The sequence below is a fragment of the Peromyscus maniculatus genome, chromosome 6 (genome assembly GCF_049852395.1).
Source record: "Peromyscus maniculatus bairdii isolate BWxNUB_F1_BW_parent chromosome 6, HU_Pman_BW_mat_3.1, whole genome shotgun sequence".
Classification (NCBI taxonomy): domain Eukaryota; kingdom Metazoa; phylum Chordata; class Mammalia; order Rodentia; family Cricetidae; genus Peromyscus; species Peromyscus maniculatus.
In genome coordinates, this window is record NC_134857.1 from 37,651,310 (window position 1) to 37,773,291 (window position 121,982).

Genomic DNA, 121,982 nt, shown 5'->3' on the forward strand with positions numbered 1-121,982 from the left:
CCACCATCAACGGATCCAATCCTACTAAAGAGCAGAGGGCTTGAGGAGGCAGCAGATGAGGGGTCTCTGAATGAGCCTCTAGTAACCTGTGGGAGGGGCAGAAACATCTCTAACCTTACCTTTAAAACCCACCCACCTGCTGGACTAGACTCTTGTGACCATTGGGTTCCACAGACTTGTAATACAGAGCTGAGGCATCCTTATGATGGTTTATTCTAATAACAGGCTTGTTTTCTATCTCAGAATTCACTGTGGCAGGTTCAAATCTCTCCTCTACATTGAAGTGTCTAAATTTGTTTGGTCTTCAGTGGCAGATGCTACAGTCAGTTGACAACAGATAAGCAGCATCTCAGTGCCCCTTATCTGTAGTGGTAGAGATGTCTGCTCTGGATGCAACCTGTCTATTATAAAGTAAACTAGTGTATCCTGGTACATACACCGTCTCCATTGAACACAGCACCAGCTCTCCTTGATTGATTTCTGGTGGCCTGGCTCATACTGCATACCTTTCCTGCCCAGATGTTCTCAGGACTACAGTCTGGTGTAATCCCATCTCCTTTCTGAATAGCCCTTAAGTCACTTAACGTATGCTTAACCCAAAGAATCCCTAAGACTTATTTCCTTGATGTTGGGAGGGGGGCACACAGACATACACACACACACACACACACACACACACACACACACACACACACACACACTCATACATGCACACTGCCACGGGCAGGCCTTCTCCACAGCATCTTCCCTTGTGCTCCTGGGACATTACCTGGCCACAGGTCCTCCTGTACTGCTCATTTTCAGTCAACACCCCTAGCACGGTTCTCTGTGGGGGATCCTGGCCGAGCTGAGCTCGAGTGAGCATCTGGCAAGCCTCAGGACCTTGGCCCACTGGAGGCAGAGCGACTCCACTCTTGAAACTGTGGCGACGCATCGCCTAGCAAGCCGCAACCTGCTGCTATCCAGGAAAGAGAAGGAGACACAGTTAGTCAACCCTCTCAACCTGGGAACCCAAGAATGCAGAGAACTCTGGAAGGAAGAATGCCGAGCCCCGGGGTCACCACCAATTTCTCAATTTCCCAACAAACATTAAAGTCAGTGTTCCCTAGCAGGCGACAGTCCTAGGCATCGGAGCAACCAACTCAGAACCAAACAATGGTTGACTAGGCTTTAATCTGACCCCAGGCTGAAGGGTGCAATGAGAGGAGAGAGAGCCTGCCAAACTCCACGTCGGGATTCTCAGCCCACATTGATTGGGGGGTTGGAGGGGGGGGGGGATGCGGGAATGGCACTGGAGAGGCTAAGTCTTTCTCCCCACCTTCCCTGACCTCGGACTAAATCCAGGATCTCTGGCTGCGAACAAGTGATTCTCTTTCCCAAGTGACAAGCAGGTGCTTCTCTCACCAGAGGAAGGCCCCCAAACCTGCTTGGGAACCCCAGCCGGCCCTGATTCTCAGGTTCTTCTCCGTCTGAGCGGATTAGCAAGCGCACCCAGGTCGGGGCGGGGCGGGCGGGGCCTGGCGCGGAGGGAGGGGACCCGGAGCGGAGAGATTCCAGGGGCGCCGGCTCCAGCGGCTAAGGCTGCGGCGCTCGCCACTGAGCACTTTCCGACCCAGCCGCGTCTGTTGAATCAGCCAATCAGAGACCAGCCCGGGCCCCTCCGAGCGGCTTCCATGCCAACCGCGACCGGCGTGCGCCCAGGTCCTTATCGCCCTGGCGACCGCTCACCTGCAGCGCCGCCGGCTGATGCTCGGCTCCCGGGGCGCTGCGCAGCCCCGGGCTCCTGAGCCTCAAAGCTGGGCGTGCCGGGTGCACCGCGCTGCACGTCGCCACTCGCGCCCCTCTGGCCGGCGTCCGCAGGGAGGGCGGACGGCGGCCTGCCCACGGTGGCCACCCTGGAAAGGACTGTTCCCCAGGAGCCGGTTCCCCCAACAGCTACGAACCCCTCCCGCCAACGTCTCCTGCGCGGCCTGCTCCCGAGAACCCTGGCTCGGGAGAGCGACGCGGGGCCCTCGGGCTGCGGCCGCGGCGCCCTCCAGGTCGGCCCGAGGGCGCGGCTCGCTCCCCTTCCTCACCTCCTTCTCCAAGGCGCCTGCCCCGGGGGCTCCGGACCCTGGGTGGCTGTGGACTGGGCCACATCTCTACCCATCATGATGTCCAGGGCCCCCAAATGTGGCAAGGAGAGCTGGGAGAGATTGGGGGCCGTAGGGTAACTCCCGGTGCCCCAGATACCCGGGAGAGATCTTCCCCATGGGCACCCAGTGGCACCGGGAAGAGGAAGGAACGCGGAGAGGTGTTGGGGCTTGGGTATTGAGGGGGCACAAGGACAGATTCTGAGCTGGGGTCATTGGGCCAGTGACCTGGCCACGTGTGAAGGGAAAGTCCCAGGACTGGGGGTGGGGGTGGGGCTACAGCCAGAAAAAGGGGTGTGAGCATCAAGGCAGTTCTTGAATCTTGGAAACCCTGGCACCCACGGAGACGACAGGCAATCAACAAACTGAGTTACATAATTGGTTAGCTTTATTTGAACAATAATGAATGTGTACACACACCTACGTGTGCACAGGATATAAACATATATCGGGATATGTGTATGTGTGCGTGTGTACATATACATCCTGTTCCTGCTTTTGCTTAAAAACAAAAATCCGCCCCTGAACTCTCAAAGCAGACCCAAAGGCCATTCAAACTTTAAGCTAAGGTCATCAGATGCCTGCCTAAGTGTAGTAATTGATGTGTTCACCAGAGAAAGCGTTAGCAGATGTGAACTGTCTCAACGAAAGCACAAGATCCCAGGAAAAGTGTGGACTCAAATGAAGACGACTTTGCGAAGGATTCCAGCAATCCTCACTGGATGCAGAAGTGCAAAAATTCTTTGTTCAGTATGACAGTAATTCCTATACGTTGCATCCTCTAGTTCCTGTGCCTTTGAATCTGAAGACAACATACTGAATCCAGAAATGTCTTGACTGCTGCGACAGATGTTCCAAAGCCAGCCAGGGGCAAAGGAGTTGCTTTGCAAGGTGCTCTGCTTGGTGATGGCAAACATCCTCTGTGACTTCCTGGAAATCTTCCAGAAAGCAAAATCGCTGTTGTGATTCCTGGGGCGGCTGAAGGTCGCAGCTACCTCCCTCTGAAGCCTGGTAGCAAGTCCTAACAAGAGCCAGAGTGTCTTGGGAGGGAACAAGATTTGTTCTGGAGGCTTGAACGTTCTGTGTCCTTTTTGATCTGGTGCCAAACACTGAGGGGGTTGCTTCTAGGAGCCTTCTTTTCAATCTACTCAATTCCTAGGACTGGAGCTTAAGAATCTAGTCAGAACCTACAGAAAAGTCTATGGTCATTAGGCTGTCTTTACATAGACAGATGAGAGATGTTGTTGGGGGAGGGGAGATCGCCAAGATACTGGGGGAGATTGAGTATGACCTAAAATTTATTGAAATCCTCAAAGAATGAGTGAAAAAGAAAATAATTGAAATAATTAAGTGGGTCCTCAGATAAAATATGCCTTTTGTTCTAAAATCACTCTTTTGAGTAGCTGATCAAGCCTTAATTCAAACACAGTTTTAGCATTACGTTAACACTCCTTTCTTCTCTGCACTTTGCCATGATTAACAAAGGACATGATTTTGTATTTTCTGATTTCTTTCTGTGCTGTTTCAGTTTCCCACGAAATTAGAATCCTCTGGGCATATTTTAAACTAACCAGGTGAACTGATTGTGTGTGTGTCAAACAGAAAAACCAAATGCTTTGTAACTTATACAGTACTTAAAGTTTTATTGTGTGAACTCTTTTCTAGGGAGTCGAGAGCAAGTCAGCTTACCCCAGATAGAGCACCAATGGCAGACCAGTGTAGCTGGGTGAGACAGTGAGTTTATTCATCTTCTTTATAGGCGCATGAGTGATCCCCAACCAGCCACATCATTAAACTGTCACTCCAGTCTGGAAGATGACATCCCGACAGCTACACAGATGGAGTCCCCTTGATGATGATCGCTTCTTCACAACTCTGCAAATGGGGTTCTGGTCTATGGAGTGAACTAAGTCCAATTAGAGAGTAGTTAGTTGCACCCATAACAGTGAGGGCATTTCCAGGAAGTACTAATTTTGGGAAGAAGACCCCCCCCCCATAGGTGGACCCTTCCAGAAGTTAGCCCAGATACAAAGAAGTCTAAAGAGGCCTATAGAGACGGCTCATTTGGGTAAGGAGGCTTACCCACAAGCCTGACCAGCCTGAGCTGGATTCCTGGGAACCACGTGGACCCTTTGGCCTCCACAAGCTGGAACACACACACAGTAAATAATGAATGTAAAAACCCCGGAGGAAGCAGGGCTGCTGGGCTGGCTTCCAGATGATGACCAGTGTTTACCCCATTGCTGCTCCTGCCGTTGCTAGACTTTCCTCCCCACATCAGGACCAGTTCTCCAGACCTAATGCGGACTGAAGAGCAGAGATTTTGCAGGATTCTTTCCGGCCTTCAGTGTGGAGGTGGAACTGCTGAGGCATCCAGCTTCGTGGACAGAGAAGGGTTCACCACTCTGGGGGTGCAGGGAGCCTCTGATGGATGTCTCAGCCCTACTGTGTAAGCCATTCTAGCAAACTCCTTTTATAATATATATCCATTCTGTTTGTCCTGTTCCTCTGTAGGGAATGCTTATAGCAAAATTAGCACTAGAACTCAAATAGTTCTGAAAATTTCCCCATGTTTTATATGCTTTGTGTATTTAATAATATATTAAGGACAAAGAAGGTATTTAATTTCAAATACCACTTTATATTTGGTCTCTATGATATTTAGCACTACTTAAATACTAACTATAACCTCTTTATCTTGCAAAGCAATAGGTTTCACCCTGGCAGTTTCATTGTAAGTTCTTTTTGTTGGTCTTCCCTCCTCTCCATAGCTCCCCACTTCATCTTTCAATTCTCCACCTGAAGAAGCTTCCTTTCTCTGTTTATGTCACATGGATTCTATCTCTGATCCCTTCCTCAAAAACTTTTCCCATCCTTTCTATCCCCCTTTAGTCTTTAAAAAAAAATATATTTTATTTTTACGTGTGTGCATGTTTTGCCTGCATGTATCGTATTTATGTCTGTGTACCATGTGCATGCCTGGTGCCCACAGAGGTCAAAAGAGGTCATCAAACCCACTAGAACAAAGGTTACAGGAAGCTGTGAGCCATCGCGTGGGTGTGGGGAATCAAACCCGGGACCTCTGGAAGAATATCCAGTGCCCTTAACCACTGAGCCATCTCTCCTCCCCTCCCTCTAGTCTACACACACACACACACACACACACACACACACACACACACACACACACACACACACATTCACATACAAGGGAGAACTGCAGTGTTTTTCTGAGTATGTGTTGCCTCACTTATAAGAATTTCCAGATCGCCGGGCGGTGGTGGCGCACGCCTTTAATCCCAGCACTCGGGAGGCAGAGGCAGGCGGATCGCTGTGAGTTCGAGGCCAGCCTGGGTTACCAAGTGAGCTCCAGGAAAGGCGCAAAGCTATGCAGAGAAACCCTGTCTCGAAAAAACAAAAAAACAAAAAAACAAAAAAACAAAAAAAAAAAAGAATTTCCAGATCTATCCATTTTCCTAATTTTTCTCTTTAAACAGATAAATAAAATCCAGATGTGGTACCACATTCCCATTATTCATTCATCGGTTCACGGACACATAGGCTGACTCATTTCCCACCTTGAACACAGCCACAGTGAACATGCATGTGGGGGCTTCTCCGTGCTAGGATGTAGAGCCCTTCGGGTATACAGCCAGGATCACTCTAGCTGAGTCATATGGTAATTTGATTTTCAGTTTGTTCTAATACACCTCCACCCTGATTTCCATGGTGGCTGCACCACTTACACTCCCACCAGCACTTGAATAAGAGTCTCCTCTCCACAAACCCACAACTGCATTTGTTATCATTTGTTTTCCAGATAATAGCCACGCTACCTGAGGTAAGATCCAGTCTCTCAAGGTACTTTTAATTTGCATTTCCCTGGTAGCGAAGGACAGTCTGCTGGTCACATTTGTTTGCTATACACAAACTAGAGACACCTGGAAAGAGGAAACCTCAACTGAGGTGTTTCCTCTATCAAACTGGCCTGTGGGCACATCTGTGTGGTATTTTCTTGATGCGAGTGGATGGTAGGGGACTCAGCCCACTGGACAGTACTCCCCCCGACAGGTGGTCCTGGGAAGTATAATAAAGGTAGCTGACTATGAGCCTGGGAACAAGCCTGCAAGCAGCTTTTCTCCATGGCCTCTGCTTCACTCCCTGCCTCCAGGTTCCTGCCTTGACTTTGCTCAGTGATGAACCATGACATGGAAGTATAAGATGAAATAAACCCTTCCCTTCCGAAGCTAGCTTTGGTGGGTGTTTGATCACAGTCACAGAAGGCCAACCAGGACACAAATTGGTACCAGAGAGTGGGATCTTTCTATGACGGAGTTGACCATATTGTTTTGAGGGGAGGCTTGTGGGAAGCTTTCAGAGTTTTTGTCTTGAAAAGCCATAGGGTCCTCCCAGCTTCTCCAAGTCTGTGGGAGTTTAGGAAATAATGCTGAGGCAACTGAAGAGGATGGAGTCCTGGCTTGGAAGGACTCAAAGACACAACCAGGTTGTGACCCTCAAAGACACCACCAGGGCAAATCATGTGCTATATTTAAGAGTCTGGAAGTAAAGGCTTTGTTTTATCGGGACAATAGACACTAGTAGACTGCGGTTGAGAAGTCAGCTGTGATTACCAAGAGACCAGCATCGTTGAGAGGAAGGCACTTCCTCAGGGTCAGCTCACAGAAGCTGTGATCCAGTCAAGTGTCGGAGGCAAGGCTGCACATGAAGCTGGCAGCAGAGCTTTGTAAATGATGTGCCCCGTGTGGTACCGACTTCAGCATCATGAAGGCTGCAGGTCTGAAGGGGTCAAGGAGAGAGGTTGACACTTGTCACCATGAGCCAGGGTTGGAATCCCCAAAGAGGCCATTGGTGAAGGTGAAGCCTCAGGTGCAGTGAAGGCCCCTGGTATTAGAGACACCAGAACCATGAGATGACCATCAAGGAAGGTGCAGAGGGGAGCTAGCCTTAGCCTTCTAGACAAGCTGTGCGCTGTGCATCGCAGAGGCAGAGAAGTAGAGATGCACAAGCCCTTCGGAACCAGAAAATCATGAGTGAGTCCCTGATTACTGAGTTATTTTCACTGTTGGATTTTGATTTTGCCTTGAACTGGTTGTGATTGTGCACTGATTCTTCTCTTGGAGTAAGAATGTATTTGGCTTGATTTGGAAACACTCATAGTTAAGAGACTTGAATCTCAAACGAGTCATTGAACTTTTAAATCATTTAGAAATTTTAAAATGTATGCAGTGTTTTCTTTCTTCCTCCCCCAGCCCCCCCCCTTTTTTTGGGGGGGGGTTTCGAAACAGGGTTTCTCTGTGTAGCTTTGTGCCTTTCCTGGAACTCACTCTGTAGCCCAGGCTGCCCTCGAATGCACAGAGATCCACCTGTCTCTGCCTCCTGAGTTTGTTTTCTTTTATGATATTGATTAAGATCCTTGGTACAAGCGAGAAAGGAAAGGATTTAGTCTTATAGTGACATGTTTGCGTGTCAAGTTGAACACTTTTTTAAAATGTGCATTCTTGTTTCTTCTTCTGAGAACTGTCTGTTCAGTCTATTTGTCCATTTATTGATTGATATTTTTGTTTTGTGTGTGTATAATTTTCACAGTCCTTCAAATAGTCTAGATAATAATCCCCTGTCTGATGTTAAGGTCTTCGATCAGTTTTCAGTTTATCTTTGTGCAGTTTGAGAGATGTCAATATGTATTCACTCTTGCAGGTGGATATACAATTTTGCCAGCACTGTTGGATAGTCTTATCTTTTATCTCAGGTATGTTTTTTACACCTTTGCAAGTATTTGGTGGCCACAGCTGTGTATATTTATTTCTAGGTCCTGTATTCTGTTTTATTGGTCTATATGTGTGTGTGTGTGTGTGTGTGTGTGTGTGTGTGTGTGTGTGTGTGTTTGTACTTAATACCCTTGTCCCTATGACATTGTGGTATAATTTGAGGTCAGATGTTTTGATAACTTAACCTTATTCATTATTTATTTATTATTTCCTATCTCCTGGATTTACTTTTGATAGGCCATATGCATTTGAAAATTTGTTCATTTCTTCTTGGTTTCTAGCTTTTTGGAATGTAAGTTTTCAAAATATTCCTTAATTATCTCTTGGATTTGGGAATGGCTCTCCATAGTGCCAGACTCATTTTTACTATTTTTAAAGGTTTCTTTGTTTTCATTTTATGTGTATGAGTGTTTCACCCGGATGTCTGTATGTCCACCATAGTAGCAGGACCTTGGGGCAGTCGTCCCATCACACTCACAGTCAGGTGTCAGGGAGGGATGGACACGCGCTGCCTCCAGGCTTCCCTTCTCCATTTATACAGTCCGGGATCTCAGCCAGGGCCTGGCATGGCACACAGTTAGAAGAGTCTTCCCACCTCAGTTAATACAACCAAGATGTATTCCCACAGGCATGCCCAGAGGCCCATCTCCCAGGGGATTCTAGAGTCTGACAAGTTGACAACCAACATTAACCGTCACAGAGGTAAAAACAGATCAATCGTAATATATGTTTGCCCAGAGCTGCTGCTATAAAGTAATTATTAGCTGTTAGATGACATTTTAGAAAAACCAAACAAAAAAGCAATCAACAGCTTCCTGTGTAAATTTTGGGGTCTATCCTGCTGTTCAAAGGGCCCTCTCTTAGATATGTTTCTTTAAATTAAGGGCAGAATCTTCCTCCACCCCCTAAGTTCATTTTCTGGCATAAAATACAGGATATTGTAGGCACTCATTAATGTTAGTTAATTGAAGGAATAAATAACAAAATGTAAATTATTCTTGGTATAAAAATGAACCCCAAATGGTCCCTGCATAGCTTATTTATTTACCAACCTAAATCATTTATTTGAAGTCTTTATTGTTTGTGTACTTGATTAACGCCCCCTCCCCACTCTCCTCTTTTTCAAGGTCTTAAGTAGTTGAGGCTGGCCTGGAACTTACCATGAGGCTCAGGCTGCCCTTGAACTTGGATCCTCCTATCTCAGCCCCTGTCCCGTCCTCATCCCTGTGCTGTGATTTACAATCATGAGTACACTTTTAAATAATCCAAAGCCTATCTGCTTTGATTGATCCAAGAATGGCAACCAACATTTGTTTATCCTTAGATAAACATAACCCTGGAACTATATTAAGCCCTCTAACACTGCTGCCCTAGGTAATTTGCTCATTGTTAATAAAAAACTGATTGGCCAATAGCAGGGCAAGAAGAAATTGGGTGAGTCAACCTGACACAGAAAGAATGATGGGAGAAGAAAGGATGGAGTCAGGAGAATTGCAAGAGAAGCCAGCCAGCCCCAGAGCAAGCAAAACCAGCCAGCCCCTGAGCCAACAGGACATGTAAAAACTGAGGTAACAAGCCATGAACCACGTGGCAAAGTATAGATAGAATATGGGTTAATTTACATGTAAGAGTTAGCTAATAACAAGCCTGAGCTATTGACCGAACATTTATAATTAATATAAGTCTCTGTATGTTTATTTGAGAGGGCTGCAGGACAGGAAAACTTCTGTCTACAATAATTCCCTGGCCCAGACACATCCAAAGCTATATCACCTAGCCATAGACCCCTTTCTTTGATGACCCTTTCCCTTTGGACTAGGGTCCTCACTCCATTTTCTCCAAAAGGTCTCACAGCTGGAAGGATTTCCTGCCCCAGTATGCAAACTGGTCAGGACACCACCCACTGTGTACTGTGTGCTACTGCCACCTGGTGGTCACATCTTTTTGTCCTAGCTCTGCTTGCTGACCTCATGGCAGGGCCCGTGCCTGCAAGAGAAGCAATCCAGTTGTTTGTGTCACTTTCTCAAGCCTGTATACCACCCCTGACATTCTCCTTTTGTTATTTTTTTAAATACACACAAATGTTGTCACTCATCAAAAAAATTCTGAAGCCAGAAATCCAGGATGATACTCAGAAGTCATTTCATTAAACCATGCCCTATATAGGTGAGAAAATATGGGTTCAGACTTCTATCAAATTTAGATCCTACTAATCCCAGCTGCTTGGGGGGCTTCATAGCCTGAGATACAGAGTTTAAGTTAGCATAAAACTACTGTGGAGAAGCCATTGAGGAAGACACCCAACAGGAACTTCTGCCCTCCACAGGCACCCACAAGGGAGAACACACACATATACACAGGCATATGTGCCCACACACAAATTATTCACAAAAATTGTTAAATGGAGTATAGTGTAGAAGTCTTCATTGTTAATCATGAATTTTTATAATTTGTCTGTATAAAATGATGTACAGAAAAACGGCATAGAAATATTCTTAATATTTTGGGGATAAATTATAAAATGTGTGTTGCATTTATATAAGAAGAAATAAAAGTGAACATGAAATATTAAATAGTTATATATGCATCTGAGTATTAGCTAATAAGAGGGAAATTTGTTTGGCTTATCTGTAATTTCTAAACCTCCTCTAATAAAAACTGTGAATTGCTTAATAAGAAAAATCATTATTTCAGAAGTAAATTATGGGGACTGAAGAGGTGACCTAGTGGCGAAAAGCCTATAATGCTCTTGCAGTGGTCCTGATTTCACTTCCCAGCACCCTACACAGGAGGCTCCCAACCACCTGTAACTCTAGCTCCAGGGGATCTGATGCCTTCTTCTGGCCTCTGTGGGCACTGGCACACATGTGCACATACCCACACAAAGCACACACACACACACACACACACACACACACACACACACACAGACATGCACACATAACTAAAAAAAAATAGATCTTTAATAAAAAAAGTAAATTATCAAAGCAAGTTGTAGGATGAGATGAACCACATTATCCAATGGGATTCTCTGGAAGGATAAAAAACGTTCTGAGTTTGCATTGTCCAATACAGTGATGACTGGCCATGAGGGACTACTGAGCATGAAACGCAGAGTGCCACTGAAGAGCTGATTATTTTCTTTAACTTACCTAGTAGCTACATATGTGGTATCTCAGGATAGATGGTTAGTAGCCACCATGGTAGGGCGGGGTTGCCTATTTCTGGTTGAGCACAGTCCAAGCACACATTAAAACTGTTCTGTCATTATGAAGGTGAGTGCATATGTTTGGGGACTTGTTTTCTCCTAAATTATTCTTCTGTAACTTATGACAAACGTGTGAAATAAACCACCTGCTCAATGTAGTTTCTTTGGGAAACAATTCCTGTTGCAGCAATCCACAACAGAAGCTAGTAAGCTAGATAGGGCTTTGCCGGCTTCTTGCTGTTCCAGTCCTGGGGGAAAATAGGTGGAAGATTTATTTACCAAGTCAATGAAAGCAAGGTCACAGTGGTGAGGCAACGTGTGTATGAATAAGAGTTCCAAATCAGAGAGAAACTCGGAGCTGCATCTGAGATAATTAAAATAATATTTTTATTATTTCCTCTTCACTTGCTTTGAACACAGTCAATATCTTACCCCGCCAGGAGCAGATATTGAACCATGTTTCCTTGTCTTTGTTTCACAGGAAGATGGCTTTTGATCTTTTCACTGAGGGGGGGGGGGAGTGTGTGCACACACACCCACACAATCAAAATAGGAATTTGCTTTTTGGGTAAAGTGGGAGGAAAAGCCAACAAGGAAAAAACAGGAAATCCTCATTCACATCTCTATTGATTTCAAACTAAGAACAGAACATAAGGAGAAAGAAACACTTCAGGGTCCCATTTGGAGAGCTCCAGGCCTTCTCTTCCCAAACACCCTGGGACTCAGTGCTCAGCTCTCCCTTCAGTACCAACCAGGCCTGACCCTGCTTAGTCTATGACACCAGGCAAGCCTGAGTGCACTCAGAGTGGTATGGCCACAGATAGTCTCTCTAACACGGGTAAGTGCCATATGTTGAGATTAACCACCCCAGTTCAACAGTATCTCTGATTTCTGTGAGATGAGTAAAAATTAGCTTCCGACTCATGCAAATGAGTTAATCATCTGCAGTGATGTCTTATCTCATGGGTCTCAGCAGGGAATTAAGACTTACCCACTTAAATTTTGATTTAGATCATTAATAGGAAATATTTTTCTATTTTTTATAATTATCATTTTTCTTTTAAGCCACATATCACCCTTCTCTATTTCCTCTTTGAATCTCCAGTTTGGAGAAAAGATCTATATTTTTATGAATAGTTTAAAAATGACATTGCTCATTAGTTTGATTGTGTTCTTTTGAGGGAGGGACCTTCCCTTCCTGTTACCTTTGCAGGTCTTATAACTGAAGAAACAAAATCCATTGTATGTTTGCATATATATAGTAAGTAGGAACATTACTAAGAACTGTCTGGCTTTTAAAATGTATTTACTTAGAAGGATTCAGAATGCTAACAAAACAGCTGCATTCTGTTTTTTAAATTATAGAATAGTATTCAGTCAATAGAACAACAACTACTTTCATATAAACTACATCAGATGAAAATAATCTACAAAATGATCTATGAAGTCAGATGCAAATCTTTATAACTAACTATATAACTAACAAATTTGTGCAATGAACCAAATTTGAGCTTTAAATTTCCAAGCACATTTACAACCCCAAGACAGCACTAGCCAAGACTGGTGGCTATGGAAACCACCACCAGGATTCCTTGAGAACACACCAGCAGAGCAGGCCAGGGAAAGGGGTTAGCTAAGACCTCACCACCCGCTCCTCTCCTCCAAACCTAATCCCCCAGGCTCATGCCCACTCCCGCCCCATCTCCTGAGGATCACAGAGATCTTCCCTTCTAACTCCCTTCCTCCACTTGTTTTATCCCAGGCCCCAGCTCCCAACAGGCACTCTGCTCCTCACTAACCCACAGACGGCGCCAGGCAGGGAGGCAGGTAGCCTGACTGCATATCTTCCCCTCTTCCTCTGTTCCTGCAGACCCAATCCCCCAGGCTCACCCCCAGCTCTGCACCTGAACACCTGCTGCAGCCTTCCTTGCCCCCCTGTCCTCATCTGCTATTGAACCCACAGATCTTCTCCTCTGTCTCAGTTAGGGTTTCTACTGCTGTGAAGGGACACCATGACCAGGAAACTCTTACAAAAACAAACAAACAAAAAAACACACAAAAAAACATTTAATTGTGGTGGCTTACAGTTCAGAGGTTCAGCCCATCATCACAGGGCATGGCAGTGTGCAGGCAGACATGGTATGAGAGGTAGCTGCTAACGTTGGTATGCAGACAACAGGAAGTAACTGTCTCACTGGGTATGGCTTGAGCACATATGAGACCTCAAAGCCCGCCTCCACAATGACACACTTCCTCTAATAAGACCACACCTACTCCAACAAGGTCACACCTCCTAACAGTGCCACTCCCTATGGGCCAAGCATTCATACACATGAGTCTCTGGAGGGCCATTCCTATTTAAACCACCACACCCTCCTAAACCTCTTCCCCCACCTGTTGCTTTACCCCAATCCCCAACTCTAGCAGGCACTGTAGCAGACCTGCTGGGGTGACCTCTCCTCACACTCTACCACCATTCCAAGGAGCCTACATAAGCTGATCTTTGTAGAACCTTCTGCTCTCCTCCCTCCTGTGAACCCCTTTAAGCCCCTAGCCTATCCTTGTTCCTAAGTGGGTATTCCCAATACCTAGACACATATTTTGCCTGTGAACCCCTTCAGACCCGTAGCCTATCCCTAGTCCTAAGCAGGTATTTCCAATACGCAGAAGCACATTTTACCTGGAACCCTCATGGCCACACCTATCAGGTCCACAAAAAAATGTCCTACCAGACTATACACAGCCACCACACACTCCTAAAAACCAGAGATGAAGCAGAAACCAAGAAACAAACACTGACCCGACAAAGACAAAACCAGATACGAGCACCTAGAACTCTAAACTTCCCAGTCCCACATGCTTAGATTCTGGCGTAAAAACACAATGACAGCCAAGACAACGTGTCTCCACTGGAGTCCAGCAACCCTGCCACAGCAGGTCCTGAGTATTCCAACGGAGGTGAAGCATGAGGAAGATGGTAAAACTGCCTGTATGAAGAGGATAGAAGTCCTTAAAGAGAAAACAAATAAATCCCTTAAATCTAAGAAAATATAAACAGTGGAAGGAAATTAATAAAACTGTTGAAGACCTGAAAATGGAAATAAAACCAATAAAGAAAACCCAAACAGGGAAATTCTAGAAATGAAAAATGTAGGAACTTGAACAGGAACTACAAAGGCAAACACAAAATGGAAGAGAGAGTCTTGGATGTTGAAGATGCCACAGGAGCAATGGATACATTGATCAAAGAACATGATAAAGCTAAACAAAAACAAAACAAAACAAAAAAAACTGACATAAAACATTTAGGAAGTCTGGAACATGATGAAAAAAAAATCTAAGAATAATAAGAGTAGAGGACAGGGAAGAAAGCCAGATCAAAGGCCTAGAAAATATTTTCAACAAAATCATAGAAGAAAATTTCCCTAACCTAAAGAAGGAGATGCCTATCCAGGTATAAGAAGCCTACAGAATACCAGATAGATTGGACCAGAAAAGGAAGTCCCCTGGGCACATAATTATCCAAACACTAAACAGACAGAAGAAAGCAGGAATGTCAAAAGCTGCAAGGGAAAAAGAGCAAGGAACATGTGAAGGCAGATCTATTAGAGTTACCCCTGACTTCTCCATGGAGACTCTAAAAGCCAGACGGGCCTGACAGATGTGCTGTAGACTCTAAGAGACCACAGATGCCAGCCCAAACTACTATACACAACAAAGTTTTCAATCACTGTATATGGAGAAAATAAGACATTCCATAATAAAACCAAATTTAAGCAACACTTATCTACAAATCCAGCTGAACAGAAGGTGCTAGAAGGAAAACTCCAACCTAAAGAGCTCAACTTCAATGATGAAAACATGGGTAATAAATAATCTCAGTCTAGCTAAATTAAAAGAAAGGAAACACAGACAGACAGACAGATACACACCCACCACCACCACCACCACCACCACCACCAACAACAACAACAACAACAACAAAATTACATGAATCAACAATCACTGGTCATTGATTTTTCTCAACATCGATGGTCTCAGTTCGCCAATAAAAAGACACAGACTAACAGAGGATGGGAAAACAGGATACATACTTCTGTTGCATCCAAGAAATGCACATTAACATCGAGAATAGACATCACCACAGGGGAAAGGGGTGGAAAAGAATATTCCAAGCAAATGGAACTAAGAAGCAAGCTAGGATAGCCATTTTAATATCTGGAAATAATAGATGTCAAACCAAAACTAATCAGAAGAGACAGGGAAAGATATTACATACTCATCAAAGGAAAAATCCACCAAGATGACATTTCAATTCTTTTTTTTTTTTGTTTTTTGTTTTTTTGTTTTTTTGTTTTTTTTGTTGTTGTTGTTTTTTTGAGACAGGGTTTCTCTGTGTAGCTTTGCGCCTTTCCTGGAGCTCACTTGGTAGCCCAGGCTGGCCTCGAACTCACAGAGATCCGCCTGGCTCTGCCTCCCGAGTGCTGGGATTAAAGGCGACATTTCAATTCTTAACATCTATGCCCCAAACACAAAATCACCCAAGATGAGAAAAGAAACACTACATACTGACCTTCACACACTGATAGTGGGAGACTTCAATACCCCAATCTCATCAATGGACAGGTCACGCAGATGAAAACTAAACAGAGAAATGCTGGAGCTAACAGACATTATAAACTAAGTGGGCCTAAGGGACACGTACAGAACATTTCACCCAAACACAAAAGAATATACCCTCCTCTCTGCACCTCAAGGAACTTTGAAAAAAATTGACAATATACTCGGATACAAATTAAATCTCAACAGATAGAAGAAAATTGAAATGTCTCCAAATCCTCTCAGACCACCATGGATTAAAGCTGGATATTAACAACAAGAGAAACAACAGAAAGCTTACAAACACATGGAAACTGAGCAACTCTATACTGAATAAAACGTGGGTCAAGACAGAATGAAAGACTTCCTACAGCTCAGTGAAAATGAATATACAACATACCCAGACTTATGGGACACGGTGAAGTTGCTACTAAGAGGCAGGTTCATAGCACTAAGCGCATGTGTGAAAAACTGGAGAGATCTCCTACTAGCAGTTAACAACACACCTGAAAGCTCTAGAACAAAAGGAAGAAATCACACCCAAAAGGAGTAGATGGCAAGAAATTACCAAACTCGGGGCTGAAATCAATAAAATAGAATCAAAGAAAACAATACAAAGAATCAATGAAACAAAGAGTTGGTTCTTTTAAAAATCAGTAAGATTGACGAACACTTATCCAAATTAACAAAATCAGAATTGAAAAGGGGGACATAACAACAGACACCAAGGAACTCCAGAAAAATCATAAGGACATATTTTAAAAACCTACACTCCACTAAATTGGAAAATCTAAAAGAAATGGATAATTTTCTCAATAGGGACCAATTTACCAAATTAAATCAAGATCAGATAAATGATTTAAACAGACCTATATCCCCCAGGGAAATAGAAGCAGCAATTAAAAATCTCCAAATGAAAAAAAAATGCCCAGGGCCAAATGGTTTTAGAATAAAATTCAGACTTTCAAAGAAGAGTTAACGCCAATACACCTCAATTATTCTACAAAATAGAAACAGAAGGAACAGTGCCCAATTCATTGCCAGTTACCCTAATCCCCAAACCATGCAAAGATTCAACAAAGAAAGAGAATTACAGACCAATTTTTCTCATGAACATGGATGCAAAAATAGTCAATAAAATACTTACAAACTGAATCCAAGAACATATCAAAAAGATCATCCACAATGATGAAGTAGGCTTCATCCCAGAGATTCGAGGACAGTTCGTATATGAAAATCAATAAATGTTATCTACCATATAAACAAACTGAAGGTTTAAAAATATCACATGATCATCTCGTTAGATGCAGAAAAGACCTTTGACAAAATCCAGCAGTCCTGCATGATAAAAGTCCTTGAGAGATTAGGGATACTAGGTACATACCTCAACATAATCAGGGCAGTTTACAGCAAGCCCGGGGCTAACATCAACTTAAATGGAGACAAACTCAAATCCATTCCACTAAAATCAGGAAAAAGATAAGGTTGTCCACTCTCTCCATATCTGTGCAATATAGCACTTGAAGTTCTAGCTAGAGCAATAAGACAACTAAAGGATATCAAGGGGATACAAATGGAAGAAGTCTAAATATCTTTATTTGCAGATGATATGATAGTACATATAAGCGATCCTAAAAAATTCCACCAGAAACCCCCTAGAGCTGATAAACACTTTTGGCAAAGTACTTGGACACAAAATTAACTCACAAAAATCAATAGCCTTTCGATATACAAATGATAAATGGACTGAGAAAGAAATCAGGGAAACAACACCTTTTACAATAGCCTTAAATAATATAAAATATCTTGGGGTAACTAACCAAGCAATTGAAAGACTTCTATGATAAAAACTTGGATAAACTGTGATAAAGAGTCTTGGATTAAACTATGATAAAAAGTCTTGGAAGAAAGAATTGGAAGAAAATACCAGAAGAAGGAAAGATCCCCTATGCTCATGGATTGGTAGGAACACAGTAAAAATGGCTATCCTACCAAAAGCAATCTATAGATTCAATGCAATCCCCATCAAAATTCCAACACAATTCTTCACAGATCTTTAAATGACAATTCTCAGTTTTGCAAATAAACACACACACACACATACACACACACACACACACACACACACACACACACACACACACACAAACTAAAACAAAACAAAACAAAAAAACAGAAAACCAGGATAGCTAAAACAACCCTAAACAAAGAACTGCTGGAGGTATCACCATTCCTAATTTCAAGTTGTAATACAAGGCTATAGTAATAAAAACAGCATGCGTTTGGCATAAAAACTGACACATTGATCAATGGAATTGAATTGAAGACCCAGACATAAAGCCATACACCTATGGATACCTGACTTTTTATTTTTATAAAGAAGCCAGAAATACACTGGATAAACGTTAACATCTTCAAAATAAATGGTGAGGGTCAAACTGGATGGCTGCATGTAGAAGAATCCAAATATATCCATATTTATCACCCTCCACAAAACTCCACTCCAAATGGATCAAATACCTTAACATAAAACCACATGCATTGAACCTGATAGAAGAGAAAGTGACGAATAGCCTGAACTCCCTGGAACAGAAGACTTTCTGAACAGAACACTGTTAGCACAAGCACTAAGATCAACAATTAATAAATGGGACCTCATGAAACTGAAAACCTTTTCTGTAAGGTGAAGGACACTGTCATTTGGACAAAGCAATAGTCTACATAATGGGTAAAGATTTTTACCAACTCCACATTGATAGAGAAATAATATCTAAAATATACAAAGAACTCAAAAAACTAGATATTGAAAAACCAAATAACCCAATTAAAAACGGGGCATAGGAGCTGGAGAGATGGCTCAGTGGTTAAGAACACTGGCTGCTCTCCCAGGGGTCCTGAGCTCAATTCCCAGCAAGCACATGGGGGTTCACAACCATCTATAGTGGGATCTAGTGCCCTCTTGTGGCATAAAGGCATATAGGTGGATAAAGCACATATACATAAAATGAACGAATGAATAAATAAATAAAAACGGGGCAGAGATCTAAACAGAGAATTCTCAATAGAGGAAACTCAAATGGCTGAGAAACACTTAAAGAAATAGAATAGATTTTATGTCAACTGCAGGAGTGGGAACATCAGGTGGGGAGGAGGAGAGAAGATGTGGTTGAGGAAGGGAATGTGGGAAGAGACAGCTAGAATCAAGGAGCATTTGAGGGATGGTGTGGAAATGTGCAGTGGGAACTTCCTAAAATATATGAAGGCAGTCTTGATGAAGTCTCCAACTAATGGGGAAGACAGAGTCCCAACTGGCCATCTCTTGTCACCAAAGGAAGCTTTCAGTACCAGGACTAAGTTATATCCAATTGAATTGTTGGCCAAAGGGGTCCCATGGAATTTTCCAAACAACCCAAGCTGTTGCCAAGACAATAGATTGCTTTCTACAAACTGACAGCAAGGCCCTATTGCTGAAGACAACACCCACACAACCTCATTGAACATGGAGAGGTCGAGCTGGTGCCTACATAGACCCTTCACCCTTATGTTCTAGTGTCTTTGGTGTGGAAAGTATTCTGCAGGCTACCAAAAGAGAAACATGAACATCAACCCAGCCACAAAACCTTTGAGGAATTAAATTGAAGTTGAATGTCCATCCTGAATGAGGACCATTGTTTTTAAAGGGGCAGATTAAGATCACCTCAGAATTGGTCTCTTTTCCCTGTGATCTAAAAAACATTAATTAGTATGACAGTTTGCCAATTAAATCTTTCAGAATTAATTAAGTATAAAGCCTATTTTCACAACCGTTCCAAGTCTGTGCTGCCTTCCTGGTGCAGTTGATTGTACTGTGCCACCCACTGTGACTCTGTGGGTCTCACTGATAGAGCCCGTTCTGACAGAGCTGTTTAATTCCGTGTTATTAACCAACCGATGTCTAAGTCCAGACAGACCTGTGTGAAGATTATATATTTATGCCTCAAGCTCCGAGTGTCTGAACTTAACGCCTCCTGGGAACATGGGCTCTTCAACAATGAAAGGGCTGATTAAAGCTTAATAAAAACTGCCAACTTAATGAGATGGCTTCCTCTAGAGGTAATTTACCCCGCTAGATTTTAGAAGTGACATAAAACTCACTTTCAAATGTTTATCGACAAAAGGTTTTCAGATCCACTTACAGCAGGGACATATCATAGAAACTCTGGGACAAATAGCTTAGAAAATTTGGAGGCCTCAGGTTCTGTTGGTGCTGTTGCTATCTGATGCCAAAGTAAAAAGAAGCATCTACAACAAGTACCAACTCCCAAAAGCAACACGCAAGGCATCTAAAATTTTTCTGGAAAAAAGTTAAAAGAACATGTAGAACTGTTTTGATATTATTTCTATTAATTGTGTGGTCTTCCGAAAAATTCTAAAGCTGCCAGGTGGTGCTGGCACATGCCTTTAATCCCAGTACTCAGGAGGCAGAGCCAGGCGGATCTCTGAGTTCAAGGCCAGTCTGATCTACAGAGTGAGATCCAGGACAGGCACCAAAACTACACGGAGAAACCCTGTCTCGAAAAAAAAAAAAAAACAAAAACAAAAAACTCTAAAGCCATCATCTGGACAATTTAGTTGATAAAATACTTATGTTTGAGATAAGCCAATATTCCAAAATGAAATGAATGATGATGCTTTCTCATTTTCTTTAGGGACTGCCTGGATGTGGTTGCTACTGAATTTAATAAAAATATCACAGTTATCCTTGAGAGACCAAGAATAAGGGAGACATGGTGTCTAAAAAAGTGAGCTCTGGGTGGCTGGGTGGGCAGGAGTTTTTCTAAAAACCTTCTGCAACACAACACTTGGATATTAGAGACATCAACACACACACACACACACACACACACACACACACACACACACACACACACACACTCATGTGTGCAGAAGACCAAGGAGACCAGGAGAGGGAGTCAAGTCTCCTAGAACTGTAGTTACAGATGGTTGTAAGCCTGAGCTGCCATGTGGGAGTTGGGAACCAAACTTGGGTCCTCTGCAAGAGCAGCCAGTGCTCTTAACCACTGAACCATCTCTTCTGTCTATAAATAAAGATTTTTTTTTTTTTTTTGGTTTTTTGAGACAGGGTTTCTCTGTATAGCTTTGCGCCTTTCCTGGAACTCACTTGGTAGCCCAGGCTGGCCTCGAACTCACAGAGATCCGCCTGCCTCTGCCTCCCGAGTGCTGGGATTAAAGACGTGCGCCACCACCGCCCGGCAAATTCTTTTTTTTTTTTTTTTTTTTTTTTTTTTTTTTTTTAACAGAGCTGAGGACCGAACCCAGGGCCTTGCGCTTGCTAGGCAAGCGCTCTACCACTGAGCTAAATCCCCAACTTTTTTTTAAAAATTTTTTTTTTAATGTTTTGATGTTCTTGAGAAGTCTTGCTTACAGTTCTCCGGGATCTCTGTGACCTATACAGGACTGCCGAGTGACGATCCATCAGAGGCAAGAAGGCAGTTCAGTTCAACACGGCTCAGTAGCTGGTGTTGACTCAAACTTTGAGAGTCTGACTGACCCTGGGTGGTTTATTTTAGTATGTTTAAGCACAGCACAGTTTGTTGAAAACTTTCCTGGTGATAACTAACTCAATCCCATGTGCACAGTAAAGCATACATAAATCTCCTTGAAGAACAAAGTAAGCTAAATACACCTCAGATGTGACTACATCCATACTCTTTGTGAAGTCCATAAAGATGGTTTCTGTAGACTGACTGAGAAAAACAAGCTTTCAATAAGGGTCTAGGGGAGGGTCCAGTGTGGTCTCTGGCCACACTAGTCTAGAAGGCACATCTGCTCCCAGCCTTCAAGGCAGATAGCAGGTATTTTGTGCCTTCCCTTGAAGGAACAACCCTGTGTGCTTAACATTCCAGATTCCTCTTAGTGCTTCTCTGTGAGCACAAAGACCTCTGTGCCACCTACAACATTTAATGGCATAATCATTGCAAATGGAAAAATGGCATTCTATATAAATGTAGGGGACAAAATGAAGGTTGTCAACTGACAGGCATCTGCTTTTATACTCTACTAGCAGGAAATAACCTGTGTGAAATGCTGCACATTACACCTTGGATCAGCTCACGTCAAGTAGCCTTTACAAAACAGCTCTTTGTCAAGAAAGACGGTTGTTGGCCACACATGAATTAAGCCAATATCTCATTTGTGGGATGCTTGTACTGTGCCTGTCTATAACGAGACATCAGACCTTATTTCCTTTGACAACATAGAAAAGATACTTATTTATGTTGCTTAATGTAAGTAATGAAATTTACTGTTGAAGTTCAAATTAGACTATCAATCTTACCATCATATGTTACCCTAAAATATTCAGAACTCCTTGACTTAGATCACACATCAAATAATTTTTAGTAATTGAATAAAATGTTAATGAAATCATAGGTAAACTTTGCTGTTTTTAAATTATTGGTTTCTTTATATATTTAATACAAAGTAGTTCCAGACACTGTCTGTGGTCTGAGATTCATTTTAGTGATATAACATACACAGAATGAAATCAGCTATCCCTCCTCCCCCCCCCCCCCCGACACCTCCCAACACACACAACAATATGTCTCAACTGCATTTGGTTGTTCTCTAGTAAGGGAAGCATTAAGTCTGCAGAGTTAGATTGGAAGCCTTAAAAATGTTAAAATTTACTTGAAAGGTCATATCCTCAGTAAAATGCTGATTGTAAGGATAGAATTGCCTCTATTCTCTCCATGCGGACTCTTACTCTAGGTAGAAGAATAAAGAAATACTGGTGACATTCACTTGAGAATCTTTGACCATGATAAACGCCCCCCCCCACCCCGCACACACACATACACTTGAATTCATGATTCTCGTAGTTGCTGCAGCATCCAGGAAGCCCCAAACATTTCAAGAGCACCAGGTTTTCAGTACTGTTCGGTACTGCCTACAGGAATACATCTATCCAAGAGTGTCTGGCAGAAGCTCACTCAAATCCTCTAGGAGTGCTGTGGATGATTGATTGATAAATAAAGTGCTGATTGGCCAGTAGCCAGGCAGGAAGTATAGGCAGGACAAGGAGAGAGGAGAATTCTGGGAAGTGGAAGGCTGAGGCAGAGATGCTGCCAGCTGCCATGATGAGAAGCAGATGTTAAGACAGTAAGCCATGAGCCATATGGCAACCTATAGATTAATAGAAATGGGTTAATTTAAGATATAAGAACAGTTAGCAAGAAGCCTGCCATGGCCATACAGTTTAATAAGTAATATAAGTCTCTGTGTTTACTTGGTTGGGTCTGAGCAGCTGTGGGACTGGTGGGTGACAAAGATTTGTCCTGACCGTGGCCCAGGCAGGACCAGGAAAACTCAGCTACATAGGAGACCTACAGCTTCTTCAAGTCAGGGATGAGCTTCCTCCATCAAAGAGAGCAACACAGTAAGGAATGAGCCACTCCTACCCTTGAATGCAGTCCACATTCTCCAGCTTCCTGAGAAGCTGGCCCCCTAAAGCACGCACTGCTTCTGCCTGGCTTATGAAGCCATTTTTGAAATTTCGTTGAGAATATGCTCAAACATTTTAACACTGGGGATTGAACCCAGGGCCTCCCGAATGCCAGGAATGCACTCTTCCACTGAGTTACAAACCCAGCTTTATTATTTTTATTTTGAAGGTCTCACTACCTTGCCCTGGTAGGCTACTGACATGCAAATCTCCCACCTTTACTGCCCAAGTAATGAGGAATACAGATGTGTGCCACCACACACAGCTAACACTTACCTTTAAACATCTTCAGATTTGTTGTATTGTGTGGAGAAGATTTTTTAAAGCAACTGAAAGCCTTCTGAACCTCATCAGTCCACCTCGTGAAGAAGCTGCCGTCATCTTGTGCAATCGCAAATGCTAAAGTCACGTTTTCCTTAGTTATACTACAAAATCTGTAAGAGTTGACCGATGAGCAGCTTCCAACTGTACACGGAGCTTGACACCTTAAAAAGTTGCTAATGAGCACAAGATCCTGTGAAAGTCAATGTTTAAACAATTAATTATATTCCTAAGTTTTATATCTGAAAATAATCACTAGTAATTATTTTTCTTATTCCACAACTATGGTACTAATTAGCAAATACCAGCTGCCTATTTGGCCTCTGCTCCCCTCCAGCCCACACACAATTTCCAACACCCACCTCTTTACCTACTTGCATCTCTGGGCTCCACTCTGATAGAGCCACCCTCATGTGATGGAGCCACCCTCATGTGATGGAGCCACCCTCATGTGATGGAGCCACCCTCATGTGATGGAGCCACCCTCATGTTCTACAAGTGGTTCAGTTTTCAAGGGTTAAAAACCACTGATACAGTGCAATGGAAGTTTGGTATCTGATTGTATTAGGGCTTGAGTAGAAGTCAGGTGATATTTTCTTGCTCCAATAATATACGCTTGGCTATTTCTCGCTGGTATCTTTCCCCATGGCCGAGCACAGCTGGGTTGTGAGCAGGTGGTATCAGACTGAGCAATGTGCAGTCCTACTAAGCCTCAAGCATCTTTTGAACCCCGTTTATCCTGACATTGCAGGCAGCGGGATGCAGTCTGTCTTGTTAAGATCAAGTACAGTTGCCCTGTCTGCTTCTTTGGTTATATCTAGTAAGATTTCCAGGAAACGATCCAGCCAAGAAGGGATTTCTGCACAAGCAGTACCTGCTGGGTTTTCCTTCTCAGAATTCTTGAGTGCCATTGTGAGGCCATAAAAACCAGTTGAGCATGGAAGAAACTATCAGATCTGCATTTGAGGAAGGTAAATACCTCACCAGATCTGATAACAGCAGGGAAGGCTAAGGAGGCTTTAAAAACAGTCCTGAACAGAACTGCAGTGAAGCAACTTACCACAAGAGGGCAACAGAGAGCTACTGCCTCATAGGCTTTCATCGTGTGTGGTTTCCAGGGGTGTTCCCGCCGGTGTTCATCAAAAGAGATGGGTCCGTGATAAAACTGTATTCGACTTTCTTGTCCAAACTCTTGGATTACATACATAACTTTAGTTTTTTTTTTTTTTTTTTTTTTTTGGTTTTTCGAGACAGGGTTTCTCTGCGTAGCTTTGCGCCTTTCCTGGAGCTCACTTGGTAGCCCAGGCTGGCCTCGAACTCACAGAGATCCGCCTGGCTCTGCCTCCCGAGTGCTGGGATTAAAGGCGTGCGCCACCACCGCCCGGCTTTTTTTTTTTTTTTTTTTTTTTTTTTTATAACTTTAGTTTTTCAAACAACCATGTCTTCCTTTGCCCTGTAAAATACTTTTCACAGTGACTCGAGTCTTCTGTGGGAGTTTGTTCATTTATTTTTGTAGTTCCAGAGAGATTGAACATGGAGCCTTGTAGGTAGTTGGTCTAGCCCAGCATGGGGTATTCAAGATGTTAACGTGAACATGGTAGACTTGGAGGAAAACAGGCAAACAGTTCTACCTTTGAGAAAAATTGAATATGCAAAGAAGCAGGGACTAATGATGAAGGAAATAAAAGATAATGAAGACGTGGGATGTCCAGATTGGTGAGGTGGGGAGCTCAAAAGATCCTTTCTCCAGAATGCAGAATATAAAACTGGATAAAAATTTCACAATAACTGAAGGGGACGCCTACACATTGGGGGCTCCCTTCCAGACCCTGGATTAGGCACAAACCACACCCAAACGCCTGTTTTCACAGAGATACTCTTTATTAAGCAAGGAGGAAAAGTTAAAGTGGCTGCTTTCTAACTTAGGCAGGAAAACAGCAGCAAATGACCTTGCAGGTGTCATTGTTAAGAGAAGAAGAAGGGGAGGTCTGGGTTAGAATGGGCTGGGATGTGGTAGTAAAGGAGACAGAGGATGAGGGAGAAGGGGAAGGGGACGAGGGAAAGGGGCAGGGATAGTTGTCCTGGAGGGACAAAGGACAGCCTCTGGATAGAGAGGAGACAGATGTGGACTGCCTCCGGATAGAGAGGAGACAGATGTGGCACATGGGCAAATGGCGGTTTATAAAGGTAAAGAGGGAGACCTCACGTTAGGACGAAGTGTTTAATTTTAATGGGGCATGTTAATTAAGTGAACCAAAGGGGACTTTTGATAGCTGGACTTTGGCAGTCAGTCCCAAGAGGAGGAAGTGACCAAGTAAGGGAACAGACCTTGGTGTCTAGCTTCAGGAACGGAATCTTACGGTTTTTAGCAAGGCAGAGGGAATGGGGGAGAAAGGCAAGGCCTGCAAGAGCCATATGCTCAGGTGGGCTGGTGTCCCTTCAATAACCATTTCAGGGAAAGTAATAATAATAAAATAATAATAATAATAATAATAATAAAACCCATGAAAATTGGGAGTAGCTTATTCAATAAGAGCTGCTGAGCAGTCAGGGAGGCTGTGGTATCTCTGTCTCAGACTGCCCCTGTACCACTTGCCCTCTCCCCCAGCTCCATCAGACCGCAGCAGAATGGAGAGGGCTGGAAAAGCACACCACTGAAAGGCGATTGGTTTGATCTGAGGCCCCAGCACAGGAACTCCCTTCGGTACTGCTGGGCATGGGGACCTTCCACAAGCAGATAGGGAAGGGCTATGTTACCGCTCACCTGAGTTAGGACAAGGAGCATATTAGCGAATTCATATGAACTATCCCAGAAAGACGCAGGGAATGAAGCCACCTCAGCTGGAATTCAGAAATTCCTATGTCTCTGATGGCCTGGAAAGGCCTAAACATGAGACTCCAGACCTGTCAGAAGAGCACAGAAAGACAGCTATCAGCACATCTCCTGGGGAGCACAAAGCTTTGCACAGGTATAATATACACACAGCAAGGAAAGCCAAGGCCCTCATGCTGTGGCTAGTAAGGACACAAGGAGGTTCTTGGTAAGTATGAATCCCCAGTAATGGTTTTCTCCACAGATACAATAAGCCAATTCAAGCTGAATTAATAACAGCAAAGCATTCCTGGGTGATCTGTGGTGGGGAGGGGAGACAGGGGAGGGCAAGAAAGAGAAATCACATGGCAGGTCTATGGAGCAGAGCTTAAAAATACCCTGTAGGTGTGGTTGCCACTTGGTGGACTTTCTGAAAAAGACAGGGCCCAATCTCAGCACAGAGGCATGTGTGGAGGTCTCCAGAGGACCTTGGCAAATTCACTTCCTTCCTAGGTAGGAAGAATCATGATAGGACATAGCAGAAATCAACAATAGAATTTATACCCTTATCAAGTTCACACAAAAAGCATTTACCAAAACAGGGCCTATTCTGAACTATAAAATAAGTCTTGGCACATTTTTAAAAGACAGGAACCAAACTAAGTGTGTTCTCTAAATGCAAAGCTGTTAGGTTTAGAGACAGACAAGAGAAAGGAACTTAGGAAATCCTCCCAAGCATTTGAGAATGTATTAATTAGTCCACGGGTCAAAGAAGTCACACAAGAAATTAGTATCTTGACTAAATTAAAACAAAAGAATAGAGTACCAAAATGTATACATTGGCAAAGCAGTAATAAAATGTACACTTACAGCATCAAATACTTATATTTCATATATTTCTCATATGTACTTCAAACCTGTATTTCATATGATTTCATATCAGTAGCATTTATTTCTACTTTAAGGAACTGGAAAACATTAAGCAAGCCATGGCAAATTGAATGAGAAATGTAGATGAATCTTAAAAGGTCTTATTAATAAAAACAAGCCCAGAGCCAGGTATTGGGGTGAACGCTGGTAGATCAGAGAAGCAGAACAAGCCACAGCTTCCTCACCTCGCCAATTCCTCAGCTGATCCTGTTTCCTCAGACTGGAAGCCTCTGAGTCCTCATCCAATTGGATCTCAGCTGTGCTGTGGGCAGCAGGAATATATCATAAGAACTCAGCTGGTTATGGAAAAGTCACTACCTGGAGGGATCAGGGAATTCCTCCAGAGGAAGCCAAATTCCAAGGAGCCTTTGGTGTTACTTGGCTTGTTATATATCAGCTGTCTTCTGTTATGAAAATCATGTGTGCCTTCATAGTTTTCCCAATTGACTTTTCCCTAAGAAGGGCTAATAATGTGGACTGATCACTCTCTGGACATACACATTCCAGGTATTTGGAGAACAGCCTCAGGAAAGGCTTTCTCTGGAATCAGATATCTCCCTTAGCCATTTTCAAGGACTAGCAGTAGTAATACTCCACATGCAAGTCTCCTGATTTAAGGCAAATTCCACAAGGAGACACTGCCTAGGTCAGGTGGACGTTAAGTAATAGCTTTACACAATTTAGCTCGGACCCTCCTTTCTTACAGCCTTTACTAACTTTATAGACCTCTAACTCCTTACCTAACCACTTCTAGGAATATTTAGATAACTTTCTGTGCTGACAGCTATGCTCAGCCAGAACCCCAGTTCAAGCTTCCCTGTAATTATCATCATTGGCAGCATCCGGTCAGGTCCATCCCCAAATAGAGGAAAGTACCTTATCAGAGATATCTCCATACTCTCTAAGAAAAGACTTGAGCATCCAGGCTACCTGTTTGAGAAGGCCTGATGGATGTGCCAATTAAGCTTAACTTCCTCCTTTCCCAAATCTTACCTCCAGTTCCAGATCTCCCTTCAACTATCACCAGAGGCATCTGCCTGTACACAGATTGCCTAGCAACCGAGCACACTTTCCCCTACCCTGCAGAAAAACGGCAGATAGCTTGGACAGATAGGAGCCACAGGAAAAAAGAAGACAGTTTTATTTTCTCCCATTGACCTAGCAACTTATAGATTCTTAACATTTTTCTACCAATCACGTTTAAGATTATAGTTGAGCACATAAGATCCCTCTTCTTAGATATTACCCGAATTTAGCCTTTAGTTAATTCATTTCCCCATTGGTCACTTCCCTTTGGGGTTGCAAATGATAATTAATGGTTATTGCCTCCCTATGTGATTCTTATCACCCCTGTTTGATCCTGGAAGCCTGGCTTTGCACTGCTAAGGGAATACTGCCTGTAAGTGTATATATAGCAGGACTTCCAGGGCACTGGGGAATGGAGGAGAGAAAAGAGAATGGAAGAACTAGATGGGTAAGAACTTGAGAGGAACAAACTGAGATGGGGAAGAACTAGATTGAAGGACTAGAAGAGAGTACTAGAGGAACAAGATGGAAGATGAGGAAGAACAAGATGAGAAAGAAGGAGATGGGAAAGGAGCTGCTATGGGAAAGAACTAGATGGATGAAAACCTAGAAGGGGCAGAACTAGATGATAATTAAGATAGAATCTAGAGGGGACAGCAGATAAATGTAAAGAGAAATTGGGCAAGAAAGGAGCTAAAAATGAGAGCAGAGTATAAGCTTGTAGAGAGAGAACTGACAGAATAATAAAGTGAGAATAATAAAATGTATGGACTAAGGAGTTTTGTGTACGTAGATTCATTTCTTTTCTTCAAAGATTATCAGCTGGTTGTAGATTCTTCCCGGGCCCTGGGAGGGGACTAAAAAGGGGCTGGACCCCCAGAGTCCCCGATACAGCTGAACTGCTGCTCAAAAGCTTAAAAGCTTAACCAGACTCTAGTTCCTGGTCCTCACACCTTATATACCTTTCTGCTTCCTGCCATCACTTCCTGGGATTAAAGGTGTGTGTCACCATGCCTGGCTGTTTCCATTGTGGCTTTGAACTCACAGAGATCCAGATGGATCTCTGCCTCCAGAATGCTAGGATTAAAGGTGTGTCTGCCACCATTTTCTGGCCTCTGTATCTAGTGGTTGTTCTGTTCTTTGATCCCAGATAAGTTTACTAAGGTGCACAATATATTGGGGGACACAATATCACCACAGAGAAATGTCCCCATTTATTGTTTTGTTTTATTTATTTTGCTCTTTTGGCTCTTTGTTGTTTTGGGGGACCTGCTACCTAGATCCCAAATAAATCACACACGGAGGCTTATTCTTAGTTATAAATGCCTGGCCTTAGCTTGTCTTGTTGTTAGTCAGCTTTCTTAACTTAAATTATGTCTTCTATCTTTGGCCTCAGGGCTTTTATCTTTCTCTATTCCTGTATTCCTTTTATTTCCTTCTCACTGCATGTCTGGCTGTGTAGCTGGGTGGCTGGGTGGCTGGGTGGCTGGGTGGCTGGGTGGCTGGCCCCTAAAGTCCTCTCCCATTCTTGTTCCTTCTCCCTCTTCTTCCAGATTTCTCCTTCTATATATTTTCTCTGCCTGCCAGTCCTGCCTTTTTCTCTCTCCTGCCTTGCTATTGGCTGTTCAATTCTTTATTAGAACATCAGGTGTTTTAGACAGGCAAAGTAACACGGCTTCACAGAGTTAAACAAATGCAACATAAACAAAAGTAACACACCTTAAAATAATATTCCATTAGCACCCATGGGCTGAGGTTTTTGCCACTTCATCCCCAGTAAGTGATGCTGTTTGTGGAGGTTACAGAACCTTGAGGAGGTGGAGCTTTGCTGGAGGAAGTATGTGCCTGGGGATGGGCTTTGAGATGTCATAGTGTCACTCCAGTTCTAGTTTGCTCTCTCTGCTTCTTGTGTGATGAGATGTGATCAGCTAGCTTCCTGTTCCAGCCGTATTTCCCCCACCATTATGCACAGCTTCCCTGGAAGTGCAAGACAAAATAAACTCTTCTATGAGTCGCGGTGGTGGTTTGAAAGAAAATGGCCCCCCTAGGCCCACAGGGAGTGGCACTATTAGGAGGTGAGACCCTGTTAGAGTAGGTGAGGCTTTGTTGGAGGAGGTGTCACTGTGGGGGTGAGCTTTGAGGTCTCCGAAACTAAGCCAGTCACTTCCTACTGCCTGCAGATCCAGATGTAGAACCCTCAGCTCCTTCTCTAGTACCGTGTCTGCCTGCATGCCACCAGGCTTCAACCATGGCCATGATGGACTAAACCTCTGAACTGTAAGCCAGTCCCATTGAATGTTTTCCCTTATAAGAGTTTCCGTGGTCATGGTGTCTCTTCATAGCAATAGAAACTCTAACTAAGATAGTTGCTGTTGGCCATGGTAGTTTCTCACAGCAACAGAAAGGTAACTGATACACAAACTAATGCCAAAGTAAGCATAATAAATGAAACGATGCAAGGTTTATTCTGATACTGTAGAAGTCGAGGTCACAGTATAGAATATTCATCCGTGACTGAGGATCAGGAAGTCGAGAATGAGCTGTCACATATATGTTCAGTATATTTTCCATGAAAAACCCATCACATTCCACAGTGAAAAGACTGTCTTTTCAGGAAATGATTCTGGGGAAATTGAATATCCACATGGAAAATGAATTGAACCTTGCTTCACACCATTATTAAGCCCTAAAATTGGAGTACAGATTCAAATACAGAAGCTAAAACGATAAAACTTCCAGAACAAAATGTGAGAGGGAGTCTACGGACAGGAATAGAGCTGTGGCTAGGCAGCCTGAGACTGTGTCTATCTGGCCCGGTGTAGGTTAACTGGAGACCAATAGAGGTGGGGATTGGAGGGCAAATCCAGTGGTAAGACCTCAGTGACAGCCACAGGGGAGAGTCATGCCTTCTGAGGGCATTATGGGTTCTCAAACAAAGACAGATGCTAGGATAGTCAAGGCAGAGTCTTATTGACAGTTTGGATTGGAAAATCAGATATATAGTCCTACCTATGGGACAATTATAGTGGAACATTGCACCAAAGATAAAGCAGAAATCTGTTTTATATGCCGAGAGAAATGACAGTGTACCAGTTGCTTTCTCTGATGAACTTTACTCAACAAACATTTGCCAAATGCCCATCTGGTGAGCAGGATGCCTGCTGTCCTAGTTGATTTCCAGAAGGAACAAGACTGTTGAGTGAGGCAGAGGTTTCCAGCTGGGGTGAGATTTCTCAGATGCAGAGAAAGAAGGCATTGACGCTAACATTTCTCCCATCCTCGGGGCTTGTAAATGTTTTCCTTATTTCCCATTTTTCTCTCTTGGGGAGGTTTGCAAAGGTAAGTGCCCGGCATGAGGCTGCCTGGTGTGGTAGGATGAATAACAGTGCCCCAGAACTACCCATGTCTTCTCCCTGGGACCTGTAGGGACTGTCCACTTATCAGGGAGGAGCTTTATAGAGAGGACTTAGCAGACAGCCTTGAACTGGAGTCATCATAGCGTTTCAGCTACCATTTCCTTGGTGAACACTTGCAAAACCTGTCACATCAGACAGGCGATTTACAGCAAGCCAAAGTCTTTCACCTGCAGGAGACAAAAAGCTTTAATAAAATGATTCTGTTTTATTTAATAAAATTATTTGGTTTTGATGGGTAGTTTCTACTCTCTCAGCTTCTCAAAGCTGAAGTCACATTGGCCTTAGAGAAGCTGTGACTTGATTAGGTTTTTGTTTTGTTTTGTTTTTAGAAAAAGTCTAGAATTCCATTAAAAACTTTTTTTTCCCTTCAAAATTCTTCAAATGGGACAAACTCAAAAGATCCTTCATTTCTAACTTCCTGCTCCTGGGAAGTGCCACACCTTGCAGGCTTGCCTTGCTTTGTGTGGCTGCACTGAAGCGTTAACAGTGAAGGGCAGACTGCGTTGATCATCTCATCCCTGCGCCAACTTCCCCCCAGTCCATCCAAATGTGAGAATCAAGTCTACCTTTTCTCAAAACCCCTACAGCCAATCTCCAATTCATGCAGCCAACACTGAAAGAAAATTGAATTTTTTTTTCTATAAGAAAGATCATAAAACTGATTTCCCCAGTGCCCTCCAATTCACTAAGCCAATCTTAACACATTAATATGCATTTGACTTTCAGGACGCTGGCCAATTCTTGGGCTCCTGACACAGTTTCAGAAAGAGAAAAGATGAGCAGACGCTTCTATTCTGGAAAGACGCACTGTGTTACAACTCAAAGAGGAGATAGCTTTATCACTGTACCTGTGCTACAGTCCTTGGGGTCCACGTGGGAAACTGTGTCAGAGAGAGAAATTGATGAGAAAGGAACAGACAGACTATGGGTTCTCAAGGGTGGGGGTGGATCCCCTTGGGTCTGGCCTTGCTGTCTAACTTCAAACAACTTCAGAAATTAAGAGTTTTTCAAAAGGCGGGCTGGAGAGATGGCTCAGCGGTTAAGAGCACTGGCTGTGGGGCTGGAGAGATGGCTCAGAGGTTAAGAGCACTGACTGCTCTTCCAGAGGTCCTGAGTTCAATTCCCAGCAACCACATGGTGGCTCACAACCATTCAAAATGAGATCTGGTGCCCTCTTCCACCTGCAGAAATACATGCAGACAGAACATTGTATACATAATAAACAAATAAATCTTAAAAAAAAAAAAAAAAAAAAAAAAAAAAAAAAAAGAGCACTGGCTGTTCTTCCAGAGGTCCTGAGTTCAATTCCCAGCAACCACATGGTGGCTCACAAACACCCGTAATGAGATCTGGTGCCCTCTTCTGGCCTGCAGGTGTATATGCAGGCAGAACACTGTATACATAATAAATAAATAAATCTTTTAAAAAAAGTTTTTCAAAAGGCTCAAGGTCAATGAATTTGTTTGTTGGTAGAGACAGGTTCTCTTTATGTAGCTCTGGATGTCCTGGAACTCACTCTGTAGACCAGACTGGCCGTGAACTCACAGAGATCTGCCTGCCTCTGCCTTCCCAGTGCATGCTGGAATTAAAGGTGTGTGCCATCATGACCAGAAAGGTCAATGAAATCTTAAATACAGACCATACATAGCCTTCAAAAATAGAAAGGAAAGTAACCCCAAGACAACCTCCATATATACAAATCACTGTAACCCCAAGACAATCTCCATTTACAAATCACTGTAACCAACTGTCTACCTAGAACCTGGGGCAGAGTCAGCATTTGTGGAAGGCAGACATACATGAAAAGGAAAAGGTCCTGCCTCTCTATCCCTGTTGTTTCCCAGCTATCATTTCCAAGTGGATCTGGGCTCATTTACTAGTTAGTCACTAATAAATTCCTCTAAACAAATATTTGAGATGTCAGGATGCTTAGGGCACTTTGTCAAGCAAAGAACACTTCCATTATTTACATAGTTTCTTCAGAAGGCAATGCCTTCTCCAAGGGAATATATAACAGTTTGTTACTCATAAGTAACCAAAAAAAAAAAAATCCGATTACGGTCTGATTTGTTTCAGAGCAAATGTTTATGAGGCCGCTTTGAAGATTTAGTTGTCTTGGGATAGGACTCACAGGAGGTATCAGGTCACTTGGGTCCAGCCATTCCTATTCCTGAAATGTACCAGGCCAAGTTGTAGTTATCTCCAGCTAATAACCTCATGAGCTATTCGCCAAAAGTGACTTGAAAGCTTTTATTCACCTTTAATATGATAAAGCATATGGTAAATGTTATAACCCACCCTTTTGAAAGAACGTAAATAGTTTTCAAGCAGTGTCCCCAGCCTGCTTTCTACAAGTGTGAAAAATATGTTCAGGGCATCTTAAGGCTTGGGAAATGTACCACACATACCTTGGGTGCTGATGATGGCAGGGCAGAAAAGCCCCTGTAGGACAAGACTCAAGCCAGATGCAGAGAGAGAATGATCATCTGTCTGTCAACAGGAACACAGGAGGAGAAAGCCTAGCAGAGGACACGACTGGGAGCTGAAGAGAGCCAGCAGACAATTCAAAAACTCCCAACTGCTTTGGGTTCTGGACAGAGTTTCAGTGAGAGAAAAGAGCCTTTCTTCTGGAAAGATGAGGTTGAAGGAATTTTGTTTTTGTTTTTTTAACTACACATGTGCACATCCTTTGGGTTATATGGGGAAAGAGTGTCAGAGAGAAATCAAGACTGCTTGGACCAGTGAGACTCTGACAGGCATAGTCAAGGGTAGGGCTGTAGAGCCCAAGACAGAGGCAAGGAAATTGGCCAAGAGCGGCCAAATGCATCCAAACATGGGCCTCCCTCCAAGGTTCCTGCCCTAACCAACAGTCAGACCAAACTTCCACCCTCTCATTTCTCACTGTGGGGATTAAACTTCAACATTCTCTTCACAGGAGATAAACCATGCTCATAGCATTTCAGTTTTGAACAGAATGAGTTGGACCATGGTATCAGAGTGTTTTTATCTATAGGGACCAAAGCACAGTTAACAAATCTTTTGGTGGGCTAACCAGAATTCATCATTTTATTCCCTTTTTTATGTTTTAAGAAGAAATAGTATTAAAAGGAAATAGCATTCTTGACACTTATGAATTTCAATTATATTTCAAGTTTCTATACATTTTAGTATTGTAGAATATTATTTTAAGGTGTGTTACCTTTGTTTATGTTGCATTTGTTTAACTGTGAATCTGTGATGCTGTGCCTGTCTAAAACACCTGATGGTCTAATAAAGAACTGAATGGCCAATAGTGAGGCAGGAGAGAGAACTATGCAGGGCTGGCAGGCAGAGAGAATAAATAGAAGAAGAAATCTGAAAGGAGGGGGAAGTAGCCAGAGGAGGAGGAATCCAGGGCCCAGTCACCCAGCCACACAGCCAGCCTCAGAGTAAGAAACAAAGTAAGGCTGCAGAAATAAGAAAAAGGAAAAAACACAGAGGCAAAAAAAGTTTTAAAAAAGCTGTCAAGAAACAAGCCAAGCTATAGCCAGGTGCTTATAATTAATAATAAGCCTCTCTGTGATTTATTTGGGAGCTGGGCGGATAGCCCCCCCAAAAAAGAGCAAAAACAAACAACATTTTCCTAATAATTAGAAGTCAGATCTTCTAGTCTAAAGAGGTAAAAACTTAATTATTGTGTTCCTGGGTTAGGGTGGCTGAGGAATTCTGGCCTATGGTGGCACATATCTGTAATCCAAGCTCTGGAGAGGAGGAGGTGCAAGGATTAGCGTTAAAGGCCAGCCTGGGCTATGTGGCAAGGCTCTGTCAATAAATAAACAACTAAAACTGATCTTAGGTATAAAAATCACAGGTAAGACATACAGGAGTCTTCTGAACATTTCTTTGGTAAAAGAAAAATAATTAAAACCTTCTTGAAATGAGATAATAATAAATGTTATACACACAACAAAGCAGTGTATTTGGATTCAGTAGTCAAGGGAAGTACCTAGAAGACTCTAATGTTCCCACTGAGCCCATGGTGACAAGGAAGTTTGCAAACACCCTAAGACAGAAACCAAGTGACAGCCTGTTCAGGATGGCCAGAGAGGGCAGAGTGACTAAGAGTTGCCCACATGCTGGGGCGCGGTGGCACACACCTTTAATCCCAGCACTCGGAAGGCAGAGCCAGGAGAATCTTTTTGAGTTTGAGTCCAGCCTGGTCTACAAAGTGAGATCTAGAACAGGCTCCAAAGCTACACCGAGAAACCCTGTCTCGAAAAAACAAACAAACAAACAAACAAAGAATTGCCCACAGCCTTCATGCCACAGCTTAGGATCCATGTTGTTATCCTCTTGATGACCAGCTTGTCATCTTGAAGATCTCTGTCATCATGAGCTGGTGAACGAGATGAGACAGTTTGGCAGAAACTCAGTAAAGCATCCAGAGGCTGGGCCAGGGAACCTTTGTCAGCCAGGGGAAGGGTTTGGATCTCACTCCAACTACAATGGCAATCTAGTGGGTACTTTAAGCAAGGAAGAGGCTTGATCTGTTTGGCACCACTAGGGCCACTTTGGAGAAGTTGAAAAGCAAGAGTGGTCGTAGTATTTCTGGTGTGAAGGCTACAATAGTCATCTGGGAAAGAAAAGACAGTGTCTTGGGCTAGCACAGAGCAGGACTGAAAGGAGGAGCAGATTCCAAATATGTTCTTAGGTGGTTGCTGATACTGGTATCTTCCTCTATAATCTCCCACCTTATTTTTTCAAGACTAGGTCATTTGCTGAACCTAGAGCTTGTTTATGTCTCTCGTGGCCAGGCCAGGAGTAGTTGAGACTACATGAGAGAAATACATGGCCGCCCAGTAAGGTCACTCTCCATGGTAATGTTGGTCTGTGGTGACAGCTTGTTCAAGATAGCATGGAGATGCCAGAGTGACCGAGACAGATGCCTGCAGCCACGATTTCACAGCTTATGATCCATGGGATCAGCTGTGTTAGCCTCTTGAAGCAGACCTGGTAGTTTCATCTGAATTAACTGAGCCACAGGAAGTATTTAATAGATGCTGTGGTAGTTTGGATGTAATTGGCTCCCATAAGCTCATAAGCATTGGCATTATTAGGAGGTGTGGCCTTGTTAAAGTAGGTGTGGCCTTGTTAAAGTAGGTGTGGCCTTGTTGGAGGAAGTGTGTCACTGTGGGGGTGGACTTCAAGGTTCCCTATGCTCAAGCTATTCCTACTGTAGACTCAGTTCACTTCCTGTTGCCTGTCGGTCAAGATGTAGAACTCTCAGCTCCTTCTCCAGCACCATGTCTTCCACCTGCCATGATGATAATGGACTAAATCTCTGAAACTATAAGTGACCCCAATTAAATGTTTTCCTTTATAAGCATTGCCATGGTCATGGTGTCTCTTCACAGCAACAGAGCCCCTAACTAAGAAGTCAACCATGGAATGTGAACATGAAATGGACAGGGGTTGCCTAGAAGGACTCTGAAAAATGCAGCAGAGAAGGAGATATTTCTTAGTCTGGGAAGGGCAGTTAAGTCTTTCTGACTCAGCTATGAGGAGGTACGCAGGAATTCCAGACAGGAGAAAGAAAAGCAGGAAGGAGCCAGGCCTTGAAATTTGGGACCCTGGAGAGGAATGTGTGGAGTAGTATGAGGTGGCACTGGGCACAGGAAGCATGGAGACAGGATCAAGGTTGATTGGGACTAGACGTGAGAAGCTTCAGGCGCCATGTTTTGGGTTCTTGATCTTTAGGTAGTGAAAGATCAAAAAGATTCTTAAGCAAAGGCATAATGAGGTCTGTACTCTACAAAGATGACATTGACAATTTAAAAAGAAGTGAGGCAAGCTAAGCCTCTCTGTGCCAGCAAGTTACATTCTATAGGAAGGTTTGTCTGTATGTGAGGAACACCTAGGACAAAGACATGGAGGAAAGTTTGTTCTTGGTTTCCTTTTTGGTCTGTGTGTGTGTGTGTGTGCGCGCGCGCGCGCGCGCGCGCGCGCGCACACACATTAGTAGGTTATGTACACTTGTGTGTACACGTAGAAGCCAGAAATTGATACTGGTATCTTCCTCTATAATTTTCAACCTTATTTTTTTTTTTTGAGACTAGGTCCTTTGCTGAACCTAGAGCTTGTTTATGTCTCTCCATGTATGTGTGCTTGAATGTGTGTATGTGTGTGTACATGTGTATGTGGTGTATGTATGTGTGCATGTGGATGTAGGCACATGAGTGTGTGAGTGTGTGCGCGCGCGCGCGTGCGTGCATATGAAAGAGGGCCAAAAGTCAATGTTGGTGCCTTCTCCAATTGCCCTCCACCTTGCTTTTTGAGACAGGGTTTCTCACTGAACTTGGCCCTCAATATAGAACCTGGTCAAATGTCACAGAATCCAGGTGGGCCAGATGCATGAAATGAAGCAAAAGAGTGAGCAGCAATGGAATGGGAAGATGGGGACCCTTTTTAGAACATAAAAGTGCAGTGAGCACAGGAAGTGGCATGGGATAAAATGGTCTTGCCTGTAAAACATCACCCACCAAACACACCCCTCACCTGCCACCTAGGATCCCTGGCCTTCTAGAAGCTCAGAGTCTGAAGCGAAGCCGGATGTGTCTGAAGCACAAAGACAGAATAGATCTGCCACTGGCAATGGCCACACTGCTGTACGCTGAACTCAGACACCAGCTTTCTGCTTCTGAAGGAAAGAGGACTCTTCTGAGAAAATGCCAAGCCCAAGTTATGAGCATGAAAAGCTATTTTATGAGGCCCGCCAGAAGTTCCTTCCCAAGCCATCATCCAGAAAATAAGAAGGATATGGCCCCCCTGGAAGACAGTCTTATACCAGCAAAGTATGACCTTAAGGCTTGGAGAGAGCCTGGCATGTATCTCTCTGCTCCTCTGAATAATGCTGCAATTTCCCACTAGCTAAGAGCAAGGTTTAGAGATTTGGCACAAATCTCCCTGTAGAAGCCTCAAATGACATGAGAACTTGGTATTAGAATGGGTGTTGGCAGGCAGGTAGAGATGCGAGAAAGAAAAGGAAACACCCAGTGTTTGACTACAGGGGAGGGGGGCTGAGCAGAGTCTGAGGGTCTCCCTCTGCTTCATCGCTGTCTTTCCCTGGACTCCTTCTGCCCCCTGCAGGCCAGTTCAGCAGATGATTTCCTCAGTTCTGCCAGTTGTTTCTGCTCCCTGTTAGCCTGACCTCCCCTGTCTGACTGTCTACATCTATAGATTTGTCGTCATACTGTGGTGCAAAGGATTTCCACTGCATTATATGAAAACACATAGGATTTGTTTCCTTGTTTGTTTTTTTTTTTAAATCCATCTATCAATACAGTATGCAAAACATGTCCACACAGCCTTGGAGATTTTGTGTGGAGACAAGGAGATACCTTATGGATAGGACCCAAGTTTTAAAGTGGATTTATTAGTATTTTATGTGCAGCTTTATATACAACAGGCTGAAGGGAGGCTTGTTAGATGATTTAAAGCAGGTAGAGAGAGAAGATGGGAAGCAAGAGGGCCGTGGGGGGCCGTGTTCATGGCGGAGGGGCACTTTTGTCACCCACATGCACAGATGGCCAAAATGCCTATGGAAGAAGATGGGATGCAGCCCCTTATAGGGGTGGAAATGACTTCCGAAGTCTGCAAGGGCAGCTGGGAAGTGTAGTTCTTTAGCAGGAAGCAATCATTCCTGACTCTGAGAACATATAAAAATTGCAGGGCAGGGGTGTTATAGCTGCTTTCTGCTGCTGATGTCTTTGTCAGAGTGGGTAGTTCTGGGTCCATTGAAGAGGGGGTCCACTGGTCATGGAGCAGGGGGAGAGTCTTAACTTGATCAGCTGTCATGGATCAGGCAATTGCTGTCCTGTGTTCCTGAAAAGACTTGGAAAATAATTATTAGAGGGCTGTAAGCAATGATTTAGTGAGAGTGTAGAGAAGAGATTTTCTGGGAAGGTTGGGAGAGGGAGGAGCAGCAGTGGGAGAGACAGGGTGGGCTGGTGAGAGAAGTGGGCATAGCGTTGACTCAGGGTGACAGTGACTAGTCCCATTGCCAGGGCTCTTGTACCAAAATGAGCTTGCAGAAGTATCAGGGAGCTATAGAGCATCAAAGAAAGGGAACAGAAAAAATAGAGGACAAATGTAAAGAACTGTATCTGGCCTGAGGTGAAAGGGATGAAGGCCCCTGTTCGACAGAGTTTCTCCACAGCATCTAAGAGGTCCCTTTGCAGACAGAGCGGGAGCAAACACAGGTGTTGTAGGGTGAGAGCTAAGGGGAAAGCGTGTAGGAACATTTTGTTTGGGTGTAGGGTGAAGTTCCGCAGTTAAACATCTAAAGGACAAGGTAAAAACATAGGTGTGAGGGTAACCAAGAGGAAAGAGTGACCAAGGGGAGGAGCCAGACTGGAAGGGAACCAAAGGGAGTTGTTGTCTGGTCCCTGTGTCTATAGGCTGCTTCAAAACCAGTTAGGGTTGGTTTATGTGGAAGCAGTATTGAGGAGAGCACAAATCCCATCTTTAGCAGTGGTCAGATCGGTCCCTTTTAGTTTTGGAGTACTGCACCCACCAAGGTGTTGAGACAGTCCTGAAGGCTGTTGAGCTGATCTGAGCTGGTAAGATAGAGAAGTTAACTGATGCAAAGAAACCCAGCTGTTACTGTTCTGAGTCCCTAAAACAATGTCCAGAGTGGGATGAAGAGAGATGAGTTGGATGGCCCTCTAATCCCCTTTTAGAGACTGTTAGAGGTTTGGGGGCACCAATATCAGAAACTGCTTCCCAGCAGACAGGGGTGACAAGGGAAGGTTCAGAAGAGGTTCATCTGACATTGTGGAGTATTAGTTTTACTGTGTGAAGATGTGTTGTATTTGTTTATATTGTGTATTAGTTTAACTATGTGAAGATGTGTTGCACTTGTTTAACTATGTGAAGATGTGTTGCATTTGTTTACCTTGCCTGCCTAAGGCACCTGATTGGTCTAATAAAAAGCTAAATGGCCAATAGCTAGGCAGGAGGTATAGGTGGGACTTCCAGACAGACAGAATAAGTAGAAGCAGGAATCTAGACTCAACAGAGAGAAGGAGACAGAGGAAGAGAGAGAGAGATGCCAGGAACCAGACAGACAGATAAACACAGAGAAAACAGGAAAGCAGGACATACAGAATGAAAGAAAGGTAAAAAGCACTGAGGTAAAAAGTAGATGAAGAGAAACAGGTTAAATTAAGTTATAAGAGCTAGCGGGACAAACCTAAGCTAAAGGCCAAGTTTCATAATTAATAAGAAGTCTCTGTGTCATTACTTGGGAGCTGGTTGTCAGCCCAAAGAAAATTCCAACAACAATCTAAGGGACCATGATAAAGCTCAACAGTTGGCAAAGATCCAGAACACAAGTCAGGAGGTAATAATAACTATACAACATTAAGAGACAAGGTTGCACAGGAAAACTTCACATCAAGGTTAACATTCAATATAACATAAAGGTAAATATAGAATTAACATAAGATGAAATGTAATTGTGCATCTGGCTGAACCATGTACCACAGTCCTGTAGAAGGACAGGATAACTGTAATTAGCTGTTTACTTACACCAGACTCCTGCATAAAGAACATGTACCTGGAATCTTTGTAAAAGAAGTCTGTTAAAGTCAGCATCCAAGGAATGGATATTAACAGAAGGTATTTCAAATATTCATAATGCCAGCTATTACTTAATGAACAAAAAGTATCTCAGGTAAAACACAATTTTTGATTAGAAAAACAATTTGCTAAGGCAAAAATTTTAAGATTGGGACCAGTGCTTTAAATGACCATATCTAGTATTTGAAAACATGAGTTAATACATATTTAGGTGACCAAAATGCCTACAGAAGATTGACCAGAACCCTTATAGTGACTGAAATGACTTCTGTAATCTGAAAAGGAATCTGGGAAATGTAGTCTTTCAGTAAGAAACTATCAGGTTTACATGAAGTCTTTTATTTGTAAAATTCTTCACATAGATCAGGTATGGAGTTTTCCACTTTGAACAGCAGTAAGTGCTCAAAAAGTTGATGATTTTGGAACATTTCAGATTTCAAGTTTTCAGACGATGGCTGTTTCACATAATAAATAGTTTAAAGATAATACATAGTGTATGTATTAGGCTCAATGAAAATGCCAAGCCATTTTATGTGAGAGACTGGAGTAGCCACAGGGTTTGGTCTCACTGTGAATGGCTTGGAGCCACAATCCTAGATCTCAGAAGAAAGATTTCAAGTTGAAGTTTAGATTGAGTAGAAATTCTTGACTCGCTGGGTGGTCGTTTAAACTGCCTCCCCTATGACCAGAGCCTGGGGTTAAGACCAGACTCGACCATGCTCTCTCAAGAGGCCGCCAGCCAGCAGGGGCCTCATCAGAGCAGCGGGCCCCAGCTGCAAGGCTGCCTCTGCCCGGAGAAAGAAAGAGCCTTTTCAGTCAGTGTCTTGGCTCCCCAAGGCCAGGCGCTGCATCCACCCAGCCCCCACCCCCTTCCCTTGTGACTCACTCCCCAGTTCTGGAAGGGAACCATAAGCAAGATGCTTCAACTTAGAGGATACTCTCACTGTTACTATTGTTTTATCTGTGCTCTCTGTCCCCTCCTTCAGAAGTCATTTAAGGAGGAGACATCTTTATTTTCAGGGCTGATTCTCTGTCTTATCTTCTACTAGGCTCCTGTCCTCAGGTGGTAAGAGCACACGGTCAGACCTGGGTCCATGTTTTCATATGCAGTCTGAGTTCCCTGGCTTGTGCACAGCCAGGGTTGTATAAACACAGAGATTCTGAGTGAAGCTAAGAGAGTAAAGACAATAAATAGCAATATAAGCACAGGGGATTTCATGGGTCCTAGGAATTCAGTCCTTTTCTTTTCTTTTACTTTACACACACACACACACACACACACACACACACACACACACACCACACGTTTGTTAGCATGCACGTATATGTGCCATGTGCATGCCTGGTGCCCAAGGAGGCCAGGAAAGGGGATCAGATCCCCTGGAACTGGAGTTACAGGTGGTTGTGAGCCATCCTGTTGGTGCTGGGAATTGAACCCATGACCTCTGCAGGAGCAGCCAGTGCTCTTAACTGCTGTGCCACCTCTCCAGCCCTTTCTTTTACACTGCTGGTCAGTGGACTTGGGAGCGGGGTAAAGTTACTTGAGACAGAGGCTGGTGACTCCCATTCTGATGCTTCTAAGTCTGGGCAAAGGAATGTCCCCCGACTCTCTAGGGAAGCGCCTGGGTTTGGACATCCTCCAAACCAGAATCCAAGCATTTGTTACAGCTGGGGTACAGCAGTTGTGGTTCCAAATGAAACCTAAAACCTAGAGCTTTAAAAAAAAGAAAAAGAAAATAGCTCCTGTAAAAATCACAGGAGGATTTGGAGGAATAGAATAAAGTAGTACTAAGAATTCTACTGATTTTCTGACTGCAAATTTTGCTACATTAAGAGACTAGATGGCTTAACGCATGCTATGGCTTTCATGCTGTCAGGCCTCTTACAGTTTAAAGTCTCAGCATGAAAACAAAGTAGACAAGAGGCTGGCACTTAGGCGTTAAAAAAAACAACAAACAAACAAAAACCAGACAGGAGGTAAATGACCTTGGAAGAAAATCAGTAGTTGATTTAATTTAGAAGTGCGTAGAGGAAAAACTGCAAAATAGTCTTTAGTGGTGAGCTGTAGTGTATTACGGTGTTTGCTTTTGCTCTCGGAAATGAAAGCATCACATCTTGTGTCAGTGCACAAGAATCAACTGATTGCATTTCCAGTTTATTAGGAAGGCACGTGAGTGGCATATTAAAATAACTTCTCACAAGTATTTCCTAAGTAAGGAGACGGTAAAAATATCTGTACAGGAGCATCTTGGAAACTACAGAAAAGCAAGATTTTTTTTTTTCAGTGATTAATAAACATGGCTGAAAAATTATGTCTTTTTCTTAATCAATGGCTTCTCTGCCTCCATCTGTTTAGTCTGATCATCCTGCTGACAGCAGGGGACATGCCTGTGTTGTTCATTCCTGCCTGCTCAGCAGCTGAAAGAGTGGCTAATGTGTGTCAGCAAATGGGGGAGGGAGGGAGAGGGAGGGGGAGGGAGGGAGGGAGAAAGCAAAGAATCGGATGTTGTCGATATATTAAAAACATCCCCAACTCATTGTCTCCTCCAGAGAAATGGCATCACCTTGAAGGGTTAGAGCCATGAATACCAGTTGGTAGCAAGGGATTATGAATCTTTCCAATATAATGCTGAGACCTAACTCATGTGAGAATGAAAACAGGAAACACAAATAATTCATACATTGTCAGAGACAAATGATTATTCACTTTTAGTCTGAGAATGTTTTGTTTTTAAAGACTTTCAGGAAACAAACCATGTACTTGACTAGAGCTGTATTGTGTTTAAACATCATTGAAGCCTGTACCAGATGGTTGTACCACCACTTACACCAGTACACACCACACTGACATAGATAGAAGCTCTGCATCTCACCCAAACCAAGAAAATGCTGCTGTCTAGACACTCTGTCTTTCCCTAGAAACCCCCTTTAAAGGGAGCTTATGAAATGTTTTTCTTCCAGGAAAACTATTTATTTTTAAGATTTAGTTTTTAATTTTATGTGTACTGGTGTTTTGCTTATATGCAAGTCTGTGTACCACACACAGAGGCCAGATGGCCTAGAACTGGAGGTACAGATATGTGTGAGCTGCTCTGTGGGTGCTGGGAACTGAACCTTGGTCCTCTGCAAGAGCAGCCTGTGTTCTTAAACACCATCCATCTCTCCAGCCCCGTGGGTAAAGAAAACATTTAAAAAAAAAAAAAAAGCACTGGTCTTCAGCCTTTATAGGTAATATTTTTCAGGACTCAGCCATGCTTAAGATTTCAGCTGGATTCTTATTCTTATCCTTATAAACGGAAGCAGTGAGTGTGTATAGACATTGATGGATTCACTCTAATTACCCTTGAAATGTCGAAGAAAGTAGAGGGTAGAGGGAGACAGAAGCTAAGGGTAGCACTGAGGGGCGTGTGACAATTTTGATGGAGAGAAGATGAAGTCCCATGGAATGTGTGGCATTTGAGCCATTCAGGAAGCAAGCAGCTGGATCCCTGAGTCCGCTCTGAGCGGCGGCAGGCAGGGTGTGGCACAAGCTCCGTGCTGGGGAGAGAGGAAGGCGGTGAGGCAGCCTGGGAAGCTCGCCAGGTCTGCTGAGCGTCAGAAGCCTTTGTGACACAGTCAGGCCTCTCTCCTGGTGGTGAAAGTCGCCAAAGTCTGTCAGGAGTTAAGGGAACACACTGTGTGTTAGCAAATGTTGGGGATGAGTGAAAAGAAGAAAAAAAAAGATTCATTTAGAATTCAGAGAGGAAGGAAAAAATCTGGATGAGATATGGGAGGTGGATTATACAGTGAGCGACGCTAAGGACACTTTGATGGTGGAAGTCACAAGGATTAATGGTGGCTCTTTGTGGGATGAGGACATAATGGTGGAAGTCACAGGGATTAATGGTGGCTCTTTGTGGGATGAGATGAGGAAGAGATAAACAGGAAGGTGAGCTTTTATCCTCAGGCTATCTGTGGTGTGCTTTACATGTATCCATTCACAAATCTATGAAATTTCAGAGTGATGTGCACTTCCCCTTCAAAAACATGACTGCACATAAAAATATAAATGCAAATTCGAGTTACTACTAGTGACCCGGTGTACCTGTCTTGGTGGTGAGAATGTCCCATGGCTGTGCTGTGTTCTCTTTGAAGAAAGCTGGGCAAAGCCTAGGCAGGTCTATTATCACACATGTTTTCTTAAAGCCTTTATTTCAAAATAAAAAGTCAGACACCAGGCTTCAATGCTGTCCTGTGGGTGTGCACGGGACATGGTCCATGTTGACAAGCTGAGACAGGACTGCCCTGAATCTGCTGCAGGGCGTGGAGTGAATTATTGTGTGCCGTGATGTTCCACAGCCACCTGGTGCTGACCCAGTTCCAAGAGTCTGACGAACCACAGAAACCAACACAACTGGGACACTTGATCAGTTAAGGCTTTTTATTTATTCATTTGTTTGTTTTTCTGTTTATTTATTATTTTACAAAGATGGCAGGCAGAAGCTAAAAAATTTGAGGATGAAAGTCAAAGAAGAAGGAGGCTAGAAGGAAAGACAGCATCTCACCACGCTCTGTGGCTCTGGGGATGGAGTGAGAAGTAGAGTGAGGGGTGGGGGGGGTCTATTCAACATCCCATCCCTAGACCCTAGGAAAAGAATTCAGTTTCCATTCAGATACCTCCGCAAAAAAAGTAATGTAATAAGGAAAGAAATAAAATCAAGTAGAGATCTTTATGGTTCTTGTAGTTCTCAAAACAAAGGGGAAGTCTGTATTGGTCCCATCCTTGTAGAGCTCCATGCCTCTCAAAATACAGTCTATGTACCAGCCCCCTGGGATTCCTCCAGATGCACGTTCAGGCCCTTCTCTGGCCTTAGTGAATTGGACTGCATTTTTTTTTTTTAATTTTTAAAGATTTATTTGTTTTTATTTTGTGTGTATGAGTGTTTGCCTGTATGTCTGTATGTGCCCCCACACCAGTGCCTGGTGCGTCCAGAAGCCAAAAGAGGGTGTTGGATGTCTTGGCACTTGAATTACAGATGGTTGTGAGCCAGGAATTGAATCTGAGTCCTCTGCTAGAGAAGCAAGCATTCCTAATGGCTGAGCCGTCTCTTCTGCCTGAGTGCAGTTTTGAAAAGACCTCAAGTGTAGGCATATCAATGAGGAGCATCTCTGGTCCAGTCAGTCTTGTCTTTCCACCACACTAATCTTCACAAACAGAAAGTTAAGGGACACAGAGGACAATTCCTGAAGCATACTGGAAGATAACCTGCTAGCCAAAAGCAATACTGCAATAATAAATAGACTTTTAAAATTTCCTAGGGACAGAACTGTCTTTTCAAAATGAGACATCTTCCTCCCTGTTGACTTCAGGTTGAGAGGCAGCAGGCTGGGGGACTGTGGACCCCCTCAGAGGCCAACACACCCCGGGCCCTCTCTCTTGAACCTCGCTGAGTGGAAGCCTCCTGAGAAGAACCACGTGCACAGGGATCTCAGAGGGAAGAAGGGCAGTGTGTAGTCTACATTCTGAGAGCCGTGTCTGTCTGACGGGAATGTCTCTTTCAGAACACCATGTCAGAACGCATTTCTTCAATGGATGAGTCACTTGTCTAAGAAGTCTAGGGAAAACATTTCTGTCAGTTTTGCCCCCTGAGGTCTGGATTTGCCCTCCCCCATCACGGGCACTCTGCCCTCTCAGCTTCTGTCCTCTCTAGCACACGGGTAACATTGGCCCTATCTCCAGAGTGAGGCTGGGGCCACCACCACACCTCCTGAAACGAAACCTCAAAAAGGTCAGTGTTAACAGAGCCTGCTGAGCTCCTTCACGTATCACACAGGCAGAAATATTTCCGTTATTCATATTTATAATCGATAATTTTATTTAAAATCAAGGACTGTTTTAATCAGCACATATTACTTACTATATGGATTCTGCAATGGGGTCTAGAGAGATGCCTTAACAGTTAAGAGCACTGGTTGCTCTTGCAAAGCACCTGTAGTAAGTTCCTAGCACCCACAAGGCAGCTCACAACCTTCTGTAACTCTAGTTCCAGGGGATCCAACGCCATCTTCTGGCCTCCACAGGCACTGCACACATGTGGTGCACAGATATACATTCAACCAAACACTCATATACATAAAATAAAAATAAATATTAAAAAAATTGTAATCCCAGCACCTCAGAGGCAAGGAGGAGGGCAGTGAGTCTGAAATCAGCTTGAGCTACATAGTGAGTTTGAGGCCAGCCTGGGCTACATAGCAAAACCTTGACTCACAAAAACCAACCAAACAAAAATTATAAGATGATTTGAAAACAATACTTAGTAAAGTTTTAAAAGTTGTCTGTTTTCTATCAGAGTAAAGAGGGTTTTTTGAAGGGTGCAAAGGGATTTTTAAATATAATTACAGCTATTGTTCCTGAGAGCTGTGGACTAGTCTGTCTGTCAGTCTACAAGGCAGAGCCACACAGAAGTACTGAGTACACAAGTTCACAGAGTTCCATCTAATTTATATCCTGGTGGGATTCACACAGAACAGCAGTTTCTTCTGCTGGGGCTTTGAGGAACTGTCTAGGTTTGGTGATTCAGAATTTGTCTTGTTAGCGAGTTTACAAGTCACCTGTAAAGACACGAATTCTTTCCGCTAGTTTTCCAAGCTTACTGTATGTTATTTCCTCAGAATTTGAGTTGATGCAGCTGGCACCCTCTCCTCGGAAGTCAGGGATAGAAACCCTGTACCCTGGCTTGCGGTCACAAGGCATGAGTGTTGAAATCCACATGGGCAACACCACAATCCCTGCTGTGTGCAATGTGGCTACCCAGTCAATTCTAGCTCTGTGTCAGCGTGTGTGAAGATTTTAACACCACCTTGCCAAAAGTTAGAATCACATGAGTAAGGAGCCACATTGGCATACCTGTCTCAGGAAATACCTGGTGTCACTTGGTCACTTAGTCACGTGAACCTCAAAGACCTTCCTAACACTGTCCTCTCTTCCTGTCCACCCTGCTCCCCGACTCCAGCAGCCTTACTCTAACAGCCATGAGACCCATCACTCAGGGGCTGCCGATTTATCTATTTTCCCAAAGAAGGACAAAACAGAAAATCCAAAATTGTGACACTGGAGGAAAACAACTTTAACCTGTATAAGTGGTCACAGTGTCAAATGGTCTCTCCATTTATTTAGCAGTAGATTGATTTTTGCATATAGGTGTTTTGCCTGCATGTATGTTCATGCACCACATGTGTGCATTGCTTGAAGAGGTCAGAAGAGGGCATCAGATCGCCTGAAACTGGATGCTTGTGAGCCACCATGTGGGTGCTGGAAATTGAACCCAGATTTTCTTCAAGAGCAGCCAATCCTCCTAACTGCTGAGCCATCTCTCAAAGTCCCTCAAAGAGATTTGTAAAAAAACAAAACAAAATAAAAACAGCTTTGTGTACATACGATGGTAGGCATTCTGTTAGGTACTTCACACACACACACACACACACACACACACACACACACACACACACACAGACACACGCGGAGCAGTGTTTCGCTAGCATTGCTGTGTTTTAGCAGTGAGAAAATGGAGGCGCGGGTGGGCAGAGCGAACTGGCCGACGGTCACAGAGATTTGCGGCAGATTCGGAGTTTCCGTGTGGGCGCTGGCCTCCAGGGGCTGTGTTCTTGCACAGATTGCTCTGCAGTCTGTTCCCTCCACCCAGAGTCAGAGTTTTGCATAGATTATCATACTTAATCCCTAGCATAAGCGTTTGAAGAAATCACTGCTATCCCAATTATACAAATCAGGAGCCGAAGTTTTGAGGTTCCCAAGTGGGTCGCCTAAGTTCAAGTTGGTGATAGCAAGAGTGCAAAGAATCAAACACAGGTCTCTGATAGTCCATGATATTAAATATATCCGTTTGTAGAGCTAACCTGATGAGGCCACCTCCTCCACCTTGGCAAAATTACTTTCTTTACAAAGCTCTTTCCGATTTTCATAAAACATATCAGTTCTTGGGATAACACCCAGGCACCGTCAAGGTTTGCAATCACACATTCCAGTTTAAACTGTAGCTCTTACTAGCTACAAGACCGTGGCCACATTTCCCGTCAACAAACCTCATTCCACACTGTTTGGAGGGAATTCAAGGATGATGTATGGAAACCATTCACGTCGAGTGCACAGTCTTTAGTGCAGAGCAAATTCCAGCAAAATAACAGGTCTGAAAGGAGTGCATCTTGGCTCTGCCAGGCCCTTGCTGTGGGTCTGGAATCCACTATAAAAACTTTCGGGGCTTTCATCTTTTTGTCAAGGGGCAGCCACCTAATTGGTCCATGAGAAAGTATGAAATAAAAAAAGTAAAAGATATATTTATTTTTATTTCATGTGTATGGTTCTTTTGCCTGAATATATATATATATATATATATATATATATATATATATATATATATATATATATATATATATATATATATATATATATATATATATGCACCTCCTATGTGCAGTACCCATGGAGGCCAGAAGAGGGCGGCGGATCTCCTGGAACGGTGTTAGAGATTGGTTGTAAGCCACCACGAGGGTGTTGGGAACTGAATCTATGCCCTCTGTAAGAGCAGCCAATGCTCTTAAAACACAGCTGTCTTTCCAGCCCCCTGGAACATGAAATGAAACAGTCAGATACTTCTGCTTGGTTTGGGAAAGTAATACTGGTCCAAATTTAGTTTTTCAGAAAGTTGGTCTTGCTGGGTTGCAAAAGGCCCTGTAACTAATTAACTAATTAAGCTGCAACCAACAAGTTAAATTGTAACCAAGTGGCTGGTGGACTCAGCTGAGCTCTTCCGATTGCTCTAGGCTGCCTTTCATTTTTTCTGTAAGTACCTTCAGATCATGTTGGATTTCCCAGAAACCGCTGTAGCTCTGTTTCCCAAAGCAGCTTGTTTTGCTCAAATGAGCACTACTGAATTTAATTGGTCTAAACAAACTTCCTTTTAGTAATCCTCATTACGAAACTTTGTAAGGTTTCCAGAGAGAATATATGAGTAAACAAAATTCATCTCCTTTAGTGTTGTTTGTCAAGACTATTTACAGAATTCAGGAACATTTGTTTTAGCTTCATAATTTAATATAGATAATTCTGAGTTAATTATTATTAGCTCGTGTGTGTGTGTGTGTGTGTGTGTGTGTGTGTGTGTGTGTGTTATGAATTGCAGAGGCTGGAGGAAGACACTTAGTGCCCTGCTCTATGATCTTCAACATTATTGAGACAAGGTTTCTCACTGAGCCTGGAGTGAGACAATCTCAGCAAGCCCAGGCAATCCTCCCCCTGAGGTGCCATGGTGTGGCCACTATTGGCCTATTATATCCATGCTGGGGATTCAAACTCCTGTCTTCTTGTTTGTTCAGCAAATGCTCTTACCCACTAAGCCGTCTCCTCACAACAGTTCTTACTACTAACAGAGGGCTTGACAAGGTGCTGATGAAAAGACCACTACCCCCGCTTATATTTCCCCCAGCCTGCCAACTGGACTCATTCTCCTTAGACCATTTGTTGGTCCAATACGGTTCAGTCCTTGCCTCTGCTCCACCCACATGGTGCTGAAATCTGTGCAGTAATGTTATTCATCCCTCACCTGGGAGACTGGAATGTTCCAGGACCAGAAAGTTTTTAGTGCCACGGTGCACGCGGTAAACTTCCTCCCTTGACTTTATCTGTGAGGTGACAGTTAAGACGTAAACTCACTAAAACTGCATAAAATTACCTTCAGCCTATGTGTGTACGTTATATAAGAAATATAAATAAATTTTATTTAAATTTAGGTCTCATCATCTCCATAATACCTCATCATATCTATACAAATATTCTGAATTTTAAAACACATGAAACCTGAGGTATTTCTGCTCTCATATTTTGGATGAGAGATACTTGACTTGCATGATGCAATATAATGAAAGAGCAGTGTGGCCCCTGGACAGTGTCCTTATATCAGGGTTACGCAGGGTAAACTGAGCCTGCAGTCGGTAGTTAGAATAGTCCTAGAAGTCAGTGTTTCACCACTATGGCTAGCAATAGCTTAGCCATACACAGAGGCCAGAGTGAACACAAATTTATCTAAAAAAATAAAAAATAGATATATCCAACTTAACTTCTTATTCATATCCCCGAATACCCATGTCCTTTTCGACAGTGAGGACAAGAAAGGAAGTCAAATGGGGAGTCAGTGGTTTTACCTGGTGAGAGCCCATGGATTTTACCAAAATACATATGACTACAGAGCACATATCGGGAGCTGGCTTAGAAGGACCCTGTGCAAAGTAGGAACCCTCATGGCTAGCCAGGTAATACATTCATGCTGAGCGTTTAAAATAGGAAGGTAATATTTATCAGAGCAATCAAATTGACCAAAGTTGATTAGGAGAAAGCCTAAGATGAAACTTTTACCTCAATTTTGGATTTGCTACACATTTTTCATTGAAGTCATTAAAATCCAGGATACTGGAATTTTCTTTGGGGGGGGGGGCGCTCGGTAGACTCCCAGAAAAAAAAAATGGAATTTTTAAAATCGAAGTCTTTAAAAATTTCTTAAGAGCATTCAGTGAATGAAGAAAAATCTCTTTTAAAAAATCTATCACTCAATAAGAAGAGCAGAAGTTTTTGAAATCTGAATCCAGTCTTTGTCTCCCTCCCTCCCTCCTCTCTGCCTCACCTTCCCTTTCCCTCTGTCTCCCTCTCTCACTCCAGGTCCCTGAGGTGGAAACTGCCCCAGACTCTTACAGCCAAGAAGAGGCTTCCATGGCCAGTAGTTGGAGGGTTACCCTCCCCAAAGAGGACGGGTCTCAGCGTCTCTCCCCCTGCCTCTTTATCTGTTGCTGGAGCTAGGTGGTTATGAAGATGGCTGCGGTGTGTGGGTGCTTCCTCCTTCTAGATGCCACGAGAGGATGAAGACATTAATTTCAACATGGCATGCTGGAAATACCAGGTCACAACCACTCCGAACTGTCCATCTTTCTTGTAGCTCCTAGAAACTGAGTGTGTGAATAAATATAATTAGCTGGTAGCGAGTAGTTTTACAGTCAAGTGATTCTAATTTTTTATTGCCTAAAGTAATGGATTTATTGCATTAAAAAAAAACAAAATGTGGATATGACATCGTAAAGTGATTTGGAGCATATAATTTGGAAGCAGTTCAAAGAACTGAGGCAGGATGCTTTTATAAAATCCTGCCTGCTTCATTTAAATAAAATAAATAGAAGTGTGTTCTAGTGCCGTTTGTTGCTGTGAGAAAATATTCCAACAAAGAGCAACTTAGGGGAGAGAGGGGGTTGGTTCAGCTCACTATTCCAGGTTACAGTTCGTTGTCGTGAGGGAGGAAGCAGGAACTTCAAACGGCTACCTGTATCCCATCTACAGTCAAGAGCAGAGAGAAACGCATGCATGCCTGCTCACTTGGCTGCCTGCTTGGGCTCAGCACAATGTCTCCGCTTTCAGGACTCCCTGTCTAGGGAATGGTGCTGCCCACAGTGGGCTGGGTCATCCCACTTCAGTTAACCTAAGACACCCCACACATCTAACCTAACACAGACCATCCCTCTGTGAGACTCTATCCAGGTGATTGCCGGTGGTGTCAACAGAGTAAAAGGAGTTTTATAATAACCCCTCAATTATTTGAACCAAGATAAACAAATACTTGTCTGCACAGTTCTAACTAGGGGTAGATAATGAGTTCCCCAATATGTCGTGCACCCTAATAAACTTGTCTGGGGTCAGAGAACAGAACAGACACCACAAAACGGTGGCACTCACACCTTTAATTTTAGCATTCCAGAGTCAGAGATCCATTTGGATCTCTGTGAGTAAATAGCCAGGCATGGTGACTCACGCCTTTAATCCCAGGAAGTGATGTCAGAAAGCAGAAAGGTATAAAAGGCATGAGGACCAGGAACTAGAGCCTGGTTAAACTTTCAGGCTTTCGAGAAGCAGTTCAGCTGAGATCCATTTGGACAAGGACTCAGAGGCTTCCAGTCTGAGGAAATAGGATCAACTAAGGAATTGCGAGGTGAGGCGGCTGTGGCTTGTTCTGCTTCTCAGATCTTCCAGCGTTGACCCCAGTATCTGGCTCCAGGTTTGTTTTTATTAATAAGACCTTTTAAGATTCGTGCTACAGGTAGACTTGCTGTGCTGTGTTGGGTTACTTAACATTCCCACCAGTAATGAAGGAGGGCTGCAAAACCATCTGCCAAACCCGTTACTGCCTATATTTTGATTACAGGCATTCTAATGAGCCAGAAGTCAGTCACACATTCTGAATTGAGCTAACCTGAAGACTCATGGTATTATTGACCCTCTTTTGATGCATTTTCTGGTGGTCTGCATGTCTTGTCTGAAGAAATATCTACTCAAATCCTTTATTCACTTTTAATTGTTGCTTTTATAAATTATTGAAGTGTGTTCTTTATGCATTATAGATACAAATAAGAAATAATGACCCCTTCTTTTTCTTCTTCGCAGCTGAGCCATCTCTCCAGTCCCAGGCCTGTTTTTTGTTTGTTTGGTTTTTTTTTTTGTTTTTTGTTTTTTGTTTTTTGTTTTTTTCTGTGCCACAGATTTAACACTTTCCCTGACAGGTCAGGTAGAGGGTCCCAGGCTCCAGCCGACGCTTGTTCTCCAGGTCCTCCGTGCTCGACCCAGGGCTCCCCCTGGCGGCCAGAGGCTGTCATCGCCTGTGGCTCTGCGGGGCCCCTTCAGCGGCCCCAGGGCGGCCGGTCGGGAGTGCGCAGGCGCGCTCCGACGTGGCCTGGGCCTGGCGGAGGCCGGAGGGTGTCGGACCAGAACCCGCGCGCTCTCGGTAGGCTCTCGGGCTCGGGGCGGACCGCTGGCCTGCCGTGCGCCTTCTGGAAGGTCAGAGTGGGCAAAAGCTCAGCTCGGCGCGGGGGTGGTGACGCGTGGGCGGGGCCGGACACCGAGGGCGTCACGCGGGGCTTTGTGAGCCGGGACTAGCCCGGGGATACCTACGCTGCAGACTCTGGGGGGCCGCGGCCCGCGCCTCGCGGGCGAGAAGTTTCCAGAAGTCCCGCGGAGGGTATTCCAGCTAGTACTGAAGGAGCCTTCGCCCTCCCCGCACCTCCCACAGTGCTGGCCCCGGGAGCGGCGCTCAGGTCCTAGATCCTCCCCGCCCCAGGACGCCGCGCATCCCTGCTGCGGGTCCTCCCATCCCTGGTCCCAGCGTGTCCCCCCCCCCCCCCCGGTCCTGGTTCTCAGAGTCCCCTCTCATCCATGGGGTGGATCCTCCCACTCCTGATCCTCGAGTGTTCTCGGTGTGAGTCCTCCTATACCTGCTTCCTGCGAATCCCTGGTTCGAGTCCTCCCATCCCTTCCCTGCTCATCCCTAGTGTGCGTCCTCCACGGTTCTCTCTCTCCAAACCCCACTGGCTTTCTCGATCCCCAGGGCCTACAGCTTGCCCAAGGGTGGGCAGGTAGCTCCAGGAGCCACAGCACTGGAAATGAATGATGCGGGGTTTTGCTCATTGGGATACACAGGTTACTGGCATCCAGCGTCTCTGGGGACCCCTGCGACCTAACTTCGTAACTGGAAAAAGTTTCCTCTGGCAGTGCACACGGGTTTGTGACGCTGCATTATTGCGTTAGTGCAGGGCTGGCGCTGTTACTCCTGTGGTTGTGGTATTTCTTGATCATCCCCGAGGTTTGCTTTGTTGTATTATACACTTAACGGTTTTGCCTTCTAGTTTTTATTGTGTAACTTTTATCTCGATAAAAATGACCCTCGGATATCTAAGAAATTAGCAACTGTCTTAAAAATTTACAGAAGCAATTGAACGAGTAATATAGGGCAGTGAGGAGTGGTCTTAGTTCCGAGACGGGGAACTGCTCTTGTTTCCTTCTCTTTCCCGATTGTCTTGAATGATGGCTGTGGAGGACTTGTTTGAAACAGGAAACCCCTGTACTAATGTGGAATGTGGTGTGCTGCCCATGCGCAGTGCTTTCTGAACCGCACAGTTCCCTAGCAAGCCAGAATTGGGTAGGATGGTACAGGAGTCGAATAGAAACCCACCCAGAGTATCAGTCCGCCACGTTCCCCAACCTGGATAGGCGTAAGTGATGTAGTCTGTGGATCTTAGTACAGTCTACTGACTGTAGCTAGTCATGAAATATTGTGCACATCAGTGAGACTGAGTCTCAACGGTTTTCATTTTTTTAATGGCATGTATCTGGGGTGAGGAGTAAGTTAATTAGCTTTATTTCATCATTCCATATTTCATTTAAAAAAACAACAGAACAATGGGGCTGGCGCCATGGCTCAGCAGGTGACAGGTGCTTCATGTGCAGAGGGCCCAGGTTCAGTGCCCAGGGCCCATAGCTGTGCTATACCTGCCTCTAACTCCAGCTTCAGGGGATCCAGTGCCTCTGGGTGCCGACACTCGGGTGCACATACCTGTCCCTCCCCACGTGTGCGTAATTAAAATAATAAAAACAAGTCTTTAAAAAATGAAAATGGTTCAAAAGTCAGACTGCACGATGACCGTGTGCCCTTTTAATGTCTGCATGTAATTTGTCGGTGTATAAATTGATGAGCCGTTCCACTCCCCCCTTTTCAGTAACAGACCGGGCTCGCTGGCATCAGAACTTCTCTTGCTGGCCGTTCCCTTAAACACCACTGTTTGCAACCTTTTCTGTCGTGGAATGGAACTGAGTTTCCAAGTATTTTGAATCAGATTTTGACTTCTGCTGGTACAAAGTGAACCACATACATACACACATGAGGCTGTTTGAAGTAGGTGCCTCTTAAGGCTTTTATTGGAATATTTAAAAGGGCTGAAGAGGTGGCTCGGTGGGTACAGAGCTAAGCCTGAGGACCTGAGTTCAAATCCCCCCAAACCTGTGTAAAACTCTCGTCTCAGCCCTCCTACTGGGGGAGGGGAGGCAGAGACAAGAGACTCCCCAGAAGCTAGTCTCTTCTATGGGGCAGGGAAAAAAATGAAAAAGCAAGAGACCCTGTTTTCGACAAGGTGAAAGACCAGGACACACACCCGACACTGTCCTCTGACCTCCCCAGGCCCTGGGGCACGTGTCTGCCAACATTTCACACACACATTTGTTTGCTCAAAGATAAGAAATGTTTAAAAGTTAAAAGTCCACCATTGTTATCTAGAAGTAGGTATTGGTTCATCATGATTTGATGATTTGACCATCAAGCTGATGAAGCACTGTTCAGTACTTGGAATCGGCATTCCGAAGACATTTCTAGTTCCACACTTGGAGAATTAAAATTATTATGAAATCAATAACAACTTTTCAATCTTCTCAGGACATGGAGTAGACAGTTTCCCTCAGGAATATGACTGGACACTGCCTGGTTCAGTGTTTTATTCTAAGCACATGAGCCCAGCCTGCTGCCCAGAAACCACACGCAGCCCAGGACAGACAGCCATGAATACAGCTCAGCACTGTGTAGAAGATGCTGTTAGAAGGTTGCACACTTCTGAGTCCATGCCTCCTTGCGCCCCAAGGAAAACGAACTATAGAACGTTTGTGCTGTGGCTTCTGGAGGAGAAAGTGGTTGGGATCTGTGGAAGCGTGCAGCATTGTGATGACATACAGGGTAGTTCCAGCGACAGGGCGGGCTTCATTTCAGTCCTGACACTGAGGAGGGCAAATATAGCTTTGCATGTGGCCACTTGTATGTGGTGTTTTCTGAACTGGGGGCGGAGAGTGTTCTGCCCACCACCATGAAGTTGCTGTGATCAGGCCAGCTTTTGGCCTCTGTTTTTCAGGTCTGTGAAGCCTGACAACTAAAGTCTGTGGTGCCTTCATTGTGTAGACAGCCATGGAGACACTCTAATGTCCCTTGATTGCTCTCCTGTCCTGAGAAGCTGTAAGGAATCCACAGTGCCCAGCAGATGAGGGCATTGAGCATTTGCTGTGGGTATGTTGGACTGGACATAAACTTTGAAGTACTGTCTGAAGACAATACTTCCAGGCTGTCTCTGGAAGCCATGACACAAAAGTCAGATACTCCACAAATCACTTTTATACTGTTTGGAATAACACTTTGGTTGTATTAGATAAATAAAAGCTATCAATTATATTTCACCTGTTTCCTTTTACTTTGTTAGTGGTTCCTGGAAAATAAAAATTAATTTTGTGGCCCACAGTGTAATCCTTCTGGACAAGGCTGCTGCAAGGCTTGTATTTATTTTGTAAAGTAAGTAATTCAACTTTTACCATGTACATAAAGAATTAAATATCTTTGTAAGCCAACCTCTCTTCTTCCTTCCAAAGGCAGCTTAGATTGCTTTTCTGACCCATTTCTTGGTGTTTCTGTATCTCTCAACAGTATACTAACATTGCTACTTTTTGGTTTTTAGTCTTGGGCATGGAGGTTAAAATCCCACTAAAGAGGTTTTAGCTCCTTCATCCTGGCACACAGACTTTCCATCCACCCATCTTCCTGTCCTCTCAGTAAGGCTTACTGCAGCATTTTGCTAACGTCAAGATCCACTATTTTCAATGTTGTGACACCAAGAAAAATAGAATATGCCCTGATTACTTTATGGGTTTTGTTTGGCATGCTTTATCTGGTGTTAATAATTATCTTGTTTTTTAATCTCTGATTTTTCATTTTTACTACTTAAATCTTGAATTCTCCCAGGGTTGTAGAAATCTTTCTTAAAACTTAGGAACACACCAGACGTTGTCAGTTTTTATTTCCTGAATGCTTTCTGACGTGTCTTCCAGTCTGATGTGTCACTTTGGAAGCACCCTGGGGATTCCATCTTCAGCCCTGGGGTTCCACTCGCCCAGTGAGAAGACAGGAGAGCATGCAGTGTGCAAGCACCTGTGGCCCGTGTGGCCCCTCCAGCCGAGTGTGCCCCGGTCTGCTTCAGCATGCTGGGGGCTGAACTAACCGTTCGAGCATGTTGTCATTCACCCCGGGCCTTCTAGACAAAGTTCTTGTTTTATTCTTACCTCCTGTCGTTCATCCTGTTACTTCAATGCCCTCCTTTCTGGGCATTTGCTCTAATTTTATAAACTTTTTCTCTCTCCATAGTTTACCTTCCAGCTATTTTAGGTGTGATTTCTAAAAGCTAAGTTTTGGAGGAGGTGTCCTTTTGGGCACATGCATATCTTTTATCTTACAGATTTATCCCCCCTTAGAGGTGAGCTGTGGGTGGTGGTGTTTCTCAGGAGCCATCACCTTGTTTTTCTTTTGTTTGAGATAGGATCTGGAGCTGACCAAGTATTGACTACTTGCCTGCCAGTGAGCCCCAGGGATCCACCTCCCCAGCCCTGGGGTTAGTCTATTGGAAAGAGATCCCATGGAGCAGAGCTGAACTCTGACTCACCTCTCCAGCCCCCTTTACAGTATTTTAGGACCAAGAACATTCATTTATCAACTGTCAAGTACTTACTGAATGCTTTCTCTGAAGGGTTGGGAATGCAGTAGTGAACAGGACAAAGATCAGTGGGGCAGGCCCCTGTCCTTGAAATATAGTCATGTAGGAAAGAGGACTAAATACACAAACTGCTAGCTGGGTAATGACAGGTGATGTTTCTTGTCTTGCAGAGATGGAGCGAGAGCCAGAAAATGGAGAACCTGCTGAGATTAAGATCATCAAGGAAGCATACGAGAAGGCCTTCTTGTTTGTTAATAAAGGACTGAACACAGATGAGTTAGGCCAGAAGGACGAAGCAAAGAACTACTACAAGCAAGGAATAGGACACCTGCTTAGGGGCATCAGCATCGCGGCCGCAGAGCCAGGGTGCACAGGCCCTGCCTGGGAGTCTGCCCGACAGATGCAGCAGAAAATGAAGGAAACACTTCAGAACGTCCGCACCAGGCTAGAGATCCTAGAGAAGGGCCTTGCCACATCTCTACGGAATGACCTTCAGGATGTGCCCAAGTTATACCCAGAGTTCCCTCCTAAAGACACATGCAAGAAGTTCCCAGAGCCAGAGTTGGTTAGTTCAGCCCCCCAGCATGCTGAAGTGGACGGGGGCACCTCTGCTGCAGGGGCCACTGGTGCTGGGCCTTCTGCCGGGCCCTCACCTTCGCCCAGCTGCCCCGCGGAAGCGCCCCCAGCCTACACCCCCCAGGCTGCCGAGGGTCATTACACTGTTTCCTATGGGACAGACTCGGGGGAGTTTTCATCGGTGGGAGAAGACTTCTACAGGAACCATACCCAGCCGCCCCCTCTCGAGACCTTGGGGCTCGACGCAGACGAACTGATTTTGATACCAAATGGTGTGCAGATCTTTTTTGTAAACCCTGCGGGAGAGGTTAGTGCTCCGTCATACCCTGGGTACCTGCGCATCGTGAGGTTCCTGGACAATTCTCTGGATACGGTTCTGAACCGCCCTCCTGGGTTTCTTCAGGTAAGCTCTTTGAAGCAACGTGGGAGCATAAGCCAGGACATGGTAGAGCATCTCGTTTGCATTCGTTGATGTTTGTAAGGCATCCAGGATAAGAACAGAAGAAAAACGAGTCTACTGAGTTCTGCACACATCCATGTTTGTGTTTGCTGGGATTTCTTCTGTTTTCAATGTTAGAAAATTTGATCTTGGTTTTATTTGTGATTGATTTTAGGACCTAAGAGAGCTATTTTTTTTTATCTGAAGAAGAAATGTAGTTACTTAAATTTCAAAGGGAATTTATGTGAATCATGAGAATTTGTACCTGTGAATATCCACAAATGTTACCAAGACCCCCCTGGAGGTCTGAACTGGCCTAGAACCACTCAGTCAGGGCCAGTTTTGCCCCTTGGGGGATCATTTTTGACAGTGTCTGAAAGTGTTTTCATTACAGCTGAAGGGTGGTGGTCCTGGTGTATTAGAGCAGACAGAAATTGCTCAGTGACCACACAGTAACCCATCAAGAAGAAAATTATCCATCCCTAAACCTCAGTCAGGCTGAGGCTAAGAAGCTCTGGCCTACAGGGCTGAACTGCAGAGAGGTTGACCAGAATACAGTTGGTCCAAGAGTAAAGACTAATGTGAAGCAAAATGTGTGTTGGGGCATTGCTGTGGGCTGGGTGGGGTCTGCTCCGGTACAGTCAGCAACAATCTGCTGTGGAAAGGTTGCATGTAGGTGCTGGGAGATGGACTCTTGAAAACTGGGGCACAGTGTACATCAGTGGGTTTGTGCTGAAGAGAAGTCACTGTCTAAACAAAGCCATTGCCTGTGCCCAGAGTCAGATAAGGAAAGTACCTAGACACTGGCTGTCTGTGCTTCTAATGCTGCTTTGCCCTTGTTCTTATGGAAGCCAACCTGAAAGTCAGTTAGCAACAGTTGGAAACTAATCAGCGATGAGGAAAACATTCTTGGGGCACAGTCCAAAGATTCATTACTGGACTAGAAGAATGACTCAGTTATCTTAAGGAGGAAGCCTGAGGTTAGAGAGAGCAGGCTCATGACTGAGGTTAGGGAGGGGCTGCAGAGAGTTTCTGCTGGTCTGGTAACAGTGTTGCATAGTCACTATAGAGCCCTCGGGGTCCTTGGCCCAGGAGGTGAAGGAAGAGAGCATTAGAAAGATGGCCTTTGGCTGCGGATCTCAGCTGAGAAGATGCTCAGACTCCACCAGCTCTTTGTCTTGTCTTGATTCAGTTTGGTTCTCAACAATTTACATCCCTTGTGTTTGGGTCCTAAATAGAAAGTAGAATTGCACCCCACGTTTAATTAATCGGCTGTCAGTCACATGTTAGCTGTTTGTAGCAGTGTTCTGAAGAGTCAATGTCTACTGAATGTATTTATACTAAAAAAAAAAAAACAACAACAAAAAACAGGTAGTAACACAGCTATCTATTAGAAATTCGGTAAAAATCTCCTATGCTCTAAAAATCATTATTAACATATTTAGGACATGAGAGTAAGGTTATTTTTAATAAGCAGATTTTCTAATACATATTAAATAAGTAACTACTTTTTTAAAAAATGGTTTCCGAGTTCCCTGGCATCACTTCATAGTTTAGAAAGCATTGTAGTTAGTTAGCTTGGTTCTATTCTACTTGAATTTTCTATAGTAAACATTGATGGCTTTTGAGATAGAGAAGAAAACCCGTTTTTTTTTTGTTGTTGTTGTTGTTGTTGTTTTTTTAAATTTGTCAGGCCCTTCCCAGGGGTCAGTCTTGAGCGGTGGGTGTGGTCTTTGCCATTCTCTTCGCTGGCCGGAAGGGGGTGCTGTTTCTGAGTTCCCTTTGTCTCAGTGGATTGATCCTCCTCCTCAGGTTTCTTCATGGTGGATGTGTTCTAAGGTTGGGGCAGTTAGACTTGCTAGGGATGTAATACACGAGAAAGGAGTACACTTAGGAACTCTGATTAGGATAGCCAGGATATGCGCTTAAGTCTGAGTGTCGGGACGACGTGACCTCCCCAGGTGGCACTGCAGTGTCATTTGGATTTAGTGTCACGGTCCCTAGTGGCAGACAGTGCTCTGCTGTATGACACATCAGGTTCTCTGCGTTTGGCAAGGCAGAACCTAAGCCATTGCTCTGTGCACCTGACACAAAGTATGTGCTCCGGTGCAAGCCGTACTTCCTGGTTGTCAGTGCTGAGAACTTAAGTGACCTGGCTGTGCCTCCGCTTTTGTTGTAAAATGACTGAGATACACCATTTTCACAAAGGAAATGACCCAATTGTTCCTACGGATGAAGAAAACGTGGTACGTGTGTATGGTAGGGTACTGTGTACCACAGATGCAACTGGGGTCTTTCTGTTAAGTGAAAGTACCCAGACACAGAGACACAGAGAGTCAGGTGTCGCATGATCTGAAGGCTGGGAGTGGAATGATGGCTACGAGAACCCAGGATGTGTGGGGAAGTCGACGGGGTGAGAGGAGAGGGTTAATCAGTGGATCCGAAGTAAGTCAGGATCTGTGCTTGTGTAGGGTATAGGATAAATACTTGCTTTGAGAGAAGATTGGAGTTCACGATGAAGAGACGATGGCTTTCTGAGGATGGTTAACTTCATCAAAACATTACTGGTTACCTGTTATATGTACAGGTTTATAGTTTTATTTACCAGTTAACAGTGAAAAGAACTAGCCAGTTTGATAGAATGCTGTGAGTATATAATGGATATCATCAGACACTGTACTAGAAAATAATTGAGTGCTACAAAGGGAGCTAATTAGAATAATCGGCCCTCAGTTTACATTACTCATCTTTTATCTAAAGCTGACATCATCTCTAGTCAAACACAGGGGCACTGAAGGCCACCAGCTGTAGGACTATGTTGCGGAGCGTTTGCATCGGCTTTTAGTGCAGGAAGATCAGGAAAGATGGTTTATTTAAGTTGGGGTTGCTGATGGTGGGTCTGTAGAACCTTAAAATGCAGCAAACTCTGACATGTTTGCCTTTAATGTCACAATGTCACGGAGAGCCATTGGCTGATTGCCTGTTTCTCTGACTTCCAGGTGTGTGACTGGCTGTACCCTCTGGTTCCCGATAGATCACCGGTTCTCAAGTGCACCGTGGGAGCCTACATGTTTCCAGACACCATGTTACAAGCGGCGGGGTGCTTTGTGGGGGTGGTTCTGTCATCTGAGCCCCCAGAAGATGACAGGGAGCTGTTTGAGGATCTGCTGAGGCAGATGTCTGACCTTCGGCTCCAGGTAACCTGGGTCCTAGATGAAACCGACTAACGTGGGCACCACTGCTTTCAAAGACCCATAAGCTTCAGGGAGATCTTTTTTTTTTTTCCTCATGACGTAGAGATGAGAGTTGTCTGCCATCGGTTGTTCAGATTGTAGGCATTAGAGTTCAGTTCACTCAGCTGCTCTGCCTGTGGTTTTCTCACTCTAATATGGGGTCAGTGATAACGTCCACCTCACTGGGCAGTGGTGGGAACTAAAGCTCTCACTGGACAGCTAGCAGGTGGTTATGCCCAGTGAATGGTGCCTGTTCACCACTGTTTACAGTGAGGTTGGCCTAACGTAAAATTCTGAAGATAATTCTGCTTTAGTAGATTGGGACATGTTAGATGTATGAATGGTATTTCAAGAGAGATTTTGGTGGATACAATGTTCTTTATCCTCATGGTGAATGAAGGCCAAATAGAAAGTGATGTGTGGTCCCTGTGCATATTAAATTTGTCACCAGAGGAAGAAGTATTTATTCAGTTCATGCTTCCAAGGGGTTTTTAGTCCATGGCTGCTGGCACCATACTTTTAGACACCATACTTCTAGACTTCCTAGCCGTGGCAAAGGAACACTGCTCATGTCATGTCAGCCATGAAGCAGAGAGAGAGACAGAGGGAGAAGCCATGCACTAGAGTCACCCTTCAAATGGACATCCCCTAGAGGCCCTCTTCTCCAGTTAGGCCTACCTTCAAGTTCCTACCAGGTCTCGCTAGTCCGCCCCGTTGTCTGTCAGTACATTACTCCGTCAACTCAAGTCAACACCCTCCTAGGCCAGTCCCCCTGAGTGCCAGGGTCCACCCACTGCAGACACAGCCTTTGCCCTTAGCACTGGAGCCTTTGGGGGGATACTTCCCATGCAAACCATAAAAACATCCAGCAAGCCTCCTTACTTAGCCCGTTTGCCCTGTCTGTCAGCCAAGGAGTGAGCTAAATAAGTGTGGTGGAGTTTCCTTTTTTTTTAGTGTTTGAAAACTGAGTATTGACAATTACTTGCAGCTAAATTTGGTTGACAGCATGGCAGTGTACACTTTTGTTCCCCTTTAGTCATAAGTATTTGGGTTCTTTGATTAACCAGTTAAAATGTGTTCAATAGCAGAATGTCGTGAGCAGGGACAGGGGAATATAAGGATGTAGATGTGCGTGTGCGCGCGTATGCTTGTGCGCGTGCATGTGTGTGCAGTAACTTAGTGTTACCGTGACACATAACCTCCGAGTAGTGTGGCCCTGCCTTGTGTTCACAGGGAGGCGTTGGGGAAGGTTGGACATGGCTGAGTGGATCTGGCCACCTCCCAGCGTTACTGCTCACTTGCTCTATTAGTTACTTGTTGCTGCAACAGAACACCTGACAGACGCAGCTGGAGGAAGGGAGGTTTGCTGTGGCTCACACTTGGAGAGTGTGACCTGTCATGGGGCTGGGGTGTGCACAGCAGCGGGAGCCTGAGGCAGCGGGAGCCTGAGGCAGCGGGAGCCCGAGGCAGCGGGAGCCTGAGGCATCTACAGTCAGGAGGCAAAGAGGGGTGAATGCTGATGCTCAGGCCCCTGTCCTTTTTATTCAGTCAGGACCCCAGCTCATGGGATACTGCTGCCCACATTTAGAGTGGGTCTTCCTGCCTTCCCTAACATAACTCAGAGTAATGTATAGGTGCTCACAGGCCTAGAACAGAACGCCTTTGCCCCCACGTCTGTGGGCCTTCACCGTCAGGCTTTAGGAGGGAAACTAAGTGGACTCGGTTGTAAGACGCTGCTCTATGAATTTACGCTGGCTCTATTTGATTTTTTGTTTCTGTGCTGTTGCGGAATCACAGTTGAAAATTACGAGTATTGGCTCTGATTTTTTACATGTGAGCACTTGGCTCACTCAGCAGAGTTTGTACCACCACAGTGCCTGTGGCATTAAATGCAGACACTTGGCCCTTCCAACAGTCCAGTGCAGTCATATACAAGCTTTGTTCATTCCTTGCCTTTGAACACATTCTCATCTTGCTGTATCTCCTCGGAGTTATTATTGCATTAATTAGATCCCAAAGCAGCAATACCGATTTAAAGGTCACTTACATGAACAACTGCTAACGGTTGTCTTTTATACCTTTTCTTCTGAACTTCACTGTCAGCCATATTGCATAACCCAGAGAACTCAAGGGGTTTAAGGTTTGGTAAGGAAGTGAGACAGAAGTTTAGATAGAAGAAAGCGAGGTCTAGGGTTGTGGCTCAGAGACAGAGCACCTGCCCTGGGAGGCTGATCAGGAGAGTGGACCCCAGAACCTGCTAAAAACTGCACACAGTAGCACTGGCATCTGTAATCCTGGCACAGCAGCACAGCCCTGTCCAGCTAGGGGAGTAGAGGCAGGAAGAGCTCCAGGAATCCAAGGCATGCCTGGCCAAACAGCGTTCAGGAGACCCTCTCAAACAACAGTGGTTTGAGGGTGAGGGCCGACGCCCAAGACTGTCCTGTGACTGTCACATGTGCTTCATGGCATGAGCACACATGGCTAGACACATGGCTAAGTGTACACACGTGCACACACACACACACACACACACACACACACACACACACACACAAAGGAAAACATAGCAACAGTTAGCTGTCTGTCCAGTCAGACACTGGTACTTGGACATGTGTGTCACCGCACATGGTGTGGTGTACCTGGAGGAAGTGTCCTGTAAAAGCCAGCTGAGCTAAGCCTAGTCCTTTATGCTCCAGGCAAACTGGAATAGAGCAGAAGGAGAAGATGAATTCCAAATCCCTGGGAGAGCAAGTCACCCCTCTGAGCCACGGAAGGAAGCTTCTGGCACCGATGTCAGGCATTCGGGTTCTTCAGGTTCTTCACTAGACCAAGGCAGCAAGGATGCACGCCATAAAGGAAAGCGTGGGAAAAAGGCAAGTGAAAAAGGCCGTGGGAAGTGTGCGCCCATGCTGCCGAGCTGACGGCCATACACCACACCAGCGTGTCACAAGCTGCTCACGGCCACAAACAGGGTGACCAAACGTTTGTGCTCACACCGCTTTAAGAGAGACCTTGTGTGTGTTGGCTGAGAGCTTGTTCTGGATTTGTGCTCCATCCCCCAGAACATAATAAGTAAATAATGATTGTCTGTGAAATTGTGGAGAAGAAAAAACCATTCTACTTTTGCTCTTGTAAAACATTCTTAATTATTCTGTCTGCTATTCCTTGTTGATAATTTCTAGTTAAATTTTATTACGTACATTATGTATCATATGTATGGAAAAACTTAGTTCTAGTATTTCCTAATATTTGCAGAGCTGAGCACTGCCTGTGACCTCAGGCACCCACCAGATCCCATGCAGAGAGGGGAACCATATACTTGTTTCCTCGGGGCCTGGGCGAGAGTGGGTGGTCAGAGGTTTGTTTATTTATGTCTTGGCAATGAGATAGTCAAGAAATTGTATTTTAGAATATTGTAGTTTACATCCATTTTGTTTGGGATGATGTTGGGTGCTCTGTGTACTGTCAATTCCTTGCCACCCACTTTTACTATTGGGCCATTAATCTTTTTTTTCTCAGTCTCCAGGTGTTTTTATATGTTGGAGACATTGGCCCTAGTCATACAGATTTTCTTTGGATTTTACGGTCAGGTAGTGTCCGGTCCCCCGTCCCCGTCCCGTCCCCGTCCCCCCCCCCATAAAGAAGAGCTGTTTTGTTTTGGGAGTTTTTTGTTTTGCTTTTTTGTTTGTTTGGGGTGTGTGTGTGTGTGTGTGTGTGTGTGTGTGTGTGACAAATTCCATAACCCTCTGTTTATTTGTACATTTTAAGCCAAGTTCTTTGTAATCTGTTGGGCACAGAAAACCTTGTTTTTTTTTAAGTTATTTTATAACACTTTGAGGTCGCTGTTTCTGTGTTCTTAGAATGGGTGAACTTGGCTTTGAGTTTAGGTGTTGGCCAAAATCTTTGCAGTTGTCTGTGAAGTACTGGTGTTTCCATTTAAGTGGAATGGTAGGTCATTGTGTCTCCAGATATTCAGGTTTCAAGTTGAACTTTTTCTTCTGTCAGAACCAGTTAACTTAGGTCCGTCCTTCTTTACTGGCTGAGTCATCTACTCTTTTAACCTGACGGTAGCAGATACCTGCACCTTTGAGGGTGACATCCTTGTGATTTGGGTCATAAGCTGTGGGAGAAGAGCACAGGCTAGCTTGAGTGTGCTTTAGTAGATGCTGTGTTGGAGCTCTCATCAGTGAGACTTGTTGAAGGGCAGAACCTTTCAGTTGTGCGGCAATTCTGGTGTCCCCTTTTTTACTAACAAGGTGGATGTTTTCACTAACCTCAGCTAGTGTTTGTTGACAGTTCATTATATAATGCTTTCAATTCCCTTCCTTTGTACTTCACTAACCTTTGCATTTTGAAACATTTTTGCTGTTTAGACTAAAGATACTTCAAGTGAAGAAGTTAATTTGAGTCAGATCGTGCCCTGTGAGCCACGTTCAGAAGAAAAAGCCAAAGAACTACCTGAATGGAGTGAGAAGGTGGCCCACAACATTCTGTCAGGTATCACAAAGCTGTTCATTAACCACCATAGAGTCAAACCTTGAACAAAGTGTTGCTTATAGGTTTGTTTATGTTAAATAACTGACAAATACTGACAGGTAGAAGGGTGGGGCTTCTGAGAAGGCCGCACATTGCTATGTAAGCGTGTGTTCTTACAGGGATTCCCCCAGCTATCAGAGAGATGTGAGCATACGTCATGGTCCTGTTTCTTGAGTTCTCATCCTCTCTCCCCTCCCCCAGTGCCATATTCTGGGGTTCGTGTCCTCTAAGATCCCCATGCTGAAGTGCCACCCCAAAGTCACAAAATAGAAGGTGAGGTCCTTGAGCAGTGACTGGGCTGTGAGGGGGAACCTTTGTGAAGGGGCCTAGGAGGTCACCTTGCTTCCAGTGTCCTCAGGACTGCCTCGAAAGCACCCCAGTCTTGAACTTTCCAGTCTCAGGTCACAAGAAGCGAATCTCTACTGCTTATCCACCACAATTTTGCAGTGTTTGTTACAACAGCAAAGTCTCAGACGCCTCCCAAGAGAGTGAAAAACTGTTCCTTCATCTGTAGAAGTGTAGTCGCTTTCTGCTGCTACAGCAAAATACCAGAGGCGCTCGCCTTTATAAAGACAGAAAGGTTCAGGAGGTGGCAGTCCATGGGAGGGTGCCTCTCTAAGACTGCTGGACTGGAGTAGAGGAGAAGCCAGGGAGCAGCAGCAGCAGGGGCTGAGGTCCCATCCTTCCCTTTGAGGTAATAGTGCTTGACCTAAGGTCCCGTCGTTAGGTCCACAGTACCTCCCAGCAGCACCCTGACCTCAGGTAGTCTTCAGATCACAGAGAACAGTCCTGTATCCATGCAGCTAATCATTTGATGGGGTTCAGGGTGATGGAGTGCTAAGATAGGCCACTTACAGACTGGGGGGGGGCACATTAAACATGAGAAAACACATGACATGTGATTGGGGACTCAGTAGCCCCTCGTGTGCCACTAACCCCCCCCATCTAGATATTGAATATCAAAAGCCCAAATATAGAAATATCAGTGTTCTAAAATTATTTCTTATGATAAAATAATCGAAAATGTCCTAGGAAATCAGATCTGTTTCCCCTCAGGTTTAAGCTCCCTTCTGCCAGGGGAGGAAGCCATGGTTTAGGTTTTCTATTTTAGTACAAGTACAAGTGGTTGATTTCCTTATGTCAGTAAAAGTGAAGAACAGTTCAGAAACTGTAGTGGTTAGGTTTGGTCTAGATAAGTCAGTTACCACCGGCCTTTCATTCACTCAGCAAACATTCATCTTTGTTTTCTGTCTATTGTGTCAGCATTCCTGAGGGCAAACTATGCAGCTGTGACTAGAAATAATCGATATTTATCACCACACACGTGCATAAAGGCTCCAAGGAGCTGCCATGAATGTATAACACATGTTATCATTGGTTCTGGTGTCTCTGGGTTCACCCTATGTGTTGGTATCATGTTCCTGCCTGGTGACAAGCTTTGAGTGTCCAGGTCTGGCTTCCCTTAGGGCAATGACTTTTCATGTATCTCAATTTCATTTATTTTTCATAATCACAAAGGAATATTTCTTTTTGTTTCTTATGGTTTCATATAATGCTAATTATAGACTCATTTGTTGTATTGCTTTTTATTTTGTGATTTTTTTCAGTCCTGGTTCTTCAAATTCAGCTTAAAAATTTTTTTCCAAACTTTTTAACCTCTAAGTCAAGAAATCTAGACACATTTTTTTTAAAAGATCTATTTTTGTTTATATATATACTATGTGTGATGCGTGTGCATGTGAGTGTAGTATCCTTGGAGGCTACCAGAGGGCGTCAGATCTCCTGGAGCTAGTTAGAGGTGGTTTTCAGTTGCCAGGCGTGGGTGCTAGGAACCAAATTCAGGTCTTTTAGAAGAGCAGCATTCTCTTAACTGCTGGGTGCACTACCACCCCACCCCACCCCACCCCACCCCCCACCCCCCGTTTTAGGATGGACATCCTCAGGCCTTTGTTCTTCTGGGACTCTCCTCACCTGGATGGTAGCTGGTCCTCTGCCAGCACTGCTTCCTGTGTGGTCTTTGGGTAAGAGATTGAGAGGGGGTTGAGTGAGATAAGAAAAAGAAAGTTTCCTAATGAGTTACTATACCCTACTTTGAATTGTTGATACATTGAACAAATGGCTGTGGTTTTCGTGTGACCCGGTAGCATTTACTGCCGCAGACCTGGAGAGAATGAACGTGGTGTTTAAGAGCCCTTTGTTCTGGAGCTGGTTGTGAACGAGATTAGACTGCAAGCTCTTGGAAGAGGAGAAGGATGCTCCTCTTGCTTCTCTGTATTTCTTCAGCTCCTTTCCTGCGTTGCCCTCTAGTTCAAGACCTCTCTTCCCTCCTACAAGGCTCTGATATTGTGATGTCTCTGTGGCAACAACTTTTCTAGTTCAGGCTGTGGGAAGCGTAGTAAAGGTGAGGGGTGGGGCCATGCACCAGGGGCAGCTTCGCTCCAGGCCGCTCCATCTGTCAGTGCGCTCATGATTTTGTTGTTAGGTGCAGCATGCTGAACTGAGTCTAGAATGGAGAGAACAGGATCCCCTGCCCAGTTAATGTGTGAGTCTAAAGCAAACAAGAGTCTTCAAAAAGCAGGTTCTTTACTTTCTGGCTTTAATTGTCTTTCTCAGGATTTCACAGGGGGAAAATGTTGCCTAAACTAAGGTAGGAAGGACAAGAGTGCCTCGTTCCTCCTACCAGATGCTGCCTTAATGACCCCAATTCAGAATTCAACATCAGGATCTGATAATAGAAAAGGGTAATCAGTAGCAGATTCCTGCACACTGTGATACAGCTCAGAATAATGCAGGATTCTGGTCCAGAAGGATGCGTGACCTAAGTAAAGGCTTAGTTAGAAAGGCTTCATTCGGGCCACACAGATGGTGCAGTGTTTAAGAGCACTGGTCACTTTGCAGAGGACCTGGGTTTAGTTCCCAGCACCCTCATGGTGGCTCACAAGCATTATAACTTCAGTTCCAGGGAGTCTTCCACTCTCTTCTGGCCTCTTTGGGTACTGCATGCATGTGATGCACATACATTCATGCAAACACTCACACACATAAAATAAAAATAAATTTTTTTCAATAGAGAAAGATTTGTTTCAGTAAGAAGCTGTAGATATGCAATTAGGATGTTCATGGCCCATTTAGGATCTTTTCTGCTCATATTATTAAAAGATTTAATTAAAGGTATAACTAGTCCTAATCTCTGCAATTTTAAATTTCCCTTGTAAAAGGTGCTTCCTGGGTGAGCTGGGGTTTAGTCAAAGGTGCTGAATTTACTGGTAAAGCAATCCAAAAAGGTGCTTCTAAACTCCGAGAGCGCATTCAACCAGAGGAGAAACCCGTGGAAGTGAGTCCGGCTGTCACCAAGGGCCTCTACATAGCGAAGCAGGCAACTGGAGGGGCAGCCAAGGTCAGCCAGTTCCTGGGTAAGTGCCTGGGCGGCCTCCAGGGTGACGGAGACGCGCTTGTTGCTCCACACTAGGCTAAATGTTTGCCCACAGCTCGGTCTCACAAGGAAAGAGTATGAAGAAAGAGTATGAAGCAGCTCCCCCTCCCCCACAGTTAAACCCGCAGCCCAGCTGCAGTGGTTCTGTGTCCGTCTCCCCAGGCGACACTCTAGAATCACAGCCCCAAGATTTGTTTTTAATAGAGCTGTATCAATCTTCAGTGGATTTCCATTAAATCCAGTAAGATTACCTTTTCTGACACTAAGTCTTCCTTGAATCAGAAAAATTAAAGTGGATGGTTTTCTTTCTAACAGAAGTCTGTCCAAGGGGCAGGGTTTCCATAGACACAACAAACCCAGCTAACAGACACAGTGACAGTCACGCAGAAAAGCAGCTGTGGATGGCGATGGAGAACTTTGCTTGACGCAGGTGGTAAAATCAAGAGAGCAGGTTCCCTGAGTCTTTTCTCTGTGGTTGTCAGTTGATGGCGTCTGCACGGTAGCAAATTGCTTTGGCAAAGAGCTCGCCCCACATGTCAAGAAGCATGGAAGCAAACTCGTTCCGGAGTCTCTCAAGAGAGACAAAGACGGGAAATCCACTCTGGATGGCGCCATGGTCGTGGCAGCAAGTAGTGTTCAAGGTAACAAAAGGCCCTGGGTTTATTTTGTTCTTTTATTTTTGTTGTGTTTCTGGGAGGACACTGAGCTACCTGAGAAACTCAGGCAGGCTGTATGCCTTGAGTGAGACTGACTTTGATGTACATTTACAGGATTTTCAACTGTCTGGCAGGGCTTGGAGTGTGCGGCTAAATGCATCGTCAACAATGTGTCTGCAGAAACCGTACAAACTGTCAGATACAAGTAAGTGCAGCTTCATTGTAGAGAATAAATAATTCTCCTGTATACTTAACTCAATCCATGGTGGTTAAGATTTATGTAATTACTCTCTGATGAGCATATTTTTTCACTCACTGTTTCCTAAATCAGGAAAATATTAGTATGCTGATTGAACTCCTGTGGCTTTGATTTACACTAATTGTTATAAATGTTCATTAATGCAAAGAATGTTTAATTTTTAACTGCATAATTTTGATGGTAGTGTTTGCTTGAAGGAGAACAATAAAGGCTTGATTGGATTGGAGGTCCCATATTAGCATTGGCTTATTCATGCACCATGACTACTAAGTTATGATTACCACTGCACATTTACCTTGGACTAGAGAGATGTCATCTCTTTATACATTAAGTAGGCAGGACAGAAATGGATTGGTACAGCTTATCTGATGTTGGTGGTGTGACTTCTTTCGTCTTTGGTTTGAGGGCTCTGGAGAGAGTTGACTTCAGTGTGCCCTGCTGGTTGTCAGACTCACTTCCCTTCTCCTTAGCAGTGACCTAAAGCCTGTGTCCAACTCATAGCTAAGTGTCTTTGTCACAGGAAGCCCCTTAGCTCTCGGTCCAGTTTCTTGACTGGATGCAATGAAGCACAGGAAGTCAGAAGCCTTTCACTCCAGACTCCACACAGTCTGCGGGCATCAGGGTCCTCTTCCAGAGGACAGGCACAGTGTACAGGCAGCAGGGTCCTCATCCAGAAGACAGACACAGTGTGCAGGCGGCAGGGTCCTCATCCAGAGGACAGACACAGTGTGAGGCAGCAGGGTCCTCTTCCAGAGGACAGACATAGTGTGCGGGCAGCAGGGTCCTCATCCAGAGCACATGCACCGGGAAGGCAGGCATTCCAAAGAGGTGAAGGAAGAGGGCCAGTGACCTTACTAAGGTCTGTGAGCCTTTGGCTTTGGGGTGGGGTGGGAGTAGGCTGGCTGCTTTAGAGAAACAGAGAGGAAGTCACTCACCGGACTCTGGTGTCAGCTATTAGGTTTTGTTACGGTCAGCAGTTGTGAGGTCGAGCATATGGAGTTGAGTCAGTGGGAGGAACAAGTATCACCAACAAGCTACACAAAGACTAAAAGTTTAGACTAGGCCAAAGGTGGCAGGATACCTGCTTCCAAACACCTTTGAGCAGCATACTTTGGTGGTGTTATTATAGAACAGATTTAAAACGCTGGCTTTTGGGTGTCTTCTTTGTTTGAACTTAGGTTTTTTTTTAATCAGTGTGTACTGTACAAACCCGGGTTTCAGTGTGACATTTCACATGTGCATGAAGTGTACCTTTGGTCATGTTCTCTTTCTGTCTGAATCAGAGAAATTGGGGTCTAAAAACTAAATCTAGCGGGGTCTGAGTTGTTTGCTTAGCTTCACGTAAGTTTGGATCTTACTGTTCATGAAAAAAAGGAGCAGTGGGGCTGGAGAGAGGCTCAGTGCCTGGAGTTCAGATCCCCAGACCAACATAAAGCCAGGCAGGCATGGCAGCCCCTTAGAAGGGGAACTGCAGAGATGGATTCCCAGGACAAGCAGTCCTGCAAGATGGACTTGGAGGTCTCTGGGTTCAGAGAAACTCTGCCTTAATTTCTAAAGTGGAGAGTGATCAAGGAACAGGTAAGCTTCAGGCCTCCACATGCATGTACGTGCAAACATGCATACAACATACACATGCAAAAATGTAATATTAATAGTGGCACTATTTGAGTTCATATTTAATGTATTTGGACTGTATTCAGGGTTTCTCATATATATGAGAAATATATAAAAAATATCAAATGTTATATATATATATATATATATATATATATATATATATATATTTAGCATTTCTGTCACAGTTTTGGAAGGAAACTAAAACATTAAAAGTTAAAGAGCTGTTTGAGTTTACATTCCCAGCGAGGTGGTGAGCTGTGGTATAAACCAAGTGTCTGCCATCAGGTCCTCCACTCTGCTTACACTCGGGGAACAGTTCTGAGCCACCTCCCCACTTGGTGGATCATTGCTACAACTTCTGTGCTCTGGACTGACTTCTGGAACCATCAGTCTACCTTTATTTAGCTTGCTTTCAGCTTAGATAGTACTAAATTTAATTTTCATCCTAAATTGTTCTTTCAGTGTGGGGTATGCCTTTAACTCAAAGCAACTTGACAAATCAGCTTGGGTGTCAGGTTTACTCAGAGCTGAAAACAAACACAGAGTAAATTATTACCATTTCTTAGCACAGATATTGGAAAGTGAAAGTGCTTGTTAAATTTTCTCCATAAATGTGTGGATCATTAGTGCGGAGATGGGTGTGATGAACAAGGTACTTGTCTTAGGGTTTCTGTTACTGTGAAGAGGCACTATGACCATGGCAACTTTTACAAAGGAAAACTTTTTATTGGGGCTGGCTTATAGTTTCAGAGGTTTATCATCATGGCGAGAAGCATGGCAGCACACAGGCAGACATGGTGCTGGAGAAGGAGCTGAGAGTTCTACATCTGGACCAGCAGGCAGCAGGAAGAGAGAGCAACACTGGGCCTGGCTTGGGCTTCTGAAACCCCAAAGCCCCTCCCCATTGACAACTTCCTCCAATAAGACCACACATCCCAATAGCACCATCCTCTATGAGCCTATGGGGGACATTTTTGTTCAGACCCACAGTATTTTAACAATGGTCCTGAGTGAATTCGTGCCTGTGATGCTCTTTGTTAGTATTATTATATTCTTTTCTCCAAAGAGACATGGTGTGAATAAATAAGGCAGAGTTGCCCAGCATTGAACCAGTGACCATAAGGGTGATTTTTTTGTAACAGTTATTTAATTTATGCAGTTAGAATCTTGGGAAGCAGGGAGAGGCCATGGGAGATTAAGGATTTGGCCCCAGTATTGCAGATTTTGTACCTGTGGAGGCCCAGAAGTAGAAAATATCTTTGACAAAACATACCGGTTGAGCCAGCAACAGTGATAGAGCGGGAGAATAGAAGAGCTCTTTGTAAATTTCTTCACTCAATTTAGTTATTTATTTAAATCTATGCTTTCTGTATCCTTACATTTATGACGCTGTAGGAAGGAGAATGAGTGTTTACTTGTGTTCTACTGATTTTAGTGTAATGAAGAAGCTGTGTCCTCTTGCCTTTGGAAGACACTGCTCTCCCACGAATTTTTAAGTCTGCCTCCATCATATGCATTATGCCTGGGAGGAAAACAAATACTGTGTCTGAACTTCCTTACCTGGTGTTTGCTGGTGTTGGTCTCAGGGAGTAGGGACACTGAACCTTTTTAGGTGAATGTGTAGACTTTCTTGTCATTTATGTTAATACTTTGGTCTCATGTTTTTTAGATTTAGGCAAGTGTCTTCACTACAGGAATACTGGAAAGGCATAAGCGACTTAGCCCACTGAACTCAGCTGCAGCGGCTGCCTGACCACCAAATACCCCTCACCCCAGATTAGCTTCCAAAGCCGCAGAGGCGTCTTAGCTCTGCTCTGACTTGTTATGGAGAATGATCACTGCAGAGGTTAGGTCTGTTTGTATTTTCTCCTGGCAGAATTTTATCTCTATCTAGATGTGGAAAAATAAGCTGAACAGTGTTTTACTGGAAGCAATTTACTCCCAGATGGCACTAGATTATATTGGCTTGTTTAGAGTAAGATTTGATTTAAATGCCCCTTAAATTTCCGGAGGTGTCATCTCCAATGACAGATGCCGTAGTCTCTGAAACCAGATCTATGTGACCTCTGTGCAGGAATAGTCGGTCTCCTCTGTTGCATACAGATCTGTACAGATGTTGAAACAGCACCGTTTCCCTGTCTCTTGTTTTATCTGAGCACTCTGGTTTCCTGAACAATTCTGAATATGATTTCCAGGCCTTTCATTCTTTCCATCACTTTTCATTTTGTTAGTGACAGGTTCAAGTTTGTCAGTTTTCTGAAAGTAATCAGAGTTGATTGGGTCTTCTAGATCCATGCTGATAGGATCAGGTGTAGAGGAGTGGCTTCTCTTACGTAGGTTATGTTCTGCACTCTCGATAAGGGACACAAGACAGTGTAAGTTGTGGGTAGCCATTACTTTACTGACGTATATCCTATTTGACACTTAAAAAATAGCCCTTTAAGATCTAGACCTTTGTTTGTATAGTGCTGGGAATGAACGCAGCATCCGGCAGAGCTCTTCCACTCGGTTCATCCAGCCCCGCATCTGTATAAGACCTTTCCTTTATGCTGCTTACTTTTGCTTTGTTGATTTTGACCCATAACTAAGTTGATGTTTCATTTTCTGAGCACTTTTTGTGGGTAAATCTAATTGCAGACCCATCCTGGTTTTGCCGCAATACTCAATGCTTATTAAAAACAGTAAGTAGCAGTCTGCATGCAGGCCGCCCAGTGGGGATCTCACTCACTCCCAAGGCTTGATGTCTTCCGGCCGTGTTCATTACAGACCCTTGTTTCCTGCATAGGGTCATTTTCTTAGGATTTCTCTTGCTGTGAAAAAGCACCGTGACCAAAAGCAAGTTGGGGGGGGGGGGTTATTTGTCTTACACTTCCGTATTGCTGTTCATCACTGAAGGAAGTCAGGACAGGAACTCACACAGAGCAGGAACCTAGAGGCAGGAACTGATGAAGAGGCCATGGAAGGGAGCTACTTACTGGCTTTCTCTTCACGGTTTGCTCAGCCCCTCAATTACTAATTAAGAAAATGCCCTACAGAGGCCTTTTCTTAGTTGAGGTTCCTCCCCCTCAGATCTCTCTATCTTGTGTGAAGTTGACGTAAAGCTATCAGGCACAGTCATCTGTGCCTGTGGATGTCACTCCTACCTCTGCACCAGTAAGGCTTGTCTATTTTTTGTCCAACTCTCCAGGCTCAGTCACATGCCAGTGTAGACTTTAAGGCAGCACATCCCGACCCCACCTTGTGCGGTCCCACCTTCACACAGACCCTTTCCTTCTTGTCTGACACGCAGCCTGTTTCCTGCCTTGTACTCCCACTGCACTCGGAGTCGGAGGGATTTGTGAAAACATGCATTTGGCCTTTCCATTCCTTTGCTTATTTTTCCCTCCATTGCTTTCATGAAAAACTTAAACTCCTTAGCTTCACCCACATGGCCTTCCTAAACTCACCACAGCCGCCTACTTTCAATAAATAGATGAATAAGATTTGTTTCCACTTTAAATATTCTAGGTCACTATTTCTGAGCATAGTATTGAAGGCTGCATATCTCTTGATTGATGTGACATGTCATGCTGCAGCACTAACCCGTAAGATCTTGACTCGCTGCAGTCTTCTGTCTCTAGACATCAGTGAACACATTGGCAAATACATCAGTGAACACATCTGAACAGTTCTGATTCAAATCGCACATTAGACACTCTGACTTAGAACATCTTCACAGTCACATTAGTGTCCTTCAGTTGTGGTGTTTGTCCTCAAAGTGTAACTGAAGCTCTCATTTACTAAAAGTAAAAAAAAAAAAAAACCCAAGCTTTATGTTCTTACCCAGATCCACGCTTTTGAGGAGTTTTGAGCAGTACATTTTGAGCTGAAATACAGTAAAGCGCTGAGTGGTTAATTACCTAGGAAGAGAGGAATAGGCATCTATTCGGAGAATTGTGTGTAAGGGATATTAAAGCCGATAAATGAGGACATATTAGAAAATAAACACAGCAAGTGAAAGCCACATAAAGTTTATGGCTCAGTACTTCAGTATTTTCTAAGTGATTTCAGGTATATATATATATTTTATGAGCTAGAAGTGCAGAGACAGGGAGAGTTGGCCAAAGTCTTATGACCGGTTGCTTGCACAGTAGTATCTGATGTCGTTTCCTGACTCCCAGCTCAGTGTGAGTTTTCCACATTGGAGCAGTTGTTGAAGCCTGAAGAAAAAGTCAAGAGACTGAGACACTCATTCAACACATCAAGGAATCTGTAGCTTTTAGAAGTACCTTACACACAGAAATATCATGTTCCATGAGAGGCGTCAAACTGCTGAGTGGAGTGTTCCAGCTATTCAGAGTTAGGCATTTATACATCTGGACAATTTACTGTTCTTGAAAACAGGACCGTAAACTCAGCATCATCTCTTTGTGGCCCCCACAGTGCTGTGAAGTATCCTCCAGGGTATGATCTGCTGTCCTTGTATCTTCTCAGACTTGGCTTTAGGGATTTACTGGTTACCATTGTCAGGGGGTTTTGGTCACTTTTCCATGCTGACGCTCACACTTCATTCTTTCATTGAATCATAGTGGTGGATCTGCTGAGAGTTTCCATGACTGCGGTGCCTCTTACAGGGCAGCTAATACTTCAAAATGCTGAGGGGTTGCAGAAAGCAGTTACAGGAAGCTTTTCTGTCTTGTGCCTAACGAGAAAGTCCCCATTCCAGGATGGTTCTGAGATAGGTTTTGGCTAGCTGTGGGTTCTATTGATTGTAATTGCTAATTCCATGCTGAGGAAAAATTGGGGCAGCCATCCAGGCCGCGGTAAGAAGACTGTGGACTTACAGCACTGAGTTGGAAAAGCCAAGGAGTCTCAAGCCTGTTCTGGTCAGGCAGGCTGGCAGTAGATTCCTTACAGCAAAAAGCAGATCAGTGCTTATATAAAATGTCCAGGGCTGGCCCTCCGTGCCAAGCCTGGCCACCTGAGCTCAATGCTGCACAGTGGAAGAAGAGCACTGACTCCTGACCTCCTCACACACTATGTCACATACCCAAATAAATAAATGAATAAATGTAGTAAGTCCAGAGGTCGCAGCCCTCTCCATGAGATTTCGTGTGTAGGAAGATTTGAACCTTGGCTTTGGCTATTGTTATACAGGCAGGCCTTTGTGGGTCAGCAAAGCCTTAAAAGCCTGTCCTCAGGGCAGGGTGTGGGCCAGAGAAGCAGTGGGGAGGTCTGCTGTAGATCCTTGTATAATTCAGATGTGCTTTCTCAGAGACGCAGTGTTAAAGACTTGCTGTCGTTTTTCAATACTAAGCACTTTTGTGTGCTTTGACAATTTCTCATGTATTCTACTATGCATTTCCATTGCTGTATATTCATTATGCACAGCAGTAAATTTCATTATAACATTTCCATGCATGCATATAATGCACCCCTATATTGCCCTTCCTGTCCCCTTTTTCTTCTTCCATATCCCTATAGACTCTATTTTTCACTCTCGAATTCTTCACCCACCTCAGATTCCACGTGTAAGAGAAACAATTCAGCAGCATTGGACTTTGTGAGACTGCCTTCTCTCATTGAATGTGGTTCTCCTCACTTCTGACAACATTCCACTTCCTTGTTGATGAATTAAGCTGGATTGTATTTATAGCTTATTAGTTTTCTTTATCCATTCAGTTTTCTTTCTCTATTCATCCAGTAATGGTCCCCTCGGTGATTCTGTCACTTGACTCCTACAAAAAGCAGTGATAAGCATGGGTGTACAGTTGACTGTACCGTGACCAGTTCCACGCTGGGTGAAGAATCTGAGACAGGTCAGGCATGGTGTTACCTGCATGTAATCCCAGCAGCAGAAGCCAGAGGCAAGAGGGTTGAGCTTGCAGTCAGCCTGGGCCGTGCAGGAAGGAGGGCTGGGGAGGAGGAGAGTGAAGAAAGAGAGGAGGGAGACAGTGCCACACGTGATCATATCATTCCCTCATTAAACACTTACTAGATGCCAGACACTCAGAAGCACAGGGTACATTTGTGAACAAAGCAAAGATTTCCCTGTGCAGTGGGCTTTATATTTTAGTGAGATAAACGAAGATGTAAACAGTTGTCATTAATGCATTCTATGGTGTAGAAAATGGGGAGCTATGGAGGAGGAAAGGGCAGTCAAGATAGACTTGGTTGTCAGTGAAGTGCGGGGCGTGGCCAAGGCCATCTGAACAGGTTAGAGTCTAAGGAGGAGGCAGTGACTGCTCAGGGCCAGGGAGGCATCGAGCCGTGACGAGTCTGGACAGACCCGACAGCGGAGGTCAGGGCTTCTGTGTATTTCCTGGGTGTTAAAGACAGCAAGATGGCCAGTGAGTTGGCAGTGGAGTGAGGTGCCAGGAGAGTGTCACAGAATCACTGCTTAAGAGGAAATTCAACACTGGTGGGTTGAGGAGCGTTTGTGATAGCTGCTCATGGTTTAAGGCATTTGTGATGCCGGAGGTAGGGGTCCTGTAGACGCTCGTGGGTTAAGGAGTACCTACATTTGTTATTTTGAGAAGTGAAGCGGGAATTTAAACAGATGATTAACGATGTTTGTTTTTAATTTACATTTAAGGGTTTTTTTTCCACCATTTTTATTACCATTCTAGCTAGTCTTTTATCTCCACATACTTTTTTTGATAAAGGGGAGATGCAGCTTTGTAACGGTTTTATCCTCTCCCATGTCTTCACTTATTAACTAAATTGGAACCTAAGCTTCAGCTTTGCTTTCAGGGTGGCACAGAAGTCAGTCACCGCTGATTCAGAAGAACGTTTCCAGAACTGCTGTGTATGACATTGTTACGTTCTCACCCTTTTTAAGGTACGGGCACAATGCAGGAGAGGCTACACACCACGCAGTGGACTCCGCTCTCAACGTCGGCCTCACTGCCTACAATATCGACAACATCGGCCTCAAAGCCATCGTGAAGAAGACTGCCAAGCAGACGGGACACACTCTCCTGGAGGACTATCAGATCATCGACAGCTCGCAGAAGGAAGGCCGAGGAGGAGCAGCAAGCACAGACGTGAGAAGAAACATGGAAAAGCGGACGGAGGAAGAGGAGGAGGAGGAGAAGAAGAAAGGGGCAAAGAAGAAAGATAAATAACCAGAGTTCTGGGAGTGACCTACACCAAAGCCTTACAGATGGACGAATGTGAACAGCAGATGTGGATTCTCCACACAAGGACCAGTGCTTTCAGTGTGTTCATTGCTACAGAGTGACTGTCGGAAGTTTGGGGCATGTATCCACTTAACAAGAAAAATAATCAGTATTCTTACATCTGGTTCTAGAAATATGCAGTTTATAGTCTCAATACATTTATTTTCCCTTAAATGTGGCTAAACTATTTTTGCAGTTAAAATAAAGCTTATAATATATGTAACTTAAACCTAATGTCAATCTATTTTTATATGTGCTAGCCTTCAGAAAGCAAAGTAGGAAACCTATACATACGATTTCACAGCCACATGAATTCTGTTTATGCTGAGAAAGAATGACTTAATGACTTAAAAAAAAAGACTCCTCTTTTTTGCACTAATTGTGGATCTTTGAGATACCCAAAAGAATTTTCAGCATATAAGCTAAATGAAACCATGATATCAAAGAGTGATCTCAGATAACATTGTAGAAGGCTTTCTTATGCAGGAAAGAGCCTGGCCATGAGAGTGTCATGAACTTCTGTAATGTTATCTCTTATTTGCTAGATCTCCTACCTACTGGGAACCAAAATGGCCTTTTGATTTAAACTGAAGAAAATGCTTCTTCCTGTCTTTAGGATTGAGAGTAGGTCATTTGTCGATAGAGTGATTTTCATTAATTCTTTGAGAATTTTGTACATGCATGAAATATGTTTTGATTATATTCTCTCCCTAACTCCTCCCAGGTCCACCCTTCACCTCTCCTCCCAACTTCATGTTCTTATGTTTTAAACAACCCATGAGTAGTCTGTCTGTGCTGCTCACATGCTCATGGGGTGTGGGGTACTCCCCTGGAGCATGGTTTATCTCCAGGGACCACACCCCTAAAGAAACTGACTCTCCCTCCCCAGAAGCCATAACTGTCAATGGCTCCTTGGCTAGGGCTTGTGAGACGCTTCCCATTCCATGCTGGGATGTTGACTAGTTTGTCTTGTGGAGGCGGCCTCAGTTGCTGTCAGTTTGTGGGTACATAGGGTCCTGTCACATCCAGAAGATGTCAGTTCATCCAGTATTCCTGGACGTCTGATTCATTCACAGCCTTGCCCCATGTTCCCCGAGCCTTGTGGGGAGGGGTGTGGTATAGACTAGGAAATTTTGAAGTATGATTGATATTCTATTAAAATTTGAAATGGTTGTTATTGGCTTTAAGGAATCACTTGTCCATGTCTGCATCTGTAAATTTCTCCTAAATTTGCAGAAAATAAAACATAAACATTGCATTTATTGATAGTGTAGATTTTTACTCAGTCATTAGAGTTTATACTAAAAGCCAGTAAGTGATTTAAAAGGGAGGAACCTGTTCATATCAAGGTAAAGAATATGGAATCCTTTAGTGGGTAGTCCCCACTTCCACAGAAGGCAGGAAAGACGTTTGCTGATTTTTTTAAAGCTACAAATAGACAGTAAAATACTCCATGATTATTTTAATTTTTGTTGATTTTTAAAGGTTGATTTTGGTTTTTATAGTTATAGTCTGTTGTAATCATTTCTGAACCTGTAGTTGACTAACTTACAGATTTCATTTGAAATTGGTTAATGAATGTGCTTTGAGAATAAAATGGTCTCTGAATTTCTGGGCCTCAAATTATTCATTGGGCTTGTATTTCAGGAACTCAGAACTAATGGGGACATTTTTCTTATGGCTAAGGACATATAGTAGTTATTGAAATGGATTGGTACATAGTGTCCAGCCAGTCTCTGCTCTGTTGTTTAAAAAACAGTGACAAGTAGCAGGGCTTTCATGAGACCAGAGATGTGCGAGCACTGTCCACTGAGCACATCCCACTGGCTACTTGTTTCCAAAAATACATTTTTATTGGGTCACTTACACTCATTTGTTTGCACGTTAACTGTGACTGCCCTTGTCAACTCACCAGCTGTTGTAAGAATGTAGGGCCCCCAAACTGAAAGTACTGACCTCCTTACAGAAAGTGTACCGACCTCCTGTCTAAAGAAGAGGACACTTCGTCTCCATAGAGTTGGAGCATACCACACTTTAGATTTGTGAATATGCTCACCAAACCTTACCATTCAAGGTCTTTAAGGAGGCCAGTTACACAGGCATAATTAAATCGTTGGCCATTGGAGATTAACTCGATCCCAGCCTTGCATTCATTCCCCTTGAGGTCGAGCACTCAAAGGACAGAGCCAAAAGTCCCAACTTTCTCACTACATGATCCATTATGACAACCAGCCCCTCATCTGTGTGACATTAAACTCCTCAGGTGTGCCTAAGGGGGAATGAGGAGTAATCAGAGACATTCTGTGACTCTCCAAGGGTTTTCAGAGGTTGGTCAGGAATCAGGCGCTAAGACCGAATATCTATGTATTAATATCTGTTTATGTGTGTGTGCATGTCTTTATGTGTACCGTGTTTGCACAATATCTGTCAACACCAGAAGAGGGCATCACATCCTCTGGAACTGGAATTGCAGGCAGTTGTGAGCTGTCATGTCTGTGTTGAGAATTGAACCCCACTCCCTGTCCTCCAAAAGGGCATCCAGTGCTCTTAGCCAGTGGTCCTTTCTCTAGCCCCCAAATATCTCTTCCTATCTCACCCCCTCACAGAACATCCAGTTACCTGTGTTCACCGTAGTTCACAAAATTAACCACATCACCCTAGCCTAGTTTCCATTGTCCCGAGGCCTACTGTGGTTTGTGTGCTCATGTTCCTTCCCAAATTCATGCTGAAACTCAACACAGTGCAAGTGGATCAAGAGGGTGGCCCTTGAGGAGGTGGTTAGGCCATGCAGCCTTTGTCCTCAGGCTGGGGTTAGGCCCTTCTGAAAGAGCTGGGGGGAGTTAGCAAGGCCCCTTTTCTGATCTCCTCGTTTCCCATGTTGGAAGACGCCTTGTGCTATGTAGAGACACAGCAACAGTGCAGCATCTTGGAAGTCAAGACCAGGCCCTCGAGGAACATGGAGGAATGGAGAACCTGCCAGTATCTTATGTGCTTCCAGAGGTGGGATCTGGGAAGAGACGTTAGTCTTTATACATTGCACAGCCTGAGGAGCTCTGTCACCACGGCATGTCATGCAGCTGCTTCCCCGTAGAGTGACAGGGCAGCTCAGACGACACCGGAAGTACAGGAAATACACAAGGCCCGGGAGCTACAAGAGCCACAAGGCTGTCCTTGCCCAAGGCTAAACAAGCAGGTGCAGTTGCTGAGGAGAGGAGCCTCTGTAACTGGCCAAGCGGCCTGCAGGTTCTTCCGGAGTCCCAGGAATGCAGCTCTCATCAGTCATGCCCACGCTAGCATAGGCTTTTCGAAGATGTCTTTGAGTCTCCTGTGGTCCTGTAAGTGACCCCTCACCTAGACTTCTGCCAGCAACCTCAGTGAGCTCTCTGATTCACTTTGGACAGTCGTCTTTCTTTGGTACGGTGTTGGTGTCGGTGTCCTATTTGGGTAAATAGGAAATTTCCCCAAGAAAAGTCCCACATCACAATTGGATCCCCTAAAGAGACTTGGCAGAACCAAGGATGTTGGGGAGGGGGGCGTTGTGTGGCTCCTGAAATGGGTGCTGGGACACATGGCTGAGGCTGATCTCCGAGACTGGAGTATCTGCAGGAGCAATTCCATTTTGGCTACCTTTCCCATGCGGTGTGGAATGGTGTGCCGTCTGGATGTAGTGGTGATAACATGCTTCCAGCAATGGGTGATAGGCAACCAAAGCCAAGCCACCTGAGAGTGGAGCATCCTTGGGAACCCTATGGTGTCCCATCTTCCTCACTTGGTCCCATGGTATGCCTCCCTGAAGAGAGTCTACCGTGTGACTATAGAGACGAAGCCGAGAACACTGATGGACTGGACCATGTCCCAGGAAGCGGCACCTTTAGGACAGGGTCATATGCAGCCTCTGATGTCAGTCATGAGCCCCTTTTTGTTGATGACAAGGCATGCAGTAGAGGTTCAGCTGACTTCACAGGAAGAACTTGCCCCATAAGGGAGGAGAAAGAACGTGTGGACGCTACACTTTGAGTTAGCCTGATTTGATAAGAAAAGTGGGGAAGGGGAGGCTGAGATGGTGTTGGCTTGTGGTTTCTTCCAGATGGCAGGAGGCATGAAGAAGAGAGTGCAAGTCAGATGTCTGCTCAAGAGTGCTTTCTGGGGTCCAGAGACCTCAAACACATGGGAAAAACTAGACAGTGGGGAGGAAGAAAACATGGTGGAAGTGATAGGAGGCCCCTCTCACGTCCAACCCTGAATAGAGGAAGGGGAAAAATCTTTGATTCAGTCAGCATAATGATAATGCCTAGTGCAGGACACTCAGGAAACATTCAGCATCCTCGGGGAATCCCGAGGTGGCCATTTCCCTCTACTTGGTATCAGATGTCATATCCAAGGTGAGTCCAGGGCACCCCAAAGGGCAAGCCAGGAAGAAGAGATATCCCAGAGTAAACTGACTTTCAGATAACCCACAAATCCATTAACCTACAGGATTACTCACAGGGCCAAAGATCCAGTCGATTTGGAATGTATTGATATGTTTTGCCTGCATGCAGTGACTGCATGAAAAAGGAGTTGGATGGTCCAGCATCCATTCTGAGCGATGGGAACCAGCCAGAGTCCTCATCAAGAGCTGTGTGAGAAGTACAAATAAAATGTACTCTTTTCTGTCAAAGAATTAAATAAGACAAAACTCTTATTTAAAGAAAAAAATAGTAAAGAAGTCACTTGGCAGAAATCCGAACTCCTCTAGGGTCAAAATGTGTGCTGACAAGTCGTTTTCTGTTCTGTTATAGTTTGCTTATCAGTTGCGCCCTAACCACAGCATGGGAGTGTGAGGCCCAGGTCTGACCGCTCAAAATGAGGCACACGACCCCCTTGTGGTAGAAATAAAACTGGTGTGCCTGTCTGCGGGCTTGACCAGTCCCATACATTCAGCCTTGCCGGGATCCTTTGGATTGTGTTGTCCTTTTCTTGGGACCCCAGACCCATTTCTGACAGCTCAGGTGCTCATATCCACTGAGCCGTCTCTCCAAGCCCCTCTAGTCACTTCTCGATGGTTGTCTAGACTCACCTCTTAATATAAATCCTACAAGAGGGATTTCATTTCAAGATTAATTTTTGGGGGGACAATCGATTCAAACCGCAGGAGACAGAGCCTATCACCTTCCTGGTAAAAGATGAAGGAGAAGGCAGAGTATGTTAAAACCAAGATGTCTCAAGAGTAGAATACAAATGTGATAAGCAGGCCAGTGCACGGAACTGCCTAAACTCCCAGGCAGAATTTCTTGGCCTGAAAGCTCACACTTAGCAAAGTTCAGACTGTCTTTTCAAAGCCTAGCCTACTGCGCTGAAGCAAACGAAGGCGCAGGCGCTCTAAAGTCCAGGAAAGCAAAGTCAAAAGGGGGTCAGAAAAAGATGGATGTTCTGGGAGCCTGGATCCCAGGCTGTTTTACCCCTAGCTCACACCGGGGGCCTGCAGACATGAGCAACACCCTATGACGTCATGCTAGGGATCCTGGCAACGCTTTTTCCTTCAAGGTTCCTAGGCTTCCCAGGGTCTTAAGCTCTAGGTGGTGCGCAGCGGAAGGGCGCGGGAGGTCTCTAAGCTGCTGCGATGGGAGAGGGCCGCGGAGACACTTTCGCGGGGGTTAGCACAGACCGCCTGAAGCTAGAGCTGCTGGAGGAGATCCACATGAAGTGAGTGGGCCATCTGGGCTCCATCTCGCCACTAGGCTTCACGTGACCTGCTGGGCAGGAGCTCCTCCGATGTGCGCGAGGAGGCAGGAGCTCGGATGTACAGAGGAGGCAGGCCCCTGTGCGTGGGTGGGGACACCTCCCAAAGCAGTGTTTAGGAAGAGGTTCATTGTTCGTGTGTGTGTGTGTGTGTGTGTGAGAGAGAGAGAGAGAGAGAGAGAGAGAGAGAGAGAGAGAGAGAGAGAGAGAGAGAGAGAGAGAGAGAGAGAGAGAGAGAGAGAGAGAGAGAGAGAGAGAGAAGTTCCCAGGGTGCCCAGCAGAGGACATCAGATCCCCGGAAACTTGAGTTACAGGCGCTTTTGAGCCTCCATATGGGTGCTGATAACCAAACCGGGTCCTAGGCAGGAGTCGCCAGAGCTCCTAACCCCTGAGCCACCTGTACGGTCCCATTTACCTTTTTGGTCAATGGAAGCCAAGGGAATACAAGTGAGTGGTCCTGCTTTTGTAGAGCAAGTGTAAAGAAAGTGTCTCTAATGCTGAAGAAAATATGTGACTGGTTTTGATGGTTCCACTAAATTCATATTTTTTCTGTTCCTTTTGAAGAGCTTCAGAAAAATGGACATTTTTGTAGAAATGGGCTCTGGGTGGGACCCTCTATGCTTTGGGGGCGTGGTGTTGGTGGAGGCGAGGAGGTTGGGGCTTGTGACGCTGGGTCAGCGTTCTACCACGGAGCTGTAGCCTGTCTCCGAAATGCTTTAAGAGAGGAAAAAGGGCCGGGCGGTGGTAGCCCCACACCTTTAATCCCAGCACTCGGGAGGCAGAGGCAGGTAGATCTCTGTGAGTTCGAGGCCAGCCTGGTCTCCAAAGCGAGTTCCAGGAAAGGCGCAAAGCTACACAGAGAAACCCTGTCTCGAAAAACCAAAAAAAAAAAAAAGAGGAAAAAGGAAGAAGCTAGTTATACCCGGGCTAGGTGAGAAACTCTTGTAAACCCAGGTTCTCAGGGCAAGAGGGTGAGGGGCTGGAGGGCAGTTAGGCACACGGGACACAGTGTTTTAAGATAAAGACTGGGCTGGGGATGTAGCTCTACAGAAGAGGTCCGGAAGAGCATACACAGGCCCTGGATTCAATCCTTAGTACAGGGGGAAATAATGCAGTATTTCATCTCAGGACCTCGAATATTCTGAGTATTTTTTAAAATCTATATATTTTTAATTAATTATTTATTTTACATCTCGGCCACAATTTCTCCTTCCTCCTCTCCTCCCAGTCCCTTACTCCGAGTGTTTCTAATAGCTAACCACAGCCCCATTCACAGGCCTCCTGAACATCAGAGCCCCCGTGAGTGCCTCAGTTCTTTCGAAGTTGCACTCTGATCACAGAGCTACTGGCCTGTTCCTGGGTCTTGTACCAAACTGAGAGCATTCTGAGTACAGGCTCTGTGTGTTGCTGAGGCAGTCAGGGTGCAGAACAAGTCTGCAAGAAGTCACATCTCAGCCCTGTCACCCAGTCACGACAGACCTCAGCTTAGCTTCTTAGCCCAGCCAGTTCAGTCAGCATTCGGGACATTGGCTGCATCCCTGTGCGCGTGTTCACTGAACCGTGGGTTTTTTGTTTGTTTTTGTTTTGTTTTACATTTATTGTGTGTCTTTGGCAGGGGTTGCATATGTCACGGCACACAGGTGCGTGTCTGAGTGCAGACAGCATAGTTGGTTCCCTCCTTCCACCATATGGGCTCCAGGCATCAAACTCAGGTTGTCAGGCTTTGCAGCAAGGGCCTTCAGCACAATGGGCATTCGGAAATCTTCACTGGACAGTTCTCTCAGCATCCTGCACTGTGCTAGCCTGCCGCTCACTCATGCCCTAAATGACCTCTGAGGTGGTGCCTTTGACCTTTTAAATTTTTCTCTGTGTGTATTATTAGTGCCTCCCACATCTGTGTTTGGGGGTTTCTGCTGTTACCTAATTACCATAGCTATTATTTAGCTAGTGCTAATATTTAGCTGGACTCTGAGACACATATAGCAGCATCATTGGGATCATATATGAGGGTAGACACACACTAGTCACAGGGGATTCTGGACTTTGGTGAATTTTAACTCCTAGAACTGACTAATTAGCTTTCATTTTCCCAACAGCTGCTTCTCAACTGTGCCTCCAGTAAATGATCTTTCATAATAATTTGGTCCTGAAGTACGGGTGGGTTGCTAGACATTAGTTTTCTCGCCTTGTCTTTTATTGAATCATTACTAACAAGAATATTTCTAATAACAGGGATGTCGTGCAGCTCTCGATGCTTGAAATACGACATAAGATAGCAGAGCTGGAGGCCAGCCTCAGTGTTGACCATGCAGGTACACAGTAAACGTTTACACGTGGGGCTCATTTGCCTGGTGGCTATTGTGGCTGAAATAGCACATACTGGGTAACAGTACCAAGCTTTCAATGATGCATGTCTGGTATACTAGTTTACAATAAAGGCTTTCATAGGAGCACTTAATGCTAAACCCATGACTGTATTTTTCTACCTTGCAAGCTCAGAGTATTCATCAATATGCAAAGTTTAGCTATGTGACATAAATGTGTAATTCACTTAGTCAGTAATAAAATATCCTAAGTCTCCTATTTAGCCACAGCCTTTTGTGTCTTGATTATTGAACATGGAATATAATTAAAATTGGGGGTTGGCTATTTTCATGGGAAGAATGGGATGAGAGGGAGGGGGTACCACACACACACACACCCTTTTAAAATTGTCACATAGTCAGTCTATGAACCCATAAATATTGACCCAGACCCTATCATGTGCCAATACTTTGGACGATCTTTATTTTTTCCATTCTAAAGAATGTTGACTGATGATTGGGAGAAAATGTCAAGCTAAAATCTGGATATGTGGAGAAGCTCTGTGTGAGGAGAGATGGGAAATGGGCATGTGTGAGTGAGTCTTGGAGGCAGTGAGTGCTTGAACTCAATGCTGAAGGACTGGAGGCATTTGTTAGGATTATGCGAATGATTTTGATTTTAAACCCAGTTTTACATATCTATTCCTCTCAGAGGAGCCATGAATAAATGGACTGGTAGCCAGATCTGAGGCAAAATGTAGTTCTGTAAGTAACCAACTGTCATAGTTAGTCTCTGTCAACTTGACACAAACCTTGACAATACCTCAGAAGAGGGGATCTCAACTGAGGAATTGCCTCCATCAGATTGGCCTGTGGGCATTCTGTGGGGCATTTTCTTGATGGCTGATTGATGTGGGAGAGCTCAGCCCACTGTGGGTGGTGCCATTCCTACAGGTGGGCCTGGGTAGCTGAGGAATCCAGCGGGATCAAGCCAGTAAGCAGCATTCTTCCATGGTGGTTTCTGCTTCACACTCCTGCCCTGCCGGGCAGTGGTGGAGCACACCTTTAATCCCAGCACTCGAGAGGCAGAGGCAGGCAGATCTTTGTGAGTTGGAGGCCAGCCTGGTCTACAGAGGGAGATCCAGGAAAGGTGCAAAACTACACAGAGAAACCCTGTCTTGAAACAAACAAATAAACAAACAAACCAAAAAAAAAAAAAAAACAACTCCTGCCCTGCAGTACCAGCCCTGTCTTCTCTCAGTGGTGGGCTGTGAGCTACAAGCTGAAATGAACCCCTCCCCAACTCACTTTTAGTCTTGGTGTTTTATCATAGCATTGAAAAGTAAATTCAACACCAAACCTCTGTTAAAACCTAATTGGAGAACACCATTTTATCTAAGGCTATAATAGTCTCTTCTAACCCCAGATGTACATGTTCGGTGTCACAGGCCCTGTGGCGACAGCCTCTGGCCTCACTCACTCAGTAGTTACATCGGCAAAGCTAATCAGAATGTCCTCAAGGACCTATCTAGGTGGGAAATGCAGAGAACATGCTGGAAATGACTGAGGCGATGTAATGCCTAAGTCCATTAGGAAAACATTGCTGAACAGGGCAGAATGCTAACAGCTTTCTCGGAGAGGATCGAGGATGAGGCACAAAGGGCCTAGGTCAGGATGGCGGGAGCTCCTGAGTCGTTGGTCTAAAGCATAATGTGGAGGGTGGAAATGCTGCTGCCCCTCCCCTGCATGTTTACTGGGTCTAGAAACTCAGAGGCAGGCAGGTGTTATTCTCCCCATTTATTCAAAAATGAGATTCAAGAACTTTGATTACTTCCCAGGTCACACAGTTGGTGGAGACCAACACTGACTCTCGTTACTGCTGCTGCCATGACTGCGCTTACCGCGTCAGCACACAGGACAGTTCCGGTTCTGTATGTGGCACTGTGTAGCAAACCACCCTCAACCCAGCGGCTTAAAACCGGTTATAATCCAGTGGTTGGCTGGGTTCGCCTGGATGCTTGTTGACTGGGGTCCCTGTGGTTGCAGCTCAGGGTTGTTTGGGGTTCAGTCATCTATCTGAAGGCTCAAATGGGCCGGTCATTCAAGACCACTGTTGTGTATTCCCCTTCCTCACAGAGTGCAGTCCTAAGCATGCATTCAAAATGACAGGAGTGAAATTGCTGGGCCAGTAAAAGGACACTTGGTGTGTGGTTAGAGCCACCGTGTTCTATTGGTGAAAAGTCATGGATTCCAGGGGCGGAAGACAAGCGCTCTGTGCCGTGATCCTCTTGCAGGCTGGGGACGAAGCTTAGGAGCATAGATAGCATCGAGACGCCTTGAGCTCAGCCAGGACCAAAGGGAAGGTCACAGTTCACCACGACCTGTGTGATGGCATGTAGTAGTTCAGCCATTTGCAAAATGTCATTCACCGGCCTGGAAAGACCATCTCAGCAGCTAAGGGTGCTTCCTGCTCTTCCAGAGGACCCAAGTTCAGCTCCCAGCACCCACATGGGGTAGCTCCAACCACCTGTGATAATAGTTCCGTGCGGTTGAACAGCCTCTTCTTACCTCATGTACCTTCATGCACATGAAATATGCTCACATAAAGCACATACATACACAAATAAAAATGCATGTAGTTTGCCGTGGGGGTCCTAAACACAAAACCGTTTAGAAAGAATGCTGAGTAACCAGGAGGGGACACACACAGCGTGCAGTGAGAGGCTGAGGTTCGTGAAGGAGACACTGTGAAGACTGCTGAGACATTAATGAGTCTGTATTTATCCTAAAGGCAGCAGTAAAGCTTTGGTTTATTACTGTGTCAACCTTATAAGGTTATGATAACTATGGACAACTGTGATTACATTTGCGGTGTAATTCCTGCATGTTCTCTGGTCCTCAGAACCTTACCACCTGTCTCCCACGCTCTTTTTCAACTGCTGCCTTTACCCTCTTCTTCCAGGGAGAACGAGCAATCCCCCAAAGATGGCTTCTACCAGTAAAGCTTCATCCTTCACTGCATCTGGCTCCTGGGTGGCCTGGCGTAACCCTGGTTAACTCTTCACTTGTGTGTAGTTCCCATCTACTCACACTGGGCTGGGCGGTAGTACTCCAGAACTAGGCCCCTTCCTTCATCCTTTTCCCTTTCTGCTCCAGTCAGGCCTAGTGTGTGCTGACTTCCTGAGTTCACCTCATCTGAGGGACAACACACAGACTTCTGTGGATGTGTTTTTTTCTCTTCACCTGACTTCCCTTACCGTGTACCCATGCAGCAACACGCTTCGAAAAACAGTGCTTTTCTGTGTGTGTCTGCTCTTTCTTATCTCCTTTATTTAATCTAATCTGTCTTGTAAATGGGTTAATTTGCAGGTAAGAGAGCCAGCAACCACAATCAGTTTCAAAACAGGCCCCTTGAAGCCCATTGGCACAGGACCTGTGTGCAGAGAACGTGGTTTCCCGAAGTAGCTGAATCTCGATTTCATCTCAAGCCTCAGCAAGGAGACAATAGGAAAGACATTTGCCCCTCAGTTCCTTGTTTTGTTTTGTTTTTCATCTGGAGACAGGAACTTTGGCTTCCTGAGACTTGGGAACATTCCCCCTGTGAGGGGGTGGGAGTGGGACACGAACCAGGTTGACGCAGGGAGTTCCTGATTACCTCATTCATATTGCAGCCACTAGTCAGGAGATTGGCCTCCAGTCACCCGGAACTCCTCATCAGGGTCACGAGTGATGCCATGCATGCATGCGTGAGCTAAGCCAGTACTCAGGGTCCTCACCTTTGGCCTGTTCCAGCATGGATCAGGAACTTACCTTTGAAACACTCAAATCTCTTAGCCTCTGGCTTGTGAATCTCTCCTTGTCCTCCTATGTTCTGGGCACTTGTCCGTTCCAGATTTCTCAAAAACGAAAAAGACTTGGAATGCCTCAGGGTTCACCAGGGTTCAACCCTTTTTTCTTTATATGTGTATCAAGTGTTGGGTAATCCCTGTGAAAATCACACTAAGTTAGTTGGCCTTGGAGTGACTTGGCTGGGGAATTTATGAGTGCATAACTTTATTTTTTGGGGGGGTACACAATGGTGAACAAATGACTTAGAGTCCTCTTGATCAGCATTTCCCTCTATACTGGTGAAGAAACACATCACCTGTAGGGCTGAGAACTTGATGGCTTTAGCTATGTGCATGTAGTTTTCAGCCTCTGTTCTAATGGTTCTCAATCTGTGGGTCATGACCCCTCCAGGATCCTGCATATCAAATATTTACAGTATAACTCATAACAGTAGCAAAATTATTTACCAAAAATTATTTATGGTTGGGGGTCACCACAATATGAAGAACTGTATTAAAGGGGAGGTTGAGAACCATTGCTATCCTGTTCCATGGTTCCATGATTGACATGTCTGGTTTTGTGCCAATACCATGGCAGTTTTTGTAGAATTGTATAGTATAATTTGAGACCATGTCTTACACCTCCAACTTTACTCTTTACACTTAAAAATTGCTGTGGTTTGGGGGCCTTTTGTGCTTCCATATGAATTTTTCATTGTTTACTTACGTAAAGAATTTCCTTGAACTTTTGATGGGGATTGTGTTGAGTCTCCAGATCACTTTGATAATATCAAGTTTGACAATATTCTGCCTGTCCTGAGCACAGGAGGACTCGTGGCGTCTTCTTTAGTTTTGGTCTTAAAGCTTTCACGATAGCGGCCTTCACCTTCCTAGTTAGATTCCTTCCTAGGATTTCTGGGTTTTTTTTTTTTTTTTTTTTGTCTTTGAAGCTATTGTGAATGGTTGTGTTTTTTGTTTTTTGTTTTTTAACTGATTTATTTTTCAGTAAGTTCATTACTACTAATTAGAAATTTCATTAATTTTTATCTGTTGATTTTGTATCCTGCTACTTTGGTGAAGTGCTCATTGTGTCTGGGAGTTCTCCTGAGGAGTCTGGAGGGGCCTTTACATCTAGGATCCTATCAGCTTCAAATAAGGGATAGCTTGCCTTCTTCCTTGCCTCTCTGCTTCTTTCATGTCTTTCTTTCCCCTTGGTGTTCCAGCTTGGGCTGTGAGCCCTTTGTTAAATAAAAAAAGAGGGAGGGAGGGAGGGAGGGAGGGAGGGAGGGAGGGAGGGAGGGAGGGAGGGAGGGAGGGAGGGAAGGAGGGAGGGAGGGAGGGAGGGAAGAAGCTTTCTGTGTCTGGTTGGAGAGGAAATGCTTTCAGTTTTTCTGCATCCAGCACAATGTTGACTGTGGCCTTTATTGTGTTGAGAAATGTTCTCTCTATTGGTAGTTTCTTTGGCACTGTGGTGAGGGGACATTTTGCTTTGTCCAAGGTTTTTCCTGTGCCTATTGAGATGATCATGTGATTTCTATTCTTCAGTCTGGTCGTGTTGTATTACACTCAATGATTTGCATATGGTAATAACCATTCATTTCTTACCCCTGAATCTGATGTGATTTCCTTGACTATGAAGTGAAACTTGGAAATACATTCTCAGCAGATGCCTAGCTTCCACCAATCCAAAAGCCATGAATGTCACCAGACAGCATCTGAGGGCTACCACAGAATTCACCCCAATTTTCTATATCCTACCTACCTATGGGCACACCAGTATATTAGGTAAATGTCTTAAGCCTTTCTTAGTTCTTTAACTAATAAAATATTATGTAGACACTCCTATGTGTTATTTGGGGCAACTTGAATCCATGTTCCTGGGATGAGGTCACTCATATTTGGCTAAGAATGAAGCCTCTTATGCCCTTTGAGGTGAGAGCTGTGTTTTGTATCCACAGCAGCAGATTATTAAACGTATGCATTATGCTCATATAAGTAAAAAATAAACTATTTTGGGAGCATTCTTATCTGGCTGTAAAGCTCCCATTGTCATGGTGTAAATGAGACAGAAGGCTTCAGCTAGGTGGTCAGAGAGAATTCCATCTCTTGGTATCTATTGGAAATATGTTTGGTAATTCAGGGCTTTGCCTTCCCCTCCTTCATGGTGTATTTGGTGAGTGACTCTGAGCTTCAGTTTGGGAATATGTGCATCCGGTGTTGGAAGATGGGAGGGTGTGAATCCAGTGTTGGAAGATGGGAGGGTGTGCATTTCAGTGCTGGAAGATGGGAGGCTGTGCATGCTGGTGTTGGAAGATGGGAGGGTGTGCATTTCAGTGTTGGAAGATGTTGGAAGCCTGTGTCTAGCAGTGCAGGTCTGGGGAGGGGCTGTGTCCTGCTGACAGGGTCCAGTCTGTAGTGGTGTTTGCTGTTTCACTCATTCTCCTCAGACCCCAGCACTCTCAGATTGCAGGCTGAATCTCAGATGTGCTAAGTGTAAGTGTAAACACATGTCATTGCTTTTCTCTCTTTCTACAAAGTCCAACTTCAAGGTTCTGAGCTTTGGAATTGGACAAGGAGCTTTCAACTGTAAGCTGGTTTTGCCTTCTCTCCATTCCTCAATACTGAGTGTTTTGGCCAAAGGGTTTTAGTGGAAAAAGAAACACTGCTTGAAGGATAAAAGAAAACAACTAAATACAGTACTACTGTAGCTAAGTAGCTAAAAGGAGTCACTTTTAGTCATATAAAACTGTGTCTAACTCCAGTTACATCATCTCTTAATCTACTTTTACATTTATCTGTTTGTTTGTTTTTAACACAAAGTCTGCTATGTGGCCCTGGCTGGTTAGGTACTCCCAGTGTATTAGGCCTACGCTCAGACCTGCCACAGGCCCTCCTGCCCCCAGAGTGCAGGGCTTACAAATGTGTGCCATCATGACCAATATTCGCTCTAACATCTTGAGAATGTCATTCATTTCTGGGCCTTGCTTTCCTCATCTGGGGAATGACTAAATTTTAAAACATGAGTGTTGCAGCTTTCAATGTTGAAAGCACTTATGTGAAGACTGACTTCAGACACCGGATGGGTACTGGTGCTGTTTGTTAGGGTGTTGTGTGGAGCTCTCAAGGGCAGAGGCGTGTTCCTGACACTCCCCCTAGTAGAGTATACTGTAAGAAAACGGGAAGTGAAGGATAAATGGTGGATGAGGGGCAGAGGACAAGGAAGAAGAGGCGTGCAGGAGGCACCAAAGCGGTGTCCAGTTCTGGCTGAGTGACATCATGAAGGTGGGTCTAATCCCAGCAGTCTAGGAAATCCTGTCTTAGAGATAATACTTTGAAATGACTTTTTTTTTTTTTAGCTCATTTGTATTACTAATGAATCCAGCTAGCAATGAAGTAAATTTGAATCGGTCCATATTTTATTGTGTATGTATATATGTGTGTGTGTGTACATGTCGGTGCAGGAAGTGTGTGTAGGTGCACATGTGTTGTGTGTGCATGTGAGGGATAGAGGCCAATATCTTTGTCTTCTTTGATAACACTCATCTTCTTTATTTGCTAATATTTCGAGACAGGGTCTCTTACTGAACACAGAGGTTATAAATTCAGTGAAAACAAAACAAACAAAAACACAAACACAAAACCTGCTTGAAGAATAAAAGAAAATACCTAAATATAGTGCTACTGTAGCTGACAGGGTGTGCCTGGGTCTGCCCTCCCCTAGCTCTGGGGTTACGGAAACCCACCTCTGTCTTCATCTTTTTATGTGTGTGCTGAGATCCGAACTAGGTCCTCATGTTGCACGTCAGGCACTTTCCGGGCTGAACAAATACGTGGCATTGGGGTGATCTTGCCCCCTCCCCCTTTTCCTTCAGTCAGTGAGTGGAAATGCCGATATGAGACCCAGCTGGAGCTGAATGACCAATTGGAAAAGCAAATCGTGTCTCTGAAAGAGAAAATGGAAAAGGTCCGCGGAAATCCTTCAGGTACTGAAGCTGCAACCCGCGTGCGGAGAAGCTGAGCGGGAACTACGAAAATATCAATTGTTCATTTGCTTCTTTGCAGATAGACTAGCTTCCATCCGTGCCTATGAAAGAATGCCGGTGGTAAGTAGAGGGTGCCTAGATGAAAAGGATCATCAAGGGAATGACACACAGAAGTGTAGACTGATCAAAACCTGAGTAAAGTTCAGGGGAGCTGGACAAGAACCAAGACCTTCAGGCCAGCCTGCCCCTCAAAGGCTGGGCTAGGACTGAATGCAGGGACCAGTAGCCAGGCTGGCTGGGACTTGTAGGGACCTGCTCCTCACCATCTGAAGAAGCCAGTTGTTGAACACCAAGTACCATTTTCTACGTATCTAAAATGTGTGCACATTACCCTAAGACATGTAGACAGAACTGTACACAGGAACATACACAGATACATAAGTACACACAAAATCAGCGGGGCAACCCAAGTCGCCCTGTGATGACACAAAACTTCACTGGGCCTTCTCACCCCTTCTCAATGTTGCTCTAACATCCTTTTCCTCTTTAACGTCCCTTTTCATCCCGGATAAATTCCGTTTATGGGTTCTATCTTTTATAGAGCATGTGGGCTTTTCTACTCATGTGAATTTATTCTTGAAGAAGTAGGAAAGCTCTAAGACATGACTCATGCTGAGTCCTTGCTGCTGAGAGACAGACTTTCCTCGGAGCCCATGCTGAATTTTTACTTGAAAAGTGACTCAGACAAAAGCATAGTGATATACTGAAAGAAAAAAGGTACTTTGGAGGCAGGGGGAGAATATTAATATAATACTCAGCTGAATTTGTAGGATTCAATATTTGAAATAGTATGAACAAATAAGTGGCATTGGGGTGATCTTGCCCTCCCCTTTTCCTTCAGGCAGTGAGTGGAAATCCCAGTAGGAGACCCAGATAATAGTTAATTATCTTTAGTTAAACATAAAAGATACACAAATGAATCTCCTATTCTTTATCTCAATCCCAAGACACCGAGTGAGATAAAGCCGGATGTCCTTTATAGCAGGAGGTGAGACCGAGGGCAGACAGGCAGTCCAGCCACCCTAAGATGGAGCCAGTCTTGCCTTACCCTCTCCATCCTACCTCACAGTGCTAACTGCTCATCAGAACTCATGAGCATGTTTTGAGCAGCTACAGGCTGAGCACTGTGTGCCTTCACGGGGTTCTGGGGACCTGCAAGCACACAGGTGCTTTTCTTTGAGTAACTGCCATCCCTTAGTGAACACTACAGAGACATCTCACATTTTTGTTGATGACAAATTGAGGCAAAATTAATCGGTTTGCCTACATTTCTGTTATCTCTGACCTCAAAATACTGTTCTCTCTGATCTCAAAATACTCCTGTCTTGGAAGGACAGGAAAACACCCCTCCCTTCTCTGTCTGAAATGGGAAAACCCAGGTTTTTCTCCTCTGTGGTGGCTCCTGTCGCCCTCTCGTGGCACTTTTAGACATGGCTGCTACAGTGATTTAAGCGCCCTTCCTTAGTTACAGGTAGACTTTTAACAAGACCTGTCAAGTGTGACCTGTAAAATACTCAGTAGAGAAGCAAAATCTCTGCTCACCTGCTTCTCCATGCCTGGATCTTGCTCTCAGAAAGAGTCTGTAGCTCACATAAGAAACATTTAATGTTGCAATCTTTCTTCTTAGCAACACAGAGAAGTTTCCTGAGCAGCAGGGACTGGGACTGGAAATGAGGCCTTTTTTATGGAAGTGTCTCACCAGGAACTGAGGGGCAAGCACTGAGATCAGAGTGCTGGCCATCCAGTCCCAAGGTCCCAAGGATAGGAGACATTGGATTCCCTGGAACCAGAGTTCTGGGCCTCCAGTTCTGGTTGTGAGCCTCCTGGGGTGGGTTCTGTGAACAAAAGTGGGGTCATCCAAGAGCACAAAGTGCTGTTAACCACCAAGCATCTTTCTGGGCCCCCAGTACAGACCCTGTCTTTGTTGTGGGTCATTAATCTTTAAGTGCATCCTCCACAGACTTGATGTCAGTTAGAGTCAATGCTAATTGTTTCTACAGCCTTATGGACACCCACATTTACATTTTGTATAACGCATATTAAGTTGATGTGGCAACTGTATCATGAAAAGATTAATGAAGGGATCTTGGATTCTGAAAAGCAAGATAAAGAATTCCCATGGTCTGCCTGGCTGTGGTAGGCCTGTGATGAACCCATTCACCCCCTAATTTGCATTCTCCCCAAAGAGCAAAACAGTTTCCTTACAGGCAGGGGCAGCTTCAAACAGGAGAGAAAAGATGACGATGTGATACATATATGTAATAAGCAGGATTGTCCACAAGGGGGCACTTGTAAGCTCAGTGTGAAGAATCCGCCCCCCCCCCCCCCCCATCAGATCTGGTATTGTCTGGGGCTGCCATTAACTAAGCCAGTTAACTAAGTCCTATTGTCATTTTTCTCTCTTAAAACCTCTGTGGGATATTCTAACTTGTAACTCTCCACCCCTGCCTATTATTGCTGTGTTGAATTCTTTAGCGCAGCAATTAACATTAGTTTTGAAGGGGGGGGGGGAGTGACAGGCAGGGCTTCCATTCTGTCTGGGATGGTGGAGTAGGCCTTTCCCCCATTATTTAAACCCTAAGTACATATTACGTCAGTTATGTAAACACGGCTCTGCAGCTTCTTATCCTTACCTTGTGTTTCAATCTGCTCACCTTTTCAAAACAAGAACATAGGTGAAAAAAAAAAACAAAAAACGATAAGTTAGAATGCTAGGAAGCAACTATTGTCAAAAGCACTTCTTTCCTAGGAGCGTGACATCTCTGTCTTTTCTGAGGGCCCAGTTTCTAGAGCACCTCTGGCATTGGTTTGCCTTTGCTGGACGTCTTTCTGGCTTGTGACCATTGATTTATGCAAACAGATAACTACCTGCTTGGGAAGATCAGGAGGATTAATTACAGTGTATGTCTCCGGTGACTTGGAAGTTGTGACAGGGTTTGCCCCACCCCCCCCCCATAAAAACCACTTTCCAAATACCCAGTTTACTCTGTCATCAGTAAAATGAAAAAATAAATCCAGAATGGACCTTAAAGTTATTTTAGAATAATTTAGTACTTTTAAAGATTTTTTTGTGTATATGTTTTGTTTGTTGGTTGGTTGGTTGTTTGGCTTTTTTGTTGTTGTTGTTTTTTGTTTGTTTGTTTGTTTGTTTGTTTTTTGTTTTCTGTGTACAGTCATTTTTCTGTACTGGTCTAGACTCCAGGATATTTTATGGTGGCAGTGTTCTAGGGAAATCCATATGAGTTCATGTTTTCTCCAATGTGCAATTAATTTGGATGCTGGTCCAATGCCCATGAGAGTTCCACAGCAAACCTTCCTGTCTGCCCTGTACTATAACTTAAACAAATGGAGTGTGTGTGATACGCAGCTCAGAGCAGGTGCAGGAAGGGAAGAAAGATGCAGCCTAGGACTGACTCATGGCCCACGCAGCTGGAGCCACCTGTGGGCACAGAGCTGAGGCTGGCCAGAGAACATGGATGCCTTGTCCTGTGTGGACCTGTTGGGGAACAGACAGGAGATGTTAGTGAAGAGAGTCAGGACAAGACAGTGAACCCACAACTGATCTCAAGTTGCTGTTTCATACGTGAGACGAGTGCCCAGCCAGCCAAAGGAAAAATAACACAATTCCTAAGCTCAAGCAACAAGGAGATGGCATGATTTATTTAAGGATGCACAGTGTGAGTGTGAACTGTCCGCTGTTCCTGAAATGCTGTAGTGCTGCGCTGCTCAGGTATGCTCCAGTAGAACGTTCCATCCCAGCCAAGACTCAGCTGGGGAGCAAACAAGGGCGGCAGAGGCAGAGGCAGTGTGGTCCAGAGCCTGGGCTCTGCCAGCACTTTGTTGTTTTTTAATGTAACACTTTAGTTTATCATTTTTTTAAATTCACTTTTATACACACTCTCCTCACAAATATATACTCTATGTTCCTGTATTAAAAATTCATAAACTACTCTCATCTAGCCAAAACCAACAGCCAACATAAAATTGAAAGACCATGCTTAGTGCCATTTGAAAATGAGTTTATTAGGAAACAAACTGTATAAGTAAAACCATAGTGTCACTTTGGTGAAGTCTGATGTGTCCAGTAATGTTGCGGTAACGCCCGCATTACCGATACCTGTTCACCATATCCGAGCGAAGGGCTGCGGATTAAAAATAGAGACAAGAGACAGCGAGTCATTCGCCACGGATGAAATGCCGAATGCCAAATGCCGTTTATTGAAAGAGGGAGGAAACCTTAAAGACAGGCTTATAGCACCATAGAGGATCCCCAGAGGGCAGAAGTTTGCTACCCAATGTTCTACATTCTTGCATCTAAGCTGTTTACACCAAATGCAGGCAGGATACAGGAACAAAGAACCTTCGGTGAGCTCTCTGGTGATCGTTAGGTGAGAAGGAAACAGGCAGGGAATAGGGAGGACTTCTGGTCAAGGTCAGCAAGCAAGGTGGCAGCCACTCACAGCAGGGGGCCGGGGCCCACACAGTAAGGATTCAGAACAGACAGCCAGGGCTCTGCTTTTAGGTTTGAGTGTGGTATCTGTCAGCAGAGAAATGATAGCTGGTGCTTGCTGCCTGGAGGATGAAACTTCCCAGGCAAGAACTTGAGGACATTCTGGAAGACGGTAGCTGGAGGAGCCGTCTTTACATGAGGCAGGTGAGGAGAGGACAACAGTGCAGAGAGTGACCCAAGTGACAAGGCCAGCGGGCTCCAGACTTATCCATGGGGGCTGGGGAGCAGCTGGTATGGGGGAAGTAGGGTGAGACAGTGAGCAGTCATCGCTCAGGACTTGGTGCCACCTCACGTGGCTGGCACACTTTCCTTCAGCTAGGAGACCATTTTCTGGATAAAAATGCCATAGCTCTGGACCTCAGAGCTTCACAAATAGAAGGTAAAAGTGAGACAGGGCACCGAGAAAGGAACTGTGCATTTTAAGAAGCAGAGCTCGGCCGGGCAGTGGTGGTGCACGCCTTTAATCCCAGCACTCGTGAGGCAGAGCCAGGTGGATCTCTGTGAGTTCATGGCCAGCCTGGGCTACATGGCGAGATCCAAGGACAGGCACCAAAACTACACAGAGAAACCCTGTCTCAGGAAAAAGAAGGAGAAGGAGAAGGAGAAAGAAGAAGCAGAGGTCGGCTGTCATCCCCCAACCATGCACTTAGAAAATTCCAGCCAGGTCAACATCACAAGGCCATTGGGTTGACAAAGGAAATGTGATGGTTCAGGCAGGGTGCCTCAGACTCCCAGGGCAAGAAGATTGTTCGACCAAGGAGTCTAGGTGCCTGCCTTTGAACCCCATTGAGGCCACACTTACCAAGGTCTGTTCTCTGCCTCTGGGCTATGGCAGCAGAGAGACAAGGGTGGAGTTATTGCTGGCATATGTGGGGATTCCTTTGTTCACTGATTGGGCTCAAGGTTTCCTCTTAATTTTCCTAAACTTTTGTAGGCTGAATGACAGACTGGGATGTGTCTGCTTCTAGCCAGCCTGCTTGGCCTGCACTATGGAGAGACCACGTGACTGCTCTCTCAGTCTCCTGTTTCCCCTCCCCCATCCTCACAGGGCATTCCTGACCTTTGCTCTTCTAATCCCATCTTGGCAGCTACTTCACAGAAGGCTAGGTATAAAACCAATGGTGCCCAAAGCGATGTGAGGAAGCAGGAAGATGGGGCATGCCTGTCTGGGCCACTGTGTGGCAGGCAGAAGATCTGTCCTGATTGGTACATATAATACCAATTGATCATCCCAGGGCGATGGTTAGGTCATGATACTGTGGAAGAAGCTGTGAGGCAGGAGTTTTGGAAATACAGGGTTCCCAGGAGGTTGTACTGTAGCCTGCTTTAGGATGATTTGAGACAGGGAACTGTTAATCAGCAAGATCTAAGGGTGAGACCGGACGGCCTTCTTGGAAGCTCTCAGGAAGTCTGTCCCCAAAATGGGAGAGCAAACTCAGTAGGGCATGGCTGAAATCCACTCTGAGAGGCAGGTGAGTGCCCAGGCCAGATGGGTCTGTTATGTGAAGGATAGCACCCTGGTAGGGTGACTGAAATCTCAGAGCCTTGCTAGTGCCTCTGGAGAGGTACCACTGAGGATGCTGCTGCTGCCCCTCCTAGACCTCATCATCAGTGGGCTGGAGCCCACGTTGCTAGGAAACTAGTGTTCCTTGGCAGATCTAAAATGATACATTTTTTATCATACTTTTCTCTATTTTTCTTACTTTTTAAAAAGATTTATTTATTTATTTATTATGCATACACTGTTCTGCCCACATATATGCCTACACACCAGAAGAGGGCGCCAGATCTCATTACAGATGGCTGTGAGCCACCATGTGGTTGCTTGGACTTGAACTCAGGACCTCTGGAAGAGCAGCCAGTGCTCTTAACCTCTGAGCCAGCTCTCCAGCCCCTGTAACTGTGTTATTGATCTTAGTCACCATGATCTGCTTCATCCCCGCTCTTGGGGGAGAGGAGCCTTCAGTTTTTCCCTCTGTGGATGCCTGGTGTCTCAGGTAGTTTACACTAGCATATAAAATAGACGCGAAGCATACAGTTGGCAGAAGATAGGCAGTCTTTGCCTGGCAGCAGCTGTGTGTCTGGCAGCTTCAGTGTGTGTGACCCTGGGAACCCTCTTATCTGGGCTCCGGTTCCAGCATTCTCGTTGGTCCCACATCTTTGGTCTAAGTATGCAACCCCTGGGGCTGCGATTTTCTCTACATTAAACAGAAAGACAGGCTGTCTCATGATCCAAACCAAATGAAGTCATCTATAATACATATATTCTGATTTCTCTTCAGACCTTATAAACCTTTACCTTTCTCTAGGAACTTCTATGCAGAGGCACAATTCTGGGTCTTAGTCCAATTTGGGGGCCTTGGGACAACAGATGTAATTTTGAAATAGACCCAGAAGGTATTTAATAATGCAATTCATGGAACAGAGTTCAATAAACATGATAACTATTTTATGTATTATTGCTGCTACTTTAAAAATGCCTAGTGCAGCTCATGAAATGACAGTCACACTGGGCTAGAGCAGTCATTAACTGGCAAACATTTTAATGATTTTTTTATTGTTGCTTAGAACTACAAGTACATAAAATTCACTGTTCATATTTTCAGGAATCTTTAAACACGTTACTCAAACAACTTGAAAAAGAAAAGAGGAGTCTCGAAAGTCAAGTGAAAGACTACGCACTTAAACTTGAGCAGGAATCCAAGGTTGGTTTAGCTCCCTATGAAGCAATGTTCTTCAAGCTGTCATTTATTTCTAGTATTTCCTATTAACCTACTTGACAATCATGAAGTTTTTACAACACTATTTCATGTGATATAAAAAGTAAGAGGGGGTTGGGGATTTAGCTCAATGGTAGAACGCTTGCCTAGCAAGTGCAAGGCCCTGGGTTCGGTCCTCAGCCCTGGAAAAAAAAAAGTAAGAGACTTGGTAATGACCCGCTTAGAGTGGCAATCCCTCTCTCATGCAGGATTTACCTGTTATCTTTTAATAGGCGTACCACAAGACCAACAATGAGCGCCGTACGTACATCACAGAAATGTCTCAGGTAACTCCTTTTACTGCAAATTCTAAAAGTTTCCTCTGGCTGTAAATCATTTTACTTTTCCATTCTTATTTGTTTGGCAGAGAAAAAAAAATGTTGGGATTAAGGAAGAAAACAGCCTGGGTTTTTAAATAAGGAAAATGGAAAGGAAAAGACAACTTTTATAAAGAGGTGAAATGGTCTCCTCGGATAAAAGATAAATTTGTGTAGTTTGATTGTAATAATCATGGTGATGAAGATTAAACTGGTAATCTTCCAGTGTCATAAAATTCCAGTCATGTCACTTCCTAACTGTCGGTGGTGGGTCTGAGCTACAGAGCCCAGCTATCAGTGGGAAGTGATCGATACGTTGTATGCCTGACTCTTGAAAGCGTCCATCTGACTTTGTTTCATCTGTGACATTGGTGTTACTACAGAGGTCATGCTTTACATCACCAGTGCTGTGACTTCAGTTTCCTCATGATTTAAAAGGTTGTCTTCATCCTAATGCTTTATAACATCTACCACATCATGCAGCACATATATAGACATCTTTATAATTAATGCTGATATACATGTATATTTAACTTACATTAACTTTATTTTGCTATTCGTTTTAAGATTAGGACATGAATTCACTTTTCAGTAAATATTGTCCAAATAGAAGTATCCAGACATCAGATAGATGTGTGAATCCCAGGAGAATATTCTAGATTGGAAAGAGACGTTTAGAAATCATTGGCACACAGATAGTAATTGAAGACATGGGAAGAATGAGATACAGTAGGGACCACTTGTAAGGCAAAAGAAAAGACAGTTCAGGTCCTAGTTCTGAAGAGCATCAGTGGTGGAGGGAGCCAGAAGGAGAGTGTAGCTAGGCAGGCAGGGAGACAGGGGACCTATGGACATAAGATCAATCTGCTACAGTGATACAGAGCTTAGAGAATGATCTATGAAATAATTCAGAGGAGGAGCTAGGTGTGGGGATTGGAGCCCCAAAGGGCAAATGTGGGAGGGAGTTAAGAATGAAAATTAGGGTTACTGTGACAAAGGGATGCTTGGGGCTTAGTGTCAACAAAGTAAGCAGGAAATGAAACAAGACGGTCAGTCCCTGTCATCTCCCGTCTTACAATAACAATCAACGCCGACTTCCTGGTCCTGGGCAGTGGCTGGGAAGCAAGGCTTGTACCTGCAGCCCGACTCCCTCCTGCCTGTTCTCTAACTCCTCACTCCGCTCGGGACACACTTTCTCACTGGAGCCTGTTCCGCTCCATCTCAAGGTCTCTTGTGAACACTAGCTTCTCTAGGAGGCCTTGATGTGATGGAAAGACCACAGACTGTGAAGCCAGACAGACTCTGGATTTGAATCCAGCTCTTCATTTACTTTCTTTGTTACTTCTTAAAATTATGAGTATCTGAATGTGTGGAAGAGTGTGTGTGAGTGTGTGTGAGTGTGTGAGTGTGTGTGTGTGTGTATGTGTGTGTATGTGAGTGAATGTGTGAGTGTGTGTGTGTGTGTGTGTGAGTGTGTATAAGTATGTGTATATGTGTGAGTGAGTGTATGTGTCAATGTGTGTGAGAGTGTATGTATCAGTGTGTGAGTAAAAGTGTGTGTGAATGTGTGTGTGAGTGAGAGTGTATGTATCAGTGTGTGAGTAAGTGTGTAAATGTGTGTGTGAGTGAGTGTGTGAATGTGTATGAGTGTGTGTGTGTGTGTGTGTGTGTGTGTGTGTGTGTGTGTGTGTGTGCGTGCATGTGGGCCAGAGCAGGCTACATTGCTCTCTGCCTCGTCGCCCTGAGACAGTCTTCCAGTGAGCTGGAAGCTCACCATTTCAGTTAGGTTGACTGCCTAGAAGCTCTTGGGATCTGCCCGACTCCTCCTTCCAGCTAGAACTTCAGGAGGGCAGAGCCGTGCCTGGCTTTTGGCTTGGATGTTGGAGATTCGAACTGAAGTCCTCATGCTTGCAATCTCTGAGCCCTTAGCTCCTGAGACATCTCCCCAGCCCCTCCTTGCTGTGTGACCTTTCTAGACCCTAACTTCTTTCCTTCCCTTGAGGAAGAACCTGGTACCCTCGGCCTCCCAGTCTGATGGAGTGTGTAGAGAGCTGTGTGTGTGAAGAGTAGAGTGATGTGTAGGACACATCGGAGGCTCTGAACTCCAGCAACTGGAGGATGCCACCTCCCTGCCCCTTCCTGAGCGTTGGAGGCTCTTGCTCTGTGATGGACATTCTACTTGGGTCTCTTACAGCTAACACATGCGTTTGCTTTCTCAACAGTACGTCCCTGCAGAGGTCAGCCAGAGTGCCTGGCTCTTCTTGTTGTTTACTACAAAGACTATCAAACCGTCAGAGTTCGGGAGCATTTATACAACTGATGATAAAAAGCCCATGAGTAGGAAAACGTCCATTCATGTAAAACACCCTTGATTTTGTCTAAGGTGAAAAGTGAAAGTCTTTTGCCCCTGAAACATCCATTTCCCTTTATTTCTCTCAAAAAACAAAAACAACAACAAAAAACCCACTTAGGCTGACTAATCTTCCTCAGAGTGCAGACTCATTGAATGTACAATCAAAGCCAGCAGCTTTCCAGGAAGGCGTTAATCCTGTCCCCAGTATAAATGTTAATGAGGATTTCACTCTAGAGTGAATTGTTAATCTTTATCATCAAAGGTGGATCCGGCCAGGCGCAGACTGCAGTGCCTGGGAAGGGTAATGGGTGAGTTTTGTTCTTCCCACACCGAGTGCATAAATAATTGATCCTGTGGGAGCTGTGTTTCCCAGTCTGCTGTGGGACCGTCTGTAGTACTCATCTGTAGTGCTCGTCCGGACTGTCTCATTCTCCATCCACTGTGTTTGTGCCTGATTCAGTCTCTGCTTTCCTTTCCTCCCACTCCTGTGGTCTCTATCGGATGAATTTAGAAGATAAAGAGAGTGGTGCAGAGAACAGGCGTGGCTTATTGCTGAGTAAATGCACTCTCAAGCGGTGTGAGCAGACAATGGCCAAAGAGACCCCGGGCCTGACCTACACGATAGGCAGCCATTAGACTATTTTCTAAAATCCCCAGAACAAGCAGCTTTTCCTGAGGGGTTTTTTTCTGTCCAGGTGATTGACAGGCCTGTTTGGATCTTTGTTTAGAGGAGGCAGTAAAGGTGTGTCGTTGTTCTTTACCAGAAAGCCTCCTGCGATAGAGTCACCCTGTAAAGGTTCAGGACGCCTTCAGCCAGGTTGAGAAGTTCTCCATTCATGGCCCTCCAGGCAAGGCAGCTCAGGTGTCAGGCTCCTTCCCAGGTCACAGATGTGTCCTTTTTCTAGCCGGTAATTGAAGTCTGCTTTAGTTCTGGGTTTAAAGTTGTTGACTGTGAGGGAGGGTCGAATCCCTGTGTCTTCCAAGCCTGCTTATATCTAACCTGTAACTTAACAACCGAGGTGGGCGTGTTTGACAGACATCGACTCCCCCACCACAGGTCTTCTCACTTATATACTGTGTTAGAGACCCTATCATAAGGACTCACAGACACAAGGAATTATTACAGAGTGCAGCAGGACTGACTTTTCAGAGTTATGAGACCTGAGAGATTTGTTTTGGTGTTTGTTCCGAATAACATAGACTTTTAGCAAAGGACGTGAGAGTGGTCAATAGAGACCCAGGTCTGTAGGACTGTCCAGAAATTCTACATTCTCTTTTATTTTATATGTGTGTGTGTGTTGTGTGTATGTCACATCTGTGCTCATGTGTGGTGTATGCATACCGAAGAGTGGATGAGCACTCATGGAAGCCAGAGGACACCAGGTGTCCCCCTCTCCACCTTATCATGGCAGTGAGCTGAACCTGTTAGGCTGGTGGCTGTGACACAGATCTTCACGGACAGTGTTGGGTGGGTTCCCTACTGTTGACATGATGTCCTGGGTGCCACTCCTGGCCCCTCAGATGCTCTTGTCTTTGGTTTATGTCACTGAGCTTCTTCTCTCCAGTATTGCCCTTGATGGATGGACTCATTCATTCAAGGCTTCAGTGGCCATCTGGAAGTCAATCAGCCTTCAATGTTCTCAAATTGCCTGAGGCAGCCATTTGCGTATCCTGGGAAAAATGACAAAATTGATGTAATGAACACACTATCTCATCTTTTTGCTTTCCCGCTATATCATGTTCCTGGCCTTTTCTGCTTTGCTGGCAGGCTACCTGTTTTATGTATGTTTAATGTCTACTGTAGAAATGCCTAGTGGTCTACACACATGAGTGAATGGCTACCCTAGTTTCTTCTGTATTTAAATTAAAAGTCACATGGACTGTGGGGCCCAGAGAGGGTTTGTACAGAAACTTAAAACGTTGATCCTTTTAGAAAATGGCTGAACTTCCTGCCGCTCTTAGCACCTTCTACACATGCTACGAGACATTTGTGAAAGGAATTGATGGAAAATTGACACTTTGAATCCAGAAATCAGTTGGGAAGTAAGAAAATAATATGTTGTTTTTGTATTTCAGGTTTCTGGCTTAAATCAGGTTTCTAAAAGACAACAGATGGATCCGCTGCCTAGAATGAAAGACAGTCTGGTGAAAACGTACGTCTAGGTAGACCTCCCCTTGCTAGCTAATTATACTCGCCCGCGAACGGCACTCACGCAACAGGTGTCCTTTATATTTTGGAAGCTGGGGTTCTGGATGGTATAGCAATGTATAAAAATGCACATGGTAAGAGACTCCAGAGAAGCTCACACTCCAGATTTGAGATTTGAGCTCCCAGAAGCACTGTTAGTTTCCAAACTAGGTGACATGTTAAACGAAAGCAGCATGGAACCCATGGGAGAGTAAAACCTTCACCACTAACATGTTATAGACAAAATTGCTGTCTGCCTTGACCTTTTCAGAGGGCAAACATATTTGTTGCTATGGACATAGTACAGTTTAAACTACATATCCCATGTAAATGAAGCCACTTTATGATGAAGAACAAAGGAGCTTTTAGGTATTTCTGAGGCTGTATATGCTTCTGAACTTTCCAGATCCTGTAGAAAACACAGAGCCACCAGATGCTTGTCTTACAACCTTATCTCTGTGTGGGGGAACATATTGATATAGAACACTGAAAAATTAACTCAAGATGTGAGTTAGTTACAAATCAATCCTGTCCAGCCACGGCTAAGACAGGAGGTACCCAAGGGATACGTAACACGATGGGTTTCTTTGGTAAAGATTAATGATGTAGTCAATTTTGCCCAATTCTCAGCTAGATGGGTCGAAGTACATTTTTCATTAATAATCATTACTTATTTAAATTACAATTAATTTTCTTTACACATTTTCATCATGGAATCATAGTGTACCTTAAATATTAAAATTTGACAAAGGACCTCCATGGAAAAAGAATCAAACCACTATGTCTGAGATTCCCAAGACCATCTTGGTGGTAAAGGACTCAGTGGTAGGTTCTAGAACTCAGGATGTATTTGTACTTGAGCTAGGATATGTCACAGAGAAAAGACACAATTGAAATCCACGAGGGAAAAAGCTCCTAGAGTAAAGACTGAGAACTAGGCACCAAGTTGTGACATTCTGTCTAAGCAGAACCCCACTGACACACTTAGTCCCTCCAAGAAGGAGCTACCCAGGCAAGTTGACAGCACACAAGGCTTTTATTTCCTGGAGAGGCTCACCATTGCACAGCATCCAAGGTTGCTGCTGGCCAGCATCAGTCATCTACCTAACTCTTACTGACATTCCAGACTCCAAGGAGATAAGCAGGTGTCATCTACAGTGTAGGTACGGGGGCATTGTTCCACCTAGGGCAAGGCTTTACTAGGAGAGAGGACTGCCACTAGGTGCCTCATGGGCAAACCTTGTTGAGGACAGCAATTCCCAGCTGCTACCTCAGCTGTTCTCTGCACAGCCACCTTACAGAACTACCTTTTATTTTTATCTTTACTCTAATCCAAATCTCTTTGTAACAGTTACTACTACTACTCTGAAATTTTCTTTGATACTGAAGAGGTACTTGGAAAATTATACTAGGCCTTATTCTCACTACATTGATGTGCATATCCATAAACATGCCCAGACGTTGACTCTGAGGACAGTTTGGATTTTCACTGAATACTCTTGAGGTTGGCTATGTCAGAGAGTAAACTCTGAAGTCACGTCATACTGAGCCTGAAGTCATGTGCTACTGAAGCCATCGTACTGAGGGGCGTGCTTCCTGACAGATCTCAGATCTCTACAGGTTTGCCTGAAGGATGCCCAAGGAGATCACCAAGGTGCCCATCCCCACCTGCCTCCTTGTGGAGCAGTGGTTGTACACCATGCCTCCATCTGCTTGTTTGGGCCTCTGAGCCATAGGTCTGAGCTGAGCCTGAGGTGCTGATGTAGGAGGTGGATGCCTTGGGCTGGGAACTCTCACTCATTCAGTCACCTCACAACCTTCTGAGCTGCTCGTTCCCACCCGGATCCATTCTGCCTGTGATGAATCTGAATGGTGGAGAGATTATCCACTGTAGACCGCTGCTTAATAATCTTTGAACAGATTACTGAGCTGATGAGTGGTCAAGCACCCGGACCATTAAGGCCTTCCTTTGCTGTCTGAAACTATCAGCAACCTTGGACCTCACCCAACAGGAACTTCTCTATCTTCCTGAGTAGATATTTGAATACATGTATGTAGTTGGGACTGCCTTAAAATATTGTCTTCTGACCACGGAATGCGATAGCCTTTGTTGATTACTCAAACTCATATAACTAGCGCTGGAGCTGAGCACCTCACAGCAGAGTTGACCCCAAGTGGCCTATGAATTTAGGAGGAGGTGTCCACACCATCTCTCACCTACAGAGGACAGGGGTGATGGTGAGGCAGAGCCAGAACACTAAAGTGGGAGCTGCTGGAGTGTGGATTTAGATGGCTGCTTGGGAATGGTGTTTAGTATCCACTTCTATAGCTGTCCATATACCTAGTCTGTCTGTCAACAATTCTACTTCCAAACACAGTGGTGTATTTACACCAGGAGTCCTGTACATGGATGTCATAGCAGCTTCATCCATGATAGTCAAAGGTAGAAAAATCCTAAAATGTTCGTCAATAGAGAATGGATATTTGTTATGTCTATGCATATATACTATATAAGTAATAGTAATAAAATACCATTTACACAACATTTGGATAATTCTCATAGTGTTCTGTAAAGGAATATGTAGATGTGCTTCCATTCACATAAAGTTCAACGAGGTAGAAGTAAGCTGGCGTGGGAACACAGGAGGGTCTTTACAAATGGGGCTGAGAACTAGGAAGTCCAGGAGCACCTTCCAGTAGGATGACAGTATTTCATCTATAAGCTTGGGGAGCAGTTGTTGGAATGTGAAGTTCAGATACTTCCTGGGTCTTTGAGCTTATAGTTTGCATACTTTTGTACATGCCATGTTTTGGATGATATTTTAAACTCAAGTGCTACGGCTTTTACGTTTGCTCTGGTTCACCTTCTCTTATGTGCTCGTCAACTTGCATCTGTAACACAGAGGTTGAGGTAATTCACTTATTTTTTTTTTAAAGTTAACTTAGCCTTAGTTTGAAAGGTTCTGGTCTCGGATTGGTCGCTCTCACTGTGCTGTGCCTGCGTCTGGCAGCACACTATGGTTGGTGGTGCTAGGCAGACCATAAGGCAGAGAGGAAGGGTCTGGCTCCCACTGCTGCCTTCAAAGTCATGTTCCCAGTGACCGACCGCAAGACTTCCCACCAGACCCAGACTCCTACAGATCCCCACAGCCTCCCTCCCACTAGTACAGCCAGGGCTCATGCTTAACACACTGACCTTTGGTCACAGGCAACATCTGTATTAGCAGTACCAATGTTTCAACGCTGGCTTAAGATACTGCTTGACACTCAGAATAAATCAGAGTACCAGAAGAGACCCAGTGAAGAGAAATTCTATTTAAAACATCAATCAAAAAGTGATTCTGCCCAGTTGAATATCACCAATTACATCCCGACTTTGTGAAATGGTGGCTGTAAACGAAGAAGATGTTTCCATCTTGCTGAAAGATCTATGTCAAAGATCCTTGCACATACTGTTTATAAAGGATTGCTAACATGGTTAAGGGAAATACTCTTTAGAAATAGATTTGGAAGTTACTCCCAACATTTTACAAAGCTGGTAGGTAGCTTTGGACTGTAGTCCATGGAATATATCAACTGCGAAAACCGGACTTGGCCAGTAAGGAACCCAAATGGTGACGGGCACCACAGCAACGACTCAGCCAAGAACCAACTGTGGCATTTCTTTTTCTGTGTGATGCAGCCTCCTCTTCGCTTTGCTGATCAAAGTTTTATATAGTGATCAAAGGCCCTCAGGGAAGACAGAGCAGTCCTCCACTCTCCAGAATAAAAGCATCTGTGGGACATTAATTGTGGGTCATTGAGGGACAGGTTGTTTGGGGGACTTGTTTTTAAGACAAGAAGCAGATATAGGAAATATAGCCAATGTCTGCAACCTTAATACAATAATCAACAAACTGTGACAGCATTAAGAAGTTCTAATGGACTCTAGAAGATTCTGGAATGCAGATTCTAGAATATAGAACTGATGTAGAATATTTATAATAGTAAATAAAAGTATAGTGTAAAATAATTTGGTAGGGTTATGGATAATTTGTATTTATTCATTTTTGGTATTTTCTATGAATTGTGAAGTTTTGTATCATCTTAATGAGAGTAAAAATCCCATGATAAGCTAGCTTGTGGAAGTATCCAACTCAAAATAACAGTATATTCAGTATTATTCTTTTAATAAAGCAAGAAGCATGATGGTTAATGAAATTTTGCACTGACTGGCTTTGGAGCAGACAGAAAATCAATTTTCCTTTACCACTTACACAATGTGGCTTTATAAGAGTAGTTAGTAACTTTCAGACTCAGTTTACCTCCTTGTAAAATGAAGGTGAAACCTATCTATGCTGGATAGTTGATAGGAGAATTAGAAGATTTTGAAAAACTCCTAACTTGATAAATATTCTCAAATTTCATTCCTTTCCAGTGTGTAGTACATTAGTAACTACAAAGTGCAAGCAGAATAAGAAAGCATCCGTTTGTAAAGAGAGAAATATAAGTATAAACAACAATTTGAGCATGCAGATAACAACCATGTAACACTGTCATGCTAGAATCAGTTATGTAGTACCCACATATAAAATGGTTTCTAAACCTTGTTGAGCACAGCTGAACGCCATTGTAACCTGTTAATCCCACATACATATTTGCATATGACTGAAGCAGTCTGCAGTCACACACAGCAAAGCTGAGTGGTTTTTAGTGTACTCTCCCGGTTGAGTAACCATTGCCACTGATTCTAGAACGCTCTCCCCTAACAACTCCCAAAGAGGTGTCATACCTATTAGTAGTCAGTTCTCACCCTCTAGCTCTTGGGCGTCACTAATCTTTCTATTCCTGTGGGGGTTTCCTATTATTATGTCACTTGAGAATGTGCAAGGTGTGGCAAGATGATCCAGCTTTTGTCCTCAAGATAATCCATATTGAGCACTGCCAGATTTATCATGGTGATTAGCTAGCATCCCAGATTTTTATAGATCATTGGCTATCCAATCATCAGTTGATGTGGGTTTGACTTATCTATACATTCGTGATAATGTGAACAATATTGCTATGGATACTCCTGACAGAGTTTTATATGTGCTCTTTATTTATTTGAATACAAAGTAACAGGCTTCCTTGTGGCATTATCCCATATACTTAGGTTTGAGTCGTCCCTCCAGTACCATCCATTCCTCTCTCTCTGCATCCGCTGTGGTAGTCTTCTAACCTCAGGATGCCCCTTTCCACTTTCATACCCTCCCACTCCTCTCCCTTAAAACCACTTCCCCTTGAAGGGCCTCTCCTTGGTTTCTTGGCATCCACACTATTTCTAGGTAAACACACATAAAAATTAGAAGCTGAGATCCGTACATGAGACGAAGCACATGGCACTTGTCTTCTGGTCCTGCGTTACCTCGTTTAATATATTTCCATTTCCCCTAAGTTTCATTTTCATGGATGATTACATTTTCATTGTGTATATGTGCCACATTTCCACCACTCTTCTGTTGATGGACATCTAGTCTGGCTCTGGGCAACAGGGAACAGGGCTATGGGCATATCTCTGTCATCGGGTTAGAGTTCTTTGGTTATGTATCAGAAGCAGCACAGCGGATGTGGGTGGTAACTCTATTTTTAGTCTTTAGAGAAACAACCACACCATTCTCCAAAGTGGCTGTACCACTTGATACCTCTGCCAACGAGGACTAGGGTTCGCCTTTCCCCACATCCCCATCAACGAATGTTGCCATTAGTTTTTCTGCTGAAAGCCATTGGATGAGATGGAATCGCAAAGTCATTTTGTTCGTATTTCTCTGATGGATAAAGATGTGGGATACCTTTTCAAATTTTTATTCACCATTTTTCTTCTTTTGAGAACCACCTGTTCAGTTCACTGGCCCGTTTCTTGACTGGCAGTTTTGGGGCTTGGGAGGTTAATATTTGCATTCCTTTGTATATTCCAGCTATTAATGCCCTGTCTGAAATAAAACTGGCCAGGACTTTCTCCCTTCTGTGGTTCTCTTTGCTCCTCTGGTTGTCTCCTTGCTGTGCAGAAGCCTTTTAATTTCCTTTAAATTCACTGCTGGGTTGCTTTGCAGAAAATTAGCGCTGATTGCTGTGTCTTGAAGTGTTGCCCCCCGCCACCCCCTTGGTGTTGATTTTTAAGTATGTTTCAGCATTTCATGATTTAAACTGAGTTTTTACTGACAGCTTTGCTGTCCCTCTTTCATCTGAGCTTTATTTATGGTGTCTGTATTTTTGGTTATCTTTTCTGTTTCATCAAAACTGGTCATTTTATATAATATCAAGTACCTATTCTGAATCTCAGAGTCTCTCTCTTCCCCAGGGCTGAAGGCTACTGTCATGGGGTGACTTTCTAAACTTCATTCTGTGAAGTTGGTGCTCTTTCTCATGAGTGGTCACTTCATACTCTGCTGGGTTCGCTAAGTGGTTACCTTAGGATTAACATAAAAATTTAAAGTGCCGGGAATCAATAACGCTCTTGCTTCCCGGTGGACTCAGCATGTGTGTTTGGACCGGCTCCCCATACTCAGCCAGGAAAACCACTGCTCAGCCATCACCTTCATTTCTGTGTTTACAGCACCACAAATTTAGCCAGAGGTGAGAATGTAGGGCCTTGTCAAGTCTTTCCCAAGAACACACATGAGTCTAGGTACATATAGTTGCCCATGAGTATGGTGTTCCAGATCCCAAGACACGTGCTGGAGTTTATTAGTACCCACCCCAGCCTTTGAACTTTCCTGGTTGGCTTAGTTTTTAAATAGCAGTAGCTATGAGATTAATGATGGCTTCAATTTGTTCCAGCAAATTCTCCAAGAGAAGTGTTGATGCTGGACCATGTCCAGAGAAGGGCAAAGAAGAGCTTTGCAGTCAGGGGTTGGCATCTCCTGTAGTATGTGTTGGCTCCTGGGTTTACCATAGCTATGGCCTGTTGGTTTTCTTGGAGGTAAGGGGCAGGCATGGGGCCAGGGGAAATTAAATTCTGCACAACTCAGTGCTCTCACCAAGTCCCCAACTTTCTTTGTTTTGTAAATTCATGAGATTTGCTATGAATGTTTGATGTCTAGACTTTCAAGGCACTTGCTTTGAGCCATTTTTGCCAACTTCTCTTTACTTTTATGGGGGAGAGAAAAGTTTCCCTGCTTAGAAGGAAAATGGCAGGTCTTTACTTGGTCGTTTTTTGCTGAGACCACTCTCTTAGATCTGAAAAGTGCTGGAGCTGGAGCAGCATCTGCTATCTCCAAGAAGAATACAAAGAAGTCGCCTTCACAAAACTGCATAGGTCAGTCAGAGAAGAGTCCATGGGATCGAAGAACAGAAATCCGAGTATTGGTATTGGTTTATTGTCCCTATTCTATTTCTTGGCCCCTCCATGTTCTTACCTTTAATTCAGATTGAAAGGTAAGTAGCAGATTGGTCCCCCTCCCCTTTCTCCAGACAGAGCCTTCTACGGTGGGTACCTGATGGGCTGCTTCTGGAGTCTCAGCCTTGAGTGCCTGCATTTGCAGTGGTTGCCCCATTCTGCGTGAGATGATGACACATGGCTGCCTAAGGCTGTAGGCAGAACGTGTCAATGAAGACTTCCCTGCTCCAGCCTGGAGGAGATGGGTCAGCCATACGTGGCATAAGCTGTTGGTTGTTTTGTTGTTGTTGTTGTTGCAGACAGTGGTGACAGAAAAATTGTGATCAATGCTTATTTTATTTCAGTGGAAGATACAATCCCGTTAATCAGAAGATAACGAATGCCAAGAAAGGACCAGTAAAAAAGATATCAAGATCAAACCATCTTCCAAAACTCAACCCGTGATTCCAGAGCTGGGCAGACTTCTATTTTTCCATCTTTTGTTCATCCAGAATCTTCACTTTAGGTTGATGTTCAACATATTTCGCAGGGGGAAGAAATAGATAAGGAAGAGCAGCTTCTCTGGCTCTTTCAAAAATCGATTCGTCTGTCTGCATAAAAGTCACGTGTCTCGGGTGACTCTAAATGTCCGATCCCTGTGCTTGTGGTTCTTACTGTGTCCTAGGAGGCAGCCCGAAGGCTGACATCATCCCGACACTCTAAGCAGGGCGTTTCTGGTCTGCCCTCATTGCACTGATAACTGTGTGTTTGGTTTCTAAGTTGGCCATTAGCTACAATCTTATATGGGAAAAAAACTCTCTTTGTGATTTTAGGTTGCATCGTGCCCACTCAGCTCGGCTTGTTAAAATCAAGGTCACACGATCACAGATCACATGCACATGAAAGGCTGACTGAGGTGCTGCCAATAACTTCAGTCAGGCATTGTGCTGTTCTCAGGCCCCACTCCGCTGGTAACCTCGAGGGCTGGGGGCAAATTTTATCACCTCATGTAAAATTTCCCACATCTATGAAGCGACTATGGTATATTGTATCATTTACAAGATTTCTTGCCTTTCTAGAAAGCTTATTCAGTCACAGGGGCCTGCCACTGAGTATGTGGCATTAAAGTCGTCTTGTGATGTTTATTAACTCACAACAGTTCTTTGAATCAAAATTTTCAAGAGTTTGGAATACTGGAGACTAGCAGTAACCAGAACAAGAATAAGAGAAGAGTCATTGTTTTAAGACCCACAAACTTCAATGAATTCCGTTCATAGTTAGGGAGTTTTGTGACTTCGATGGTTTTTGTAACTGTAATCTAGGCCAGGAAAATTCATATAACTTACATGCCCATTTTAATAAGATAAATTATTGGAATTTAAATTTCCTGTGAATATTTTAAAAAGTGATGCTTTGACCTGTATCTGACAAGAGGTATCATTTGTTTCTTTCTATATGTTATGTGTCTCTTAGAACTGAAGGACTTTTGTCTGTGCGTCCATGCATAGATGTATGTGTGATATGTGCATGCATGTGCAGATGATTGGATTGCTGCTGTGATCATGAACTCACAGCATCTGTGGCTGCCTGCACAAAACCTGCACAAGATCAAGCCAGCCGACATTCCGGCTCCGATGGGGAAGGGGCCCAGGGGCCCCACCCCAGCTGAGGAGCTAGTGAAGGTGGGAGCTGCCAGGGAAGGGAGAGTCTGTTTCTGCTAAGGGTGTGGTCCCTGGTAGGCTCACAATTCTCCAGTAGATGGCTCCACATCCATGCATTTATGGGCAGCACTAACTAGCTTCAATGGAATATATACATATATTATATTGTTAATTACATATTAACTAAATTATAAATTAATTAGATATTTATTATATTTGTATGTGTATATATAAATACTTATGTGTATGTATATATATATATTTAAAGGTATGCAGTTGGGAGGGAGTTATGGGGAGATCTGGGAGGAAGTGGGGTGTGTATGATATAAATACATTGTATGCATGTATGGAATTTTCAAAGAATAAACTGTATTAATAAAATGGAATATAGGCATAATAGTGACTTCAATGTACTTATTTTCTCTTCCTTTATTCTCTTATTTCTAAGTTTGTTTCTAGGGACCAATTTTTCTCCTGGCTTTGGGTATCATTTTCTGCTTCTTATATCTATATAATTTTTATCGGACTGGGCATTAGTAATCTCACACTGTGGATTATAATGTTTTTATGAACATTTAAATTGCTTACAGTTCTGCTTAATCTTTCAGACTTCCGTTGGAGTGAGCAAATTTCCCCATGAGCTAGGTTCCTAAGACTAGCTAGCCAGAGGTCCTAGTAAAGATACCCTGAGTGACATACAATGACACTGCCTGGCCCCAGCTTGGATGCTCCGAGGCTTGTAGGCATTCTGCTCCACTGCTTTGCGATCTGTGCCCTGGTGTCCAGGGGGGAGCTCAGGGTAACCTGTGCAGATTTGGGGTTCTGTTCTTGCACAAGTCTTTGTGTTCTGAACATCAGCCTTCTTCTCCAGCTCCTGCCTCCCCAATTGTGGGAAGTGGCCCTCAGCATGGGACCTCCTTCTCTGGGGACTGTGCTGTGCTATGCTGTGGGGGAGGAAGTAAGCGGCAGTAGATCTTACTTCACTTCTCAAGGATCACACTCTTGGGCCTGCAAACAACTGTCTCATCTGTTTTCATCTGCCCCTCTGTTTAGTCACAGTGAATAGATAAATTTGGCTCTGTCACTCCTCCAAAGCAGAATTAAAGAACTCACCCACTCGATACTAAAATATTTTTTAAAGCCAAGAAAATGTATTAAAATCCAACATTTTGCTTCTCAATCATTATATTTCTTTGGGTTAGCACCTGGATAAAATGGGGCGCGTGGCTTCGTCTTGTCCTCCTTGCCAGGGAAGTGAGTCCTGTTTCTGAAGAGGAAAAGAGTATTTGGGGATCAAACTGCAGGGCTGCAGCCCAGATTGCTTTACTCCATGAAACACACATGAAGATCATGTCTCGCAGGTGGGAAGCACTGTTTACCAGTGGGTAGGTCATATATACTGGGTCTATGTATGTGTTGGAAACACTGTTCAGGAGCACACAGCTGTGTTTAGGGACAGAGGTGAGGAATTGTGTGTGACCCTCTATCAAGCAGATACACCCTTTTGGTTCTTCTTCCCGGTGGCCATTGTGGGTTTCTTTTGTCTCTGAGGCAGGGTCTTGTTATACAGCTTAGGGGAGTGGCTGATCTTGGTTGTCAACGGGACACACCTAGGAAGAGGGCACCGCAGTTGAACAGTCTCCATCAGATCGGCCTGTGGGAGTGTCTGCAGGGCATTTTCTGGCTAGCTAATTTATGGAAGGGGGCCTAGTCCACCATGGATGCGGCCACTCCTGGGCGGGTGGTCCTGGATTGTAAACAGGGTAACTGAGCCAGCCGACAGGCCACATCCTTGCATGGTCTCAGCTTCAAGCTCCAGCTCCGTCTTCTCTCACAGACAGCCTGTGAAATGGAAATGTAAACCAACTAAATGCTCCCCTCTCCTAAACTGCTTTCTGGAAGTGTTGCATCAGAGCAACAGAAAAGCAAGCTAGAACTGCTAGGCTGGAAACTGTCATCCTCCTGCCTCAGCCTCTCAAGTATTGATGCTACAGACATGTATCACCATGCACAGCTAGACCAATAAACTAAGCATAAAACATGTATGTCATGTCTAGGACTGGCCCGCAAAAACATCCAAGACTTTTCTCCTTGGCTGTGCCTCCTTCCCATCCTCATCTCTTTTTAAGCTCTTTGGATGTATTAGAGACACAGCCGTGGTTTTAATGGGCTTATTTTCTATTTCCTTTATCTAGTCTGTTTCTGTGACTGATTTTTCTCCTGGTCTCTGATCTCATTTTCTGCCTACTATATAATTTTTATTGGATGCTCTGCATTGGTGTAATTTTACATTGTTGTTGAGCATTTTTTGAGCTTCATTCTTGTAAGCATTTAAATTACATTTTTTTTTTTAATATGAATGCTGGGGACCAACCCAGATCCTCAGTCAGGCAAGCTCCTTACTGACTAAGCCATCTCCCCAGCCCCCTGCTACTTTACAGATAGAATTGCATTATCCCAAAACATATGAAGTTGTACTACAGTGATTTAAAAAGGGGGTCTAGAGGCACCTCATGACACCCATGTTCATTCAGAGAATGAGCCTTGGAAGCTGTGTGTCCCCAAAGGATGGTATAACCACTTCAAATGTGAGCTGGAAGACTGGGAAAGAAGAAACAAATACAGCCTTTCCTCCCTGAGTTGCTTCTGGTCTGTGTTATATATCACAGCAACAGGAAGTCAAACTAGAACACCTAGGCTAGCCTTAAACTGGCCATCCTGCTTCAGCTTCTGAAGTGCTGGCACTACACATTCCCAAGAAGCAGATCTCAAAGCCCTGATGTTCAGTAGTCCCATAACATGGAAGACTTTCAGGTCCCCGAATCATTGAATACAGCAGATTTGTTCTGCTCACTCCGCTAATCCTCATTTGATTGTTATGTGAATAAAGCGTCTATCCTTGTATGTGTTCTGTGTTTGTCCACCAATATTTGACTTTTACTTACCAAAGCAATTAACCTATTCTCATTCATATTGCACCAAGCAATATTTCTAATAAATCTTAGAGGCATTGGGTATTTTAGTAGCTAACAGTATCCACTAAAATCTTCACAATCACACAAATGAATCAGGCCATCTATGGATAGTAGTGTTCTTTGGCCAGAGGTTTCTTAACTAGCACTTAAAATTGAATCCAACTCTAATTTCAAGTCTCTTGACCATAACTAGGATGATGTTTTTTTAACTAGACAGAATCTCTTTGTGTTTCCATTAATACCTGCATAGTATATTGCTTTCTTAATCCTTGCTACAAATGCTTTACATGGTGGTCCACTGCTAGTTGGGTCCCAACAGCTGTAATGTACGGTCCATGTCTGAATGGGAAATATGTCCAGAACAATTTCACTTGGGATAGGAATATACAGCTTCACTGGTCCATGGTCTTTATGGAACCCAGTGGGTAGGCCCAGTGAAGACCACCTTCCCAGGGAATTGCTAGGCTCCCTGATTAAGTTCAGACTACTTTCTGAGAGGAACACTCCTGTTTACGTTTTCTTAGCCTCTGCTTCACTCTATTTCTCTTCCCAGTTATCCTGCTCGCATTTGAAGTGGGTGCCAAGGACTATGCTGCCCTTCGGGGGCACACAACTTCTAGGGCTCAGCATCTGAACAAACGTGGATGTCCAGAGGTGACTTTAGAAATCACTTTAAAAATCACTGTTTCCAGGTTTACAGTTTTGGGGATAATATAATTCCACCCATATAGTAGCAGAAGGCTGAGGAAAGGGCTCAGTTGGCGAAGTGCTTGCCTGACTGAGGACCCAAGTCTGATGCCCAGCATCCACATAAAAAGCTGCTATGATGGTGGGTCTTGTGATCTCAGCACTGAGGGAGGTAGGAGGCTCCCTGGAGTTCACTGCTCAGAGAGTCTAACCAAGTTTTGAGCTCCAGGTTCAATGAGAGACCCTGTCTCAAAAAATACGATAGTGATTGAAGACGACACACAATACGACAATACTACAAGATGACAACCAATACATACCCATACACACACACATGCACACCCACATCACAGACAGTAAAGGAGGAAGAGTGAATTCTATGTATAATAGTCATAATTTCCAAGCATGATTTGTTTCTTTGGTCCGTTCCTCCTCCTCCCCCATGAAAGCCACCAAACATACATTTTAAAAAATCTTTCTGGGAGTAAAGTTGACAGTCATGGCTGAGCTCTGCCACAGTTTGGGTCCCAGCAGCCTTTGTGGTGTTCAAAACACTTCTCAGTTTCATCTTTGCTTTGGGGACCCTAGTGGTTATTAAACTTTTCAATACTTTCACACCCTTCCCAGTCCTAAATTTCTAGGTTTTCCTTGAAAATGGA

General features: G+C 44.3%; 3 protein-coding genes across 25 annotated transcripts in view; 2 read left to right on the top strand and 1 right to left on the bottom strand.

The window, feature by feature from the left end:
* Nucleotides 1–2,042, bottom strand: part of Ccna1 (cyclin A1) — a 10,361-nt gene extending 8,319 nt beyond the window's left edge. The window contains exons 1-2 of one of the 7 annotated variants that reach the window (XM_042279057.2): nucleotides 1,729–2,042; nucleotides 770–958 (exon numbers count right to left, since the gene is read on the bottom strand). In XM_042279057.2, coding sequence (XP_042134991.1) covers nucleotides 770–934 — 165 coding nt within the window. In that variant the 5' untranslated portion in view covers nucleotides 935–958; nucleotides 1,729–2,042. Of the gene's footprint in view, nucleotides 1–769; nucleotides 959–1,318 lie in introns of all 7 variants that reach the window. The other 6 variants (XM_015996321.3, XM_015996322.3, XM_076574089.1 and 3 more) reach the window with 6 other exon arrangements.
* Nucleotides 2,043–54,074: 52,032 nt separating this feature from the next.
* On the top strand, nucleotides 54,075–82,251 carry Spart (spartin). Of its 15 annotated transcripts, XM_076574093.1 has the most exons (11): nucleotides 54,107–54,220; nucleotides 57,112–57,263; nucleotides 57,493–57,542; nucleotides 58,905–59,713; nucleotides 62,749–62,946; nucleotides 65,679–65,855; nucleotides 67,356–67,479; nucleotides 70,737–70,931; nucleotides 71,434–71,592; nucleotides 71,722–71,812; nucleotides 80,304–82,251. In XM_076574093.1, the coding sequence occupies exons 4-11, from the start codon at nucleotides 58,907–58,909 to the stop codon at nucleotides 80,587–80,589; spliced, it is 2,037 nt and encodes a 678-aa protein (XP_076430208.1). In that variant the 5' UTR covers nucleotides 54,107–54,220; nucleotides 57,112–57,263; nucleotides 57,493–57,542; nucleotides 58,905–58,906; the 3' UTR covers nucleotides 80,590–82,251. The 15 variants fall into 15 exon arrangements, with proteins under 15 accessions (XP_015851799.1, XP_076430206.1, XP_042134995.1 ...); XM_015996313.3 differs by lacking the exon at nucleotides 57,112–57,263 and having other exon boundaries at nucleotides 54,075–54,167; nucleotides 57,454–57,542; XM_015996318.3 differs by lacking the exon at nucleotides 57,112–57,263 and having other exon boundaries at nucleotides 54,096–54,167.
* Nucleotides 82,252–86,174: 3,923 nt separating this feature from the next.
* Nucleotides 86,175–116,651, top strand: Ccdc169 (coiled-coil domain containing 169). Of its 3 annotated transcripts, none has more exons than XM_006977554.4 (8): nucleotides 86,175–86,328; nucleotides 88,597–88,676; nucleotides 96,367–96,477; nucleotides 96,557–96,597; nucleotides 103,654–103,752; nucleotides 104,040–104,093; nucleotides 108,553–108,629; nucleotides 116,366–116,651. In XM_006977554.4, the coding sequence occupies exons 1-8, from the start codon at nucleotides 86,246–86,248 to the stop codon at nucleotides 116,463–116,465; spliced, it is 645 nt and encodes a 214-aa protein (XP_006977616.1). In that variant the 5' UTR covers nucleotides 86,175–86,245; the 3' UTR covers nucleotides 116,466–116,651. The 3 variants fall into 3 exon arrangements, with proteins under 3 accessions (XP_006977616.1, XP_042135000.1, XP_076430214.1); XM_042279066.2 differs by having other exon boundaries at nucleotides 108,553–108,639; nucleotides 116,366–116,602; XM_076574099.1 differs by lacking the exon at nucleotides 86,175–86,328 and adding an exon at nucleotides 86,409–86,446.
* The last annotated feature ends 5,331 nt before the right edge of the window (nucleotides 116,652–121,982 follow it).

Coding starts and splice junctions, on each gene's coding strand:
- Spart (XM_015996313.3), top strand. CDS start 58,907: ATGGAGCGAGAGCCAGAAAATGGAGAACCTGCTGAGATTAAGATCATC. Junction 62,947..65,678: donor TGTCTGACCTTCGGCTCCAG/GTAACCTGGGTC, acceptor TTTATGCTCCAG/GCAAACTGGAATAGAGCAGA. Junction 71,593..71,721: donor GGCAGCAAGTAGTGTTCAAG/GTAACAAAAGGC, acceptor GTACATTTACAG/GATTTTCAACTGTCTGGCAG.
- Ccdc169 (XM_006977554.4), top strand. CDS start 86,246: ATGGGAGAGGGCCGCGGAGACACTTTCGCGGGGGTTAGCACAGACCGC. Junction 86,329..88,596: donor CTGGAGGAGATCCACATGAA/GTGAGTGGGCCA, acceptor TTCTAATAACAG/GGATGTCGTGCAGCTCTCGA. Junction 96,478..96,556: donor GGTCCGCGGAAATCCTTCAG/GTACTGAAGCTG, acceptor GCTTCTTTGCAG/ATAGACTAGCTTCCATCCGT.